The sequence below is a fragment of the Nothobranchius furzeri genome, chromosome 18, assembly GCF_043380555.1.
Source record: "Nothobranchius furzeri strain GRZ-AD chromosome 18, NfurGRZ-RIMD1, whole genome shotgun sequence".
In the NCBI taxonomy this organism is placed as follows: domain Eukaryota; kingdom Metazoa; phylum Chordata; class Actinopteri; order Cyprinodontiformes; family Nothobranchiidae; genus Nothobranchius; species Nothobranchius furzeri.
The window spans coordinates 25893762-26037940 of record NC_091758.1 but is presented as its reverse complement, the minus strand read 5'-3'; the positions used below and the strand labels follow the sequence as shown (position 1 = coordinate 26037940).

The 144179-nt window shown below is 41.1% G+C and overlaps 4 protein-coding genes across 5 annotated transcripts in view; all 4 read left to right on the top strand.

The window, feature by feature from the left end:
- Positions 1-38821, top strand: part of dph6 (diphthamine biosynthesis 6) — an 87390-nt gene extending 48569 nt beyond the window's left edge. Inside the window, exons 11-15 of the mRNA XM_015969806.3 lie at positions 2053-2182; positions 2302-2476; positions 24753-25001; positions 31555-31942; positions 38573-38821. Coding sequence (XP_015825292.3) covers positions 2053-2182; positions 2302-2476; positions 24753-25001; positions 31555-31942; positions 38573-38691 — 1061 coding nt within the window. The 3' untranslated portion in view covers positions 38692-38821. The remainder of the gene's footprint in view (positions 1-2052; positions 2183-2301; positions 2477-24752; positions 25002-31554; positions 31943-38572) is intronic.
- Positions 38822-47972: 9151 nt separating this feature from the next.
- aqr (aquarius intron-binding spliceosomal factor) lies at positions 47973-113462 on the top strand. 2 transcript variants are annotated; one of them, XM_015969805.3, is made up of 36 exons: positions 47973-48089; positions 48439-48546; positions 48817-48873; positions 50410-50450; positions 50541-50576; positions 50684-50804; positions 50929-51069; positions 51468-51536; positions 51702-51802; positions 51923-51999; positions 53666-53730; positions 63745-63861; positions 63967-64080; positions 64410-64513; positions 67297-67399; positions 68787-68907; positions 69150-69291; positions 69387-69565; positions 69918-70085; positions 71833-72002; positions 73267-73508; positions 74270-74419; positions 74741-74810; positions 75650-75760; positions 76203-76312; positions 78336-78471; positions 83569-83778; positions 86210-86347; positions 86438-86509; positions 86665-86852; positions 86931-87102; positions 95568-95738; positions 107564-107649; positions 110835-111009; positions 112458-112562; positions 113031-113462. In XM_015969805.3, exons 2-36 carry the CDS (start codon positions 48460-48462, stop codon positions 113298-113300), a joined length of 4419 nt encoding a protein of 1472 aa, XP_015825291.3. In that variant the 5' UTR covers positions 47973-48089; positions 48439-48459; the 3' UTR covers positions 113301-113462. The 2 variants fall into 2 exon arrangements, with proteins under 2 accessions (XP_015825291.3, XP_015825290.3); XM_015969804.3 differs by having other exon boundaries at positions 113028-113462.
- A 12303-nt stretch (positions 113463-125765) lies between these two features.
- Positions 125766-128682, top strand: LOC107392170 (actin alpha cardiac muscle 1). Its single transcript, XM_015969802.3, has 7 exons — positions 125766-125891; positions 126097-126235; positions 126425-126749; positions 126832-126993; positions 127451-127642; positions 128190-128371; positions 128453-128682. The coding sequence occupies exons 2-7, from the start codon at positions 126107-126109 to the stop codon at positions 128594-128596; spliced, it is 1134 nt and encodes a 377-aa protein (XP_015825288.1). The 5' UTR covers positions 125766-125891; positions 126097-126106; the 3' UTR covers positions 128597-128682.
- A 1249-nt stretch (positions 128683-129931) lies between these two features.
- Positions 129932-131924, top strand: gjd2b (gap junction protein delta 2b). Its single transcript, XM_015969803.3, has 2 exons — positions 129932-130146; positions 130867-131924. The coding sequence occupies exons 1-2, from the start codon at positions 130076-130078 to the stop codon at positions 131708-131710; spliced, it is 915 nt and encodes a 304-aa protein (XP_015825289.1). The 5' UTR covers positions 129932-130075; the 3' UTR covers positions 131711-131924.
- Positions 131925-144179: the final 12255 nt, after the last annotated feature.

Sequence of the window (144179 nt, the reverse complement as noted above, 5' to 3'; positions counted from 1 at the left end):
ACCATTTAGACAGACCAAACAACCTGACAGTCATGTTTTTGGTATGTGGGAGGAAGCCGGAATACCCGGAGTGAACCCATGCATGCACGGGGGAACATGCAAACTCCTTGCAGAACGTGAACCCAAGACTTTGTTGCTGCAACGCAACAGCGCTAACCACTGCGCCCATGCCATAAGTAATAAAGGGACACATTTTCACAATAAAGTGTACATATAGACAAATATCTTACATTTTAAAGGGAATTTGGGGCCTATTTGAAGTAAGTTTATGTGTAAAAGTAAAAAAAAATTCTAAGTTTGTTGTAAAATGTTCACTTGGCAGCCTCTTTTTGGAGAAATAACGTTACGTCCGTCAGGACTGATGAACTAACGTTGTTTACAAGCATAAATGTCACCAGCTGCATCCAGTTGAGCAAATATTTCTTAATATTTCCTCTAAACTAGTTGTACAATGACAGCCATCTAATGGAATATGAGATGAGTTCACGTGAACTGTAAGGAAATTTGGAGTTGCTAACCACTCTGGAAATCGATCCATTTAGATAAGTCATTATTAGCCCTTCAATACCGTCCAAATGGACCAACAAAAATCTGATTGCTTCTGTCATAAAACAGCTTCAATCTCCTCTAAGCTTTGCAGTGGTTTCAGTTATTTTTACAAACATATCTGCTAGATTATTTCTCAGCTCGACTTCACCCTGGATCACACCAGAATGTCCACATTTAGCTGCTTCTGGTGAAATTTACTCTCACAAATAACCACAGATTTCCATGGAAACAACAGTGTAAGGCCAGATAAGGTAGTAAGTGGTGTAAAGGTTTAAAAAACCTATGTTGCTAAATTGCTATGCATAAAGTTTGGGGACTGAAGCTGTAGGACAAGAACAAAACAGTTTGGTCATGGCTCAGATCAGCAGTTAGCTCATCAGTCCCAACGAAAATAAACTGGTTTTATCAGAACATAGGCCATTCAGGAAGTTATGTATTATGGGTAAGGTAGTAATATATTTTCTTTAACTCTGAAACACACTTTCTGTGTTCTGTTAAGAACGTCTCAGGTTAGGGAAAAATCTACTTTTGGTTTCTGTAATAAATAAATAAAGTCATAAAGAAGAACACACCCAAGTTTCTTTTCCAAATCCATTAAACAATATTTTGATATATGGACATAATCTATAATTATTTACAATGATTTTGTTTCAAATGTAGTTAAGCAGCTTCTTGCTTTTTATATTATCACATTAATGGTCAAATCTTCGATCAATCAGTTTGTTCCATGCTTTTCTTTTAGTCGCTGTGGTAACTGCACACTCGGAGCTTGAGAACTCATTCCTTACTCAGAAGTGCTCGTCAACTCTGGAGCCAAACTGTGTGTCAGAAACTCTTTCTGTCAAAAGAATATGATAGCAGGCTGGCCACCATACAAGGACAAGCATTTTAAATTAACTCCAAACCACACACACACACACACACACACACACACACATACTCAGCTATGTCGGACATGTTATCATTTCTGGCCTGCAGAACTTGAGAAGTGCACAATTTCACAATGCATCTCTCTTTTTTCTCTCTCTTTCTTTTTTTTGATGGAGATAGAAAAGCAAAAGATGAAAAGCATATTTAATGTTTATGCCGGTGTCTGGCTGAACAGCCTTCACAGTGCAGAGACAATATTAAACAAGTTAATATTTAATGAACAACCTCTTTGTATGAGGGCGAAGTAGTGTGAGGCGCTCTTGTTGGCAAAGGAAAAACAAACTCGAAGCTCTTTCAGATGATTGTAGGGAGAGAAGGCTTTCACTTTGAGCCCTGGTGCTTGTGTTTGCATCTAAAACCTGCAATATGCACACACACACTGCTCTTTATAGAGCACCAGTTTAAAGGACATGGATTTCAGCATCATCCTTTTTGACCTTTTATATGTAATGGCATGGCATTCAGATGACTGACTGCTGTATCATTCATTACGCTCAAATGTACTGTACTGTGTTTGCTTAGCTGAGGCTCTTTAACTTTCATTTGAACTTAAAATGTGCTACCTGTCTCCAGGTGAGTTGGACCGCAGATCATGGAAGCTGGAAAACATCATCTTGGTTCACCTTTATGTGAAGAACATGGAAGACTTTGCTCTTCTTAATGCGGTCTACAAGAAGCACTTTTATACAAATCCCCCAGCCAGGTAAAGGTTCTAACACATGTAGTTTGACTTTTTCACCTTTTTCCCCCTGCTTTTGTTTATTGTCATTCTTTATTTGAGCTGGCGCCAGTGCAGCCTTCATTGAGAGTTTCCTCTTGTAGGGTTTGTGTCCAGGCCGATCTGTCGACTGGTCAGCTGCTGCAGATGGACTGTCTGCTTCATGACTGGACTGAACCCCCGGAGGAAGGCTGCTTCCACCAGAAAGAAGCCCTGCATGTCCAGAGCCTGTCCCACTGGGCCCCTGCTAACATAGGGCCGTACAGCCAGGCCCTCAGGGTAAGGCTTGCAATCCTCCAACAGGGGAATGGGGATGCTAGCAGAGCTGACAGGTTTGATTTGATGACAACAAAGGAACAACAACAAAGGAAGTTGTAAACTCAAATGTTTACAATATTTTATGTAATTATTACAGTTTTAAGGTTGCATTTTTATTTTAAAAAAATCTATTTTAAGTCTGAAAATCACATATGTGAGACCTTTGAATATATACATTAAATTAACTTTAAGCGTTTAATTCAAACTAATTATTAATCTCTGATCATTTTAATCTTTTCCTATTTAAAGACCAGTCCTGACAGGGTCAGCTGGACAAACAAAAACAGACAAAAAAAACTATTATTATGAATTTCACAATTATTAGGTCACGTTTTGCTGTCTGAGAATGCTTTTATTTTTCTGTCATTTGGAACAATACTCACATCTGTTCCTTGTTAAATCTAAGTGTTTCCATTCTGTAGTTGTGTTTTAAGATGTTAGCACAGGAAAGAGGACACACTTCTAAAATTTACACTTCCATTTCTTACAGTTATATCCACCAAACACTATGTGACACGGTGTCCATTGATATTTCTCCATATGGTTCTATTTCCAAGCAACACTCTTAAAAGAATGCCTTTTTAAGAGTGATAATTCGGGCTAAACAATCTTAGGATAAGACCGAATTGCAACGTTTCCCAGTAGAAATTGCGATTAACGATTTTCTTCAAATCAAGACTCGGCGCTTTATTCACAAGTAATATTTACGAGCAGGACAGGACAAGAAATTACGGTACACACCATCAAAAGTTTAAAGGTGTCAAACACTGAAAAACAATATTTGAAGGATTATTGCTAATCATATTTGGTCACTCAGAGTTTTTCATGCAGGCTGAACAGGAAACTGGTCTCCTACACCTATCTCCTGCATTAGCTTCTGATAGAAAATAAGACGGTGAAGCGCTAGGATTTGAAAAGCCTTACAGATTACGTTACACTGTCACCTAACATTCATGGACTCACCCGTCTCGACTCGCCACGAGGAAGGCTGTTGTTGGTTTAGCTTAATGCAAACAACAGAGAACATGTCTTGTAGAAGAAGCTAAGCATTAGCTACTCCACAACACATGGAACTCCTTCAGGCTTGTGTTATATGTGGAAATCAAACATCAATGTTGCAAAGCAGAGTCACATTGCTGTTATTCATTCGGAGGCAATCTGTCCAAATATCAGGAAATAAGAGTCTAAAAACTCGCCGTCTGAAGCTCAGCTCTGATGTGGCAATTTTTTAGTACCTGAAACAGGCATATCTGTAGTACGACTTACATGGCATTCATTTCTATTAGAGAAATTTAGTGACATGGAAAATTAGTGACCCAGTCAGCCACAGCCATAATTAATATCGGTTGTAGTGGCGATTCAAAAAGAAGAAAAACAACTTGAAAATTACTTCCCACTCTCTCCCCCTCTCGCCGCTACCACCGTAACACTTTTAAATCCTCAGATGTCTAAAATAGTTGATACAACCCAACTTAGGTCAGTCGGGAGCACTACAAAAAAAAAAAACGCAACTTTGATGATCACGTGATTGCATTGTTCGAAATCGCAATTTTGACCAGAAAACGATAGATCGTTCAGTCCCAGTGTTCATTCCGTGTTTGGACATCGTATAACCAAATATTTGAAGCTTTCCTCAGTTTTGTTAGGTGCTAGTCAGCTGTTTGTTTTCTTTATCACCAAACAGCTCAATTCTGCCACCTGCTGACCGCAATTGGTAACTGCAGTTTCCTAAAAATGTGATCTTTGGACACTTTAGCTGTTGCATAATCAGAAAATATTTGCTATTAAACTCATTACGTTTTCAAAACTGAGCCAAAGTATGTGATTGTGATGTAAGGGTATAAAAACTGCATATAGCTCATAAGCAATCAAGGGCTCCGATGTCCCTTTGAGGGTTTTACTTTCACATGCAACACCACAGCAATCCTGTTGTTGTTTGAATGAATGAAAAAAAGTCCTTCTCATTAGTAATCTGTTAAATCCTGATTTCAATATTACACCCAAACACATCACGATTCCATTATTGATCTTTTATAAATGTGTCCCAGATACTGATGAATGTGTGTGGATGCAGATGATCGGATGACAGATTATTATGATGAGTGCCTTTGCCTTTCCTTATAAATACAAATCCTTTTACTCGCTGGCCGTGCATACCTACTTTTGCACTTGTTTGTAAAGCAGCATCTTTCATATTGTTTCAAACCTCACAAGAATGTGGAATTCAAAGGCTAAGCAGAGGAAGTGTGGGCCGTGGTTGCACGGTTGGCTTGGTGTTGTGTTTACCCAGTGTGTATTATGTAGGATTACACTTGTCAAGGTACTGTCAACAAGGATAGTGTCCATCTCCTCCACACTGTCCTTGATCCTTCAGCCAAATCCATCTGTGAGTGAGAACATGTGTGGATTAGCTGCTGTTCAGAGCTGGGCGGCATATCTTAGCAGTGTGTCACTGAAGTTTGGTTCAGATTCCTGAGATGTAACTTATGGACTCGGGGTTTGTTTTCAACATGCCAACAGTGTTTGATTTCCTCAATGAAGCCTCGTTGAGACATGAAATTAAGGTCAGCTGTGTGTGAGTGCTGTTGCCTCTTGATGAAAAAAATCTAATCACTCATACTGCTAAATAATTATCATTCATATTCGTAGCAATTTGGGAATCCAAGAAAACGATTTTGCTTTCTCAGAGCTGTGCGTGCCACTTCACCCGACCCGTGTGTGGTCTTTGCCTCCACGCAACGATGACTTAATTTGATCTAAAATTTATTAACAACTCTTCAGCACAGCTACAATTTTTACATATTGATACAATTACCCCCTTGCTGCGAGCAAGCATGCAGACCTCACCCCCATCTCTCATCACTACCCTGTTGTCTCCAGCCTAATGACAGTTTCCATTGGTGACTGTTGCTGCGTAGCACCATAGTGCCATGAACTCTGGCAATCACAGTTAAATTAGAAAAAAGACACTGCTTTCTTAGATGAATCACTTTAGAAGTGCCTCCAGTTAATGTTGAAAATAATTACTAAACGAAGGATGGCGTTAGATGAGTTAAAGCATCAATATGGGATTTTAAACACATCTAGGGAGTGTGTTCAGCTCTGTGCATCAGCAAGACTTTTGCAATGGTTAATTTTAAGGGATATTTTTGCCATTTTAAAGTGGAAATCCATCTAACTCAATTTCCTGAATGGCCTCAGTTAGAAGAAATTGTGGTTCTGGTCTTGATACTGATAAGCTAACTGGTCCAAACACAGACAATGGAGAGACACATATGTTTATGTGTTAAAATTTTTATTGGCTTAACAAATAAGAAACACAGATTATTTAAAAAAAAGTGTAAACACAAATTTGGAAAGATATTGCAGATGAAATTTGCCTTTTATTAAATTTGATTTTTGCTTTTAACTCATTTTTCGTGGTAAATAGGATCACAAAGCCTCACTACCATTCATTGTTGTTGTTGCTGATGATAAACTAACATTTATTTTCAAAGCCAAGGAACTAGAAAACAATCAACATGTCAAATAAAGGCAATTTAATACTTTCACATGTGGACAATATTGTTGGTACCCTTCGGTCAGTGAAAGAAGTAAGAAATAATAATAAATACAAGTTAATTTAACCAGTGAAAGTCAAACACTGTTTTTCATCTATGCTTTAAATGTAAATTCATGGAACTGTAGCCAACCTCCCTGACAAGATCCCAGACAACTTCTGAAGAGATCCTAGGTGAACTTAAATCTCAAGGAACATCTGTGTCAGATTGCAAAATCCTTCATTGTTTGGGCCAAAGTGGACTACATAGGAGATGACCACGGAGGACACCGCTGTTGAAAACAAATCATTAAGAAAAACCAGACTGGAATATGCCCAACTACACATTGACAAGCTGCAAAGCTTCTGGGAGAATGTCCTACAGACAGGTGAGTGATGGATTGAACTTTTTACCAAGGCATATCAGCTCTATGTTCCCAAATGGAAAAATGAAGCATAAAAAGGAAAGAACACTTTCCATACTATGAAACATGGAGGAGGCTCTGTTATGTTCTGGGACTGCTTTGCAGCATTTGGCACAGGGTGTCCTGAATCTGTGCACCATACAATGAAATCTCAAGACTATCAAGGCATTCTAGAGAGAAATGTGGTGGCCAGTGTCAGAAAGCTTGGTCTCAGTCACAGGTCATAGATCTTGCAATGGAACAATGACCCAAAACACACAGCTAAAACACCCAAGAGTGGCTAAGAGGAAAACAATAGGTTATTCTAAAGTGGACTTCTATGAACCCTGATCTCAGTCCGTTTGAGCACCTTTGAAATGAGTTGAAACATGTTATCTGGAAAAGATGCCCTTCAAACCTGAGACAACTAGAGCAGTTTGCTCATGAGGAGTGGACCAAAATACCTGCTGAGTGGTGCAGAAGTCTCATTGACAGTTACAGGAATCATTTGATTGCAGTGAGTGCCTCAAAAGATTGTGCAACAAAATATTAAGTCAGGGGTACCATAAATATTGTCCAGGCCTTTGCTATTACTTTATTTTTTTGGTAATTCTGTTGAAGCATGGTTGATAGAATTGAATTTTTTTTATCATTACTTTTGCCAGCTTCAAGTTATGTCTGTGCCTGTTGTGTATTCATATATATATATATATATATATATATATATATATATATATATATATATATATATATATATATATATATATATATAAACCTCTCCCTGGGCTACCACCTTACTGTGGTGGAGGGGTTTGAATGTCTCAGTGATCCTAGGAGCTAAGTTGTCTGAGGCTTTCTTCCTCTGGTAGGGTCGCCCATGGCAAACAGGTCCTAGGTGAGGGATCAGACAAAGAGCAGCCCGAAGACCTCTTATGATGAATTATATAAATTGAAACCATGTTCCCTCGCCCGGACATCGGTCACCGGGGCCCCCCTCTGGAGCCAGGCCTGAAGGTGGGGCACGTTGGCGAGTGCCTGGTGGCCGGGCTTTCACCCATGGAGCCCCGGCCGGGCACAGCCCGAAGAGGAAACATGGATCCCCCTTCCCATGGGCTCACCACTCGTGGGAGGGGCCAAAGGGGTCGGGTGCAGTGTGTGACAGGTGGTAGTTGAAGGCGGGGACCTTGGCGGTCTGATCCTCGGCTACAGAAGCTGGCTCTTGGGACATGGAATGTCACCTCTTTGGTGGGGAAGGAGCATGAGTTGGTGTGTGAGGTTAAGAGGTTCCGACTAGATATAGTCGGACTCACCTCAAGGCATGGCTCTGGCTCTGGAACCAGTTTCCTTGAGAGGGGTTGGACTTTCTACCACTCTGGAGTTGCTCCCACTGAGAGGCGCCGAACACGGGTGGGCATACTAGTTGCCCCCCCTCTTGGTGCCTGTACGTTGGGGTTTACCCCAGTGAATGAGAAGGTAGCCTCCCTCCACCTACGTGTGGGGGGATGGGTTCTGACTGTGGTCTGTGCTTATGCACCAAACTACAGTTGAGACTACCCACCCTTTTTGGAGACCTTGGAGGGGGTGCTGGAAAGCGCTCCTTCTGGTGACTCCCTCGTTCTGCTGGGGGACTTTAACGCTCACGTGGGCAATGACAGTGAGACCTGGAGAGGTGTGGTTGGAAGAACGGCCCCCCCGATCTGAATTCCAGTGGTGTTTTGTTATTGGACTTCTGTGCCAGTCATGGATTGTCCATAATGAACACCATGTTCACACATAAAGGTGTCCATATGTGCTCTTGGCACCAGGATACCTTAGGCCGCAGCTCGATGATCGACTTTGTTGTTGTTTCATCTGACCTGCGGTCGCATGTCTTGGACACTCGGGTGAAGAGAGGGGCGGAGCTGTCAACTGACCACTACCTGGTGGTGAGTTGGCTCAGATGGTGGGGAGGATGCCGGTCAGACCAGTCAGGCCCAAACGTATCGCGAGGGTCTGCTGGGAACGTCTGGCAGAGTCTTCCAAACTTTTCCGGGGGAGGCGGGGGACATTGAGTCTGAATGGACCCTGTTCCGTGCCTCCATTGTTGAGGCAGCCGACCGGAGCTGTGGTCACAGGATCGTTGGTGCCTGTCGTGGTGGCAACCCCCAAACCCGCTGGTGGACACCGGCGGTTAGGGATGCTGTCAAGTTGAAGAAAGAATCCTATCAGGTCTTTTTGGCCTGTGAGACTCCAGAGGCAGCTGACGGGTACCGGCAGTCCAAGCAGAACATGGCTCAGGTGATCACCAAGGCAAAAACCTGGGCATGAGAGGAGTTCGGTGAGACCATGGAGCAAGACTTCCATACGGCTTCGAGGAGATTCTGGTCCACCATCCGGCGCCTCAGGGGGGGGGGAAAGCAGTGCGCTTCCAACACTATCTATAGTGGGGATGGTGTGCTGCTGACCTCTACTCAGGACGTTGTGGATTGGTGAGCAGAATACTTCAAAGACCTCCTCAATCCCACCAACATGTCTTCCAGTGAGGAAGCAGAGTCTGAGGACTTTCAGTAGGCCTCTCAAATCTCTGGTGCTGAGGTCACTGAGGTGGTTAAAAAGCTCCTCTGTGGCAAGGCTCCAGGGGTGGATGAGATCCGCCCAGAGTTCCTTTAAGGCTCTGGATGTTGTGGGGCTGTGTTGGCTGATGCGGCTCTGCAATATCGCATAAACATTGGGGGCATTCCCACTGGACTGGCAGACGGGGGTGGTGGCCCTCTTTTTTAAAAAGGGGGACCGCAGTGTGTGTTCCAACTACAGGGGTATCACACTCCTGAGCCTTCCTGGTAAGGTCTATTCAGGGGTTCTGGAGAGGAGGGTCCATCGGATTGTTGAACCTCATATTCAGGAGGAGCAATTTGGTTTTCGTCCTGGCCGTGGAACACTGGACCAGCTCTATACCCTTAGGGGGATCCTGGAGGGTGCGTGGGAATTTGCCCACCCAGTCTACATGTGTTTTGTGGATTTGGAGAAGGCGTTTGTCCGCGTTCCTCGGGGGGCCCTGTGGGGGGTACTCCGGGAGTATGTGGTACCAGGTCCTCTGATACGGGCATCTAGGTCCCTGTGTGACCGGTTTCAGAGCTTGGTCCGCATTGCCGGCAGTAAGTCGGGCTCATTCCCAGTGAGAGTTGAACTCCGCCAAGGCTTCCCTTTGTCACCGATTCTGTTCATAACCTTTATGGACAGGATTTCTAGGTGCAGCCAAGGTGTGGAGGGCATCTGTTTTGGTGGCCTGAGGATCAGGTCTCTATTTTTTGCAGATGATGTGGTCCTGTTGGCTTCATCAGAACGTGATCTTCAGCTTTTGCTGGAGCGGTTCGCATTCAAATGTGAAGCTGCCGGGATGAGAATCAGCTCCTCTAAATCTGAGACCATGGTCTTTATTCGGGAAAAGGGTAGAATGCCTTCTCCGAGTCAGGGATGAGGTCCTGCCCCAAGTGGAGGAGTTTAAGTATCTTGGGGTCTTGTTCACGAGTGAGGGAAAACTTGAGTGTGAGATCGATATGCAGATTGGTGCTGCATCTGCAGTGATGCGGGCATTGTACCGGTCTGTCATGGTGAAGAGAGAGCTGAGTCAGAAGGCGAAACTCTCGATTTACCAGTCGATCTACGTTCCTACCCTCACCTATGGTCATGAGCTTTGGGTAGTGACCGAAAGAATGAGTTCGCGTATACAAGCGGCCGAAATGAATTTTCTCCGAAGAGTGGCTGGGCTCTCCCTTAGAGATAGGGTGAGAAGCTCGGTCATTCGGGAAGGGCTCGGAGTAGACCCGCTGCTCCTCCACATCGAGAGAAGCCAGTTGAGGTAGCTCGGGCATCTGGTCAGGATGCCTCCTGGACGCCTCCTTCGTGAGGTTTTCCAGGCACGTCCAACCGGTAGGAGACCTAAAGGTAGACCCAGGACACGTTGGAGGGACTATGTCTCTCACCTGGCCAGGGAACGCCTTGGGATTCCCTCGGAGGAGCTGGCCCAAGTGGCTGGGGAGACGAAAGTCTGGGCCTGTCGCCTTAGGCTACTGCCCCTGCGACCCGACTCAGGATAAGCGGATGAAAATGGATATATATATATATATATATATATATATATATATATACATATATATACATATATATACATATATTATATATATGGAATTATTGAAATAAATCAACTTTGTCATAATATTCTGATTTGATGACCGGCACCTTTATATCACAGTTCAGGGTCGGACCTTAACTCATTCACTGCCATTGACGACTAAAGTTTTTAATCGCGTTTTTTAACGCGTTCATTCCGAACGTTTTTCTGGACAGAAAGTTCCTGACTGCCAGTATTTTTGAGCATTTTGCTCTTTTTTAAGAGTCACATAATATTATGACATGTAAACAACCAAAATTACCAAAAGACAGAGTCGACTCACTACTTACATCAGGAAGAATCCGTGTGTTTCTAGCCTTTTCCATTCTTTCACAATCCATTGTGGAAATGTGTGCTGCAGAAGCTTTTCCGGTTTGCTCAAAAACGCTGGCAGTCTGGAGCTTACTGATCAGAAAACAGCTGGCAGTTAATCGTTTTTATGGAATAAAAAAAATCATTCATTAACTCTGGATTGCGGTTTTAAATTTGGTTGTTTGTAGACTAGACATTAGCCCTCCCTGCCTTAGATGTAAACTTTATTTCTCAGACAGTTAGTAAGCTTTAAAACATTTACACACACACACACACACACACACACACACACACACACACACACACACACACACACACACACACACTTCAACATGGCAGGGAGCTCAATTTTATAAAAGAAATCAGTTATTCTGAAAGTTTTATTTTTTGTTACTTCTTGTCTTTGTTTACCTTATTGTTTGTCAGTCTGGTAGAATCTATGAATAATACCCATTAGGCTATACTTCATTTAAGAATGTCCGTAAGCACTATGCTTAATGTCCAGCCGTATTGAAGCCAGTTTATTTGTCTGTGTCCAGTGATTTGAAAGACAGCACATGGCTAGTGACAGAAAACTGCCTCACAGAGTGTAGCCACTGTAGGTCGCTACTTGTAGGGATGCCGTTGGTGGAAGCATGGAGAAACCTCTTATTGGACTGGCATGTGATGGATGCTGGACCTTCAGACTCCATCCATCCATTCATCTGTCTGCTTGGCTTGTCACGTCTCTCAGCATCAGCTCTCGGAAATGGCAAGCCGACTGAATGTCGACTTGTTCTGGCAAGATGACAGATTCAGATCCGACTTGATTTAGAGGAATTAGTTAACCTTTTTAATGTCAAAGCTGGGGGGCCTCTTGATGTATTGTATGTTGAAATATAATCCCACATTGCTTTAGTTTCAAGCCTCAAGCTACACAGAAAGAAATTCTTTAATTTCTGTTTAGTTTTTGCACTGTCATGTTACAGTTTTTTTTACTTGATTGACATGTTTAGAGGCTGCATCAAAAATATGGCAGCATACTCCATTATTTATTAGCATTGAATTATTGAGTTTTTGCTTCACTAATTGTTTTGTTCTTATTTGTCAAGAATCTATTATAAATATAGCTATGATAAATTTTAGGCATTAGTTAAATAATCAAGTTAGCAGTGCAACTCTTTTCATCAGTCAATTTATAAAAATGCAAATGATGTTTTTAGACATCCATGTATGTTGCAAAACATCTAAACAAATTACAGCATTCCAACAAAAGCCATATAATGGCATGCTTTTAAAAGCAAGCTGCCTTGCTGTCTTTTTTCATTAAGTGGAAGATGCTTTTAAACCATTAAATCACATTAATATAATTGAGTATTTCTTTATTTTTAGCCACCGGTATTCCATATTTTTCTACAAAAGTGTGTTTGAACCAATGACAAAAGATTGCACCAATAAGTTGGCAGATGAACTAAATTAGTTGATCATCTACTAAAGCTGGAGTTGGCAACAGGGGTCTAAGACTGAATGATTTTGTTTTCCCCCATGTCTATTTAAATTAATGCTGCCTATTTGGTCACATTCCCTTTGGAAGCACATTTTCTGAGGCAAACACAATAGCCAAGGCAGGTCTGAATAGAAGGACGATCAGCTGAATGGTTGTTAAACATCTCCTCTTTCCTGTTAAGGCAAGTGGCTCACCCCTGGGATATTTGCTGGGAAATTATACTCACTGATCACATTCTGTGGGGTGTGTTTAGGGAGCACCAGCCTCGGGTTGCTTGTGAGAACACCAACCCCTTTGCCTCGATTGCCTAATTGTGAGTGACACTCAATATTGTGGGAGATTGTCTTGCACGCACCAGCGATAGGATTTGCATTGGATTTTGAAAATTGTCAAAGTGGACTGGTGAGGCATCAGGAGGGAAGTAGATCTGACGCTGCCTATTAGCTTCAAATGGAGGGGGTGTACCAAGGCTGGTGGTAGAATTTGAATAATCTTCTTAGAGGAGTCTAAATATCTAAAAACAATGGGTTGAACTTTGTCTGGCCCTTTTGAGTGGAAGTTAGAAGGTCAGGCTGAGTTAGTGTCGCGTTTGGCCACCCATGGTGATGAGGAAGCATGTGAATAAACAACCTGTGCTTAGTTCTGTTTAGCTATAAAACTGTGCTTTATTGAGTTTTAACAAATATTAATATATTTGAAAAAAGCTGATACTGATTTCTCACTAAAAAACACAAAGTTTAATCATGAAATTAGTGATGAACCACAGAAATGAGGGTAATTTCTATAGTTTGGGTTGTTTTCATTATGTTTGTTTGCTGCAAAATAGCCAGCTTGCAAAAAAAAAAGAAAAAGAAAAAACCTGCTTCTTTTACCGTCATCTCATCAACACCCCACCCCCCATCCAGCTCCAAACTTCCTGAGCTCACATCTAGAGACTACATCTACCTCAATTATCACAGAAGAGTAATTAGTTAAAAAACAGTGTGCGCATGCATCCGCGTTCAGGGAGGTATTCATGCAGCACCAACAGATTAATTAGGACGTTTAACTTCATTTCCAATACAACAAAATGAATCCCATAAAATAGGAGGCGTCTCGGAGGAGGTGCCTGTCAGCATCTGATGCCTCTCCCCTGTTTGCCATAATCTATTAAAACCCTGCTTTTATCTCACCTCTCCCTTGTCATGCGTTATGGATTTTTTTCATAAACATGGCCCATACTTCATAAATGTCTCAATTTTCTAGTCTATTAACATTACTTCAAAAGCGCTTGATAAAAGAGGAGGGCATGCGTGAAATAATGCTCCAATAATACGAAATGCTGGAGGCTATAGAACAGTAGGGGCGGCTCTCCAGCATGCACGCTCAGACAATGCAAGGGATGTTATCAAGTTTAATAAAGGAACAAATGATCACTTCCAGCAGAGGAGGAAGGGGGTGGGCGGGGCGGGGAAGAAAAGGGGGTGGGACCTGGAGGAGAACAGTTGTCGAGTAATTAAGCAGATGAAAAATGGGTTCTTGAAGGCTTCGCGGTTTGAGGAGATATGAGATTGAAGGCTACTCAGAGAATTCTTTAGCACTTGTAGTTACTTGCAGCAGAGGATGTTAACAGATTTGTTTTTCCTTTTTGTTTCACTGAGAGCAGAAGCAGAATAGGCTCGTTATTTCTTTGCCTGAGCGCCTGAGATGTGCGCTGCAAGTTGAACCTTTTGTCTGGGGAGAGTCGGAGAGGTTTTGACTGACAGTCGGGCCTCACCTCAAAGCCTTTCCACAGAGAGCATTGATTCAGTTCCTATCTCTGCATCACCTCTGTGGGCTTGTTCCCAAACACTGGGGTCAACTTGCATCGCTCGGATTGGACAAATAGAAAACGTGCTGATCAAACTCAGTAAGACCCGACCACAGAGGCATGTCTGCTGTTAGCCCCGGGGCCAACTCTAGCAGGGACACATGTGGACACACACGTACACACCTGCGTGCTGTTTGTGGTTAGATTGTGTGACAGGGTGAGCTGTTTCCGATTGTTAAAACGAGTCACTGTATTACGCTGTATTACACATAAGACATTCAAATTCAAAATACACGTTATCTCCAAGTATATGTCAAGTAATACACATTTAGTTTCAACATAACAACGTAAAAACAATGTATGTTACACTATACATTTAAAGGAAAACTACCCCCTAGTGTCTGTTTGTTTAACCGAAGCAAAACTTATCTCCTCCTGTGTTGTTCTTTTTAACACCTTAATCTAACATCGGAAATGTCTCCCAGCCTTCATTAGTGTCTGCAGGAGTGCTTGATCACTAAATTAAACAAATCCGCTGTGTTCACGATCTAAAACATGCAGGAAATGTGCTGGAAGCAGAATGCAGCGCCAGGTATATCAGCCCTATTTTTTCTACATCTCAACAGACCAATCCGGCACTCTGAAGTTGCAAGTGGAATATTCTGGCCACAGGGGGCAATAAGGGCTTGGCTGGTCTTTCATTAACTGTGTAAAAGGTTATTTTAGCACAAACTGGCTTAAGACAATGGTTAAAAATATGAAAAAGTTGCAAAGTCTTAAGCAACTAGGTTTAGTGGGACAGGTTGACATAGCTTGATTAAGTACACCCAAAATTTAATTTCTTACAGTGAATGAATACTTTCCTTTTTTTTCTGACATAGCTGTAAAACATATTTATGCAGCTCTGATTCTGATGCATCTCCACATCCTTAGAAGTATATTTGTTTCAACACTTGGTCTTCGCAGTGTCTTGGGACAATGCTGAGCTGCTGAATGGGGGATGGGAACTCATGTCTCTAAATGTGGACACATATATGTGAGAGGTCAGATCACAGCACCTTTTTAATCTGATGAGGGGGCAGTTTTATGGGAAGTGGTAGACAGCAGCAAGGGTAATTATGTGGCTTCCAGCACTATCCTCCCAGGCTCCTGTCTTCCCTCCCCTTGCTGTCCCGCTGTGACGGCGTGGAGGCTGACCCGCCTTGGCGGTCATCATTTTCATAAGGCATCGCGTCTATCGCTGCATTATTCCGCACTGCTGTCGCTGCTGCGGCTCCACGTGGGCACGGGCTGGTATCAGCTTGTACCAGGCGAGGACAGGGGAAGGACTGGATCTGTCAGACTGCATCGCCTCTCAGGCGGTCGCATTTGCCTGTGCTGCGCCTCTGCCTTGGCCCCTGCCACACTCCCACTCATTAATGGGCCCGGCCCTTGACAACTGATCCTAATTGCCTTTGAACAGCTCTCCATGTATTATTGGTGCCTGACTGCCTCGGTTCATGTCAACAAGGCTTTGGAAGTTGGGACAGAGTAGCTATCGTCCCGATTTTTCCTTCACGCACAGTGTACCGAAAAACACGCAGAGCCACACAACACAGAATTTGAACATGTGTGTCTGTAGATGCAGGCAGGCATTTACTCCTGCAGGAAGCCTTGCAGGACCAGGTGTCCCTCAAGAAACAGCTGGTCTCTGGTAAAAAGTCAAACGAATATCATTTGTGAAAAGGGCATTGTGTTGCTTAATGTGTCAATTTGGGTAGTGTGCCCAAACATTTTACATTTAGATGAATGCAATCAGTTCAAGTGTTGGAATATAATTATATTTGATAAATGACAGACACTGCTTTTTAATTTGAGAGAACCACATGCAGTGTTTGTGTGTGTGTGTATTTATTTGAGCATCCTTGTTTGCTTCTCACTTTGTCAGTGCTGATAAGCAGTGTGTCTGTGTGTGTTTGCATGTGTGTGTTTGGGGGTGGGGGGTGTTCAGAGCCATCAAGAAGGCATCTGAAAAGCATCATGTAAGGATCCCACCGCCGCAGACATCTGCCAAGACATTCGTGCTATTACAATTGCAATCACAAACACTCAGTCAAAACACATCAATTATTTGTAGTCCCATGTGTGAATTATTAGCCCATATCCAACTATTTACTTCCCATTTCACCCCGTATTAGAATCCAGTAAAAGGAGAGGTGGGGTGGCCCACTTGGCTTTTTTTATTTGCAGAATAAAATAACTGAATACCAGATGCATAGATAAAAAGCATAGTGGCGTGTCCTGTCCACTCCCATCACTGTCTGAGAGAGGAGAGATGTATGACCATCCCATTACTATGGTAACTAGCCACTATATTCAGGGCTGCCCCGGTGTGTTTCTTCCCCCTGCAGTGACGAGAGGGCATAGCTGACAGGGCCTACACACGCCCACACACTCAGTTGACACACAAAAGCATACAAATAGGATGGATCCGGCTAAGATTTATTTATGAAATGTATGTTTGTTAAGGAACTATATAGTGACCAACACATGGAACAATAAGAAATCCACCTTGTACAATTGACTCATCGTTTTTAGTCCAAAACACTGTGTATAACTTCATTTTTAGACTTAAACATTACATATGTTTTAGATGAAAACTCTTCACATTCACCTGCTGTCTCTGCTCAACACATTGTTGCAGTTAAGGCAATAAAAAAAGATAAAAATGAGAAATGTTACCAATGATTTTTGCATCTGTACTGCTGCAATTCCACAGAAATTAAAAAAAGTTTTCAGTATGTGGCTAAAAATGATTATCATCTCCTACTGTAAAAAAATGCCACCTTGTCTTTATTCATGAATGTATTTTTTAGCTGTGATCCAGATGACTCGGGAGAGGGTTCTTGTTGAAGTCTCATTGATTTTCAGCCTCTTGCTCCACTATAAATTTCAAACGGAACAATTCTTTAGAGTACTGGGCTTTAACCCGGGTCATTCAGGTTCCAAATACTGTTGTTATTAAAACATGCTTTGCTGCAGAGGAAACTGCAGGGTTTCAATGATCCACAGCCTCTTAATTCTGTTCTTTTTTGATATGTCATCACGTTCGCTTTAAATATAAATTTATTATCGATACTATAGATTCATAATATAAGGGGATTTCTAGTCCCATCGGTGTAATAAAACTGCGATGTTAGGGGTAAGAGTTCGTTCATGGGATATGGGCTACATATTATTTACCACATGTCAAAATTTATTGAATTAGATGTGGTGCACTGACGCAAATGTTAATATTTGCTATATTTTTCATCTGAGGCTCAGAATATTTTCAGAACACTATATTCCAACAGTGGAAATAATATTCTCTGCTGCTTGTTTTCAGAAAAAAACTACACTTAATAAGATATTTATGACAGTTTTTTTCCTAAGAAACTAATTTGTCCTTTTGGTTATCTTTTACGGTTGTCTTTTTTTGCACCCATGGTGTACTTAATTCCTTTTCACACACACACACACACACACACACACACACACACACACACACACACACACACACACACACACATATAAATTTAGCTATTTAACCCCTAAAATTATCATTTTTAAAACTATTTTTACCATTTTTTCCTTTCCCTCAATTGAATAAATGTATATGTTAATATTGTGACTTATTTTTCCATTTAATTTTCCTGAAATAAAGACTATAAATAAAATCCAAGGAAACTCTCAATGCCTTCTTGCCGTCTGGTTAGAGCAGGGTGGAAAAGTATTGCCGATGTTCTGCTTGCTCCTCTTTAATGCAACCATACTGCCATCTGTTGAGAGGAAGAAGAACTACATTTATTTTCTTCTCTGCAATTCTTCTGCCATATTTTAATGTCATTTTGTCATTATTTGTTATTTATCATTTATTTGTGAATATGGTATGTTTTCTCTATTACAATCACAGAGCACGAATAAGACTTATTGAGAGTATGTGTCTGTCCTTTTTGAAGAAGGTAGAGAGAATTTATTTTGACAGCTGCCTAAAATGGGAGATAAACATTCATATTGTCTCATACTGTGTATATTTCCCAGACTGTAATACCTTTTTGCATGTATCACCTGCTTACTGAAGCTTATTTAGCTTCACCAGCATTGGCGGTTGCTGTACTTCTGTATCCAGGTTAAGTTGGTGCTTTTCTTACCAGCTAGACCTAAAGATGCAATCTTCCCCAAAACAGGGCAACATAGAAGAGACGAGATGATCACAGCTGAGAAGGGAGACAGGACGGGGGATGAGGGTTGCAGTTTCAGCATCATTCAGTCAGACAACATGCCCCTCAGCTGAAACAGCGAGACCCTCCCCGATTCTCTCGAATTAGGGAGATTAGCGGGAAAGCGCATAATGCAGGATGATGGAATTTGTCATAATTTGCATTGTCCTGGAAAGATTCGGCTTGATAGAGCGATGCGTGGAGGGTCTTGTCATGTCCCACGGGCAGGTCATAGAGGAAGCTTGGCAGAAATGATTTTTGCGATATGTGCATCAGTCGTAAAAGCCTCACAACCAATTTGTCAACAAAAATGTGAGGTCTGGACAGTTGAAGGCAGCGGGGCTTTTTGCCCTAACCCGATGAAAAACCGTGCCCCTCCATCACTCTTCATTCACAGCCTAACTCTGGTGTGGCACAGTTCTCCAATGCAGAAGACCATTTTATTACATCTGCCGTATGATTTATTTAAACATATTTTTTTACATTAATATAGCAGTGGTCAGGGTATCAACTGACACACAAGAAAATATCAGACTGTGCTGTAACTCCTTATTAAAGGAAAACATGAATACATTTGTTTTTTTGTTGTTGTTTTTTTGTTTTGTTTTTTGTGTGCCTTTTCAGATTCATCTCCCTGAGTGGTCAGCATTCGACGCCCTCTGACCTTGGGTGTAGTTCTGAGTGGCAGCCCCTGACCAGCATAAAGCTGACCAGAGCTGACGCTGTGGTGTTACAGCTCCACACAGTTCAATGTCTACAGAGTGGACATGTCGAGGACAGATAGAAGAAACAGAAAAGAAATAAACAAACTAGATTAGAAATGTGGTGGAAAGGATGGTGGAATTATACCCCAGAGTGACCAAATGTTGCCTCATCAACAGATCATTATTAGGGATGTAAGAAAATATTGATATGGCAATATATTGCGATATTTTCCCGCAATATTATATTGATATTTAACTCATTCACTGCCAGCCGTTTCCTGATCACTAACGGCCTTCGCTGCCAACGTTTCTCACCATTTTTACTGTTTTTTTAAGAGTCACAGAACGTTGCGCACTAGGATGATGTTGACGTCAAAACAACCAAAACAAAGAGGAGACTCACCTCTTACATCAGGAAGAATCCGTGTGTTTTGAGCGTTATCCGTTCTTTCGTAATCCGTTGTCGAATTGTGATCGGCAGACGCTTTTCCGGTTGCGCCTCACTTTTTTTTTACAGGAACGGCCCAAAACGATCACCTAACACATGGATGTTCTGCTTCCTGATCACGTGACGTGTGACATATGCGGATGAAGATCGGCTTCAGGGCTGAGATGTTTGTTCTCTCAGCGCGGGGGCTCGTTCCGATGCTCAAACAGTAAAAAAAATGCAAATGACGACTTTAGTCGTCAATGGCAGTGAATGACTTAAAAGTTGTGTATCAAAAATATCGATATGGCAATATATTGTGATATTTTTCCCCGCGATATTACATCAATATTCAAAAGCTGTGTATCTAATTTTTGTAAGAATTTACATGCAAACATTTGTGCATTTTCTTTTGTTTTGGTGCAATTCAAATGTTGACCGCTAGTTGGCAGCAGTGTGCAATAGGTATCGTTTCCACCACTGAAATGTAATTCCCTTTATTATGGTTCAGATACCTCATGTTAAACATGTTGCGTATCAGTTTGGACTGTTAATTGAATATTCCTACAATAAATTCAGTCAAAAAAATCGTTAACTGACTGAATGTATTGCAATTTATCGTGATGCATAGTATTATCTCCCCTGTATCGTGATACATATCATATCGCCAGAATTTCACCAATACACAATCCCTAATCGTTATAGTTGTATAATATGAAACTTCTCTCAGCATATTTTAACGTATGTTAGCACTTTGTTTGTTGAATCCATTTAAAACCTCAGAGAACAACACTGAGAAATCTGTGTCTTCTTGTGCACTTCATATGGCTATTTATGTCGCCGTTTAAGACACACTAATGTTTTGTGACAGATGAGCATACAAGGGTTAGGCTCAAACTGGGGCACTAACAGGAAGTAAAAGTAGGGGTATAGAAAGAGGAGTAGATGAAAAAGCCCAATATCTCTCGCTGTTCTGAGCAAGCCTTAAATGGAGAACAGCAAACCCAAAGGTTCCGTAGGGGAGAGAGAAAGGTTGCGGTTCTCCTGGAAGGTTTGTAGAAATGAGGTGTCACAAGAGGATTTCCTCAGGGTGCGGTACAAGATGAGCCCATTTCTTATCATTTCCCACTCCCAAATGTGATCTGCTTTGAATTCACTAATGCTGAAAGAACCCCACAGACTTCCAGATGAAATCTCAGCACACATCCCTGACAAACTGCCATCCACCACACGAGGATTAAACAGGCCTCACATTTCAAATCCCTGCCAACAAGATGTAATATATGCACTTAAATACATGCAACAAAACTTCAGTTTTTGATTTTGTCATTTTGGACGATTTTACGCTGTTTTATATTCAAAGACTTGTGAACAAAAGAAAATGGCTAACGAGAAAGATTTAGGGGAAAAAATGTTTCAAAAATGTTTGCATGTGAAGAATTAAGCAAAAACTGATTCAATTTAGGTCAAAATGTGTTAAAAGTTGATTAAATATCAAATTCATATTTTTATGCTAATGCTTGTGATAACATGTCTTAATTCACATCTTTTCTTAACTTATTAAAAGTGAATATCTTCATATATATATCATGTGTATTTTTTTCATATTTTACCAATTACTTTGATTACTCACATTGTTGCTTATGGGACCCTTACACATTACGTTTTACACATTTTTTGCACATTTTGTATTATCATTTTTCCAGTTAAATTATGTATGAGTCTCAGTGGAGAGAAATGTGACCATTAGCATATCTGATGGGAACGGTGGAGCCGTTCTCCACCTCTCTCTGTCCTTGGAACGAGGCAGAAAAACCTGACTGTTCGTCAATACCAGGTTATTTTATCCACGCGGGCCTGGTTCATCTACACCATTCTAAAGTTCTGCTAATGACACCCTGAGACGTCCTCAACGTGATGGGGGACCCAGAGGGCTCCAGCACCAATATGAATGTAGTCTAGCTGTGTCTGATCATCTCTGGAAGCCCGTTGACAAAAAAACACCGCAATTAGAAACACCTCAGACGCTCCAATCTGAAATGGGACACTGACTAAGTGTACTTACCGTCTACACCTCAGAGACAGAAAAAAAGATGTCTTTGTGGTTGGGGATCTTTCAACATGTCTCTGGGTGTTTAATGGGAAAAAATATGCTCATTTAACCACAAAGTAAAAGTAGATGAGATCAAAACTAGAGCTCAGTTACAGATTTAGGAAGACCTATAAGTCAATATTGTTTTGTTTTTATTCACTAAGCTAACTGTACGTTTGTTGAACTTAGTCACTGTAAAAGTGGGGTTGTTAAGTTTATCGTCAAGTCAGATTTATATTATTGCCTCTGTGAAAAAGCCTAATCTTATTGTTTGTAGTTCCAGTAAAAAAAAAAAAAGGTTTTAGCCAAAAGAGTTACACAAATAAACCAACAGAAACATGTTGCAGTTTTACACCCACGTCCCTTGGAAAGCAACACATTATCCCTTCTCTCTTTGGGCCATTTAGACCACCAAGGCTACCTTTTGAAAAATACTTACCTTTTTAAAGAAAGTTTAATGTCACATGCAATTATTTGACCCTTATGAATATTAAAGGTTCCCATCTCTGGCCTATTAAAAATGCATGTGGCATTGTGGTTGTTGATCACGTTTGGAACGGCCATGCAAATTGGACTGTCTTTTCTGTCAGGGCCTTAGATGAATAATGTAGCTGTGTTGTATGTTCAGGGACACACCACTGACAGTCAATTAACAAGTTTGATTGGTGTGCGAACGCATTCTTTTGAACTGTTAATTTTATGTAAATAGTATTCCCTCTCTCTTCTTTACTGTCTCTCTTCCCCATTCGCGATCAACACAGAAACCACAAAACCCTAGATCCTCAATTCCACCTCCCACTAAGAGTAACCAGAGTGGGATGCTTAATAATTGATCATCACACACCTGCTTGGTAGACGCTATGGGAAAATGCCGTTAACAGTCAAGGGGCCCTATGCTCGCACCTTTTGATATTCAAATTGACAAATGGTAGTTGGTCTTTATGAATTCTGAATGCAGCCGGCACTTTTCATGTGGAAGCGCTTGTTAAAAGATTGCAGCCCCACGTCCAACCTGATGGACCTCTTCTGTGTTGCAGTGGATATGATGGCATTTGATGGCTCGTAAATGGAATGCCAATTGACAATTTGTTGTTGATGTGTGGGAATCCGGCTTTTATGTTTGGCAGTCACTGTAATGCAGGCTCCTGGGCAGATCGTGCTAGCAGGTAAATGATCCAGTGATTGATCCAAATGGTTGAAAGCAGCGTGGGCCTTATCTCCCTCTTCTCTCTGCCCTCTCGCTCGCTCACGCCTCTCTAACTTGTCTTCCCTCCATCTCTTGTCTCATACACCATCCCAGTAATTTGTAGCAGCAGAGATGGAAGCTAAAGCTTCATCAAAGCTGACAAGTGAACCCAGAGCTGAGGATCATGGCTAACCCATTCAATTATGGAAATAGCAACGACAGTGTCTGCCCTCTAGCTAAACAGTTGTGTGGCTAACATCTTGTTTTTGTTAGCATTCTGTAAAAAACGTGATTTTCACACTCTTAAGAAATGGAAAACAGTCTGTTAGGTATTTTTCACCATTGAGTGAGAGATTCTGTAGCCTCCAAACACCCACATAGACTCTAGTGTCAAAATCACACAAGTAAAACAAGATATGGGTTTCAAATAATCAGAATGAAACGTAAAGTTTTGTTAGTGCCAAGCCTTACCTATATGATTGGTGTTGATTTCAATCAAAATCACTGATTGTGTCTTTGCTAACCAGGAAACAGTTGACTCTCTCCAGAGATTGTGAAGCATGTTTGAGTCTTTAAAGGCCTTGGCATATCATATGCATCTATTTGCATTGACCAGTGCTTAGTGTCCAGGGTTAAAGCCATCCAACCTTTACACCGTCGCTCTACCCGGTCTCTAAAGGCCTGACCTCCTTCATTCCAACTTGTCTGTCTGCATTAAGCAGATAGATTTTTCCCAGGTTTCATTATTCAAAGAGCTTAATTCTAAGTGAGGTATTTAACAGAGAATTGGGCTTATTATCACATGGTTAATTATGCTTATGAATAACATTGGTGCCACTGAGAAATATTGGCATGCATCTAAGAGAATACGTGCTTGTGTTAAATGTGTGAAATACGAGCTGTTAGTGATAAGATGCTGACAAATGGGAAATGGGACTTGTTAATTAATGGACCGCTAATCAAACATGGGCTTATAATTAATGCTAAATTGATTATAGCACATGGGTTTAAAGTGTATTTCTGGCTTTAAACAAACCTGACTTTGTAGTTTCATGACTTTTTGTAATTAAATTGCATAGCAGGTATATTTTAAAATGTAATACTTGCAACATTTTTGACAAATTAATGCAACATGTTCTCTCAGAGCACATGAAGAAGCCTTGAGTATAGTTTAGCCTTGAAAACTAACCTTTTATTGTGTGTGTGAATGTGTTAGAAACTTTAAAAGCTTTTACTTTGAAAACTGTAATACCCTTTTGTAAACGATAACATTGATACATTTGTTATCTTTTTTCATATACAGGTCTCACCAAATAAGCTGGACTTAAAAAAATGAAGGGGCAACTTCGGAGTATGAAACTCTTGAACCTATGGTGCATTCATCAAATAAATCAATGTTTTCTTTTAAATACCATTCACTAGACAGCTCGATCATGTTGAAAACTGACCAATTCCAGTCATCTGCCAAGCCGGACTGGTGGCGTGGTTTGAGGGATAACAAGTGGTCAACCCAATGCTTTGGCCTATATCAGGGGTATTACATTTCGGGCCTGGAGAGCCAGTATCAGCATGTTTTAGTTTTAACTCTGCTTCAACACACCTGATTTCAATCATCAGGTAATTAACTTGCTTCTGCAGAGGCGGATGAGCTGCTGCACAGGTGATGGAGCAGAGAAACCACTAAAACATGCTACCAGTCCACCAGGCCCGTAATCGAATACCCCTGGCCTATATGTTCATTGTTTCTGATTGATACATCATAAGGTCCCTTTTGATCTCCAGCATTCCTGTTTGACACCTCACTTTTGTCTTGTTTTATTTAGTTCTGAGCTTCAAAAAGTCACAACTACGTACTGTTACTTTATCCATTTTGACTAAATTGTTTCTTTATTTTCTCATTTTCCTGTCCAGATAGATGAGGTGGTGTTCTGTGCTGGTCAGATTGCTTTGGTTCCCTGCACCATGAATTTGGTAAAAGCTGACGTCTTTACACAAACCCAAATGTCCTTCAGCCACATGAAGAAGGTTCTGGAAGCTGTGACTGACAGCTTGACTCTGGCTCATGCGGTCCAGGCTCACTGCTACACTACAAGATACCAAAACATCCCAAAGATCAGAGATGTCTGGAACAAGATGCTGAAGACTTCTGTCGAAGAAAAGGTCAGCCACTTTGGAGTCACGTTTTAGTTTATGAAGTGTGGTTAAAGAGGGAATTAATGACTGGCTGCTTTATTATAGATGCAGAAGAAATATTGATCATACTTATAGAAAGAGCTCATGTTTAATGGATTAGAAAACAAATGAATCCATGCATCAATTAATCAGTAAAAGAAGGAAAACGCCACAAGTTTCTCAGCGAGGCTTTTAAGATTTGTGTTTTATAGTTGTTTAAAAAAACGTCGATGTTTCTCACCCCTCGGTCCCCATGAGACCCAAGCCACTGCTTCTGATATTTACCAGTGAGTGTGCTCATGAAAAGTTGATGATGTGGGAAACGCTGGTGTCTTTGATAACGCGGAGCTTGGCACAGAAGCAGATGTCTTCCTCAGAGCCTCCCTAATCCTTTGCCCCCACACACCATTTTGGAGCGGCGTTCAACTCTCAGAGCAGCTTATCCCCCCATACCCCTCCACGCTCCTCTTTCCTGCCACCACCCTCCACCCTTTGCTCCATTCTACCTCACTGGCTTACAACCCTTGCTCCGTACGTCTAATAGGGGCTCCAGTCTCCCTTGGCAGCCCTTCTCCTCCCACAGTAATCTGCCTAACCATGGGAATAGGGCCTCAGGGAGAGCAGCAGAAGCCCACCTCCAACATGTGGCTGGGTCTGGAGCTGCACACTGGTAAAGACTCAGGAGAAAATGTCAACTTTATGTCACTTACCAATTACATGCAAAAATTCCAATCATATTTAAAGTAGTTTTAAAGTGCTCGAGTTCCAAAACATAAGTGCATTACAATCCTTATTTAAGAGTTGGTGTTTCTTCACTGCTTTATAGCATGTGTCACATTTCGTCCCACTGGCAACTCAAAGTGGATTAAAATTATTAAAGGTCTTGCTAGAGTTAAATGCAAATTTAGCACACAGACACTGAGTTAGAAATGCTAACGAAGAGCGGAGCTTTGGGAAATGATAAGACCAGGTTAAGGGCAGAGGGCACTGAAGATGGACAACGCTGTCCATCTGTTGTGCTTCCTTACTGTCTGTCACAACAGTTTGAAATATTCATCAAACTGACCTGTGATCACTACCAGGAGACCACCCAGCTCTAACAGTTCAGGACTGCACCTGCAGAAGGGTTTAAAAGAAAACTGATATAGGAAGTTGTCACTGAGATGACTGCATACTCTAGGTTTGAAATATCTTCACAGATTTGCATTTCTAGCAGGAAATACCCCCCAAAAAATCTGATGTTCAGTATGAACTGTTTCTCCTAAATTTAGTAAAAATAAAAACCCATGTATATAAAAGTTATGAAATACAGAGAAGCACAAACACAATCCAGCTTTTTTTCTTTAAAAAAGGAAAGAAAAGAAGGATTAATTCACAAACAACACATAATTTTGTTTAACATATTTAAAAAGTTGAGCTAATAAGTAACAATTTTTTAATGTATTTATTTCCAGACAAGATCTTTGGAGATGATATTTAAAATCAAAATGCCTGGTGTGTCTGGGAGGCCTTGCAGTTGTTGTGCGTTGATAATTTCTCTAATCAGGTGGATGAAGAAGCTCGCAGGGTTAATTGGGAGCATACCGGAGTCGCTACATGTGTGAAATTGTATTTACGCTGCATTAAACCACAAAGAGCTTGTTTGTCTGTGTGCATGGGAGAGCGCGTGTAGAAGGTTCGATGAATTTAGAAACGGTAATATGATAAGTCAATAAAAGTGAAAGAGACATCACTTTGTGTTGTAACAAGTGCTGAAATATATTGGCTTTCAATCATGTGCTTATTAAATGGTTACTTCTACCTTTTTAAAGTCAGTTCCTGAGAACACATTATAAATAATTACTATCTTACCAGCTGTAGCTTTCTGAACAGCCTCTGTTTGAAGAAATGACTTTTTATATATGCATAAGATAAATGGATCAAAATTTGCTGAAAGTTCCTCGCACTTATTTTCTCACTAGAGGTGACCGATCCTTCGAAGCCAGGCTTTGGAATGATCTACCCCCCTCAATTCAATTCAATTCAAGTTTATTTATATAGCGCCAAATCACGACAAAAGTCGTCTCAAGGCACTTCACATAATAAATATTCCAATTCAGGACAGTTCATTAGGCCAGTCAGAAATAATTTTTCCTATATAAGGAACCCAGCAAATTGCATCAAGTCACTGACTAGTGTCAGTGACTTGATGCACTCCTCATACTAAGCAAGCATGCAGCGACAGTGGAGAGGAAAACTCCCTTTTAACAGGAAGAAACCTCCAGAGAATCCCGGCTCAGTATAAGCAGCCATCCTCCACGACTCACTGGGGATCGAGAAGACAGAGCAGACACACACACACACACACACACACACACACACACACACACACACACACACACACGCACACGCACACACACACACACACACACACACACACACACACACACACACACACGCATGCACGCACGCACGCACACTCACAAAGACTAGTAATGTGTCTATAGTTATATTGTGATGTCTTAGTAAATATTCTATTTGGTGAAAGATAAACTTTATTGTATTTATCCTAGTGGATCTATAATTAAACAGATAAACTAGTAGTAGCACATCCAACGTCAAGGAAAGCAAAAAGTTATTATCAGGAGAGGGAGAATGTTTTAGTGGTTAGCAGCAGTGTGCTAGTCGATGGCCCCCTCCATGAGGCCACCACAGCTCAGCAGAACATCGTTGTAGCTTCTTCTGGGGAGAAAAACACTTAGAGAGAAAATAAAGTTAACAGCTGAAATTGCAGAAAATAATACAGTTAAAGAGCAGATTGTAGAAGAAGGTAGTAGAGTGTGAAAAGTGGTCAGTGTATCCTCCAGCAGTCTAAGCCTATAGCAGCATAACTACAGAGATAACTCTGGATAATCTATCCTATTTAGATGGAGGCATGTTGGAGTCAGGCCTCTTTGCTCTTAATTGATTCTGTTGACAATTTCAAGAGTGAACTTAAGACTCATTTATTTGTTCAGACATTCCACTAGTTATTTGTGTGTAGGTATGATTTCTGTGTGGTCTTTGCCTTTTATGCTATGTTTTATTATTTTTATTACTACTTATTTATTGTTTTATATTTACTATGATGTGATGCACTTTGTGGCTTTTGCCTAGGAAGGGTGCTATACAAATAAAGGTTACTTACTTACTTACTTTTATATATTGGTATTACACAGTTATTTTCTTGTAATTTTATAGGCTTTCACAACATGAAATTATAGCAGCAGTAACACTAACAGGGCTTTGGTGCATCCATGGGTTAAATCCAGTAGAAGTTTCCCTAATATTCCTTCCAAAATCCATCCATTTTCCTACACTTATCCAGAGTCGGGTCATGGGGGCAGTTGCCTAAGCAGAGAGACCCAGACTTCCCTCTCCCCAGCCACTTGGGCCAGCTCCACCGGGGGAATCCCAAGGCGTTCCCTGGCCAGCCGAGAGACATAACTAAGCTTTTCACCCTATCTCTAAGGGAGAGCCCAGAAACCATGCGGAGAAAACTCATTTTTGGTCCGCTTGTATGTGCAATCTCATTCTTTCGGTCATTACCCAAAGCTCATGACCATAGGTGAGGGTTGGAACGTTGATCAACCGGTAGGATGAGTGCTGAACTGGAAGGTGACGCTCTCTCTTCATCACAACATACCGGTACGAAATCTGCATCACTGCAGATAAAGCATCTATCGATTTTGCACTTTTTCCATTACTCATTCAAACATTTAGAAAATAACTTGGCATGAACTGCTGTAAATGTAGAAGTTTTGATGGATTTTAGATGGCAGAAATACACTTTGATTTAGGATCAGGGCACAGATATGTGGTGTCCAAACTTTTCAAGACACAAGCAAAAATTGCCAAGTTGTAAATACTCAGAGGCCACAAAAAAGCAAAAAAAAATGTTTTTCATAAATTTTTGTACTTTTACATTATTATTTTTTTTGTTACACCTGCATCAAGAGCAAGTGCTGTCAAGACAAAATTAAAACATTCGTGAATTGCAGTTGTGGGCCACAATAAATCACTCTGAGGGCTGTAAATAGTTCATGGACTGCACTTTTGACACCTTTGTTGTAAATTATCTTTCTCTGTTTGCTACAGTAAGTCAAATAATTTAATTATTGCAGAAACACCTTTCAAACTGGCCAATAAAAGCTAAAGATTAAGACATCTTACTCTCGAGCACCAATATTTTGTTTATTTTTAAGAAAAATAAAGCATTTTTTTTTTGTCTTTGCTAAATTTTCAAACTTTCCCTTGTCAATATCACAGCAACATTTATTTTCGGGATATTTATTTGTGTTTACTTACTGCTGTGTTTTTACAATGACCACTTCATTATAAACTTTTCTTCTCCCCGCTAGCATTGTCCCGTGCATTTCATTTACACTAACAATACACCAAGCCTCCGAGTGGATTCCCCCTAAAAAAAAAAGCATGAATAAAGCAGTGAAAGGGAGGGGATATTATAGCAGACTGACAGCACTACAGTAAGTGCTGAGACATAAGAACCACACGCTGAAGGCATCCTGCTGGGCAGGAAATGTAGGGGAACTGGGTAAGCTGTGCAGTCCCATCAGCACCCTGCTGTTCGCCTCCTTTACACCACTTCCTTATTACCGTGTTTACCGTTCGGCTTTCATGCCTATCGGCCCTCAAACCCACCACACGCTCCAGGCACATGGGCGCAACTTAGAGGAGGGAGTGGAGGGAGTTTGAGGGGGAGAAGGAAGGAAAACAAACATAAGGAGAGGCAGGTCACACCCCATCAGTGTGGAGAGCTGAGCGCAGCAGATTCAGACTGTATGCGCTTTTACCTGCTACCTACAGAGCAAACGAGCACAGGGGGAGCGGTGCATGCCCTGGAACTGAAGTGGCATGAAGTAATGAGATGGATTGAGTTTAATGGCTGGTGAGGAATGGAACAAAGCCATTCACACACACACACAAACATAGACACTTATTCCGCCACCTGCCAGCCATCCTGAATCACTTGCTCCATCATATATCAAACTCTGCGTTTTATCGGATTAATTTAATTAACGATCTCTGATCAGGGTGGAACGTGTAAGGGTTCCCCTCCTTTTTGTACTCTGCCAGGGAGAGGCACTGTAACAGATCGGTGACCATTATTCCATGTGGGCACACAGAAACACTCACTCAAAAATGGGCTAGCTTCCCAACTAATGTTAAACGGTGGTAGGTACGTTAAAAACGAAGCAAATGGGGACTGATGTAACCTCATCCGACAGCTCTTATAAAAATTCAGCAACTGTGTCGTGGCAATGAAATCCTGCCAGAGGCTGGAGCACTGCACCGAAGTCCTCAGATCCCCTTGCAGAATGATGGTTGGGTATAGAACCAAAGCACCAAAGGCCTGCAGGGTGGCCTTTAAGCCTGGCTGAGCAAGAACTCCCTGTCCTGTCACTTCTCTCCCTACTTTGCTTTCTGTTCCATGTTCAATCACTATTGACAAGTGCTGGAGCAGCTCCCTCCAGGAGAATACCTAGCCTCTGCCAGAAGTGCTAATATAACATTTATCAAAGCTCTGGACACGTATACGTGCTGTCACTTTGTCTGACATGCAGAGAGGTCCGTGCTGACACGGCTTTTGTTGTTGGCCTCTTTGTTATTGTTGATCACCGCAAACAAGGTCCCTTCAGAATCCACACAGCTCAGAAAATTTTACCTGCCCTCTTCACATATTTTTTCACAAGTGTTTGCTTAAGTTTAATGTGAAGGTAAGTGCTGCCACAGTGAATGTGGCAGATTGGGTCATGACGGGTTCGTCCTTTAAAGGGACAAAGAGGCTGCCATCTGCTCCTGTCGATTCTTTCTTTGGTTTTTGTGTTTGTGTGTGTATGTGTGAGTGAATATCAAATATAAAATGTAAGTAACCTGTTATTATTCTGCACTTAAGAAGTAGGGTGTAAGTGGATGAAAATTGATCCAGCAAATTGCAAAGGGGGTTAAGTGTTTTCTGCCCTATCGACTCTGACTGAAATGACAGTTACATAAAACACTCATTTCTCTCCCATTAGCAGATGAAGCCACGCCAAGTACTACTAGATGTCCACATTGTAGCACTGCTCGAATTCGAAAGGGGAACAAATTTTTTGCCCTTATGGATAAAATGTAAACTCTTACAAATTATAAAAAAGAAAAGAAAAGAGTCATCTGGATAGAATCTGTCATGTTGTCAAGTTAATTTATTTGTGCAATTTATTTGAAGTGGTTGGATTCATTCTGAATTGTTTGCACACTGTCATTACTAAGGGTCATTTCACAGATTCACATTAATTGATATTCTGTCAGTCTGTCAAGGAAAAAGCCTGTTTTAGTGCTGCGTATTAGCGTTTTTCTGATGGGCTTTACAATAATGTTGATGGCTCAGTGTTTGTGTTCAGAGACCACAACATGCATCTCAGCAGGAAGGCCTTATATTTGATTGATTGTGGTGTGTAGCAGAATACACAAGATGTAATTTCCCATGTGGTTAATTTGAATACAATCTGTCTCCTTACAGGACTTGTTGTGGGATTCTGAGATCAAACTTGTACCATTATTGATTGTAGTGGTACCCGCCTTACCCAGGAATGCAGCCGTTGAGCTTCACGTAACTGCAGCTAAGGATGAGCCCTCCAAAAGAACTTTCCATCGGATCACTACGGAGGTTTCATGTGGATCTATAGAGTGTCAAGCTGTGATGTCTGCTAATCGCAGTTGTGGTTCCTTGTCGGTTGCTCTGGACGTTCAAGGTGAAAACCTGAAGATCATGGATGTGAGATGTGTTACAGAAGAAGTTGGCACTTCTTTCACGAAAGCGTTGAAGATGGTGGATGCTGCACTGGTGCCCCAGTGTGCAAGAGTGTTCTACAAGAGCAGCTGCTCTCTGGGACACCAAATTGTTCAAGGTAGGTACACAACAACCAGTAAGTTACAACATTAAAATCACATCATTTCTGTGTTCTCCCTTATACCTCAAAGCTCTACGAAAGTGAAACAGGGATGTCGGATTGGACTGTGGTGAATTGGGCTTACTTCCTCACATATCTGAGTTGGGATTAAACAAATGGGAGACCACGTTAAAGCTTTAGGATAGTGACCTGTGAAACACCTCAGGATCCAGAATGACTTCAATAAAGTAATCAAAGAATGGCAAACTTAACTCGAAGAATGAGATGTCCACAGAGATTTGCTGGAGAACAACGTTCAGGACTTTTTTTTTTCTTTTTGTTTTTGGAAGATCTTGCAGGACCACGATTGGTCAATAAAAAGTATTTAATGAAGCAATAATTAATCTCCTTAAAACCATTTTGTCTGAGAACTAGGGCTGTAAAAAAATATTCATACAATGAAATATCGCAATTGTTGTGTTATGATACTGAATCAATATTTAAAAGCAGTATATCGATTATATATTGAGAATTTACATGCAAACATTTACTGCATTTCATTTCAAATTTTGACTGCTAGGTGTCTGCAGTTTTTACCCTCTTCATTCTGACGGAGCAATGGATCATGCAATAATTCAGGACCTGTCTGGAAGTGTCTGGCCTAAATTTTCCAACTAAATTCTGTTTTAAAAAATGCAAATATCGTACAGCTTTAACTATCACAATATATCGCATTAGCCTGTTGCAAAAAACAATGGTGCCACTTTGCCACAAAGTGGAGGTGACATCGGGTAGCCTTTGGTCATTCCTAAGTTGTCAGCCTGTGGCAATAATGTAGCGCGATCAAGTGTTTTTCTCAAAAGAGTACGCAACGGCGGTATAAGGGGGGTGATGAGTGGTGTCCGTGCTGTCGATGCGCTGTCGCAAACATCCTTCTAACTTGAACACAACTTATTTTTATCACAAAGCCAAAATCCTTACATTTTTTAGTAAGGGGCTTCTGTCTTAAGCAAACATTTCACACCTGATCATGACATCACCCTCCGTTAAAGGAAAACTTGAACTTCATGAATGGCACAATAACACTAACCCTAATCCCTATACCCCGCATTCAAAAGACAAACCGTTGTGACAGAACTACCCTGACATGCTGCTGTTACAGCCCAGCCAGTGAGACTGCAACATAAGGAGGAGGTCTGGATACAAGGTGGGGTTTGAGTATTTTTGAATTAAAAAAACACCCAAAAGGACTTACTAAATGGAAAACTTCCGGTAGCTCCCAATGTGATCTTTAAAATCACTCAGATCTCTCTCTAAAGTTGCACAAAACCGGCTTTAATGCTGGACCCACAGTTGCAGCCACTCAGCACAATTACAGACCAATGAAGCGATAGAGGGGCATACGCAGGAACATCCCAAGCTGCCAATCGTCCAGTCGCTCTGGCACAGCGACATTTGTTTGCACAAAACATGGTTGTGGTATTTCTCCCAATGGCAGAGGCCATAACAGCATGTCTTGGAGTGTCAAAGTGTCTCATTGTCTCCTCTGCATTATGATATATTTACTATAAAGTCACCAGATTTTTGCCAATACCACCTCTAATGTCCAACCCTTGTAACAAATGTTCAAATGCCACCCTAAGGATTTTTTTTAATACTTAAGAATTTGGAGTATTATTTTTCCAATTTTAGCCTGAATTAGCAAGTACAAAAATAAAGTAGTTCCATTACATTTCAGTGAAGTTAGATTTTAATACAAAAATAAAGGATGTTGTTGGATTAAGTAGGGTTGTTTTGTTTTTGCCTCTGAACCTCAGCCCTTATTTCCACCATAGGATCTTTTTATTTTTATAAGATGCCTGTGATGCGTTTTGCAGGTGGTGTGTGATTTATACCATTAAGGAAAGCTACCGCTTTAGTGCTTACTCTGCCACGTTTAGCTGTGCAGTACTTCAATCAGTTCTTCATGCTGTTCAAAGCCCAAAGTTTACCAGGAGATCTTTGACCTCTATCAACAAGATCAGTTTAATTCGCATCACCGGTTAGTGGTTGAAAATTTGAAATGAATCAAAAGCAATCTTGGTTTCATATATTGAAAGATGATTCACACATCCTGTAATTCAGCATTGGTGAGATGCGCCACTCAGCTTGCTAATAATAAAAAGAAAGCGACAGCCTGGCTTGCTAGCCCCTTCTCACAGAAAGTTTGAGCTAACGTTGGTGAAATCAACATAAAGTATTGAAGGAAACGGCCTCCCCCGAGGATCTCCACTTCTTCCTGTGTTTAATTATTGTAAGTCATTTGTTGTGTCTGGAGCGTCTACAGTAACCCAGGCAGCTGGCACAGTCTTTTGTCATCATTACACTTTTATACGCCACCGTCTCCGGCTCCCAGGATTCCAGGATCTCGTCAAGGCAAATGCTGCGCAGTATTTGTTTTATCCTGAGAGATGTTCTCTGCCTGAGAAAAGGGCAATGAGCACATCGATCACGCAGACTTAGCTGTCAAATCGTCGTTAAAGCAGTCAATTAACATTTTTGAATCTTTGCCAAACCACTCATCTTTCTGTCATTTTTACTGTGACATAACTTTTCATTTTCAGAACGTAGAATTACGGTTTCCTGTAATGAATAGGGAAAAGGTTGATCTGATTAAAATATGTCTAGATATGCATGACAGAGAAACAGAGCAATTTGTGTTGTTATCTAATTACATCGTTGTCACTGGGCATTTATTGTGCTTGTCAGTTTTTCTTCTGTCATTCACAACAGATGTTACAGCAGATTTTAGCAAAAGCATATAAATACATTTAATTTGATACTTTAAAATGTATTCTGTCTTCTAATGATGAATTACAGCTAAAACGTTGCACAATCTTTCTCTGGAGGCCTTTTTTGTGTTACAGTTTTACTGGAAAGCCGTTAACCCTAGAACCATTTACTGACTCGTCATTGAGTTAGAATCTGTTACCTTACATTGCTCATGCCAAGCTCTGCAAGTTCACCCATTGGCATTTTTATGGGTCACAGCTTATGCTCACTGGGTGAAGAATCCAAAAAGTCACAGGAGAAAACGTTGCACCTCTGGCGTTAGCAGCCACAGCCCTGCGATCGCTGCTGTCAGCGCGGGCGAACAGAGGAGGGAAATGTGACTGCACAGCCTCTCTTTGATCTACTGGCTTTAGGATTCACAGTTGATAGACGTGGCATATGGTTCAAATGAAACCTTTAAACATCTTGTCGTGACTTGTTACTTACGATAGAAGGGGTCTCTCAAAGGATGGCCACACAGTTAAATAAATTCAAATTCAATTCAATTCAAAAATACTTTATTAATCCCAGAGGGAAATTGATTAATTTCCCTCTGGGTTTCCCCCTAGTTTAATTACAGACCTAAATAATTTTTTTTCACTATATTTTAATGGTTTGATATTTAAATTTGGGAGTTTTATCAGCTTTAAACCATCATCACAGTTATAACAAATAAAAGCTTGAAGTATCTGGCTTTGCATGTGATGAGTCCATCTCATAAATTAGTTCCACCTTTTAAGTTGAATTATTGAAATAAATGAACTTTTGCACTATATTGTATTATTTCAAGTTTAACCTGTAAACGTTTGAGATCCTTTTTACTAAATGATTTACTGGGATTAGCAAAATACAACCATTTACAAAACAATTATAATAATTTCACCTTCACCCCCTTGTGGCCTCTCTCTTTTATGCATAAACACACGTCGGTGACGAGAGGGACCGAGGGAGACTCAAAGGTAGAGCGCAATTATTTCCCATCCGGTGGTACAAAGATTAAAACACCCTGACATGAAACAGGCTTAGTGCCCAAGGTGTGATGAAGGGTGTGTTTCTTCTCTTAATAAAACCCATCCCTTGTCTGTGATCTCTGTTGCCCGTTGGGTTTTCAGAGAGCTATCTCCAGAGGACCCTGCTTCCCACCGTGCTCTGATAACACACATTTAGGTGTTTTATACCTTCCAAAAAGGGCTTGTGTTCGGTGGGAGCATTTTACGCTGAAGCGTATATTAGCTAATTAGAGTGTGGGGGCTCTTTGTAAGGATGTTTGGCATTCTGTGTGTGTGTGTGCTTCAATTGAGAGGGAACAAAGCTTATTATCAGCTTAACAGCTCTTGTAACCTATGTTACTTTGTGGAAGTTCACACTAATGTCACCCAGTACATTTAAGTTTATTGATTTGTTTGTTTATTGCAATTCAGATAACTAATAACGTATTTTAAAGGTGCAGTGTTCATTCTTGGGGAAAGCTACATTGTGCAGAAAACTAAAACAATTCGAAGGTCCGGCCACTTTCTTCAGCCCCAACAATCTGGGGAAACCCCCTCACTTACAAACCTTAAAGAGCGCAAACCAAACCCTGTCCTTTCTGTCTTCTCACAGTGACACGAGTGCACATACACACTTATTCTCACACAACCTAGAGAGTTAAGACTGAGCTGTGGTCTCAGACAATAACCCCTGTTGCACACTGGACGCATTAGCGGTGCGGAACAGCAGCTCGTGACAATCACAGCGCTCCAGCACACACCGGGAGAGTCTCAGCAGCGAAGCGGCTTTTCTGCCGTGCTCTTTGCTGCACTTCTGGAACGATACTGAGTAAATAACTCATTAGGTCACACGTAAACTTGATATATTCAGTTCAATTCAAATTAAAAAATACTTTAATCATCCCCGAGGGGCAATATATGAAATCACATTGCCGCAGTACTTTTATTTTGAAAATTACCAGGGATTTTACGCTACAACCGTGTTTGATTTTCTTGTAGCCTTATGGAAACTGTGTTAAAATTGACAAATGCCAGAAGCAGCTCGCGGAAAAAATAGAGCCCGACCCTATCTTTTTGGCGCGGCGTGCCGCTTCTGGGATCATCGTCGTCTTCCTCCGCTTGTCCGGGTCGCGAGGGCAGCATCCCAACTAGGGAGCTCCAGACCGTCCTCTCCTCGGCCTTCTCCACCAGCTCCTCCGGCAGGACCCCAAGGTGTTCCTGGACCAGATTGGAGATGTAACCTCTCCAACGTGTCCTGGGTCGACCCTGGGGCCTCCTGCCGGCAGGACATGCCCGAAACACCTCCCCGGTGAGGCGTCCAGGAGGCATCCTGACCAGATGCCCAAACCACCTCAAATGACTCCTTTCGATCCGGAGGAGCAGCGGTTCTACTCCGAGTCCCTCCCGAATGTACGAGCTCCTCACCCTATCTCTAAGGCTGAGCCCGGCCACCCTACGGAGGAAACTCATTTCGGCCGCTTGTGTCCACGATCTCGTTCTTTCGGTCATTACCCAAAGCTCATGACCATAGGTGAGGATTGGGACGTAGATCGACCGGTAAATCGAGAGCTTTGCCTTCTGGCTCAGCTCCCTCTTCACCACGACAGATCGGCTCAGCGTCCGCATCACTGCAGACGCCGAACCAATCCGCCTGTCGACCTCCCGATCCCTCCTACCCTCACTCGTGAACAAGACCCCCAGATACTTCAACTCCTCCACTTGAGGTAGGATTTCTCTCCCGACCCGGAGTTGGCAAGCTTCTGGGATGCATCTGAAAATAGCTGGTTTGTAACGCTCCATTGACTATAATGGATTCTGTTTGAAGCAGTGCCGTTCCACGCCGCTGATGCTTCCATTGTGCAGTAGGGGTAACTCCTTCACCTAAACGTTTGCCAGCAAGAGCAGAACTGGTTAAACAACTCCTTAAATTAAATTTGCAAAAAGGGGCGCACTCAGTTCGTGGCACTAGGTAGTTAAACTTACCAGCTCAGTGGCCTAGTGGTAGAGCGTCCGCCCTGAGACTGGGAGATCAGGGTTCAATTCCTGGTCGGGTCATACCAAAGACTTAGAAAAAAATGGGACCCAATGCCTCTCTGCTTGACACTCAGCATTACGGGGTTGGATTGCGGGGTTAAACCACCAAATGGTTCCCGAGCGTGGCCGTTTCTGCAGCTCACCGCTCCCTCAGGGGATGGGTCAAATGCAGAGAACAAATTTCACACACACATCAGTGTGTGTGACAACTAATGGGACTTTAACTTAACTTCCTGCTTTGCTGATGTTCTGTACAGTAGGTTGAGAGATGCTCAGAGTGGAAGTTTGATGGATGGGTTACGTATGAGTCAATCATTGAGAAGGGGGACCACCACTAGAACGGATGAGGCTTTTCCAGGATTCTACGTTTAAGAGGTGAATAATTAGGAGAGCATTTACAACAATACTGAGAAAAATGTTACAGAAACAAATCTCAGGCAGCACCTTTAACATGCTTTGTATTAGGCAGGCACAAAAACACGTGTCAGATCACAGTGACCACACCCGAATCCCCTCCAGGATGCTAACAGGAAAAAAACAAGGCAACTGGGACACACTTGTGACCAATTAGTGTACAGAGCACAAGAGGGAAGCGGTCACATCCCGGCTGCCTGCTGCTAAATAGACGGGCTGTCATCAGGAATGCTCAATAAATTCTTACAAGTCCACTGTCCAGGCAACAGATTAACACATGCGTAAGAAGAAGAACTCTACAAGATCCAGGGATTAATTCCGTTAGACACATGTCCAACTTTAGTTCATGGCTTCATGACAGTAATCCCTATTTTCTGCCTTCACTCTCACTGTTTTTCAGGTCTTGAAGACATTTTCAGATGCTCTTTGGCCGGGTCCAGTCCCTCCGTGGCTCTGGTCCCAGTCCTGGACCTGCCCGACTCCCAGGTCCTCCACTTGTCCTGCTGGCTCAGTTTATAGTAACACATCACTTTACTGCTTTGTCCGGGCTTTCTGGGGAAAGAACAAAACTAACAAAAGAACGTAGGTGAATATGGGAATCTCCCCATCGGTGCTGACTGCTTTAGTAAAATTTTATGTGCCCACCCCACGTCAGAACCCAGAACTATGGGATCTGAGTTTAAGACTTCAGCAGCTGTTCATTTACCTCAAACAGGAGTCTGATGATCCTTCTCCATCTAACAGTTACATACCAGAGGACTGGAGAGCACGGCCCACAAAGCGGTGTTTCATTTCAGGAGGTGATAAGCTCTATCCCCTGATATCTCACCGGTTCTGGTGGAATTTCTCTGAGCTTGCTAGCTGACAGCCTCTCATAAAGGCCCTGCCCGGCACCACCTCTGACACCATCTGTTCAGTTGTAAACCCACAGATTTACTGTGTGACCGCGTTTCGAGGCTGTGTGTAATGTGTTTGGATGAGGTGAGTGAGTTTCTCTCTCATGCTCCGTGGGGCAATAGATGTGTTATTATTGTGTAATGGGCAATCAGCACCGAGCACCTGAAAAGATTAAGCCTCTTTATGTTTTCTATTGATTCTTAGGCAGCCTGGTTAATAGAAGGACACAAGCACACAAGTGTTTGTTGTGAGTGTTTGTGTTGCAAGTGTGTGTTTTGGTCAGAAGTGTGTGTGTGTTGTAGGGGATGTCAGTGGACAGAGTGTGGCGATACTAAAAGAAAATAACACCATTAACCATCACTTCTGGAACATTTGTTTTCTCAGAGATCATGAACCATATTGATAATCTAAGTGTGAATGCATCTTCACCCCGGCTTTTCTCTCCGGCGTGCTCGCCGAGTGGAGTGGGTTATTGATCTTCACTCGCGATGATGTTCTGATTGTTGTCATCAAAAATTGAACAATGGAGGCAGCCGATAGAGCCTTAAGACTTGTATTGAGTGTTGAAACACACAAACAAGCAATTATTTATAAGCGTGAGCGTCCGATTCTGTATAAACATACGGCGTGTGTTCATGTTTGGATGATTCAAACACAACCCGCTAGAAATGAATCCTGAACTATTAATTGATGTTGCTTTAATGCCATTAGACAAATGTTGGTGCTTTAGTCGTGTCTTTACTTGTCAGTAAAAATCTGTAAACCTAAATAGGAGTTAGTCTATGTTTAATCTGTTTGTAGCTTGTAAATACCAATGTACTTCCTTCTGAAGGGATAAAGTTTGGGGTATTTTATTTTGACACTTTATTTTTCAATAAACTAACAAAACCAGAACAAAATAATATTTCTCTTTATTGACTCTAGCATCAGTGAAGCTGTTTTTGTTTACGGATCAACAACAGAAGCTGTGAAGGAATTTTCTCGTTCCGAACTTTTCACAACTCTCAGAGGGTCACCACACCACCAGGATTCTCCTCGCCGCTTTCCCATCAAACTCTAAACATGATATTTTGTCTTTCAGCAGGTGTGTTTTCATACACACACTGGCAAAACCACAAGTATACCCTCACAACCTCATCCCAACCAGTGTGATGGCCAATGGCGGACACATTTCTTCGTGTCCTCACCACTGTGCCGCCTCTCTAAATGAATAAAGACAGGGTGACATTTAGCTTTTTTTATGTGTGTGTTTTGTCAAATGTACATTTTTCTACCAAGCTGACCTGCAACCACTCTGCAACGAAATAGGCTGCTGTGGCTAATGTTGTCCTTTGATGTGGAGTGTATCAGCCTGCGGCGCTTGTCATTGTGGCCTTGCACATGGACTTTAACTGTGTTTCTTCCTCCAGGCAAGCCCTGCAAATGTGTGTGTGACTATTTTTCCCCCCACAGCAGTGGAGCAGCCTGGCTCGGGAGTAGCCTCTGCACGAACGCCTCCTCACATCGTGGTCCGCTTGCCTCAGTGACTGCGGTTTTGTTTGTTTTCATGTTGGAATCCTTTTTGTTTCATAATGTATTGTTTTCTTCCTCCCCGATGGGCTGTGAACGCAGGTCTTTATGGTCGCTGCAATGACTTAAACTTTCTGCTGAATGTACGTCTCCATGTGCTGTTTGGTGGTGTCTGCTCCCCTCCTGTGGTCACTTGTGGTACTGCAGTTTTCACAAGCAAGAACTTTCTGTCCCTCTTGTTCTCAGAATACCTAAAGCTGGCTTATTTAATACATCATTGCTTGATAATTATATAATTACTGTATGATAAAGTTGACTAATACATTATTTTTTATTTCAAAGTGCTTAAATATTACTCTCTTTTAAGGCATGTTAAAATGATAGTTTACCATTTCAGCAGTATGCCTTCCATCTTCCAGGGAAGTTATCTGATCCAGACACATGTTCTGCAGGATTGATGCAGAATGCTGATGTGAGGGAACAGACTCTTCCAACTGTTAGTAAATCCCCTGCTAATGCTGTTTGATATGTCTGTAATCAATGGTCAACGTGCCAGATTATTTCTGCCAGCCTGCATTGTTGAAGAAATTTAAATCATTATTAGTTCTTTCATGTGGCATTAATGCACAGCATGAATCAAAGTAATCCATGTTTGTTTTATGAAATATTTCATCTTATTTTTCTTTATTTAACACGTATTTAACAATTTAACATAATTGCAAAACAATATTTAAAATAATGCCTTCACATTTGTTTGACAAGTTAGAATAGTTCTTTTTAAAATTAATTTAAACACTTCTCATGTGTAGAAACTGATTATCCAAAAGAATAAATCCTTTTGTGGGAAATTTATTCTTTTTTTTTTATTTCAGTCATTTTTGGATGAAATGTGATTGTTTTTGAAAAACAATAATAATAAAGGCTGGAACTAAACTCTGGTTCTGTTAAACCATGAGTATTCCTCCTTGTCTCAATGAAGCTGGGAAAAAAATCCTAATGTTTTGTTTTTTGTCCTGTGAATAATAATTTTAAGGAGGAGGAGGAGAATAGACAACTGCACTTATAAAGTTACAATGGCTAGTAGAAACACTTCCTGTTAATTCTTTCAAAATTAAATGCTACAGTGTTTTGGTTTTAGAACGAGGTTTCAATCTAGAAGTAGTTTTCTCCATTCAGCTGAAAACACGATTCAGATTATATTTATGTGACGGAGTTTAAAACAATGGTTGTGTGCAGTGGCATACTGGCCACCAGGAGCTCTGAGATGCAAACGTCTTAGGTATTATTTAGGACATCTGGATGGAAAACAGGATAACTTGATCCTCTGGCTTAATATAAAATAAATGTATTTAAGTATAAAATGTCATCAGCATATGTTTATAGTTTAGTCATTAGTTCAAAGGCCAATAAATGTCCAGCTGAATCTAATTAACACACTCAGACAATGCATGTTTTTGTTTAACTTTAAAGGTCAATATTTTTGTTTAAACTGGAAATTTTGTGTTTTGATTTCACAGTGAATGCATAAACTACTCCAAAAAATAAAAACAAAATACAACAAAAGTCATCAGTACAGAATAGAAATGCAATTCATGTTTGCTGTTTGTTTTTGTCTAAATAAATGTTTAATTTAATTACTTGTGTTCTGTCATTTTATTTGATTGATGGCCACATACTCTGTCTACAAAATGTATTTTTTATTTAGGTCATCTTGATGGAGACAGGGTAATTAAGGAGTTTTTCTGCCCTCTAGCGGACCGAAACTGTTACTACAGCTGGTGTTCATAAAGCTAAACATTTGTCTGTTTTGTAAATTCCTTCAAAATTAAACTCACCATTTAAGATTAATGAATCTAATAAACACAGAGAGACATTGATACTGACATTGAATTAAAAAAAGATTCATAAAATTCATTAACTACATTTTAAGATAACAAATCACTGCTGTTCACATTAAGCAGTCCAACATCAGTAAGAACAGTAATATTAGTAAAGTGTAATTTCTGTAAGAACTGGCCATCTGTATTCTATAAGCTTATTTAAGACACAAGGTGACATAACAGTTCTGCAGTTAAAATGAAAGTAAAATTTAAGTAAATAGAAAAAAACTGTTTTCTTTTTCTACATTTTATTAATTATTTTTTATATGTTTATGTATGTTTATGTTTATATAGATTAGAATAAACTTTATTGATCCCACAGTTGGGAAATTAACTTGTTACAGCAGCACCAACACTTTAGAGGATTATTTGATGAAAAATAATAACAAAGGTACATGTATGTACACATAGGCAGTAATCTAGTATTGTAACCCTTGATCACTAAAAACCACGAATAAAAAATTAAAAAACTTGGGTTGCAGAGCTATGCAGCAAGAGACACAAACATACTATGTAAATCCGGTATTGCACGAGTATTAAACACATACCGAGTATTGCATTGGTGTAATTGTGTAAACAGATAATGCCAGTACAACTTAAACTGAGGAGTTAAACACACGTACTGCAGAGGGCATGAAAGATCAATGGTAACGTTCTGTTTTACATTTGGGACATCGCAGCCTGCCTCTGAAGGAACTGTCCATGGTCTCCACAGTGGAATGCAGTGGGTGGAAGGGTTTTTTTAAGATGGTGGTCATCTTCCCCATCGTCCTCCTTTCACACCTATCCAGTGGGCAGCTCAGAACCGAGCTAGCTTTGTGAAACTAGCTTGTTTGGTCTCTTCCTGTCTCTGTCAGAGCTGCCTGCACCTCAACAGACCACAGCAGAGTGGATAACGGAGCCAACCACAGAGTAATAAATAGATTTTAGCAGCTGGGAATGAACTCTGAAGGACCTCAGCCTCCTCTGGAGGTGGAGGCTGAGGTCCTTCTAATACAGAGCATCTGTGTTGTTGAACAAGTTCAGTTTACTGTTGAGGTGAACACCCAAGTTCTTAAAGGTATCCACCACCTCAGTGTCTGCCCCCTGGATGTTTACTGGTGAGTGAGAAGGAGTGTTTCTCAGGAAGTCAATCATCATTTCCTTTGTCTTACTGGTGTTCAAGCAAAGGTGGTTACGCTCAAACCAGTCAACAAAGTCCATGATGACTGACCTGTACTCCTGGTCATTCCCCTCAGACACACAGCCGACAATGTCCAAGTCATCAAACAGCTTCTGGAGGTGACAGCTGCTGGTGCTGTAGGTGAAGTCCGAGGTGTAGAAGGTGAGGAGAAAGGGTGAGAGCACCGTACCCTGTGGAGCTCCAGTACTGCACACAACCAACTCAGATTTCCAGTTGTGCAGCAACACAAACTCTCCTTCTCCTCCAGCTTCATTGGCTGCCAGTCAACTTCAGGGTTCATTTCAAGATCCTGGTTCTGGTCTATAGGGCCTCACATGGACAAGCACCATCTTACATTGGTGATCTTCTTAGTCCCTACACCCCCAGCAGGTCCCTGAGGTCCAGTGACCAAAGCCTACTGGTTGTGCAGCGCACCAGGCTAAAGACCAAAGGTGACAGATCATTTGCTGCTGTGGCCCCCAGACTCTGGAACTCTCTCCCCCTGAGCCTGAGATCAGTGGACTCATTGGTCTCCTTTAAAAAGCAGCTGAAGACTCACTTGTTCAGGCTGGCTTTTGTATGACCTTCTTCACCACTCTCTCTCTATTCTGCTCTCCCCACCTATTCCACCTTCCTCAGGATCCACTGATTTCCCTCTTTCCTATTCACTCTCTCTCTTTCTTAACATTTTTTCTTTTAAATCCCAATTGCCTATTTTTGCTCATTTTAAATATATTTTTAAACATTTTCTAAATGCTTTTTTATATTTTAACATTTTTTTTGTTTTTGTGAAGCGTCTCGTGATTTTTATCTTGAGAGGAGCTATAGAAATGATATTTTCTTCTTCTTCTCACAAACTGTGTGGCCTGTTGATGAGGTAGTCGATGCAGTCAGATGCTCGTCCACTCCTACACCCCTCATAATGTTTTGCCCATAATTAATTACAGTTGTGGGCTATTACATTGCGAACTGTGATTACATCTATTTTGCCTCTGAAATATAAATCTGCCTTAATATCACTTCTTTGTTTTTGTTAATCTGCCAAATGTGTCATTTTGATAAACCTTGTAGCGTACCAAAGGCCAACGATTTGGCTATTTGTCCACTGTAAGGTCAGAGAGGTCATCTCACAGAAGTATCCAGGTTGTTCCACCTGCCTGGAGTATTGTGTGACACACCTTAACTGTACTGGTCCCCAAACCAGTAAACATACTGCTCTACGACCTTGTTGCCAAGAAGGGTAGCTATGATAAACCCTTCCCCTGGTTCCATTTATCTTAGCTGAAGCCAAAGGTCTCCTGCAGAAGACGAGACCTTTACTCTCTGAATGAAGTTCATCTTCAACTTGAATCATAAATTACTTTACAACTTTATAGGTTGATATAATCAAATGATTGAATGAACAATATGTTTCAATCCAAAGTGTTTTATTAATGTGTTCCTTAATCAATGATGAGTTTAAATGAATACTTTTCCTGTACTGATTCATTTCAGATCTTAAACTACAACAGATCAGTATTTGTTGATCCTAGTATTTTAATCGATCCGTATAGTCATACATCATAAGATTGTTATTACCGTTTAACATTTTTCTCCACATAACTGTTCTAACATTTTCACTACATACTAAGAAATAATCTATACGTATCTGAGTGAAGGCGTGACTCTCTGAGGTCTTTGGTAATGCTCTTTAAACTTGTCAAATTCTGATTTGTCTAAAATTTATCAACAACATTTATTAAATACAAGGATCACTTCCTGATTTAGTTAGTTCTTCGCCAGTTCACTTGGTTAGGCTGACCGGTGAGCAAGCATTTGGAACCATCCTCTCCTTTGACCTCAGGTCTCATATTAAGACTTCCTGTGTGGTACCAGTGCCAAAGACACCGCAAGCTAGAGACCTCAGCAGCAACAGGCCAGTGGCTCTCACATCCCACCTGAAGAAAACACAGGAGAGACAGATCCTGGGACACCTCCAGTCTACGGTGGGACCTTCGTTGGATCTGCTGCAGTTTGCCTACCGGCCAGGCATTGGAGTACATGATATGGTCACCTTTCTCCTACATCGCGTTCTGACTCACCTGGAGAAGTCCGGCACCACTGAGAATCATGTTTTTTTATTTCTCCAGTGCTTTTAATACCATCCAGCCGATGCTTCTGAAAGCCAAAATGGAGAGGGCGGGGGTGGACCTACACCTGGCAGAGGGGATTCTGCATTATCTCACAAACCAGCCCCAGTTTGTGAGAGCCCAGGACTGTGTGCCTGACCTGCTGAACTGCAGTGCGGGCGCCCCTCAGGGGACTGTTTTTACACCCTTTATGTTCACCCTGTGCACTGCTGACTTCAGACACAACACGGACAGATGTGTTCTGCAGAAGTTCTCCGATGACTCTGCAGTTGTTGGCCTGATCACAGAGGACGATGATGTGGAGCACAGAGGACTGACACAGAACTTCGTGGACTGGTGTCAGCAAAACCACCTCCTGATCTCTGTAACGACTCATATATCTGTAACAACTCGTTTATCTGTAACAACTCGTTTATCTGTAACAATGCCACTACTGTCATCACCATTCAATACATGTGCAATATTTACTGCAACAATCATTATTATGTGCAACAACTATCAAACTCAGAATTCAACACTTTTTCAATTCTAAGTAACATATTTACATCCTTTTTGTGTGATATATTTTGTGTACTACTTCTATTTTACTTTACAGTACTTGTGCTGTTGCAATACCACAATTTCCCCACTGAGGGACTAATAAAGGTATTCTTATTCGTAGTATTGTGAAACCATACAGTCAAACTGATTTTACAACCCAGACATCACAACATCTCTCTGACACTTACAAGTTTATGCTAAAACATCTAGCTTACATTCCATCATTTCATCCATATTTTGTCATGTATAATCACTTAGTTTAGGAAAATAGATTTTTTTTCTTTTATATCATTCAAAATAAAAACAAATAAAACATATAAACAATAAGAAAGACATAACAAAAAAATTGATTTGAACGAAAAGGAGCAGAATGAAGAAAAACATTTAATAATTTCTGCCCCCTTTTTCAGTAGAAATAATCAATTTATACATAATTACCATTTGTCAGACACACATACAGATTCATTTTAAACCTTTTCCTGTTCTAAATTCCAGTGTGATCATGATCATTGATTTAATTTACATTTTCATAATTAGTTAGTAAACTCAATTTGGTACATTTTTTGAATAAATTAAATGACAGTTTTTTTATTTCCCTTTTAAGGCTATTCCATAATTTAACACCATTTACAGATATATTCCACTCCTTAATTTTTGTTATAAATCTAGGTTTTGTAAACACATCAGTTTCTTTCAGCATCCCTTGAATGTTTGTTGGCAGAGTACCTAAATTGGCTTTATACATGGTTTGTAAGATTTTCCAGTCTTTTAAATCATGAAATTTCTGTAATTTATATTTTATAAACAATGGGTTCGATGGATCTCTACAGCCACTATAATTGATGATTCTCAGAGCTCTTTTCTGTACAATAAATAAGGGTTGTGTACAGTTTTTGTATGTTGCTCCCCAGATTTCTACACAATAATAAGTCAAGTATGGAACAATCAGTGAATTGTACAATGCCAACAAACCAGAATTAGTCTGTAAAAACTTGACTCTATGTAATATTCCTAAGGATTTGGCAATTTTACCTTTTATGTAACTAATATGAGATTCCCATTACTTCATCAATAAGAACTCCAAGCAATTTAGTTTCTTTTACTCTTTGAATTGCAGTCCCATCTATTTCCAATGACACATCACTGTTCTTTTTTATCATTAAACAGTATAAAATTTGTTTTATTAAGATTCAGTGTCAATCTATTTATATCAAATCAGTTTTTAATTTTAATCAGTTCATCATTAATCATTTAAGCCACCTCCTTAGTTAATTCATTGTTTCAACCATATCCTTGACTCTGTCTGAATTAATCTGAAGTGTGTGTTCCCTGAATAGTCAGAGAACCTAAAGGAATATTAAAGACCAACAAGGTTCATATTCCATAATAATATGGAATATCACATCTTATTGATCATTTCACAAATACGCGGATAATCCTCACTACACACACACAGAGAGAGAGAGAGAGAGAGAGAGAGAGAGAGAGAGAGAGAGAGAGAGAGAGAGAGAGAGAGAGAGAGAGAGAGAGAGAGAGAGATTAAAATTTATATTAAAAAATCTCACTCCATGACTTTTGTAAAAAATTGGCTGAGCTGTGAATTTATTAGGTGTAATTTTACCGCTCTATGTCCAAATTCGAACAAGGAATGTAAGGGAACTAAAGAAACAGTTTTGTACATGAGGGACAGTTTTAGTGACGTACCTATTCCAGGAAGTGGAACGCTAACAGCGCGTCGTGGTTGTATACATGGCTAACTTGCTGTAGTCATACGATTCATGAGAATATAAAATAATAAAGGTTAGTAATGTTATTTTTGTTTTTTGTTCGTGCTGTTATGTTAAAAACTAATAGCAATAATAACGTTTTTATCTAGAACTTTCTTAGCTGTATCTAAGCGTGGCTAACCAGTTAGCTGTTCTGTCCATTGTGAGAGCTAACATTTACTGATGTGTTTTTGTCAAATGTGTCACAGGAAACTAAGAAATAAAGTAAATGTGAAATCTGCTACTTTTTTTGTTCTACAAACCATTGGTTGTTACAACATTGGACTGTGGATTAGATTTTTCCGTATATTGTTGTCCAGAGCTGTTTCCTTTGAAACGACCGCTATCGCAGCCCTTCAGTGATTAACTGTATATTTTTGCAGCTGTGCTAGTTACTGTTGGACATGGAGACCACCACAGAAAAAGGAACTCCCGCTAAAAAGATTGCTGCGCCGTCAGTGTCTCAGATAAACGCAGAATATGTCACGCAGGTACTCGCATATTTGCTCTCCTTATCTAATCCTAATATGTACTGGATAAAGATAACTTAACTGACTCTATAGGAGTTAGACCAAGCAGAAAAAAACATGTTTTCATTACTTTTTAGTATTATTTAAGCACTACTAATACTATATATATATATATATATATATATATATATATATATATATATATATATATATATATTTATATACTACTATACAAACATCAATATATTTTGTCTATGTCTGTATTTGAACTTCTTGGCATCTGTTTTTCAGTTGGCTAATAAATATTGGGCTCCTCATGCAAAGGATAAACTGCCTTTTGACTCTAAGGTAAGACGGACAAAGCAGCATGGTAGATATGCAGTGAGAAACTTGTCGATGCTTGTGTGATTAAGATGCTCTAATGCTTGTGACAGCTGTTACAGCATGTTATTCTGAAGATGCTGTCCACTGCTCTCATTAAAAAAGTCCCTGTTATGCTGTGGTTCTACATTAAGGGAGAATTTGCCAATACATTTTAAACAAATCAAGCTAATTAAGCTCCAGTGTTAGCTCTTACACACACAAAGCTGGCATTGTGGAACCAGAGAGTGACAGCAGCAGGATTGGTATGTACATTTCCAGTGCATTTACATGCAGCCAGTAACCCTTGCTTTGTTGCACCTTTGCTAACGTGACTCAAAGGTGTAAGCAGCAACGTTCCATCTCAGTCATTTCACAAAGTGAAAAAGAGGCATTTCAAGTCTTTATCATTCACATTGATGACAAGACAGTAGGGCGGTGCCATATATCAGCCACAATAGTACTGATTAGGGCTGGACGATAGAGAAAAATGGTATATCGATAAATTAAACATTTTTTTTACTGATATTGATAATTATTGAAAAATATTTTATGTACACCCCTAACCATTTTATTTTTGGTATTTTTTATCCACCTCTTCTCGCTGCGACATCTTGCTGCCTCATGCTCTGTTTTGGTTTGGGGAGGTGGGCCTGGCAACATAGCGTGCCCGAGTCTGTGGTTTTTATTGGTTGGGAGTATGTAGTGAGTCTAGTGTGCTGTTACCTGATAGGTTATAATGAAAAAGGAAACTTTTTATCTCCACCACATGTCTATCAATAGATGTATTGAACTATGGAATTATTGTCCAGCCCTAGTACTGATCTAAACTGACGTGTGATTAAAAAAAATCATACTGTGATATAAATTGTGACATCATAAGGCATGTGTTTCCTTGTGAGTGCACTCATTAACTAGGTGATAGCATGCAAAAGTCTGTAGCTAGAGTCACTTCCCCACCATGCTCAATAGATCTCAGAAAATAAGATGGAAAGTGGTCTTTGTTTAAAATAATAGGTGCTGCTACCAGCAAGTTGCAGTCGCAGACAAAATGTTCTTATAATTTATATTTTGTATAATGTTATTGCAGATTTCCTTGAATTATTTTGAGTCTGCTTCACCTACCTTCAGAAGAAAGCTGACTACTTTCAGCATTTTTAATGTAGCTGATCTAGTAGCATATATTAGCCCTGTTTCTTAAAAGAAAATCACACAGGGCCTGAGTTTTCTTCTTCCTAGGAGGATTTATTTAGGCCAAGCAACATGGCAGGTTGAGTTTAACTCCTCACTGTTAGTGATGCCAAGGGAGATGGTCACAGAGCCTAAACGGTCAGCGTGTGTAAGGGTAGGCTGTGTGTGATTCAGATGGGCGTGCCAGACACCAGTTTTAATTGTAGTGTTCTACATTAGTTCTGTTGCTTTTTAATACAGAGATGAATGTTTTTTTTTATTTATATCTTGTAATGCTTTTCCTGCCTTTTGTTTGCCTTGAGATGATTTCAACATGATATGATGTGTGTTCAGGTTTTGGAAGATGTGTACGAAAAAGAGATTCTTACATCCAAGTAAGTAAATAAATAAATAGCATTGCTGGTGTTTTTTAATATTCTATTTGTGCATTTTTATTTATTTTTTATTATCTTTTCTACTTTCAGATTTTCCATCAGAAAAATTATGCTGCTTGAATTCAGGTGAACATTTTCATATATTCATTCTGCAGATTATTCAGCCCCCTGGAAGGGATCAAATTGTGGCCATACTATTTGCAGGGCAGATAGTTAATTTCCTCCTCTTTCAGTCAATACCTGGAAAATTACCTTTGGGTAAATTACACGCCCGAGGTGTCCAGCAAAGCCTTCATCATGTCCATTTGTTGCATCGTCAATGAAAAGTTCCGAGAGAATGTTCCAGCTTGGGAGGTAAGGAAAACAACAACATCATGCTTAGAGAAAATGAAGCTCTGCGTAAAGGTTCTGTTACCATACTTAACAGCAGAGGTGATTATTTAACACAGTATTAATGCATTTGTGTCATGATTATTAGGTTTTTAAGAAGAAGCCCGAACATTTCCCATTCTTCTTCAAGTGTGTGATGGAAGCTGTGTTGGCAGGCGACGAGACTGACCTTACTTTGAAGGAGCAAACTGTTCTCCTGGTCTTCTTGGACCACTGCTTCAACAGTCTGGTGTGTAGCACCATCACATCCTGGGCTATTCTGCTCAGGAAATACATTCTGGAGTTGGCCTAGGGTTTTATATACATATATATATATATATTAGAATCAAAACAAAATGATATGATATGAATATTCAGACCTAATTTTCACTGTTAAGGCAGTTATTAGTAATGCCCACTAGGTGGCAGTAGTAGACAAGCAAATCAGCCACCCGGCATCCTGAAAAGCTGAGTGACTAAAGAGAAACAATGCAGATGTTTAATTTCTTTTTAAATGGAGTATCCTGCTGCATTTTGATTGTATCCTATAAAAACATGTAAACATTTTGGTCACAGGGCTAAATTTCTGTCATAACTCTGTATATTTTTGTCTCTTTCTCCTTCTGCATGCATGCACCTCCCTCCCAGGAGGTGGATTTGATCAGAGAACAGGTGCAGCAGCTCATCTCTCTGCCAATGTGGATGTGCCTGCTACCAGTAAGATGTTAACTTCCTGCCTTAATGAAGTTTCTCTGGGGGTTATTGGCACCCCGAGTCATTTCACTATCAGGACCTGTCTCCTGTCTCTGACACTAATCAACAGTTAAACCATCTCATTCTCTCTTTTTTTTATTATTATTTAATTTTCTGTCACGCCTGCAGTCCAGACTCCAACACGAGCTGAAGAAAGTCCCAAAGCTGCAGAAGTTCTGGAATTTAATCAAGAAGAAATTTGATAAGATGGATGCTGATGCAGCTGAGCGGTAATATTAGATTCTGTGCTGACCTGTTCAAAACATCAATACAGACTTGAGAAAATAGCGTGTGATGTTCCAGCTGTGTTCCACAGTCTTTCTGATTTGTGTTCTTCGTGTCGTCTTTAGCGCAACCAGAGAAAGGTCCTTCCTCTCATCTCTCATTAAAAAGTTTACCGGAGTCCTCATGTCAATTCCACCAACAGGTAATAGGAAATAATACTTTTATCTATTTTATGATGCTGTTTGATGAAACATAGGAAGTTGGGTTTTTTTTAAGATTATTTTAAGACATTTTTATTGAATCATTCTGGAATTTTATTCTCTGTGTGTCTTTAGGCCCGTTGTTTGGTCCGTTTGTCTTTCTTTTTGTGTTGTTCCACAGCGTGCCCTTTTTGTGACAATAAAAAAAAAACAAATATTAAAGCTAAGTAAGATTTCCTTTCAGTGGCCTAGTGGTAGTGTTTGTCTCGGGACTGGGAGATCGGGGTTCAAATCCCGGTCGGGTCATACCAAAGACTTTAAAAATGGGACCCAAGGCCTCCCTGCTTGGCACTCAGTTTTAAGGGGTTGGATTGGGGCGTTAAACCACCAAATAGTTTCCAAACACAGGCACAGCTGCAGATCATCGCTCCCCACAGGGATGGGTCACATGTGGAGATTCATTTCGACAGCGTGTGCTGATGGCTAATGGGACTTTAACTTTTGTCTTCCTACTGGTTGAAAGCAGAATTACAACTATCGTAAACAACCCTGACGCTGCCTGCTGTAGCTAAAGCTAACACCGAGCTAACTCTAACACGAGCCAAATGATACTAAATAAGCTACCAAGTAAAAAGATCCTCACTGTTGGACAAAACATATTGTTACAAGTCCAGTAGCAACAAAGCCAGGTCACCATCAGTCCGTGATTGCGTAGCCTCCTTCATCTCCCTCAAACGTGGACCGAGCAGATGTTCACTCTGGTTTTAGCTAAGACATTTCTTTCTTAGTTTCACTTCCAGGCTCCACCATGATGCTGACAAAAAAGGCAACATTATTCTTCTTCCTCCTAAACTTTTTTATTGATTTTGGCAAACTGACGAAGCTAACCTTTTGATTAGCTACTGGCACAATAAACAGCTATTGTCATAAAGCAGAAAGAGACCTCCCACTAGCGTTCCTACCCAAACCAATAAACTGCTATGTGTAGTTTCTGGTCAACAGAGGGCTGTCGTGTGAATTTTCTCAAGTTTATGTCTCAATAACCACTGAAACCGGTTTCAAAGCAGTAGCTTAAAACGTAACTCTTTAGCATTTCTTTAAAATGCAGCCTTTCCTTTAGTTAGACCACACATTTAGTTGCTGTGTTTTCTTCTTTCTAAGTGGTCCAGCAGCCACGCGGCTACAGGCACAGACTTCAGTTGTAATGCAGGCCGACACACAGGCCCCCTACCTGAATGCTATAAACAGAATGTGTGTTTAGATAGAATTCAAGCCTGACAGACTGGATTACGGTCTAAAGCACAGCAGGATCCACATCACTCTGATGCTTGCTGCATGCCTCAAACATTAAGTAAACACACACACACACACTCATGTGTAAGTATGCTTGATGAGGAGGGAGGTCCCAGCATGCTGCTGAGCTGGCCATGCAGCATCTCAGACAGAGTCCCATCCAATCAACATGACACTTTAATGTTGTCCACAAGCGTGTTCTTCCCTCATGTCCTCAGGTCAAACCAAACATCCTCTTCTACAAGTCAACATCTAGTTTTTATCATCTGTTTTTTTTTCTGTGCTTCTTTGTATTATTTATTTGTTTGTTATGGAGGATGAATTGTTTGATGTCAGCTGAAGTGGCATCCTGAAACATTCCTTTATGTTCCACAGGGCCTGTGTCCATGGACAAAGTGCATTACTGTGAGAGATTCATTGAGCTCATGATTGATTTGGAGGTAAGACACAGTTTTGTTTTAATTCAGGAGTGAAGGCCGATGCACTCGTTAACACAGTGATAATGTGCACTTAGGCCTGGGACGATAACAAATTTTGCTGGACGATATGTTCAAGTTATTGACGATAAACGATATTATTGCCGATAGGGCTGCACAATATATCGGAAAATTATCGTCATCACGATAACAGGACGTGCGATAGGCCCATCGCAAAGCACGTCAACAACGGTGTGAAATGTTTGGTTCAAACATTTCCATCCGTGTCATACATCACCTTTTTGTAAACCAGCTCTGTTTTTTACGCAGAAGTATTATTTGACCAATCAAATGTAGCCCTTCTGATATGCGGCCAATCAGATGGGTCCGTTCACGTAATACGCCCACCCCCTACATAGACCCTTACCCCAAAATTCCACTATCTCCGCTCCGCCCCAGCTTTCTGCTGCCGCTCGCTTCCCTTGTTCGTCATGCTGGCTCAGATTAACGAACGCACTTTGTGCTGAGGTTTCTGGAATCAGCGCTGCTTTCAAACGTGAACGTGAGTCCGATCGGTGTCGTTAAGCAGCTGATAATAACCGGGCTGACTCCGACACGTGCCGGTGAACCAACCCACCGTTAGCCCCAGGCTCCGGTTAGCTTCCAGCTAAAAGGCTACAGAACTCTCCTCCCAGTCCCACCCTGAGCTGCTAAAGAGGGCCTGGAAAAGTTCCCCCACACATCAAAGTGATTTTTCATCTATGAGCTTTTATAACCTTGTTAACCAGGATAGTTGGTTTGCTGCTGCACATAAACTGTCAGTCAGAAGCTCTGCTAGCCGGTTATCTTAAGTTTTTTGTTAGCTTGTTACCAGAATCATAGTTGCAGTTTCATCATCTGAGCTGTTTTTTAAGATCTAGGTAAATTTGTTCAATTTGGGGTTAAAAACAAACGTCTTCACATATTTTCCATGTAGTTTTTTTTTTGCCAGTTCCTCTTCTGAAAGGTAGACAATTGTTTTTCTCTTTCCCTCAAAAAATCTTAATATTCTCCAAGTTTGGCCCAGCACAGTTCACTTCCCAATTACAGCAACAGCCTTATATCATAACCACATAAGTGGAGAAAATGTTCAGAAGCAATGAGAGAATTTGCTGTTGCATTTATGTGATGTTAACTATTATTTAACATTTAAACTTATTTTCAGATTTTTTTATTTATTCAAAAAAAAAAAAAACTGGTAAGGGATGTTTTTCTGTATTTGGAGCATCACAAAAAGTTTTATGGTGGTGGTGATGTTTTAAAGTCACTGAGAAACTGCATGCATGCAGTTTGTTGTTTTGCTGCTAATACAGTAGCAGGTGCAGCTGCATGTTTTTTCAATAAAAATGTTATGTTGTACTGGAATTCATGCATTAGTTTTTGTTTGCTTTGAACCCAGAGCAGACGTCACACGCCAGACAACATCAACACTGCATACTTTAGTATTTGTTCATTTATCGTGAGTAATATCGATATCGCAATATTAAGCACTGTTATCGAATATCGCAGGTTTTCCTAATATCGTGCAGCCCTAATTGTCGACATTATCGAGACCAAAATAACCACTTATTGTTAGAGAAAAGAGAGGTCATTTGCCTGGTGGCCATGGGTGAGTAAAAAACATGTTTTCCTTATTGTTGTAAACAGCACTCTAACCGCTTCTTTGTTATCTCAGAATTTGGTATTTTGGAACAGAGCATTCTGGGTCGTCAGCACCCCCCCCCCCCACACACACACACACACACCCCACCCCCCACCCCTTGACTCTTACGGCGCTCACTCAGGCCTGAATCAAAAGGGGTGGGAGTTGAGACAAATGTTGGTTCAATTTTGTAACTATGCCCATGTGTGTATACAAATATGCATTGAAATGGTAGCCTAGTGAACTAGACCAAATTCTTGCTTTGCAAAGTTTGGTCTAGGAATGCTCCACTGGAACCTCTGCAGCCCCAACAGCAATCTGGCTGGCCAATCACAGTTCTCTAGAGGGGTTTCAAACACATAAAGAGCCATCATTGGCCCATAATGGTGGGCCAATCATAGTGCTCTATCTGCTTAGTGAACAAATCACAGAGCTTTACCCGCTTTGTGGGCCAATCAGGGCACTCTGTATGCCTGATGGGTGGGATGATGCAACAGAGTGAAACAAGAGTATGTCACATTCATTGTCCAGTAGCGTGCGGAGATCATTTGAAAGACAACGGTAGAACCCGCCCCACAACCGAGAGCCGTCAATGGAGCGTTGCCAGACCAAATAATACATTTATTTAGTCTGGCATGCCAGGCTACTGAAATGGTGGATCACGTATGCAACGTTTAAGTGAGGGTCAATGCATGGGCGTTCTGAAAGATGCGTCACCTGGCTCAACCCCCCCACGTGTGCTGCTGGAGTTTCTCAGTCTAAAAACGAGTTGTTAATGAGCGCGTGCACGCAAGCAAGCAAGCACACACTCACACAAGACTTACCGCTCAGGAGAAAAGTAGACACAGATTCTGCAGCATTCTGGAGGATTTCCTGTTAATTAGATGAAAAGGGGAGGAGAGTGTTTTTTTTTCAAGGAGACAAGCGGCATCGGCAAGTGAGTGGCTGAGCCAGGTGGAGGTGCAGCTGCCTCACTTGGAGACCATTGCAGTGCAGCCACGTAGTAATTTGCTGACAACGTCATGTTTTTCAGCTTAGCCATCAACCATAGCTGGTTCTGAATAAATGTAGAGCAGAATGTTTAACCTGAAGATGGAGATATAATTACGGTTTCGGGCTGAAATATTAAATTTAAAGTAAGTTGCACTAAACTGCCACTAATGATTACACATGTGTACAGCAGCATTAGACACTCATCTATACAGGTTATCAGCAAAAGTAAGTTAATTTAGGTGTAACTTGCTCTTGTATATATCATAATAATGCAAGTACACCCTTTAAAATGCACTTTTAAACCTTTATTTAACATTGGAATGTCCAGAAACAGAACTTCTAAATAAATAAACACAAAATAAATAAATAAAAAAAGTACTTTCACCCTCTGTTAAAAAATATTGCACCAAAAACAATAAAATAGACCCCGCCTCTCCAAAACAATAAAAACCGTGCCCTGTCCAGTGTCAGCAACCAAAACTGCACCTCAATAATGATAATCAATAATTATAATAGAGTTGCACATTTCTGAACCTCTATATATTGAGGCTGGAAAAATTGAGTTCATTTTCATCTATCGTGCGATTAATTGATTTATTATTATCATCCCAGCCCTATGTGCACTAGAAGTGTGAATCTGACCTAGACATCAGGGTTTGCTGTGTGACAGCAGTTTTACTGCCTTCATTCTGACCGAACAACAGGATCGGATCATCGTCTGGGTTTTAGTATTTGCAATATATCGTCTCCCCTGTATTTAGATGCACATCATATTGCCAGATTCTTGCCAACACACTAGAGCCAATTAAAGTTGCTCAAGGAGTCAAGGAATTAGTTGTCATCGCCCTTTAGCAAATTTCCAAATCGGAATTTAAAAAAAGGACAGGAGCCAACTTCTGCTTTGTTTTAAAACACAAGAGTTATGAAAAAGTTTCAGTCTTACAGTTTTTGAAATGTGCTCTAGGATCTATAGTTTAGTGTCCCACAGCTTTGTATCGATTACAGTAGTCCATGTAAGGATAAGAAATATTTACAAATAAAAACATGGGAGTTGGCTTTAAAAATGAAGTAAATCAGAGGGAGGGATCATGAATCACAGAGCTAAATTCACCAGTGAGTTTGGTGTGAATACATGTCATCACTTCAGGTTGTTATTTTTGCTGCCGGGGCATCTCATCTTTTAGTAGCAAGGGAGGTCAATAGATTTCATCTGGCTGTCTGCTGACATGCTGGCCTTGCTGTTCCTGGGAGTGGTTAGTGGTCGGCCAGCTGACTGTCTCCACAGACGACCCCTGTCCTTTAGCACTATCCTTTTACAACGCTTCAGTGCCTGAAATCCACACTTCCTCTCTCTGATGGTGACCTGAAAATAAATGCAGGCAAAAAGACCCCAGTTGCTGTGTTTATTTTATGCTGTGCTGAGATGAAAGATAACCGTTGGAAATCAGAGCAGCTCTTCTCCCGGTGTTTGGGTGTCTGCTGCCTCTGAAGAGCCGTTGTGATTGAATAAAAGATGTCTTTTGCATTTCAGAATTCTTTTTCCATTCCCTTTTTTCCCAATTATGTTCCTTTTTTACATTTCTTTCATTGTGATATGATGTTGTATAGGGTAGTTACATTGTTACTTAACATGTTTTGCATTTTACACTCGGGCTAATCTGTTGTGTTGGCGGGTTTCCTTTCTTACAACAACAAAAAAGTGTGTAATTGCGATAGAAGTATAAGTATTTTAAACCTGTCTTATGTTATTTCAGCCTGTTTTTCCTACATGTCAAAACACTCTTAGGATGAGCATGAAGCAGTAAGTTTGAGTTTGTTGATATATTTTTAGTCTTCATGCAGAGTAATTTTGGTCCAAAACAAATAATATAGAATCATTGCATTTGCACCTATGCCACCTGCTCACGGCGAGTTACGGCAGGATTGAACTGAGGTCAGAAGTAGTGACTGAGATCTGTTTTTTGCCGATTTATCACAACTTCTACTCATTCTGTCGCCGTTTACTTGTTGGAAGGAGTAGCACCACTAGGTGGGGCTCGTAGAGAGCTGTATTTACAAACATTAGAGTTCGGAAGAAAGAAAACAAGCTTTTATTTAGCGCATCTTAAGATAAAAAAAGGCGCTTCACAAGAACACAAATGTTCAAAAACAAATTATGTTTTTTAATATAATAAAATATAAAAAAAGGTTTCAATATATCATAAAAATAAAAAATTGTGATTAAAAATTGTGAGGAAAGAAACAATTTATAAGAAAGGGGATTTGGTGGATCTCGGGAAAAGCAGAATTGGTAGAAAGAGCAGAATAAGGAGAGGGTAGTGGTGAAGCCAGCCTGAACAGAAGAGTTTTAGCTGCTTTTTAACTCATTCGCTGCGAGCCGTTTCCTGATCGGTAAAGCCCTTCGCTGCCAGCGTTTATCACTGTTTTTACTGTTTCTTTAAGAGTCTAACAGAACGTTGAGCGCTAGGATGATGTCGACGCCAAAACAACCAAAACAAAGTGTAGACTCACCTCATACATCAGGAAGAATCCGCGCGTTTCGAGCGTTATCCGTTCGTTCATAATCCGTTGTTGAATTGTGATCGGCAGAAGCTTTTCCGGTTCACGCCTCACTTTTTTTACAGCAGCGGACCAAAACGATCTCCTAACACATGGATGTTCTGCTTCCTGATCGCGTGACGTGTGACGTATGCGGATGAAGATCGGCTTTAGAGCTGAGATGTTTGTTCTCACGGTGCGGGGGCTCGTTCTCATGCCCACACAGTAAAAAAAATGCAAATGACGACTTTAGTCATCATTGGCAGTGGATGAGTTAAAGGAGACCACTGAGTCCACTGATCTCAGGCTCAGGAGGAGAGAGGTCCAGAGTCTGGGGGCCACAGCAGCAAATGATTTGTCACCTTTGGTCTTTAGCCTGGTGCTGCACAACCAGTAGGCTTTGCTCACTGGACCTCAGGGACCTGCTGGGGGTGTAGGGACTAAGAAGTTCACCAATGTAAGATGGTGCTTGTCCATGTAAGGCCCTATAGACCAGAACCAGAATCTTGAAATGAACCCTGAAGTTGACTGGCAGCCGGTGAAGCTGGAGGAGAAGTGATGTGAGTGTACTTTGGCAATTTGCTCAGAAGCTGAGGACAGGCATTCTGAACCACCTGTAGACGGTTCAGGGAGGTTTTGCTCAGACACGTGAAAAGCGAGTTGCAGTAGTGTAAACGTGAGGAGGTGAAGGTGTGAATATTGGTTGGCTTGCTGCATCTTTTATTCAACAAATTTGATTCTGGGCCATCAACCACCAACCCAATCACCGACTTCCATCAACTCCCTTCTTATGCTGCCCCCACTCCTGGTGCAAGACCATTTTTACCTGGATTCTCCTCACTCCACCACTCAGTTTCACCTCCATTTACTCATCAACCCAAATCAGAGCCAGCTACAACCCCCTTCCTGGCCCAGCCTTACATCTACCTCACAGTTGAACAGGTGAGAAGCCAGCTAAAGAGGACAAAAGCAAGGAGGGCAGCAGGTCCAGTTGGAATCTGCTCCAGAGTGCTCAGGGACTGTGCAGACCAGCTCTGTCAGGTGGTCCTGCACATCTTCAACCTGAGCTTGAGTCTGGAGATGATTCCTGAACTGTGGAAGACTTCCTGCGTGGTTCCTGTGCCAAAAGTCACGCACCCCAAAAAGCCCAACCACTTTAGACCTGTGGCCCTGACTTCTCACGTGATGAAGACCCTCAAAAGGCTCATCCTACACAACCTTCACTCACTAGTGAGCTCAGCGCTTGACTTCCTGCAGTTAGCTTATCAGCCTGGAATTGTGTTGGAGGATGCTGTTATCTACCTGATGCATCAGTCCTTCTCTCACCTGGAGCAGGCAGGGAGTACTTTGAAGGTCTTGTTTTTTTTTACTTCTCCAGTGCTTTCAACACCATTCCGCTTGCATTACTGAGAGGGAAGCTGGAGAGTGCAAACAGCTGACCACATGGATCATCGATTATCTAACCAACAGACCACAGTATGTGAGACTCCATGACTGTGTGTCGGACATGGTAATCTGCAGCATGGGGCGCCGCAGGGCACAGTTCTCTCACCCATCCTGTTCAGCTTGTACACCGCCAACTTGTATAAGAAGGGCCAAAGTCAACTGCACCCGCTGAGGAGACCGAGGTCTTTCCGAGTATGCAGGGCTCTGTTAAGGACTTTTTATGATTTGGTGGTAGCATCTGCCCTTTTCTGTGCAGTGGCCTGATGGGGGAGCAGATGTACAGACAGGGCTAGGAGCAGGAAAGACAAATTGGTTGAGGGGTCTAACTCTGTACTTGGATGCCGTGTGGAAGCTTTGGTGGTGATGGGCGACGTCCATCATGAACAACCCACATCACCCTCTGCATGAGTCGTTGGGCGCACTGACCAGCTCCTTCAGTCAGAGACTGATACACCCCCGCTGCAGGAATGAGCGCTTCTGTAGATCATCCATTCTGTCAGCAGTTAGACTTTATAACACATTATGATGTCATGAGTCACCCACCCACTTAAACCCTACGGTAGGGGTTGTATGAACTAGTCGACCTCACTGCTCTGCAGTGACTTTTTATGCTTGTCATCGACTAGTCGCAGTCACGTGATAATGACCGGCAAGATGCAGTCCTCGCAAAAGACAGCAGGTGACGAGCTCCTGCGCGTCGGGGGGGCGATGCGCAGGAGCTGACACCCGCCGTAAAACAGACATTTAACCAAATTGTGACCTTTACCCTATTACAATTTAACCTTCCCCTCAACCCCATCCTAACCTTAACCAGCTTGCGCATGCAAAGCTCTGATTGTTGACGCGCTCCAGACATCTGCGTCCTGAGCACGGCCACAGTAACGTTATCAAATCAGGTGTCGCCACCTCAAAAACTAATTTAACACGCGATTGTTCATGTCGGCTCATTTCCTTGTATGTTTTCTGTCTTTTATTTGTGCCTGATGCGTTTCGCTGCTATGGAGCGGGGCGCGTCACCTTGTCATCCGGTGACGCACCGATCACTGATGCGGCCACCAAGCAGCGAGCACTTCGCTGTTTTTGCGGTCGGTAGATCTTTTAGAACTGCAGTTCAAAGGTAACTCATAAGGTGAATATATATGAACCCAGGTAGCAGTTTCTCTTTAGGATTGAGAGGAGATGCAGGAAGATAATAAACAGACAGGACCGAAAAATAGTCAAATAAAAACAAGTTAGTTTTTGTACCTGGTGGTTGCAACAAACAGACACCACTGAAGGTAATCAGAAGTGAGGAACAGAAAATAAAATAATTATTTTAATGTTTAGAGCAGCAGAAACTTAGCCTGGCAAGCCAGACTAAATAAATGTATTATTTAGTCTGGCCACGTTCCATTGACGGCTCTCGGTTGTGGGGCGGGTTCTACCGTTGTCTTTCAAATGATCTCCGCATTCCACTGGACAAAGAATGTGACATACTCTTGTTTCACTCTGTTGCATCATCCCACCCACCAGGCATATAGAGTGCCCTGATTGGCTCACAAAGCCAATAAAGCTCTGTGATTTGTTCGCTAAGCAGATAGAGCACTATGATTGGCCCACCATTATGGACCAATCACAGCTCTTTATGTGTTTGAAACCCCTCTAGAGAGCTGTGATTGGCTAGCCAGAGTCCTGGAAGGAGCTGCTGAGGTTCCAATGGAGCATGCCTAGACCATTCTTTGCAAAGCAAGAATTTGGTCTAGTTCACTAGGCTAGCAGAAACTCTGAGAGGCTGCAGGCGCATCAGTGAGTTTGCGGCCGCTGCGCAGGGGGAGGGGGGAGATGGCTGAAGCAGAAACTAACGTTGTTCAAAGAAATGTGTTTAACTTTGAAAATGTGGGCGCAATTTTAATTGTCAAAAAAAAAAACTCCAGCGAACCAACCGACACCCCCCCACCCCGCCGCTTCAGGTGTATGACGTCATCAGCGACTTGTCAAAGTCGACTCGATTTTCATTACTTGACAGTCGACTTTAAAAAAAATTAAGTCATGCAGCCCCTACCCTACGGTCACCACTCCGTGCATAATACACCTGATTTATGTACATTTGATGCGTGTGCTTACATGTCCATGCCTGTATTTAAAGATATACATCACTTGGACAGTAACAAGTTGTTGTAGCAGAAAAGCTGATACTTTTTATATATTATCACTTCCACAGTGTTTCACAGCTGTTGTAACGCAAATACTTCCCTGCTGTGGGATCAATAAAGTCTGATCATATCTCTTATAATGATCTCAAGTTCAGAGCAGGACAGAATGGGACACAGTTTAGCAATGGTCCTGAGATGGAAGAAGGAAGAGCGAACAAGAGAACTGGCATGAGAATCCAGCATTGACATGAGACATGAGAGCTGGGTCGAAGGTCACACCAAGATTCCTGACAGAGGTTTTGGTGTGAGAAGTAAGCTGACCAAGAGAGTCTCTGACTTTGGGAACCAGCTTGTCTGGTTAGCTAGCTAGTTTAGAAACCATCGGGTTCCAGACTTTCCCAGAATTCACCCCAGACCACACCATTATGTGATAAACAGCGTTTTACTTTACACTAGAGCTGATTTAAAAGCCTACAAAAGTCCAGATCACTACCAGTTTTTTGACATTGATCGATCACTGAGACCAGGTGCTTCTCCCACATCAGAGGAACATGGATATCTCTTAATGGCGAAGCTCATCATGCTAAATAAATAACATAACTTTTCCACATATAGTCCTACATCGGAACAATATTTATTAATGTCTAACAATTTACTATAATGGACAGAAACATATGTCCACCATAGTGAAATATAAGATTATCAATATCAAAGAAATTATAAAAATACATCACACTTGTAATTTTAGGTACAACCCAATCAGTCTCAGACTTGCTCAAGAAATAAATTTACACTAATCTTACCTGGTAAAAATGTATTTGCTGCTAATCTGTGAATACTTAAAGGGCTTCCAGTTGTTTTGATTGGCAGCTTCTGTCCACCATCTTCTGTTTCTATCAAAAGTTATACAATAAAAAACAAGTTGGGTTTACACTATTGTCTGTTAGTGCAGCCCACCATGCAGGTAACTGTTATCCTTTTACAATGAAATAAGCAATATAAAAGCAATATATGGCTACAAAGTGGCTTGTTTTGGGCTAGCTTTACAGAAGTTTAATACATGTAAATAGTTAATTTGATGTTCGTCTTGACAAAAGAGGCGTTCCCACGAACAGCGTTGCAAAGGGTCAATAATACCCTCTAAAATATTCTATCTTCTGTATTCTCTTCACAAATTTGGAACTTGACATTATGCATCTTCAGTTTGTCTTGCAGCATGTTCACAGGTTTAAAATTTTCTGTGTTCAGGCTCTGCTTCCCACCAGACGCTGGTTTAACACGATGCTGGACGACTCCCATTTGATGGTCTTCTGTCAGCTGTCTGGCCTCATCGACAGAGAGGCGGAGGGACACCTCTTCTGTCAGGTAGATAACATATGAAAGTATGCATGTTCAGTGACAGCATCTGCACATCCCAGAGATGGTTTTTATGTTTATTTATTGTGTTTGTTGTCTTTTTTTTTTAAATAGCTTCTCGACATGCTGAAGTTCTACACTGGCTTTGAGATCAATGACCAAACAGGAAATGCCCTGACGCAGAAGGAGATGACCACCTTGCACTATGACAGAATCACATCACTACAGGTGAAGATTACGCAAATATTAGAAGATTTTGATGAAGATTTCCCAGGAAAATATTTAAACTTAATACTTAGTAGCTCTGGTTTCTTTCACATGATCAAATATTCTCAAATATGGGCGTGCTTCTACAGAACATAGACAACATCAGCATGAATGTACGACACCAACTACAGCACCAAATTCCTCTCTTATGAGATTTTCTAACTTGTTAGGGGGGAAAAAGGCATTTTTAACTAATTCTGGTATTTTATGGAGTCGCTTCTCCCTGCCATCTGGTATTTGTTAAAACGTTTTATGTGTATTCAGTTTCATCACCCTCTTTTCTTCCTCAGAGAGCCGCCTTTGCTCATTTCCCAGAGTTACACGACTTTGCTATGGCCAACGTAGCTGCAGTGGACACTCGAGAGTCCTTAACCAAACAATTTGGCAATCTCAGGTAAATGAAATGTTTCAGTAAATACAAACCATTTTAATATGTTCTGCATGGTAAACTAAATAGCGTCGTCTTTGTTTACCTTCAGCAAATTGGTCCTAGTCACCATAAAACACACGTCTGAGCCGACAAACAGCCGTATATGGATTGTTAACTTGCCACTTTGTCACAATATAGCAGAACTGCCATTACTGCCTGACTTCCTTGCTAAAAGGCAGCTAGTGAACCCTTGAACGGGCAGCTGGTACCAGCCAGAGAGAGGCAGGCACGCCTCATTAATCTAATCGATTTGCAGTGGCTTGAGAATAAACTCTTTGAACAGCTGTGTTTGTCAGATCATATTAGCCTGCCAAAGAGCCAAAAGCCACCCTCACTTTGATGAACAAACGTGTGTGTGTGTGTGTGTGTGCGCATGCCTACGTGCATGCATGCGTGTGAACGCATATATGATCAAAACCTACAAGTCATGAATATAATGCTAATTTGTAAACGCTTCAGGGTCTAGACTTTTCTTTAGTTTGTTATCTTAGCAGACCAATGGCATGAGATCATAGACTATGAGACACAACTTACAAGTCTTTTGCACTGTGTCTTGTTGTGTGTGTGATTTTTTTATTTTTACCTTTTAACATTTTACAGCAGTTTTTGATTGCAAACATTTACAGTTTCTTTGAGTGAGGCAGAATGTTACGAGACACGCTGAGCTGCATCAGGTAATGGCTTGACGGAATCGTTTTTGTATTTTCCAGAAGCTCCGCTCTTTTACTCAGATTTAGGCTTTTGGATGAAGCAGGAACTGCATTGTTCACAGCTTCCCGACTTGTCACCAAAGCAGCTCTGGGGGTAACTCCGAGTATGCCAATTAGATTGAACAAGGCGTTTTTCATCCAAACAACTCATGCTAATGCCAGTTTATTCCAGCTGTGCTACTCATCGGCTAAGCTCCCAGTCAACCGCCTCTCTGAATTTATCCGCTAAGTCCCGCGAATGCACACTTAGATTGTTGCATAGCACACACACACACACACACACACACACACACACACACACACACACACACACACACACACACACACACACACACACACACACACACACACACACACACAGAGGCACTGCTTTCAGTTGTTAAAACATGGTGAGTTTATTTCAGGTGAAAAAGAAGTTGAAAAATCTCAAAAGAGAAGGGAAATACTGAAAAAAGGCATCAGTCAAGTCTTGTAATTGAATTTTTTTAAAACTTGCATACAATGCTTTACCTGTTTACTTTAAAAAAATTTGGTTTAACAATTTAAAGACCAACTTCGCTTTCTTTTCAATACATTTGCAATGGTCTTTAGTTCAAATGAATTCCTTGTGAGTTGATCTCAGAAGGAAAAAAGCTTCCGCGCTTCTTTTTTCAGATAGTAGAAGTTGGCCATCGCAGAGGGGAGTAGAAAACAGCAGGATTTGGAGTCTTACTCAATATTATTCCCCGATATTAGGACATTTTTCTGGTTGGCCAACTGCAACTTAACTTTACCACCGACTCAGTTTGCTTTGCAACATTTATGTTTTACCTCCACAAATAACACAAGGTTGGAGGAGTTTTGTCATGTGGTGGAGTTGCTAACGCTAACGTTTAGCTTCTACTAGCCCAGACATGCTCTGGTCTCTCCTGGATGCTAAATCAAGAATCTTCCCCATCGCGAACAAAGGTAGGTGAGGTCAGACTAACAGAATGACTGATCATATTTCAGAAAAAGAAGTAAAAATTATTTCTCAGTGAACTTGCTTTTCTTGAGTGAACTTGTTTTTCTTAGAAGCAAATTTGCACAAATTAGAAATGATCAGGCTTGTTTGTCTAATTCCTGCATTAGAAAACGTTAATCTAAATTTTTATTCTAGAACAGCAATCCTGTTTTCCATAAAAACTGCATCTGTTTGGTTACTTATGTGTTTCACAGTGTCCAGTTTTCAGAATAAAACACTTTTTTTTTTGTCAATTAAACCTAAAATAATTTTGGTAAAGTTTAGCAGAACAAATCTAAATGGAGCAGAGTAAACTTACAGTAGAAGGGTTTCTGACCTACCTGCCAACATTGCTGCTATTGTTTGCTAAGCAAAGGAATATCCACCTGACTCATGCCAGGTCATCCGCCGGACTACCAAAGTGCATCCTTGGCACAATTGCAGGTGTAGCAGGATGGATGCACATGCACAGCCTGGGCTTTCCAGTGCCACGTGTGGCCGTCCAGGCCTGTCACAACGTGTTCAGTTCCTGTCCTTCGTTGTGCATCAGACCTCGCCTGTGTCACAGCACGCCAGCATGATTAAAACAGGTCTGCATGCAAAGAGACACGCCTCAGCTTTCTGAGATGGAGATGGGCTTTGATTTTCATAATCCTGTCTCTCAGCGCGCCCTCGGCCCTCAACCCACATGCTGACAGAGCGAGAGTGCAGTGTGAAACCAAACAGAGCTATCGCCTCGTGCCGCAGTGCTAATGAGCATGAAAAATTAGATACTGCTCAGAGTTTTCCCTTTTACAGTGTTACCAAAAACACTAGACCTGCAGATTTCGCTGTGCAGATATGATATTTGAACCTGGAGACACCAGATTGTCCCTGTTGCTGCTGCTAATCTGATGATTTCATTCATCACCAAAATGATTATCTCTGTATTCCAGTTAGTTATTATCTGATTATTATTGTCTGGAGAAGTGTCAGCTAAATTTAGAATTTGAAAATGCTTTTATTTTTTGTTTTGCTGACTAACCATTTGTCCATTTCTGCTTTTTTATCTGCAGTCCTAACATGCTCCACCAGGTGGCCTCCTACCTGTGTCTGCTGCCAGAGCTGCTTGAAGGGCAGGACACCACCTATGAGACAAAGTTTCTCCTTGAGATGCTGGTTTGTGCTTTTGTTGTCCTGTTCATGTGATTTTTAAACCCATGACTTTAATTTATTTTGATTATGTATTCTTTTATTGATTGTGATTGTACCGCTTTGTTGTGTACTTTTATTATTGATTGTGTTTTTGTTTTATGTTGTGTTTTACTTTTTATTTGTGCAGCACTTTGGTCGGCTGCCATGCCATTTTTAAAAGTGCTTTATAAATTAAGTTGGTATGGTATTCTTTTGATCTAAAATTATAGAATTTGTTCCCTCGGATTTATAAACAACAGTCTTCAAAGTCGGTTTTATTAATGTAGCATTTTTGAATTTTTGGGTAACATTTAACACTTAAGTCTTTTTAAGTAAATTATTATGATGTCCTTGTGACTTATGTATTTGATAGCACCCTGTCTTGCCCTGCTTTAGAATTATTATTATTATTATTATTATTATTTGTATTTCAGTAATTGCTTCAGAGATTGTAACTAAAGTTTTTTGTTTACCCTTATTATCTAATGGCCAAGTTTGTGGAAAAGCTTCTTTTTATTAAATAGTGTGAGTGCACCTATTGTGCCTGACACCTAAATAAAGTATTCATTCATTCATTCATTCATTCATTCTAGGGCTAGACAGTGCAGAGTCATCAGTCGGCCAATACATCGGGCCAATATTTACAATTTTTTATACATGCGATATTTGTCCTTAATAAAGCATTTTTAAAGTCAGGCGCATCGTCGGGCAGACTGGTGCAGAATTTAATTCAAATGTATTTTTATGTTCACTAATAACATCTGCATATTAAAATCTCTAAATAACCTTTATTTAGGTGTCTGATTTTAACACTGAGCAGTGCACAAAGTTAAGATTTAACAGTTAGTTACATTCAGATTTCAAAAACTGATTCAGCTTCAGGAATTTTGTGCATCCTCAGATGTTATTAGTTACATTTTAGCCTGAAAAAAGGTGGAAAACTACTAGATATTGGCCATTGGCTGACCTTGTCTCCTACATATCTACTTTGTTATCGTCAGTAGAAAAAATAATATCGGTCGACCTCTAATTCATTCATTCTTTCTTTCTTTCTTTCTTTAAACTATACTTAAGACAAAAGCTGATCTTAGGTCAGTTTTATGAGTGAGGTTATTCTAGACGCAGCAGCTGAATGTTTCAGTGTTCCAGTTGTTAATGCAAATTACATATTCAAATAAATAAAGTAAAAAATATTTGGTACAGCTGCGTCTTAAATATCTATTTTTGTAAAATAGAATGAAATTTACTGAGCTGATATTTTTTAAATAAAGATTTAGTTTAGCAGATTAAAAACAAAATACAGAGAAGGCTATGATGGCCTAGATATTTTATTAACCCTGGTCTACATGTTATCTGTGTCACACACACACAGGTGTCGCGTCATGAGCGCAGGATCTCTCAGATTGAGCAGCTGAACCTGATGCCCCTTTATCCAACAGAGAAGATAATCTGGGATGAAAACATCGTCCCAACAGAGTACTACTCTGGTGAAGGTATGTTTAGAAAATGTGAATTGGGATAACAGTATCACTCTAATATCTGGGTTTTGATATAGCATAACAGCTGCATGTTGTGTTATTTGTCTCAAATACCGTAGCAGTACTTATTTTCATGCAACACATTTAAATCTGATATTTCTTTAACCTTTGTGGCAAAATCCATTAAGCTTGATTTCTTTTTACTTTGTTTTGTCTATTTACCTATTTTTCATTCATGTATTTGTTTATCTTGTCAGGCTGCTTAGCTCTTCCAAAGCTGAATCTCCAGTTCCTGACGCTCCATGACTACCTTCTGAGGAACTTCAACCTCTTTCGTTTGGAGTCCACCTATGAGATCAGACAGGACATAGAGGACGTGGTTTGGAGAATGAAACCATGGTGAGATGTCCATTATTGATGTGCCACCGCTGCCTTAAGTCCAGCTGATTTTCAGTCTTGTCACCTGAACTTCTTGTGTGTCTGCGCACGAACAGGCAGTCAGAGTATGGTGGAGTGGTGTTTGGGGGCTGGGCGAGGATGGCTCAGACAATCACCACTTTCTCCATCGTGGAGGTTGCCAAACCCAACATTGGAGAGAGCTGGCCAGCTCGCGTAAGAGCCGACGTCACCGTAAACCTCAATGTTCAAGATCACATCAAGCATGAGTGGGAAGGTAAAAGTTTATCCTGTCGGTTTAAATATGGCTAATTTTATTCCTTTAATCCTGACTTTTTGCATGCTTCTTCTCAATATGTAGAAGAAGTAATTTATATCAATTTAAAACTCAGAATCTGCTGGTTTTTTTACATGAATCTATTAAAAAAAATCCAAACTTAGCCTGCCTGGTATCACACTATATATATTTAGCCCAGAGACACTTTAATAAGATAAATCTGAATGTCAATTTATGAAATCAGTGTTTTTGTATCAATTTAATGGAAGTGCTACTTTCATTTAGACGTTTAAATTCTCTCTTTTCAATTGTTCACTTTCTTCGTTTACTCTACTGCCATTGTCTCTTTTAGGTCTACGGAAACATGATGTTTGCTTCCTGATCACGGTCCGCCCCATTTTGCTGTACGGCACGCGCTTCGACCGGCGCCAGCCGTTTGTAGACCAGACTGGCCTGGTGTACGTGAGAGGCTGCGAGGTGCAGGGCATGCTGGATGACCAGGGCCGCGTCATCGAGGAAGGTGAAGTCAGACGTACCTCTGTCTGTACGATACACACACACACACACACACACACACACACACACACACACACACACACACAGAATATCCATCCTTCGAGCAGACCTTTGTGCAATCGTAACTGCCAGCAAATCAGATCATTGTGTTCCCATTTCGGTTAAAATTAGACCTGACTTGTTCACATTAAGATTATTATTAACCTTTATCAACAAATCCCTAAGCATTATAATTATTATAATTATAATTTATATCATGAAAGGCATTTTATATCCTCGTTTTGATATTTTATAGATGGACCAACAACAGGTTAACAGGCTAATTTAAGTAGGTGTGAATGGTTGTGTGTGATTCTGAATTTGTTATTTTAATCCACTATTTTAACAAGGCTGAATGAAAATGGTTTTATTTGGCCAAATGTTTATTTTGTTTCCATGGAAACAAAGATGCTGCGCAGTGGTTAGAGCTGTTGTCTTGCAGCAAGAAGGTCCTGGGTTCGCTTCCCAGCCTGGGATCTTTCTGCATGGAGTCTGCATGTTCTCCCTGTGCATGCGTGGGTTCTCTCCGGGTACTCCGGCTTCCTCCCACAGTCCAAAAACATGACTGTTAGGTTGATTGGTCTGTCTAAATTGTCCTTAGGTGGGAGAGTGTGTGTGTGTGCGCGTGAGCGTGTGCATGTGCGCGTGTGTGTGTGTGTGTGTGTGTGTGTGTAAGTGTGTGATTGTGTGTCCTGTGATGACTGGCTCTCTGTCCAGGGTGTACCCCGCCTGATTGCCAGTTGACCGCTGGACATAGGCACCAGCCCCCCCCTGCGTGGACAAGCGGGTTCAGAAAATGGATGGATGGATGGAAACAAAAATATTTTATACACTAACACAATCTCTGTTTACTCTTGTGCTCCCGCTGGCAGCCTAAAGGACTTCACCTAAGTTAGCCTATAACTCTAGTTTTTATCTTCCTTCTGAACATTTATTTCTGTGCTAAAGCACCCTTTTCTTATCCCGTCTCATCTGTTTTCATCAAATACGAAGAGGGAATGAATATCTTAGTAGACACTATGCCAGAAGACTAGACCTGCTAGACCGGGCTTGGTTAAACTTTCAGATCTCCACCAGTGGTGCTACTGAAAGGTTTGGTTAATTATGAAGTATTTGCATAAAGTCTAATAAATGTGTACACTCTTTGTCTTTGATTAATAGAAATTTAAGCTAACCATTAAAACCAACATCTAGTCGCTGTATTTGCTCACACACCTCAGCCCGAGTAATTATCACACCATGTAGTTTCCTCTCTTTGTTCACGTTATTCCCTCTTAACCCAACTGCACACATGTTAACAGGCGTCAGAGACTGACTAGATCAGTTTAATTCCTCTCTCTTTGCCCCACACACAATCTATTCAGAAATCTGTGAAAGCTGCACTCTATGCACCTCGTAGGGTCCCTTTGGGAGCGAGCCTAATGCCTGGGGTTGTGCACATAGTCAGTCGAGCATGAATGTGTAAACACCGTTCATGGAAAGAATGGTTACGGCGTCCTTTATTTAATCTCACAAAGGGTTTTATATAAGAAGAACCAGATTTAGTTTTAGTTTTTAGTGTTTTTATTTGTACCTTTATTTAGACTTCTCTTGGTAAAAACGTCATCCCAATTTAGGCTGCCCAAACTTTCACATCCCACTGTAAATACATTTATCAGAACTTTATGACTTTGAATAAAATTTGCTATGTTGTTGGTCAAAATAATTTTCAGGTCCTGAACCAAAACCAAAGCTATATGGAGACACCAGAACCTTCCGTGTTTGGCTGGACCCAAACCAGTACCAGCAGGACATGACCAACAGTATCCAGAATGGCACTGAAGATCCTTATGAGACTTTCAACATCATCATGAGGCGTAAACCCAAGGAGAATAACTTCAAGGTATGGACTACATGTTGGTCCTGCCAGCATCATTTCACGATGAGTGAACAAGGCCCTGTTGTAACAATGTCTGACTGAGTTTTATTTGTTTTCTGTACACACACACAGGTTTTAATCTACCTTCTACTTTAGTTTAACTCAAATGTACCGTTGAGATTAAGGTGTGTATTGGCAACAATCTATAGCCTGGCCTGCCAGACTCTTCCTCTGTTTAATTCTGCACAGAGGAAGCCTCTGGGAACTCTCGTATTCAAATAACCCCACCCCGTGTCAATTCTAACCGAGCCAATCAGCACCGACTATCGTACGTCACACACCACAATGCCGAGTTTGTCAAAAGTGGCGACTGAAGCGGAGTTCGCTGCGGCTCGTTCCTCTGTTCTAAATGACTTGGACACATCTTTAAAACAACAAGTAGACGCGCTAAAAGCCTTTCTTCTAAAGAAAGATGTTTGCGCTGTCACCAGACGCCATTTTTTACAACCAGAAAACTACAGCGTCGCGGACGTCACACACAGCGATGCTCAGTTTCTCATAAACAACGAAGACAGCGGCGGAGTTCGCTGCGGCTTTTTCCTCTGTTCTAAATGACTTGAATGTCTTTAAAACTAAAACAAGTAGACGCGCTTAAAAGCATTTCTTCTAATAAAATAAAAGATGTTTGCGGCGTTGCCAGACGCCATTTTTGACTACAGCTAAAAAAAACTACAGCGTCGTGCGGTACAGTCGGCATTTCCGTCTTTTTTCTGATTGGCTCATTTTGAGCTGCCTTGTCCCGCCCCTCAAGTGCCTCTCTGCCTGTGAGTGACTAGACTCTTTCTCTGTACAGAATTAAACTGAGGACGAGTCTGACAGGCCAGGCTGAACAATCTAGTGACACTACATATTTACAGGGGACATTTGCAACATATTGCGATACTAAAAGCCAGTAGTAGTATAGTGAGTATTTGCAGTATTTAAGACAGAATTTAGTTGAAAGACTCAGGCCAGATGCTTCCGAGACACATCCTGTGTTATCGCCAGATCACATTGTTCTGTCAGAATAAAGGAGATAAAATCTGCAGTCGGAGTTGGAAATGCACCACACAAAATAAATACAGTAAATCTTTACAAGTAAATTCTTAATAAAAAATATCTATTTCCTGCTTTCAAATATCGATTCAGTATCGTATCACAAAGTATTGTGATATTTCGGTGTATCAGTAATTTTTTGCATTCCTACTGAGAGACGTTTGTTGAATGTTTCTCTTCCAATAAATTTTAGGCAGTCCTTGAGACCATCAGGCACCTGATGAACACCGAATGTGTCGTCCCAGACTGGCTTCATGACATCATCCTGGGCTATGGGGACCCAGGCAGCGCCCACTATTCCAAGATGCCCAATCAGATCTCCACTTTGGACTTCAATGACACATTTCTGTCTCTGGACCACTTGCGATCATGCTTTCCGGATTGTTCGATCAAGGTCCCGGAGGAAAACCCTGAGCTCCAAGTTCCTCCTTTCAGGTAACGGACAAAAATAGCCATGTTTCCGCTACAGGAGTTCTGGGAAAATTCTGGGAGGTGACAGGGAACATAAGATGGCTTGGTTCTGTCAGTCAATGTGTCTCCATACAAAATCGGCCTTTTTCAGGACTCTGCATTTTGAGACTGTTTTGACAGTGAGGGATGTCACTGATCAGCACCATAAAGCATCTAAGGACGTTATTACCATAAAAATTGTATTCTGTCAAAGTACCCTGTAATTTAATCCGTCTGGGAGACCAGGAGAGTGGCTGTGTGATGTAAAAAGTGGCGTTTAATGACCAGAGGAAGCTCTGTTATTTTGCAGTGATCTATAGACCACAAAATGGCCAAAATCATAGCGTTGTAGAGGAATTTCCGCCCAAATTTTTCTGCATTAGGAGTTTAGAAACAGCAACTTTAAAGGAGCCTGAATGCTGCTTGTTTTCTTTTCTATCCATTTGCTTCACCACCAACTCTTTTAATTTTACAAATGGTGGTGGTTGTGCTGATTTAATTTCTTACTAAGTTACAACCAATCAACATGAGTTAATCACAAGCCCCGCCCACCAACTCTACCAGGCCTTTCTGACTACCCTTGTTCAGGTACTGGTTCGGTTCCTGACGAGGCCTGGGAAGTGGTCCTGTTGAGTCGGCCCGGTGAAATGAAGCCACACACGCCGTGAATGTCTAGTAAAGTGATCCTTTATGCACAAATCTGCTTTGATGTCAAGAGATTGAGATTTTTAAAACTTTCTATTCAGAATCAAGTTTCCCATCTCTAAAGAAGCAGACAAAGGAAAGAAGAGAAAGGCTGATGAGGAAATGGAAGCTGAAGAGGAAGACAAAACGTTGATTGTTGAACCCTACGTCGCCCCTAACCGTGGACCGTATCCTTATAACCAACCCAAACGGTGAGAAGACTAAAGCCTTTAGCTTTAAACCACACCTTTGTTCATTCTGTGAATACTTTCTTTGATAGTTTCTGACTTGTTATCTGTGCAATATTATAAAGCTATGTTTGTTTTGCTCCCATTCATTGCATATTTTTACTTGATAAAAGGTAAACCCAACAAGATCTAAAACAAATTCGCCTAAGGAACTTTGCTTATGGAGTTTCTGCATTGCAGCTAAAACCTATTTAAATGAACAAAAACTTGATTTTTAACACCACAAAAAGCTCATTGTCTCATGAATGTAACCAGATTTGTTAACCCATCATTAAACTCTTGCAGGAATACAATTCAGTTCACGCCCACTCAGATTGAAGCCATTCGAGCCGGGATGCAACCGGGGCTAACCATGGTGAGGTTTCTGTTGTAGATTAGGACTGAATTAAATTCGATTTATAAAGCATTTTAAAAAGTACATTTGGTCATGCAAAAAGCATCTGCTGCATGCATCCCTGCTGCTTAGATCTTGAGTAGTGTAACAGACGTGGTGAATGGACGCTAGCAGCAGGATATGAGTTATTCATTGTGTTTTTACTGTAGCTGAGTTAAATGTGGCAAAGAAGCTATCAGCAGGGTCATAAAGCAGCTCTGCATGCATGCTTTCATCTGCCCCTCTCCTCGCCCCTTCTAACCTTCCTCCTTGGCATATGTCACATTCATTAGCAGCAGCAACAAGCACACTCTACCTCCTGGTTTACCCGGCTTTCATGTAGGGAAACCAGGGAGCTTATTATGTGCTGATTTATGCAAGAATATAAAATGACGCTGGCTATTTTTTTAGCAGAAATTACTCACCTGAGAGACCCACACTCGGACCAACCTGGTTCATGAATATTTATTTTGTAAATTAAATATAACCATCTCATTTGGTTCTACTTTTTCATTAAGAAAGACTTCAGATTATTAACTTTTAACTCACTTTTACAGTTTTTTCTTTTTCTTTCTGGTGGCTCTTGGTTTTTAAATATATGCCAAGTCAAAAATAAACATCTTTCAGACATCAAATCCAGGAGCGAATAGCTGCGCTCGCTTGTGAAACCACGTTCAAGGTCACTCTGTCACCGTCGCTTCATCATCTATAGGAGTGCTTTTGCAACCTAATATCCAGTTATGCTTAATGTCTTTTCTGTGTTCACCTGATATGGTTTTTCCTTCTTTCTTTGTAACGACTTCCTCCCGTCGTGCCTCCAGGTTGTCGGACCACCAGGCACCGGAAAGACGGACGTGGCTGTTCAGATCATCTCAAACCTCTATCACAACTTCCCCGAGCAGAGAACTCTCATAGTCACACACTCCAATCAGGTCAACACACACACACTCACACACACCGCTGTTCAAAAACGGGACCAACAAAGGGGATTTTGCTAACACAGCTGAAAAAGAAAGAAGTGAAGTTGTCCAGAGAATTTACAGCTTGAGCTTCGAAGTGCCCATTAATCAGGCTGCAGTCACATTTATACCATGAAGGAAAAATCTAAGCTCCTTTGTGCCACAGGCCTCCCTCTTAATGTTAAATCATAAAGTAATCTGTTCTTGTTTTACACCCGTTGATGCTCCCCAGAGGAAACCTTATCCACAAGAAGCATAGCGTTAGAGTTCCCTCCTGCATACTGAAAGTTTTGGAACTAATTACACCTTTAAGTTGTTTCAAATATGATTTGAAAACATAAAGAAGTCATTTTCAGTGCCTTGTAATATATGTCTACATGTTTTTAAACTCTTTTTTTTTTTTTATCCACACCAGGCTCTGAACCAGCTGTTTGAGAAGATCATGGCTCTAGACATAGACGAGCGTCACCTTCTGCGTCTGGGTCACGGAGAGGAGGAGCTGGAGACCGAGAAAGACTTCAGCAGGTGAGGACAGCTGGTGGAGAGGACACAGACAAGGATCGGCTCGCCTGAACAAACAGAAAAGCACGTGAAAACTCAGACAGCCTTCATGTATGACTGACACACACACACACTCTCGCTCTCTCTCTCTCGAAACCAGCTGTCTGCTCTCTTAAACCACACAGTCACAGGGCCACCCAATACTCTCACGTGCTACGTCACGGACCTAGTTAGACTTTATTAGGCGTCGCAAATTTCCCCGATCTTTGCAGCACTGATAAGCATCTGTCCCTGCAGCTTTTATTCACACTCTGTTTAACTCTGTCACTACTGCACCAGACTGCAGGAACCACTCACTCAGTGCAGTTTAGGGATGGCAAATACCCCTGTGGAAATAAAGGTAGGGAATTTGCCTGAAATTCTAGTGTTCACACTTCATTTCATAATTGTAGCACAATAGCCACCAATGCTGTGCATAAAAGTGAAGCAAAAAGATTGAGGTCATCTGCTACATGTGAAGTGAGAACATACTGGTTCTTACCTCATGGTCACACTGGGCTTCAGTGATGGGATAATTAAATGAGTACATGCATAGACCCTTGAATGAATAAATACACTCGTAATTACTGTTGGTAAGTTCAGGTGAAGGGCAGGTAATTGGCTTTGTGTTTCCATAAAATGTTGGTTTCACTTTTAGGGTGAGGCTATTTATTTTTTTTCCGTAGTAGTAGAACTTGTTGCTGGGCAAACTACAGACCACAATCTCGAGAGTCCTGCTGAAGAAGCCCCAGTAGTTCTCTCATCGTCTTTGTTAAGAGAGTGCGTGCGTGCGTGCGTGATGCCTGAAAGGATACAGCGACTCAGTTTTCACTAGAAAAAGGAAAGATGTGCATCAAAACCACTCAAGCACTCTTTACATACTATCTCAGGGTACCCAAAATATTTACATCTCTACATGACTTCAGCTAAATTTACCCCTCTCTATGAATGAACAGAGTTTGTACACCGGTTACGACTATAAATAACTACATATGCCACTGACTATTACCGTACTATGCGGCTGCTATTTAAAGTTTCCTCACACTCTGAGAGCGGGGGTGTCTGTATGTGTCTAGGCTGTTCACTTTGTGTGATTGCTGCCTAATGTTGTATGAAGAGGGCAGCATGAAAATTGGATTTTCACATGAAAGCAGCATGCTTAAATTATGCAGCAACAGACATGAAAGAAAGAGCTATAGTGTGCAGCATTCACTGTTCTCCCTGCTTTGTTGCCTCAAAACAACATGCAGACTCCACACTTCTTCCACCCCACTGACGGCAGCTAGAGGAGAGGAGTTTTAATTAACACTTTATACAAGATAAAAAATGGATCGCAGAGCTGCACTGAGTGCATGACAAAGGGGGAGCTACAGCCTTGCTGCAAAATGGTATTTTGGGGTAAACCTTTTCTGTTTTAATGAGATTTTAAAATTAGATTTTGTTCAGCACGTTATGGCTGAGTTTTTTTTATTTTTTAATTCTACTTTTTAAACAAAGCTTGTCAGAAAATGTAAAGTGATTTTGGTGCAGGGGGATAAACCGTTTTCTATACTTTAACATACTCCTTTGGTTGTTTTGCATAGTAATAAAATGAACATATGTGAAGTATTTCCATCTTTGTTTTTAGCCTGGTCAAGTATCCAGACCAGTGTGATCCCGTTTGAGTCATCTGCTGAGTGAGGGTCTTTGAAGAGGGTCTAAAAATAGTTCTCACCTCTAATATCACCCAGTGACCCTGCCTGCCTCCTGTGTGTGCCTTTGGTGTCTCGTTGCATGTCAGGATTGTTTAGCTGCACAAGAAAAGAGGCAAGAACAGAAACAAATAATCATCCATTCACCTCTGTCGTGTTAGCAGCGTATTTAAGGTGTCTTAAACTGCAATTAAAAAATGTTCACACAGACAAGTTCATGAGCTAGTATATTTAAATCTGTATATTAGAAAAAAGAGCCACAATTGATGTTATTTATTTATTTATTTATTTTTCGTGCACCATGTGCTGCCTTACAGATATGGGAGGGTCAACTATGTCCTAGCTAGAAGACTTGAGCTTCTCAAAGAGGTGGGGCGGCTCCAGGAGAGCTTGGATGTTCCTGGAGATGTTTCCTACACCTGTGAGACTGCAGGACACTTCTACCTCTATCAGGTACAGAAATAACGAGTCATCTCTGGGACCTATGTGGAGTGTGTTTGATGAACATAAAGATTTGGCGCAGTGTTTCAGAAACAAGTGATGTTTGTTGTTTAGCTCAAATCTCAGATTGCAGCCCTTGAATCATAACCAAATAGTGCAGAGCCTAAAGATTCCCTCTCCTATTATTCAGTGATTTTTTGTCTTATAAAGCGATGTGGTTCCATATTAATTTAGTGCTTCAAAGAGAAATAAAATACTGTGTTTTACATTTTTTGCAGCAGAATAAATGTGACATTTTAAGTAGAGGTACTGAAAAAATCGATTCAAGTCTGAATCGGGATTCTTATTTATAAAGATTCAGAATCGATTCCAAGAACTGAAATATTTGGCATGTTACAGGTTTGAGATGCACTTTTTTGATCTTTGTTAGGAGAGTCGGTACTCCGTTTACTTTTGTGGTCCCCTAAATTGAGATGATTTATGTTTGAATCTGCTGATAAGAGGGCACTTGAATGTAATTGTTTCCATACTCAGAGATTTGAGATATTCTCATATTTATTTTCTAAGTTGATAAATGAGTACTCAGGATTACTCATGTAACTTGTTTCTACAAATACTTGAAAAGTATTTCACTGTATTACTTTCAAAGCTACTGTTAGGTAACTACAGATGTGTTATATTTTACAAGGTAAGCATAAATAAATGTTGCCTTTTGGTCAAAAGATTGTTTCTGTTTACAGTTTTAGAATCACTTTATTTTACATTGTAAATTTGCATTTTGGAGCATGACCAGTTTAAAGTCAGATAAAAATGTCCCATAGCTTTAACTAACGTGTACAACAAAGTAGTTCATCCTGGAGCTGACACTCTTTGTTAATCCTGATTGTGAATCGATTTAAATTGAGAATCGAGACTCGATTCTGAATCCTCCTTGAACCGTCACCTTATCGTGGTGGAGGAGTTTGAGTGCCCTAATGATCCTAGGAGCTATGTTGTCTGGGGCACTTAGTGCCCCTGGTAGGGTCTCCCATGACAAATTGGTCTTAGGTGAAGGGTGAGACAAAGAACGGTTCGAAGGATCTTTCATGGCGGTTAAAACGAAGAGTCGGAGTACCCGGCCCGGAGGGTTACCGGGGTCCCACCCTGGAGCCAGGCCTGGGGTTGGGGCCCGTGAGCGAGCGCCTGGTGGCCGGGCTTTCGCCCATGGGGCCCGGCCGGGCCCAGCCCGAACCGGATACATGGGCTCGTCCAACTGTGGACCCACCACCCGCAGGAGGAACATGAAGGGTCCGGTGCAATGCGAATCGGGTGGCAGACCAAGGCGGGAGCCTTGGCGGTCCAATCCCCGGACAAGAAAACTAGTTTTTGGGACATGGAACGTCACCTCGCTGGCGGGGAAGGAGCCGGAGCTTGTGGCAGAGGTTGAGCGGTACCGGCTAGATATAGTCGGACTCACCTCGACACATTGCATTGGCTCTGGAACCCGAGACCTGGAGAGGGGTTGGACACTCTACTTTGCTGGAGTTGCTCCGGGTGAGAGGCGGAGGGCTGGGGTTGGCTTTTTGTTAGCCCCGAGACTCTCTGCCTGTGTGTTGGGGTTTACCCCGGGGGACAAGAGGGTAGCTTCCTTGCGCCTTCGGGTCGGGGAACGGGTCCTGACTGTTGTTTGTGCTTATGGGCCAAATATCAGTTCAGAGTACCCACCCTTTTTGGAGTCCCTGGGACGAGTGCTAGATAGTGCTCCATCAGGGGACTCCATTGTCCTGCTGGGGGACTTCAATGCTCACGTGGGCAATGACAGCTTGACCTGGAGGGGTGTGATTGGGAGGAACGGCCCACCTAATCTGAACTCGAGCGGTGTTTTGTTATTGGACTTCTGTGCAAGCCGCAGTTTGGCCATAACGAACACCATGTTCGAACATAAGGATGCCCACCGGTACACTTGGTACCAGGGCAGCCTAGGTCACAGGTCGATGATAGATTTTGTAGTCGTATCATCTGACCTTCGGCCGTATGTTTTGGACACCCGAGTGAAGAGAGGGGCGGAGCTGTCAACTGATCACCACCTGGTGGTGAGTTGGATCAGATGGCAAGGGAACATGCCGCGTAGACCTGGCAGACCCAAACGCTTAGTGAGGGTCTGCTGGGAACGCCTGGCAGAAGAACCTGTCAAGACGGTCTTCAACTCCCACCTCCGGCAGAGCTTTGACCACGTCCCGAGAGCAGTGGGGGACATTGAGTCCGAGTGGGCCTTGTTCCACTCTGCGATTGTCGAGGCGGCTGTTGCTAGCTGTGGTCGTAAGGTGGCTGGTGCCAGTCGTGGTGGCAACCCCCGTACCCGCTGGTGGACACCAGAGGTTCGGGGAGCCGTCAGGCTGAAGAAGGAGGCCTACAGGGCGTGGCTGGTCTGTGGGTCTCCGGAGGCAGCAGACAGGTACCGGATAGCCAAGCGGGGTGCAGCAGTGGCAGTTGCCGAGGCAAAATCTCGGGCGTGGGAGGAGTTTGGTGAGGCCATGGAGAAAGACTATCGATCGGCTCCAAAGAGGTTCTGGCAAACTGTCCGGCGCCTCAGGAGAGGAAGGCAGCAACTCGCTCACACTGTTTACAGTGGGGATGGGGAGCTGCTGACGTCAACTGAGGCTATAGTCGGACGGTGGAAGGAATACTTTGAGGAGCTCCTCAATCCCACCAATGCGCATTCCGAGGAGGAACCAGAGCTGGGAGGCCTGGGGATGGACTGTCCGATCTCGGGGGCAGAAGTTGCTGAGGTAGTCAAACAACTACACAGCGGCGGAGCCCCGGGGGCGGATGAGGTTCGTCCTGGGTATCTCAAGGCTATGGATGTTGTAGGGCTGTCATGGTTGACACGTCTCTACAACATTGCGTGGTCATCGGGGGAAGTTCCTAGGGAGTGGCAGACTGGGGTGGTGGTCCCCATCTTTAAGAAGGGTTACCTGAGGGTGTGTTCCAACTATAGGGGGATCACACTCCTCAGCCTCCCTGGAAAGGTCTACTCCAAGGTACTGGAGAGGAGGGTCCGATCGATAGTTGAATCTCAGATAGAGGAGGAGCAATGTGGTTTTCGTCCTGGCCGTGGAACTGTGGACCAGCTCTATACCCTTGCAAGGGTGATGGAGGGGGCATGGGAGTTTGCCCAACCAATCCACATGTGCTTTGTGGATTTGGAGAAGGCTTATGACCGTGTCCCCAGGGGCACCCTGTGGGGGACGCTCCAGGAGTATGGGGTGGGTGGCTTTCTGTTAAGGGCCATTCAGTCCCTTTACCAGAGGAGCGTGAGTTTGGTCCGCATAGCCGGTAGTAAGTCGGACCTGTTCCCAGTGAGGGTTGGACTCTGCCAGGGCTGCCCTTTGTCACCGGTTCTGTTCATCACTTTTATGGACAGAATTTCTAGACGCAGCCGTGGTGTGGAGTGTGTCGAGTTTGGTGGCAGGAGAATCTCGTCTCTGCTTTTTGCGGATGATGTGGTCCTCCTAGCTTCATCCAGCTCTGACCTTCAGCTCTTGCTGGGTAGGTTCGCGGCCGAATGTGAAGCGGCTGGGATGAGGATCAGCACCTCCAAATCTGAGACCATGGTTCTCGACCGGAAAAGGGTGGCTTGCCACCTCCGGGTCGGGGGAGAGGTCCTACCTCAAGTGGAGGAGTTTAAGTATCTCGGGGTCTTGTTCACGAGTGAGGGTAGGAGGGATCGGGAGATCGACAGGCGGATTGGTTCGGCGTCTGCAGTGATGCGGACGCAGAGCCGATCTGTCGTGGGGAAGAGGGAGCTGAGCCAGAAAGCCAGGCTCTCGATTTACCGGTCGATCTACGTCCCAATCCTCACCTATGGTCATGAGCTTTGGGTATTGACCGAAAGAACGAGATCGCGGATACAAGCGGCCGAAATGAGTTTCCTCCGTAGGGTGGCCGGGCTCAGCCTTAGAGATAGGGTGAGGAGCTCGGACATTCGGGAGGGACTCGGAGTAGAACCGCTGCTCCTCCGGATCGAAAGGAGCCAGTTGAGGTGGTTTGGGCATCTGGTCAGGATGCCTCCTGGACGCCTCCCCGGGGAGGTGTTTCGGGCATGTCCTGCCGGCAGAAGGCCCCCGGGTCGACCCAGGACACGTTGGAGAGGTTACATCTCCAATCTGGTCCAGGAACGCCTTGGGGTCCTGCCGGAGGAGCTGGTGGACAAGGCCGGGGAGAGGACGGCCTGGAGCTCCCCAATTGGGATGCTGCCCCCGCGACCCGGACCCGGATAAGCGGAGGAAGACGAAGAACGACGAAGATTCTGAATCGAATCGGCACCCCAAGAATCTGAATCGAATCAAATAGTGAATTGCTTTAAGATTCACATCCCTAATTTTAAGACGTTAGCATGGACAAACCTGGACTATTTTGTTGTTTTTTTTTTGTTTTTTTTTTCTCTTTTGTTTGTTGAAATCTCAATAGTAAATTGAAGCAAATCCTTTAGAATCAGATTCAGAATCAGAATTCTGATTCTAATCCTTTAGCGCAGTAATGCTAAATCTTCATACATCTCAGTAATTGTATTAAGATGATTAAAACAAAGGATATTTAAAGAAGCAGGGTGCCCCGTCGCTTTGTTGAATTAGCTACTGAGCTACTTTGGGGCAGCAGTAGCTCAGGAAGTAGAGCAGGTTGCCTCATGATCGGAGGGTCATGGGTTCGATTCCAGCTCCCGCCAGGGGTATCCTGCTGTTGTGTCCTTGGGCAAGACACTTCACCCAACTTGCCTGTGTTAGTGGTGGTCAAAGGGGCCGACGGCGCCAAATGGCAGCCTCGCCTCTGTCAGACCTCCCCAGGGCGGCTGTGGCTACAAGTAGCTTACCATCACTAGCAGTGTGTGAATGTGAGAGAGTGTGAAAGCGTCTTTGGGTGTCTAGAAAAGTGCTATATAAGTTCAGTGCATTATTATTATTACTCTCATTTGTTTAGTTGTGTTTTTTCTGTTGCACTAAATAGTTATTGAATAAAACACAAGATTAGGCAAATGTACACTCTCCAAAAGTTTGTTACTATTTGAAGGATGGCATAAAGATTAATCTCCTTCAAAAAGTCATTAATGAAAGTTTTCATTTCCCCCTACAGGTGATGTCTCGCTGGGAGGAGTACATAAGCAAAGTCAAGCCTAAACAGGGCAAGACGGTGGAGGTGGAGGCTGTCGCTGCACATTTCCCCTTCCACAAGTACTTCTCAAACGCACCCCAGCCTGTGTTCAAGGGCCGAGCCTATGAGGAGGACATGGACATTGCAGAGGGCTGCTATCGCCACATTAAGAAAATATTTACACAACTGGAGGTGAGCAAGTCACCAGGCAGACTAAAACCATTAGTCATTGCTGAGCAACACTCGGTGGGATGCAATCAGGCTACTTGAGTGTAAGGTAGTGGAAACTGGGACAAACCTAATTCATTTAGCTCAGGTATGGAAGATGTTTTTTTGCCTGCTGCTGTGGATTCTTCTCTCTTAAGTACAAGTCAGCTGTGTGTCCAGATGTTTGCACTTTCTCTCAAGTTTCCTGGCCACCACACTTTTACAAAAATAGTGGATTCTTTGTGTCTGTTAAGACAATGTAGAATTTTCTAATTGTTATGTGAAATTTTTTTACATCCGCTAATATTTAATTAAAAGGGACATAATATGCAAAACTCACCTTTTGCATGCTTTGGTGCTGCCATGTGGGTCTGCTGCCACTGTCAGGGTTAGGTTTGAGCAATTCTATGCCTAAACATAAGCAGTTTCACAAAGTTCCCATTTGTGACATCGCTAACGGGGAAATTAGCAAAGAACCACCTCTCACCTAGAGTAGAGCAGCTCCTGTTGGTGGAGCAGTGGCTCTGCTCAGAGCCCCTCCTCCCGGATATCGGAGCTTCTCAGCTTATAGCAGGCTGGTGGGGTGATGGATGGCCGTGGCCAGCTCTGGCTTGTTTTCTTAAAGTGACAGAGCCCTGAATCGACTCATTATGTTAGGTTCTTAAAATGTAAAGAATAAAACGGCTGAAAAGGCTTTATGTGAGAGGGATTTAGTAAAATAACTTTATAAATATGTTTTTTTGTCGACCATAGACCTATTGTAACTTGTAAAAAAGGTAATATATGTCCCTTTTACAGTAAAATAAAAAACAGTAGTGTTTCATCACCTGTTTAGAAAAAAATTAGCATCACATTAAAATATCAAGGCTCAGGCTCCTCTGCTTTTTCCTCTCCTTTCTCCACATTCATTTTCACACCAATTCACACTTACAGGCACGCACCTGAATATGTGTGATTCCTCCTCAGTCCATCAGCTATGCCTGTAAGGATAATAAAAACATTTTTGATTCATGTGAACACTGAGAAGGTCCCCAAAAAGCAATAAAGAAAGTTATTGGCTAGAGGTAATATCTCGACATGTGTGGCGACCTTGATTTATCTGGCTGGCCTCTGTATCGCTGCATCACAGCACCTCCTCCCTCCTCCCTCAGCCTCACCCATGCTGCAGTGGTCTGCTCACCCATTTAAGGGATGTTGCTGTACGTGGTGCAAGGTAGCAAAAGCAACTTCCTGCTGCGCTTGCTGATCTGTCTACCTTTCAAATGGAAAAGCAGTTTTGAATAAGCTGTCATAGGAATAGTCTAAGAATATATTGCCAGCCAGTCAGATGGAGGCACCGAGTACATTTAAGACCTGCGTGTATAAATGTAGCCTCTTCTGCAGATCCAGTAAAAAATCTTTTGTTTCATCTTCAGTTTGTTGTTTTTCTTTTTATTTTATTTATTTTTTTGCTTCTCGTGTCAGTGTTGGTGAGTTTTTTCCTTTTCAGTACATTCTGAGGCCACGGGGGTTTAAAATGGATCTAATCAATATTGCATGTTTTGATTGATTTAATATTAATGCTAAAATAGTAACACATTAAATATTTAAACCCGAGTGCTGTCCGAGTCTAGTTCACCCTTCCTCTCTTAATCTCTGTCTGTGCAGCTAGTGTGGCAGCTAATTATCCCCCACAGAAATCTTAGTCAAACCATGTGATTAATATGCTGAAGGATGAAGTTTGGGGAAGCATTGTAAAGCTACAAACTCACTTGTGACTCAGTAAAGCACAGTTTAGTTAATGTTTAGTTTTAAAATCAGATGTCTGCTGACTTTACGCTTGTTTTCATACCATATCGGAAACAAATAATGATTAAAGCATTAAATGCATTTGTCGTGCATCATGCAGCAGGCAGATTGCATGTTATTTTCACTTACCCACTCTTAAATATTTAGTTTGACTGATTGTGGTAGTCCCGTCATGTCAGAGGGCACAGAGGCTTATATATCAGTTCCTGACTGAATGCGTGTTTGTTTATTTTTGGGTATTCTGCTTGTTTGGAATAAAAATCATGATTTTAGGCGAGCAATTGGCAGAGTGAGCTGTTGGTCCTTTGTGTATCCAAACATTGCTGAAGGTCTTTGTTTTTCCTCTGAGGCGATTTAGGGGTAACTATTAGTGTCAGTTTGAAATATCAGAGTACTTAGATTAATGATGAGCCACTTAAAGGCTCCGTGATGTAATTGCTGTCTCTCTGATTATTGAAGTCTGGTATTTGTGTTACGTTATCCGTCATTGGGTCGTAGCGATCGTTCATCACTTTGACACATTGCCATTAAAATTTCCCCATGAGCAACAGTGACCAAAACAAATTAAAAAATGACTATGATTGCTCAGATCCTCACCCTTTCTTCCTCCTTCTCCCCCCACCCCAAGGAGTTTAGAGCCTTTGAGCTGCTGAGGAGCGGACTGGACCGATCCAAGTATCTGCTGGTGAAGGAGGCCAAAATCATCGCCATGACCTGCACCCACGCTGCTCTCAAACGTCATGACCTGGTGGAGCTAGGATTTAAGGTGGACTTGTCTTAGCCACAAACCCATGACAATGGTACATCTATTCATTCCAGCTCAAATCTGTAAACCAGATTGCTTGTTTTTTATTAGTATGACAACATCCTGATGGAAGAAGCGGCACAGATTCTTGAGATTGAGACTTTCATCCCTCTCCTGCTTCAGGTAAAGCTTTTAGATCACAAGTTTGAACTTTTTGGCAAACACCGGTTTTGTTGTTAACATTTCAAACTGCTTGTTTAATTAGCATTGACTGTATATTGTGTGTACCTGTTTAGCAAAATGTTTTTCGTTGTTTGCATTTTTTTCATCATTTTTAGAATCCGGAGGATGGCTTCAGCCGGCTAAAGCGTTGGATCATGATTGGAGACCATCACCAGCTGCCTCCTGTCATCAAGAACATGGCCTTCCAGAAATACTCCAACATGGAGCAGTCTCTGTTCACTCGATTTGTGCGTCTAGGCGTGCCCACCATAGACTTGGACGCACAGGGCCGCGCACGTGCAAGGTGGGTCTCCCTGGAAGGACATGACAGGTTTAACTTAACCTCTTTTACCTTGGCTTAATGGTCTCCCCTTACCTACAGCCTTTGTAACCTTTACAACTGGCGCTACAAACACCTCGGTAACCTGCCTCATGTCCAGCAACTTCCTGAGTTCCAGGTCCCCAACCCGGGTCTGACGTTCGACTTTCAGCTAGTTAATGTGGAGGACTTCAACGGGGTGGGAGAGTCTGAACCCAACCCTTACTTTTACCAGGTGAGTTATACAACACCTCACTACACAAGTACACGAATGTAAGTCAGTATTTAAGCAAATAAGGTTTTGGGTAAACATTTGAATTTAAACTTATTGTAGCCATTTATCAACAGTTTGGACTTAAATTGCAACTTTGAACCTAAATACTATCAAAATAAAGTGCTAAAATAAACAAATTATACTTTAGTTATGAGTATCAGTGCAGATACATAAGTACTTTAGGTAAATCTGAATTCGATTAAACAGAGCTGAAGACTGATTTGGAATTTTCAAGTCTGTTTTTAATGAGCTAGCTTCTGAAATTCTCCCACAGGCATCACATCTTTGAGAAGTATTGTTCATTTATAACTAGGGATGGGTACCGAATTCAGTACTGTTTAAGGTACCGACTGAATTCCACAGTACCAACCAAGCACCGATTCACTTCATTTTAAACGGTGCCTCGTTTCGGTACCCGTCCTTCACAACGAGAACTTGCCTAGACAGCTGCGCATGCGCAAGAGCGTAATGTCGTCGCTCGCTGCGAGCCAGTTGTAAACAGAGCAGCATGGTAGAAAGAACGCACGCTAAAGCTTGGGTCCACTTCACTAAATGTGATGGCTAACTGGGTGATGATGAAACCAGCGACAACGATCTAAGTGAGACATCCTCATCTTAATCTGCTCCGGTAGGTAAATAAAATGTTTAAGATAACGTTAGCTTGATTTGTTAGCTTCCGTTTCACTAATGGTGCGTTCGCTTTTTCCTCAGAACTCCGAAATTCCGACTAGAAGAAAATGAACGCGCTCTAAAGTTTGGCTTCACTTTACTAAATGTGACGGGTGAAGATGAAACCAGCGACAACGATCTAAGTGTGAGGCATCATCGTTTTAATCTGCTCCAGCAGTTAAATAAACGGTTTATGATAACGTTAGCTTGATATGTTAGCTTCCTATACCACCATTGTTATCAGCTAATGGTGCGTTCGCTTTCTCCTCGGAAATTCTAACTTCCCAGTAGGAAAAATCAATTGAAAAAGGACGGTAAAAGGAATGAAGATACACAGTAAATTTAGTTCACAGTAAAGATGTTTGCTTCAGTTTAATTATCAGCTTATTAAACTACAAGGACGATGTTAAAATGCAAACAGTTGTATGTTATTTATCGTGATATTTATCAAATATGGTTATATATTGAGAAAAATATATATTTAATTATAAAAGAGAATTAAAAATATTAAACACTCAAAAGTATCGAAAATTGGTACCGTTAAGTACCGGTATCGATTCGTAGGTACCGGGAATTAGTACCGGATCGATTCAAATGTCAAAGGTACTCATCCCTATTTATAACAAGGGCTTGGTTGAACAGAAGGCCTAGAGGCAAACCTGCATGAATTTTGTTTCTGCGACTTGTTTTCAGCAGAAATACCTTTAATAATTCCAGCTTCACTTTGGCTGCTTTGACTTTCTCTAATATTTCTAAAGTGTAAAAGATCTCATCTGATCCATTCTGCTGATGACCTTGCTTTTTTCTGTTGCCAAGCAACCAGCATCACTTCTTTTTTTATCTGCCTCTTTTCATTTTTGAAACTGTATTTTTATGTGCACTTTCCTCTTGCAGATCATTTTATTCTAGAGCTGGAACAAAGATCAGGAGTTTCTTTTTGCATTTTTGAGAAGAAATAGTAGCACTTTTAAGAATAATTTCCTAATATGGCAGCAGTCACGGCAAGTTAAAAGATCATCCTGTTTGCACGCAAGCGATTGACATTCATGAATCATTCTAATATCTCTGCTAGTTAATGATTTTAGTGAACACCAGATTTCCTTGTCGGACTGATTTGAAGCGTGTAAGGCTGAGTGCTTCCGGTGTTTCCTTCGGGGTTTCTGATGTGGCTTTTCAAGAAACATGACTTTTAGTAGGTCAACGCAGGGCGAGTAGCTGCGGTGGCACCAAACAGCTCTGGAGTTTTACGCAACTGTAAAACATAACCCTTTTTTAAGGATTCCTACATAAATAAACTGTTAAACTATCTGATAATCATTGATATCTTTCTCAATTGTTCCTGGAGGAAACCCCTTTATACATCGTAGAAATGAAATCAATATTTTCATTCAGTGATTTTAACGACAATAGAAACGCTCTGTAAGCCTACGGCATATACACAGAGATCTATTATTCAAGTTTCAAACATTGTCTGCATTGATGTGCATACAATGTAATATTATCTGCAGCACAGAAACAAATAACTTTAGATCAACTGAAACGCGTCATATTTCATACTGCACTGCACTTCCTGAAAAGAGAAACATTGACGTCCTCCTAAAATTCACCGACATGAAGTAGCGTTTACTCTTAATTGTGAACCCTTCAAAACTGGTTGTTGTGTAGCGTGTCATACATTTTTCAGTGTCCGTGTTTTAGCCACCAGTCCATATGCTGCATTATCACAGCTCAGTGTGCAGCTAACACGGGCTGCTCAGCGGAGACTGCTGGGGTTTGCCCTTCACACCAGGAGCCAGATTGTGTTTCATCGTGACATTGCTGAAACCTGGAGGCAGAGTGTGAGCCGGGGGGCTGGTGTTTAATTTTGCACCACACCAGCATAAAATACCAGTTACTGACTATTATATTTTAGAATATGAAATCTATGAATTGTTATTTTGAATTGTACACATGAAAATGCCTGATGCTTTAATAAATGTAAAGTTACATGAGCTATATTTTGTTTTCATGGCTAAAAATCTAATCCCATTGCATCTTAAAATCTTACGGCTGCATTCAGCATCACACCCCCTCGTCCCCGATGCTGCTTCTTATTCTTACGTCCAAACCATGTGCCTTTCATAAGGCAGCAGGTCACATGAACCTCAACTCCATTTGTCTGTTGCCATTTTCAACTTCCTCGAGGGAATTACACACACACACACACACACACACACACACACACACACACACACGCGCGCACACACACACACACACACACACACACACACACGAGGGAAGCAGTTGCGTCCAGTCGTCTCACAGCTGAGCAAATGCTATCACAACCACATCCATGTTGGACACTGCAACATTGAGCACATTGTTTACAAAATCCAGGTTTCTATTGAATTTAAGGCTCTGTCAGAATGTTGCCTTATTTGCTAGCAATTTCCATAATAATCCTTAAGCCTAGGTCATACTTCTCGGTCTACGATGTTGCGGAGACACACAACGTCATTTTAAAATATCCATTGACAGTGTCTAGGACTGCAACCCTGTGATTGGTCAGGATGCAAATGTTTTATTTGTGTCAGGAAATAACAGGAAACGTGAGTTTAGAGGTGGTGACTGGATGAAGAAGTGGAGGACAAATTTGTCCATGTTGAAAAGTCTCTTAGATGCATAAACACAATGTAAACACAGAAATATGCTACACCCTCTGCCCTCCTGGCAGTGAACTGCTTCACAATACCGACACACTAACGAGTAAGTATTAAAGGAAAACGTCTCCTGTCAGTATGTGTGTGTGAGAGCTGAAATTTGCTGATGGAGAAGTATAAACTAGGCTTTATCTGGTGCTTTGTTGTTGTCAAACAGCCTATTAACTACAATTTATCTAAATTCTCATTAAAATTACCTCTGTTGATGATTAGTCGTAATCAGTGTTGGGAAAGTTACTTTTAAAAAGTAATTAGTTATAGTTACTAATTACTTTGTCAAAAAAGTAACTGAGTTACGAGATTATAAAAGTAACTAATTACCAAGAAAAATAACTACTTAGTTACTTTTTTCATTAAAGAATGCAAGAAAAATTGGTTAATTGAACATACTTAATTTACTATAAATTACTACTATAGTGAAATATAAATGACTAATGACTAATGACTGGAACATAATAAAATGTATGTCCAAATGTTTTTTTATAAACCTGAATAATTTAAATAAATAAGCACTTAACAGGAGGAACTACTAACAGGAACCTTACACTTATCTTGACTATTAAAAGTTCACTGTGTGATATTTAACAAGACCCCAATCAGCTAAAATTTAAAATTGCAAATAGAAACACCTGTAAAGGTTCCTGAGCCTTTAAATGGTCTCTCAGTCTAGTTAAATTACAGAAATGAATGTAATTTTGCACAGCATTTTAATTTTTCCAGCTTCACATAATTGTGTGTTTTTAGTGGCATTTCTGTTGCTGATAATCTAGTAACGGTTAAAGAAATAAATAAAATCCTTTAAAATGACACTAAGAGAGGCACAAGCCTGATGGAGGACTTACATTTACTAACTTGGGTCAGACCTAACCACAGAAGAGCTGAAGCTGGGTGGTAAACACACACAGGTAGTTCTAATAACACCTGAGCTCCATGACGTCTGAGACTGATGCATCAGAGTTACAGCGGGACTAAAGACATGATCAGAAACAGGTTACAGCTGGATGATCTAGGAAGGTAGAAGATCAGGACGTCTGAGCGGTGAACAGGTGAGCGGACCTTCGGGATGTCCCGCTGTCACGCTAAGAAGGGCACGGCTGCAGATCCACACCTGCAGCCGTAGACTATTCATCACGTCTTCCTCGTTCTTCACGGCCGTGATGCGCCTGGATAAAAACATCTGCCTCTTTAGCTCCTGATCAGCTGATGACAGCTTCAACACACCGCGCAGCTTAACGCACGCATTTTCTTATCAGTAACAGAAATGACGTTTTGATAAAAGAAGAAAGTAATTAATTAGTTTGCTTGTTATTGAAAAAAATTATTTTTTTAGTAACGCAGTATTTTTAAACGGCGTTATTTCCCATCACTGCTCTGTTGGGTCTACAACATGCAGCGACTGAGACAGTGAGAGCACTGAGGGTCTCCGCCCACCCGGCCAATCATCATCGTGTTTGTAAGTGCGTTACCGACACCTCTCTCTCCCTGGCTGCAGCTGAAGTGTGGTGGTCAGAAAGCCTCACACTGCTGCTCAACGTTCGACAAGCACATAGTAACGCTCAACCTTCCGTCCCCAGTTATGGTAACGGAGTTGCAACAGTGGGAAAAGTAATTAATTAGATTATTCCGTTACCTAAAAAAAGAATGCCGTTAGTAACGCCATTATTTTAAACGGCGTTATTCCCATCACTGGTCGTAATATCTTTACTTCACAATCTATATTTTACAATTCACTTCAGCTGCTGTCACAAAGAACCCAAAGGTGGACTTGATTTATACCTCCTTTTACTTGTCCTGTGTCTGTATGACATTGTGTAACTCTTCTCTTCCACCTCGTGTCATCCTGTCATCCTCTCAGTTATGTTGTCTCAGGCTACAGTTCCAGAATCCCGTGAGTTAAATTTGACCTAGTTGTTGGGATAAGATGTTCCCCATTAGATCTAATTTAGTTAAGCACTCACTCAAAGTGAGCAAAGTAAGAAATGGCAACCAGATGTCTGCTCGTATTATTCCACATGTATGTGTGAGACGTGCGTGTGTGTGCATGTGTGAGACATGCGTGTGTGCGTGTGTGTGCATGTGTGAGACGTGTGTGTGTGTGCATGTGTGAGACATGCGTGTGTACGTGTGTGTGCATGTGTGAGACGTGTGTGTGCGTGTGTGTGCATGTGTGAGATGTGTGTGTGTGTGTGTGTGCGCGCAAAACAGGAGTGACCTAATTCATTTTCAATGAATTCAGAATTACAAATGAAAGAAACTAACCCACTCTGTCAGTTTGTCACTAACAAGGTGGCATGGCTTGTATGTGATACTTAAATAATGCTACTCATTACTCTCATTTATTGTGTTGAATAAACAGTTTTTTCAGCACCATAGAGTAATTTATTATTACATATCTCTTCCAGTCGGTGGCAGGTAACGGCGGGGAAGAGGAACAAAGGCTGTCATTGTTTTTGATGTGTTGATTTCAGTGCAGCTGGAACGGGAACCGTTAATGAAGCTGCATAAATTACTAGCAAAGATGTGAGGCTGCAGTCCATGTTTAATTGAAACTGAATGCATAATGCATGCTGTTTTATGTCACTTGGAATGGCAATATTCTTGCTGGGATGCACATGACTGAAAAATATTTAGAAAATTTGTAAATTAGATTTAACGGTTACATTCACCAACACTGGGAATAAGAATTCTACTTCTAGGCCCTAAAGATTTTGTTTCAGTTAATTAACAGTATGTTTACTTGTTAGTATACATTTTATAAGAACCAAGATTTTTGTATTTTTACAGTGCCTTTTTATAGCACATCATACTAGTGATGCAATGATATGAAATTTTTGGGCTGATACAGATATCTGATATTAATATCACTGTTATGGCCGATAACCAATATTTGCCGACACCGATATACTGATATTAATGCTTCTAAAATCAGCTGATTTTATATAAAATGAGCATTATTAAAGCTGAATTTACATTATTATGCACACACATTTACACCTCTGAGATGATTATATTCACTGTCACATGACTAAGCAAATACACATCACACTCCTCACCCTCTGAAACAGGGTGAGGAGTTATTTAATTTAATTTAATTTTTAATCTCTAAATGAGTATTCATTGTTTCTTGGATGACAACAACACAGTAACCCCGGCTTTCCACGGGAGCCGTCAGCAGCACGTTACTGCAGCAGCACGTCATAGCTGCTGATAGGAACCGCTGTGGTCAACAGAACCTTTTCCACTGGAGCCGTCAGCAGCGCGAGTCGGCCGCGTCTCAGGAGCAGCATGTCGCGGCCCTTACGCGCCGGTTCTATTTTCTACGCGCGACTCCTCTGAAACGGGTCAATTTCGACATTTTTGGGGAAGGAAAGACAGGAAATCGGACGCGGAAATGGAGAGAAGCTCTCGAGATTTTCAGAATAAAGAACGTACTGCCTTCCGGTTGCTTTACTTTTAAAAAACGTTACTAACTGTGCGGCCCCGTGAGAAGTTATCACATAGCTAGCGGTCTCCTTTGTTTTTCAGGTCCGTATTGGCGATCATAAAACGGACAGAACATAAAACACAAACCATGTTGTGATTTTCTCCTGCTTGTTGTTGTGTTTACTGACGAAGTCACTCGTGTGACTTCGTGCTCGGTCGGTGACAGCTGCTCTCCTGCTGCTTTGCGTCTCGTGGGAAGGGTCAAGCAGCAGCTTACGCGAGCAAGACGTGCTGCTGCAGTAACGTGCTGCTGATGGCTCCCGTGGAAACCCGGGGTTAGAGATATCCTGTTAGCTAGCAGGCTAATGCGGAGCTAACATGTCACCTCAGGAGTGCATAAATGTCTGCACTTTGGACAGATTTTAAACAAGACAGCAAAGGCAGCACACCAGCCACTTGTAATGTGTGCACATTTTTAATGGTAGAAAAGGCAGCACTGCATGATATGCTGCCTTAAAAACAAACTTCTTTCTCTTTCAGCTTTTCCCTTCAGGATTCGCTACAGTCAGTCATCTGTGTCTATTATGTGCTATTCCACTTCCAATACTCCCAGTTTACTACGGCTATTAGGACAAAAACATGGAGCCAGATGACACTGAAAGATAGTTAATAAATGTTGGGAAAGATTCCTGTACATAAACAATGGTACAGTAAGGGGAGCCAAGCACTTAGCCAAGCTAGTTACTTTTCTCCAAAGAGCTCGCCCTTCACACAGCCTTTTATTGACCACACTGCTTACAAGGCAACTTATCAGTTGCACCCACACAAGTCAGTTACACCTACACACGTGTCGGTTGTCTCTACCCAAATGTGGTACACCAGTCTTTTGGTCTATAGTCCTACCATAGGCTTTGCATAGCCTTCAGTGTCCCTTGTTCCGTCACAAAGGATCATGTCATGTATTTAGTGTGATCCGGCTCGAAGGACCAAGACATCTTGGAAAAGATTCTTGTTCATAAAGATTGGTAGAGTAAGAAAAACACTAGACACAGGAGCTTTGTTTGGCCTGCAAGGGGAGATGGTGCAGCGTCACGCCTGAAACTCCAGCGCCACGGCTACGTTCCGCGCCCACGACCCCCCCCCCCACACACACACACACACACACACACACACTGCAACTTACAAGGCGAGTTACATTACAACCACACGTTTTACAGTACATCACAAGATTATAGGTATCACAGATTCTAGGCAGATATTCAAGTTTTCAAGTTTATTTATATAGCGCCAAATCACGGCAAGAGTCATCTCAAGGCACTTCACATAGTTAACATTGTCACACATTCACAAGAACAATAAGGAGATTCATCTAGATCTATAAAATTGAGAATAAACAAAGGACAATTTTTATGTGTTTTTTATTTATTTATTTTTTTATTGTTTTAATGTATTACGTAAGTATCACATTGGGACTCGGTATTGGCAGATACTCAAAATCAAATTACTCGGATTGGTGGCAAAAATTTGATCAAAACATCCCTGATTTTTATGCTTATTTTTGTATATTTCAATAAATTTCATGCTATGTATAATATTGACAATCTAATGTTTTTCTTACATTTCTTTTCTGTGAAGAATCTGGCAGAGGCAGAGTACTGCGTAGCTCTCTTCATGTACATGCGTCTGTTGGGATATCCATCTGAGCGAATCAGCATCCTTACCACCTACAATGGACAAAAACACCTGATCAGAGATGTCATCAACCAGCGCTGTGCTGGAAATCCGTATTTTGGACAACCTAACAAGGTAAGGACCAGTAGGAATAGACCTGGACTGTTTAATTTATTTTTGTAGCTTTTTGGCTGTTTTCCCACCACCTGACCTTTCACAAACATTCCATGTTGTGTATTAAAGAGCAACTTGCAGGTTAAATTTTTTTTCTAATTCATATAATAGGCTGTCCAAAAATACTATTTGAAATGCTTATTGTGGATGTTTGGTTTTAAAACAGCAGTTTTCTAGTAAAAAGTGGCCTTTCTCAGCAAAGCTTCTAAAAAGGCTCTTTTTTTCTAAATCTGAACCTCTGATGAAACCAAAGGGAGTTGGAAGCTAGGCTGCCTCAGCTCAGTGTGGAGAGTGGGTAGTTTTAGGATAGAGAGGTCATGTTATCCAGTCAGTGTGTGTGTTTACTAGTGTTGGATTGTGTTCATGTTGATAAACTATAGTTTGTGAAGGCTGTACCAACTCCAGCCTGTCTGGACGTCGAGTCCACAGGTTTCCAGATAAGAGAAACAACGCCTCTATATCCGTGCCTGAGGGCGTTTATGCAGCTGAAAGATGGACTTCTGTAGCCCACATCGGTTGGTACCGGGATGTGGTCCGTGCTAGGCTCCGGAGACCCGTGGTGGGGTTTAAAAAATGAAATGTGGATTTCTGGAGCTCAGATCACCATCAGAACCAGGTCAGAACCGACCACCAGAAGAGATGCGCGGCTCAGCGGGCCAGTTGGTTTCCGGGTCAGAACCAGATCAGAGCCGCCGCCCAGACAACCAGGAGAGGATCATGTGCAGCTTTTAAAAATACCAACTGGACTGGCTTGCTGGTGTTTGAGTCGGATCCAGCTCACAGAAGCCCGCATGAGCTCCAGAACCGGAAGCTCTCCCTCTCTCTAAAGCACTAAACTAGGTTAGGTGAACGGATATTAACGAGTATGAGACAGCTGACAGACGCTCATTAGTATTAATATTATATTAACTGACCAATACTATTTTAATTGTCTAGTACATGATAGTAATCTGTACAATATCTGAATGTTAGTACACGAGTTTAAGCTAGCATTGTGAAACCCCCCCCCCCCCCCCCCCACACACACACACACACACTGCTTCTCTTCTCTTATTATGTATGCATAAAAAAACTTTTAAAACAAGTCTCTATTATATTTCTCTAAACGTTGGTTCATGGGAGTCTCTAACCTGCATTTTGCAATTTGCTCTTTAACTTTTTAACACGCAATACTCCTAATGTGAAATCACACTTTTTACATCTTGTTTAGAAGTCTACAGTAACAGTCTTTTTCCCTCTTAAATGTGTGTGTGTATAAGTAGGATTCAGACTGTTTAAGTGGAAGCACAAACAACATGCAAGATATGCTCCGAAACAGCTTTTTACACCCCCACATGTCAGCTGAAATCCGACCTCTAATCCTCCTTTGCACTGAGAAAGAAATTCACAGCTCTTAATTCTCAAAAGGCCATTGGTGTGATTTTTTTTTTCTCTTCTTACCACAAATACACATTCCTCTCAGAGTTTGTGCAGTTTTAGTACATTTTTATCAATGCTTTTAGTTTTTTCTACTGTATTATAGTTTATTTGTGCTGCATACTGCAGATTCCTGCTGGTAGGAGAGGCAACACTAGACAGTAATTTGAATAAAATAATATAGTTTTGTTTAAAGCAACTTAATTGTCCAGGTTCACCCCTATTGACAGCACACTTTCATTTGAAAATCACAATAATTCACTTTCAAAAGCCAAGTCAAGAATTGGGTTTCTGTACCACAACAGGTCATCCTTTACTCATTCTGCAAAGGAAACCTTGGTCAAAATGACAATCCTTCCAGTCTTAGATTACGGTGACATAATTTATAGAACCGCTTTCAAAAATCTTGTATCTTGTATGTTTTATCTTATTTGTTCTTCTTTGGTGTAAAGCTAACTATATTTCTGTTGCTGCTGCCTCTTGGCCAGATTGTCATCGTAAATGAGAAGGAGTCATTTGGTTAAATAAAAGTTAAATAAAATAAAAGAAATACATTATAAGTTTTGTACATTTGAATTATTTAGAAAAATCCTAGTTTTCTGCTTTAAAAGATGTTTTGGGGATTTATTTACCTGTGAGTCATTGTTCCTCGAACCATTTATCGTCTCATTTATTTTTCTACCACAGTGTTCTGTAAGAAGCTGGGTGTCAAATGTTTCTTGTCCCTTATCTGCTTCTTTTGTTCAAATGTTTTCAACTAGGCCTTATGATTTCTTTCTTTTATTCCTTTACCATATCCAATTTTTCTTTCCAGTCTTTGCTTTCTTATCCTAGTTTATATTTAAAAATGAGAAGTTCAAGGAAAAGTAGCTGGTTTGCTTTGAAAATGGCAATCAGCAAAAATCTATTGCGTAGAGACGAGATTCAGACTGTGGGTATTTTTCTACATATCTGTGTAAAGATTAGGTGTGTTTAATGCCAAGAGCCTGGCAATGCAATATACTTCAAAATACAGGGGAGACAGGGATACCAGAAATTGCTAAACTAAAAGCCAGATGGTATTTGCCTGTTTTTTTATGTTAATCCAAACAAAACAAAAAAACCATCACATTTCTAATTGCTATAGGGATATTTACTGTATTTTATACCAGGCTGTCTTAAATTGAACACAATATTGACATTTTCTAAAGTAACATTAAACAGTTTCCAGCTTCTCCGTCTCGCTGGTTGATAATGGAATACAACTGTCGTACACAACCCTGCAGCGGCGCGCTGTAGATGGCACTTACACAAGCCAACACCAACATGAGCCAAGTCTTACTAAATAAGTCACGAAGTAAAAAGATTCACACTGTTGGACAAAACGTTTACAAATCTACTTGCAACAAAGCCAGGTCACTATCAGTCCATTGTTTTATAGCCTCCATTAGCTTCTTCAAACTAGTGTATGCTGTGCCAATATTCACTTTGATTTTAACTCTTTGCTTCAGCTCGAAATACATTACTCTGTCTTCTACTTCCAGGCTCCACTGAGATGCCAACAGAAAAGCAAACTTCTTTTTTTTTCCTTCTATTTGTGTTTTTTTATTGAAGGTTGACAAACTGAAAAAGCTAACTGCTAGCCTTTCATTAGCTACCAGCATTGAAAACAGCTAACAGCCCTGAAGCAGGTAAAGAGCACCCCACAGGGCTCCACATAACCGTTAAAGGAGACCTAGAATCTAAACCGACATTTTCCTCGTTGTTGAAGAAAGACAACTTGGGTGGTCAAAAGTAGCATGCCAAAAAGTCAAAGCCACATGAGACCTACTTTTTATCTAAATTAGAAAGTTGAAAAATGAGATAGAATAACTCATTTTCTGAGCAAGCTTTGCTAATAATGTCACAAGGTAACCTCTCCTGCTACAGCTACACGTTCTGACTCACATCACTGTCTGCAATATTTTAACGCTGGTTGCAGCAAAGCTACCTCAGAGTTACGGCACACCGGGCCTCTGTTAGCACCAGCTAGCTGTTAGCTTCAGCTAGCAACAGCCTTGTTGAAAAGGAGAAAAACAAGCATTCACCACTCAGATTCCAGGATATACTGGTAAAATCCAGACTATAAGTGAGTTTTAGGATAGATCCACAGCTTGTGTTCCAGTCTGGTCCGGCACTCCTCTTCATTGCTATGGGCCATTCCCATCTGTACCGGGTCGGCCCAGGCCGGGTAGCTTAGGTTGTTTACATATCTGGGTGGCCTGGTATTTTTCCGGGCCAACCAAGGCTCATTCTCAGCCCTCTTCTCGAGGGGGTCTGCTTCAGGCCGACCAGGGCCAACACACCCACTGCTGACAGCAAATTCACACCTTCCATTAGAGCAAGCCTCTGATTGGTGGGTAGAATCAGCCCACATGGGCTTAAGGCAAGGATGTGTGGAATCAACCGGGCCAGGCTGGGGCCGACTGGGGCTACCCGGCCCGGGCCGACCTGGTACAGATGGGAATGGCCCACTAGTCTGCAACCCTTCTACAACCCTTATACAAGCAGCCTGTCTTTGCCATACACATTCTCGACTCACTGCTTCAGTGGGGACGTTTTTTTTCTTTTCAGAACTTTATTGAACAAACAGTATACAAAATCACAAAAGGAATACAAAATTGAAAACAGAGCATATGCAGGGGTGCACAAATATGAAATTATTTATATGTAGTGCAAATATTATTTGTTTTTAAAGCCTTTTTTGTTAAAATATCCATAAATCAATGTTATATAAAGCTTTAGTGGGAACTTACTGTGAAACTCTGAATGTAGTTTAGTTTCTGCTTTTACTTGTCTCTTTTCAAACCCCCCAACACACACTCACAGACGCACACACACACTGTCACAGATATACACACACGCGCACACACACTGGTGAAGTGGGTGGTGAAAACAGGTCTTTTTCTTTTTCAGGGCTCCTTGGACAGTTTAAGCTCCAACCAAATTTTATATGCTAGAGGCTCAAAGATCAGTTTTAGATTGCTGTTTAACTGCATTCTAGGTCACCTTTAAGTGCTGTTTTCAGAGTTTTCAGAAAACATTCTGTAAACTCCTCTGCAGACTTTAAATATGACACCCCAAAATGCCGAACAAGAACAAACAAGCAAAAATAAAGAAATCAAATCAAATCAAATTAAAAGTTTCATCAGATTGTGAAGTAAATGCAGTTTGACTCATTCAGCAGAGTTCAAATAAATCCATCTCAAGGATTTAGTTATTTTACTAGCGGAAATCCCCCCAAATTTTTGAAATTTATGTAAAGATTTGTTCTATTTTAATAAAAATGTTCTTTATATAAATAGTAAAAAAAAAAAGGTGTTTGTTTCTTAGTTTTAGTCAAACATTTGTGACCCTATCTTTCATTCTCCGCCTCATGGGTAACTTCTGAACACTTTAAAATTAGTCACGTGTGTTTCTATTCATAATAATCCAAAAACAAACTATCAAAAAGTGAATCCCACTGCTTAATTTCCTATTTTAACTTAGAGCTTTAATTGATGGTGTTTCCTGCTATCAGCAGTGTCAAAGTGTTTACTGATTACCACTTGCTGTGTCTATAGTTGGTGCATTGCAACCATATCTACTTGTTGTTTTTTTTTATTAAAAAGTGTGACAGAGGGCCAGGAATTCTGCTTAGACATCTAAAATGTCCTGCTATGTTAAGACAAAGCTTCTTTCACTGCGCTCTCATCCTTAGTCAGTGTGCGTGCCCAGTGATGAAGTGACAGGAGTGACAGGCTGCTGGATTTGCTGAAATGAAAGATGGCCAGAGAGGGAGTGTGATGAAGTAGAAAGAGGGACTCTTGTGGGAAAATGCTGAGCAGCTGAAAGGTCACGTGCTGAGCGCTGGGTCCGGTGTGTCTGACAATGTGTCACAATGGCTAAAACCAAGCAAATGTCAGCAGCCAGCTTATTTTTCTCTGATGACTTTAATTAGACACAAAAGGGGAGGAGAGGAAGCCCAGTTAGCACCAGTCGATGGCCCAGAATAACATGCTAACTGAAGCTTTTGGCTAAATGTCAAAACTTGTGTTCAGTTTGTAATTTACCCATTATATATATATATACATATATATATATATATGTATGTATATATATATACATGTGTATATATATATATATATATATATATATATATATATATATATATATATACATACATATATATACATATATATATATATATATATGTATATATATATATATATTTATATATATATATATGTATGTATATATATATATGTATATAAATATATATATGTATGTATATATATACATATGTATGTGTGTGTATATATATATATATATATATGTATGTGTGTGTATGTATATGTATATATATACATACATATATATATATATATATGTATGTATATATATACATATGTATGTGTGTGTGTATATATATATATATATATATATATATATATATACAATGATGTTCTGCTGAGCTGTGGTGGCCTCATGGAGGGGGCCATCGACTAGCACACTGCTGCTAACCACTAATACATTCTCTCTCTCTTGATAATAACTTTTTGTTTTCATTGACTTTTGATGTGCTGATACTAGTTTATCCGTTTAATTATAGATCCACTAGGATAAATACAATAAAGTTTATCTTTCACCAAATACAATATTTACTAAGACATCACAATATAACTATAGACACATTACGTGTGTGTGTGTGTGTGTGTGTGTGTGTGTGTGTGTGTGTGTGTGTGTGTGTGTGTGTGTGTGTGTGTGTGTGTGTGTGTGTGTGTGTGTGTGTGTGTGTGTGCGCGCGCGTGCGTGCGCTCTGTCTTCTCGATCCCCAGTGAGTCGTGGAGGATGGCTGCTTATACTGAGCCAGGATTCTCTGGAGGTTTCTTCCTGTTAAAAGGGAGTTTTCCTCTCCACTGTCGCTGCATGCTTGCTTAGTATGAGGATTGCTGTATAGTCACTGACACTAGTCAGTGACTTGATGCAATTTGCTGGGTTCCTTATATAGGAAACATTATTTCTGATTGGCTTAATTAACTGTGAATTGGAATGTTTATTATGTGAAGTGCCTTGAGACGACTCTTGTCGTGATTTGGCGCTATATAAATAAACTTGAATGTATAGAATGTAATGTTTCAATGGATGGAGTTCATTTGGACTTCCTCTTAAGTCTCAATACAGTTATATTCAGGTCACAGTACTCAAATCAAGAAGCAACTATCTTATTTTTTTTGTTGTCAAACTCAACTAACTGGGAGTGGAAGCGTATTCAACATCATGAAATCTGTGTGACCAGAATCAGTGAGTTAGAAGGATATGACAATGTTGGGAATCATGGTGTCTAACTTCATTGAATTTTACTTTTGCAAAAAAATCTGTCGTGAGTAACATGCAGACATGAGCCCATAATAAGACGTATTACTGCTAGCTTTGTCATTCCCTTTGCGTGGCTTGTGATTAATTGAAAAGAAATTTAGCTAATTGATTTCTGCACTTTCCAGGGAATAATTTTCATGAACGCAACATAGATCAGGATAGATAGAGAAGCAGACAGAACAACTAACATAGTTGTGTTCCTGACAATAAGGAGAAGGACAAGACGGTAGTGATTCCCTGTAAAATAATCGTCTGTGTGTTCTTATGTCCACAGACATGTGTGTGTGTGTGAGTGCGTGCATGTGCGTGTGTGTGTGTTTTTGTCACATTGACACGACCTCTGTAATTCCCTCTCCAGATGATTTCTCATAAATAACTAAACACTATGCAAAAGCTGCACCTTAGGGAGACTGTCGATATGGGCTTCCATGTCTGTGGGCCAAGAATAACTACCTGTCAAAGCCTCTTGTATTTCATGTGCGTGAACACGTTAATGCAGATATACGGTTTGGCTTGAAAATACAGCTCACAGCTCCTCGTGTTATTGTAAAACCAACATATTTTTGCCTGCGGTGTTGCACCTGTTCCACATAGCATCAGGGAGACATAAATAAATACCTCATTAACCCCTATTGCTCATTCCTTCACACACTCTACTTATATTTGTTTCTTTTGATTTATTTTTTGTTCAATAGAGGTTCCAGGTTTACGTAGAGTTGCATTAGTAACCACAGCCACCGGATGATTTATTCAGCAAGTTGTGTGGTCCTGAGACTGTGCAGCTTTTCACTGGTAGCGGTTGTCCTATTGATCTCTTCTAGTGTGAGGATCCATAAAGGACACACTAACCTGTTTCTGCTTGGCTAAGAGTCTTATGCATCTTGCCCTGATGTATCAACCCAGGAGAAAATGTGCCCTCTTTTATACACAGTGTCTGTTCTCACCTGTTGTGGGTTAAGGTTTGTTTTTGTTATGATTAAATGAGAATTTCGTGAAAGATATTCATTTTGATGAGCATTTTTATGTAAGTTATTGAGGTTGAGTAACAAAGCCTCATATATGATACTTCAAGGAAATCTGCAATTTTGGTAATTATCAGTGATGCACTGATATGAAAAATTGACAAATATTAATATCTGGCATTAATATATCTGTTATGGCCAATAACTGACACTTACCAATATTATACTTACATACACAGGGCTTGAAATTCACTTTAGAAAATAGGGGGACGTCCCCCCTCACCTGTCTGTGGGGGATTTATACATTTTGTGTGTGTATGTGTGTGTGGGGGGGTGGGGGGTGGGGGGGGGGTATTGAACATGACTGCAGGTCTTATGTTGTGCCAATCATACTTCACATTAGGGCTGAGCGATACGGCCTAAAGTTAATATCACGATATATTGAGGATTTCACCTCAATAGCGATAAATGGATGATAACTACAGGTATGCACAGAAACAAAAGTTGTCCTCTAGATGGGGCTGTCACATCTATTACGTTGAGTCACATTTTTATGTGACTCAAGGGGCTACAGCTTCTTAAAGGGACACGAACGTTGCCAACCTACACACTTCTTTTCATTTTGTTTTATTATCAGATTTATTGACATGTTTATGTTTATTTATTTAGCAGACGCTTTTATCCAAAGCGACTTACAATCTATAACCTATAGGGCATGTTGTGATCTGTGGGGGAAACCGGAGTACCCGGAGGAAACCCACGCATGCATGGGGAGAACACGCAACTCCACGCAGAAAGGCCGCAGCTGAGTTTCGAACCTGCGACCTTCGTGCTGCGAGGCAGCAGTGCTAACCACTGCGCCATCATGCAGCCCACTGACATGTGAACAATTATCACAAGAGTCAGAAATTTCGATAACGATAAATTTTCGATGTATTGCCCAGCCCTACCTCCCGTTTATATGCAGCTTTCACTTGTCTCCTGCGTTGTAATTGTTGCTCTCTGTTGTGCCTTTCTTTTTATGATCTCTGCGAGATCTCTTTCCTCAATACGACTGAAGTTAAAGGAAAAAATATTTGTAGGGAAGTACAATTTTTTAGGAACTACTTGTGAGATTAACGACTGACCTTTACGTTGCTATTCTTACCTCAGATTGATGAATTTATTAACTTTTTTAAATCTTTTCTAGTGGTGATCATAGCTACAGTGGGGCAAAAAAGTATTTAGTCAGCCACCGATTGTGCAAGTTCTCCCATGTAAAATGATGACAGAGGTCAGTAATTTTCATCATAGGTACACTTCAACTGTGAGAGACAGAATGTGAAAAAAAATCCATGAATTCACATGGCAGGATTTTTAAAGAATTGATTTGTAAATCAGGGTGGAAAATAAGTATTTGGTCAATAACAAAAATTCAACTCAATACTTTGTAACATAACCTTTGTTGGCAATAACAGAGGTCAAACGATTACTATAGGTCTTTACCAGGTTTGCACACACAGTAGCTGGTATTTTGGCCCATTCCTCCATGCAGATCTTCTCGAGAGCCGTGATGTTTTGGGGCTGTCGCCGAGCAACACGGACTTTCAACTCCCTCCACATATTTTCTATGGGGTTGAGGTCTGGAGACTGGCTAGGCCACTCCAGGACTTTCAAATGCTTCTTACGGAAACACTCCTTTGTTGCCCGGGTGGTGTGTTTGGTATCATTGTCGTGTTGGAAGACCCAGCCACGTTTCATCTTCAAAGCTCTCACTGATGGAAGGAGGTTTTGGCTCAGAATCTCACGATACATGGCCCCATTCATTCTGTCCTTAACACGGATCAGTCGTCCTGCCCCCTTAGCAGAAAAACAGCCCCAAAGCATGATGTTCCCACCCCCGTGCTTCACAGTAGGTATGGTGTTCTTGGGATGCAACTCAGTATTCTTCTTCCTCCAAACACGTCAAGTTGAGTTTATACCAAAAAGTTCTACTTTGGTTTCATCTGACCACATGACATTCTCCCAATCCTCTGCTGTATCATCCATGTGCTCTCTGGCAAACTTCAGACGGGCCTGGACATGCACTGGCTTCAGCAGCAGAACACGTCTGACACTGCAGGATTTGATTCCCTGCCGTTGTAGTGTGTTACTGATGGTGACCTTTGTTACTGTGGTCCCAGCTCTCTGCAGGTCATTCACCAGGTCCCCCCGTGTGGTTCTGGGATTCTTGCTCACCGTTCTCATGATCATTTTGACCCCACGGGATGAGATCTTGCGTGGAGCCCCAGATCAAGGGAGATTATCAGTGGTCTTGTATGTCTTCCATTTTCTGATAATTGCTCCCACAGTTGATTTTTTCACATAAGCTGCTTGCCTATTGTAGATTCACTCTTCCCAGCCTGGTGCAGGTCTACAATTCTTTTCCTGGTGTCCTTCGAAAGCTCTTTGGTCTTGGCCATAGTGGAGTTTGGAGTCTGACTGTTTGAGGCTGTGGACAGGTGTCTTTTATACAGATAATGAGTTCAAACAGGTGCCATTAATACAGGTAACCAGTGGAGGACAGAAAAGCTTCTTAAAGAAGACGTTACAGGTCTGTGAGAGCCAGAGATTTTCCTTGTTTGAAGTGACCAAATACTTATTTTCCACCCTGATTTACAAATAAATTCTTTAAAAATCCTGCCATGTGAGTTCATGGATTTTTTTTCACAATCTGTCTCTCACAGTTGAAGTGTACCTATGATGTAAATTACTGACCTCTGTCATCATTTTTAGTGGGAGAACTTGCACAATCGGTGGCTGACTAAATACTTTTTTGCCCCACTGTATATCTGTATCTCTTTTCTTTTGGCTCCATGCTCCAGTGTTTCCTTTTGTTGCCTCCTACACAGCATCTTTCTCCATAGGAAGAACTTTGTTGAAATATAAAAATCATTTAAAAAAATAATAAATAAACACTCACTTGAGCTGCCTTTGCTAAACTGGAATTAGAGATATTCTAAACCATTTACATTGCAGGAATTTGTTGTCCAACTCCCAGGATTGCATCTTTAATCTTTTTGTGCTTCTTTATTTCTTGTCTCCATCCTCTCCTTTCTCTGTCTTCTGTTTTTTAATCTCTTCTTTTGTCTGATTTTTTTTTTAATCTAAATTTTCACAAAGAGTTTCTGCTGACTTGGCATCAAAAATGATCTCAACTATATACATTGATTGTTAGCTCTTTCAGAGACATCAGAGTAACATACTTTTGGAGGGTTATTCTCCCTTATGCCCTGTTTACTACTGACGTTACTGACGCTACCACTTCGAAAGTCCAATGTTTAATAAGTTGTCGCTGGGCCAATTCCTCTGGATGACCACAGGCATGTAAATCACCCTCACATTCACAGTTTTTTGTCATGAATCTATTCACAACAGAAGATAAGTCTAAGACGGCCAAAAACATGCAGGCTTAAATAACATAAATGTGTAATAATAGCTACTTATATTGTAAATTGATATTATGTAGTGGTATTATCCAACATCTGTCTAGCCCTAATTATAAAGAACTTTTCAGCACAGCTGTAACTGTGCTCTTGACAACCTTAATAGAGTTCCTAAAAGTGCAATCTGAGATCTAGAAATGACTACCAGAAAGCTACCCCTCCTCACCCTACAACAAGCTCTGATTGAGTCAAACAGCATGGCCCTCCAGTGTCCTGGAGCTGATTCTCAGGGGTCCCGCTAAGAGGCTAGTGGAGGCAAATGCCCTCTAAGCCGCATTAGCGCTCCCAGCTGCTCGTGTGGCCTTCAGTGATAACCACGGCATGAAGCAAACACACGCACCGTTTCTTATCGTTTGCCTGTCTAAGGAAAAATAAAGAAAGAAATTGTGAAGTCGACCCATGTTTCTGAACATTTATGCTAAATCTCTCCACCTGGCTAAAACACCAGGCACTGCAGACACTTGTTTACTTTGCAAAGTATTAAAGCAGCAGAAGCTTGGTTACCATATCTTTGATGTGTGGGTTTGTGCATTTCTTTATCAAATAATGAATGTGTGTGTGTGTGCAGATCACAACAGTGGACAGATTCCAGGGTCAGCAGAACGACTACATCATCCTGTCGCTAGTTCGTACCAAAGCTGTGGGACACCTAAGGTGATTATTTCCATGCATGCCAAGCAGAAAAATGTACCCAATACAAAACCACTCCTGGCAGCTATTGCACTATAAAGTTCTAGTCTAATATAAACATCCTAAAGGGAAGAGAGACAACAGAAACGGCAATACTTAATCCTCCGGAGACGACGTCTCTGGCGAGACTTCTTTGTTATTACCTGATAAAGCTGAACAGTAGAGGTTCCTTTATCCCACCTCCTCACACTTCTTTCTTCACTCCTCTCAACTGATTTGTGGTCAAACAGCCGTTCACACTCCTGCCACCGATTCTCAATTAGCTCTTTACACTTTATTTGCCTGTTTTTATCATCGGAGAGTTGAAGCTGGACTCATCCGGGGTGCTTTAATGTGACACTGGCTGCTAACCGGGATGGGCTTTAGCTGCTCTGTGATTTGGACTGCTCACAGCTTCATCACAGCAATGGACAGCTCACAAATTGAAACTCTAGTGCAGATAATAAGCAATTGTAGCTTCAAGTAGGCTGCCAAACCCTCAGGATGTTACTGAAAGAAGATAGCCACCAAAAGTGGTAGTTTCTCTTGCTGGCCTGTCCGTGATTATCCCGCCTCCCCCACCTTATTGTTTTGCTGTTTGGTTCATAGCCATGCATCAGTATGGTTTTTTTTTCTGTTCTCTAAAGTTAAAACTTCTGACCACATTGAACATCAAAACCCCCAAACCCCAGTTTTTAATTTCAGCCTTTCCATAAATATTCAAATCTTCAGCCAGAAATTAGAGCATGTGCATTTTTTTTCTTCCACATGAGAATATCTGAATGAAACTTTGATATAAGTTGTGTTCTGTTTGGTAAGCCTGAGGGTTTTACATTGTTCATAAACACTCTTTCAACCCAATTTCATCGTTTTCATCCTTTAGCTACCAGTATTTGTGTGTGTCTGTTGGCTCTTTCTGAAACATAAGGGAATTTCATCAGATTCAACCCAAAAATTGTTGCAACTAAATGAAAATTAGATAAAGAATCGTTTTAAAAATGGAATTTAAAGTTTTCTAAGGAAAAAGAGAAGCTTAAACTCATTCAGATTTCTTACTCAACTCCATCAGTGACAACTTTCATGGTTGTCATTGGTTCTTCTTACATAACTGTTGCATCACGCCGCAGCTCAGGCAGCTACAGTTAGCTCACCTTTACTCATGCTAGATGAAGCTAACACACTAGAGGACTCCCATCCTGATGTGTGCCTTCTAGGAGTTTACACAGAAGTCACGGTCTGGTTCTGAAGTCATAGAAGGATCCTTTTGTCAAACTAGTTTTTCAAACATTGACTGTTGTGACCAACCGAATGCCTTCTGGTCTGTAATATTGGTTCAAACCTTCTCCTGGACTTACTCTGTCAGTTGTGCATTCGTGTGTCCGTGAATGATCGTGGATTTTCCCTTTTTCCATACAACTCGTATGTGACATCAAAACACGTCTGCAACATTTACTGTTAAAGCATTATCACCCTGGTTTTATTGGTGAAATCATAAAAGTATCTAACTGAAATGTTTGTACATGTTTTAGTTTCTTTCTAAAACAAATAGTCTTTATTGCACACATTGCAACACAAATGCTGTTACTTTGGTTTTCTTAGTGCATTTTTCTTTGACGGGCCTCTAAAACAAATGATTGCATCATCTAACTTAATCCCCAACTAACACTGACTCAAGTAACGTCCCTAGAGGCATTGCATAAGGCTCTAGCACAACTCCATTTTTCTGCTTTCTGGCATTTTGTGTGTAGGTTACCTCAAACCTCTGAACAGGGATTCTCATATACGTAGCTTTTTCTATTTCTGATTTCATTTGCTCATAACACGGATAAATCTGAATGGTCTGCTGATGGCTCATGGGAAATTGTGCTGTCTACTGTTTCTTTTCCTGACTGGAGTCCCCGTGGTCTGCTGCTGACTTAACCTCTCAAACCCTTCTCCTGCCTACCCTGGTCCTGCATCTCTCCTTGTGGCAATGTGTTGCCACGGCAACCACAGGGGACACAGCTGACCATATGATAAAGCTAACCCCTGTTTTGACAGCTGAAGCATTCCTGCTGATGCACGCTGACACGTTCCAATACGAGATCACACACTTTGGCAGAGAAGCACAGAGCTAGACCTGCACTCACACACACACACACACACACACACACACACACTAATGGTATCTGTCTGCTTTGCCCCATCACATGGGCATCCCTTGGTGGTGCCATGACCACCAACGATTCCTGCTTCCTGATTGGTCAATGTCCTCCACAGCTCCGTTCTCATTGGTTTGACTCTTGTTTTGTTTTTCAGTAGAAACGGGTTTCCTTCTAATTCCACTTTTTGTCTTGAAAGTACACATTTGCTCATTAATCTTCACAAAAAGCTGCAGCTCATGTTAGCTTACCCTACTCCGACTCCTTAGAGGCCATTTTTGATTGCATATTCATGAAACATGTGTGTTGCTAGGATTAGTCCTCCTAATCTCTTGAGTTGTTCACATAGACTGTATTTCTCACGCCTTTGGCTGCATTTCACAAATTAGAGTTGATTTGTATATGTTTGAAAATTCTATGATTTGGTGTCGTTATTTGATATTTGCAGCTACTGCTAGTTGAAAGAACAAAGATTGGTTTGTGAATTTTAGATTTTATACAGTTGGCGTCTATCTACAGCGAACATAGCTTATCACTGAGCTTAAATTTTGGCTCGTGCTCACATTTATAGCTTTTTAAAAGACATCTTTTGGTTTTATGCTGCGTTCTTCTTTAGCAGAGTAAACAACCGCAACAGGATTCTTCCTGTTCTTATAGAAATTACTCTCCTGTCCCTCCTAATCTCTTAATTACCTTAGAGAGCAAATAAAAGTAACCTAAATCTGCCCCTTCCTCTTTGTCCCACTTCCCCCTTTTTTAATCGTTGCTTATCTTTGTCTTCTTCCATATTTGTCCCACTCAACTAGTCCTGCTTATCCTCCTCTAAACCTCCCTCCTACACCGAACTCATCTTTGCTTGTTCGTGTTTATCCTTTCACCGTGGCGCCAGCTTTTGTTTTGTTGCCCCTACACAGGTTTTTCTTCCACAGCTTTCCCTCCTTCCCACTCAGGTCTTTGAATCTTTTCCCCCCCTTTGTACCAAAGGAAAGTAGAAAAAAAAACAACTTCAACATTTATCGTTCTCCACAGGGATGTGCGGCGTCTGGTGGTGGCCATGTCAAGGGCCAGGTTGGGTCTCTACATCTTTGCCCGAGTGTCTCTGTTCCAGAACTGTTTTGAGCTGACTCCAGTCTTCAACCAGCTCACTGCCAGACCGCTGCAGCTCCACATTCGACCACACGAGTACTACAACCAGGAGCAGCATGTGCGTCAACACACACACACACACACACACACACACACACACACACACACACACACACACACACACACACACACACACACACACACACACACACACACACACACACACTAGCATAGTACCCAAATTTTGTTCGTAATTTCAATTCAAGGTCCTCTCGTATTTGAATTGTGTGTCAGTGTGATGAGAAAAAGAAGCAGTCTCAAAGTTATGTCTACCGTTATAACTTGGTATAAATTTAGTTTTGATCAGAAACCGTTTCGCATAAACGAGAAAAGCTCTAACAGCAAAATGGCAACGTATGTTGTGGCGTTCTGATCCAAATGAGCAGGGAAGATGTTCTTTGTGTATGTGAGTTAAAGCAGCTGCAGTGGGTGGAGCCTGATTATTATTAACATTGACGTTGGTTCCTGATCACACGTTTGTGTCGTAGGACCAGAAGCGCCCTATTTAGGGACACCTGTGCAATGTCGTTTATGCCCTAAAGGTCACACGCAACAGAAACGCATCAACTTTTCCTCGGATCCCTCTTCTTTACTTCCTCACCTACATTGGACTTTCTTTATTATTCTTCCCAGTGTTGAAGACAAATACACACACAGACCTTGACTTGTTTGGTATTTTCAGGTAACACAAACCTGGCTATGGTAGAGACAAAACCTTTTTCCCAAGTCCATCCAGACCAGCGTGGCACGACTTGTGTCTGGTCACTGTATTGTGTCTATAATACCCCGCAGCCTCTGACACATCCTCTGACTCTCAAGTGGTCATCCCCATGAGGGACAGCTCTATTGGGCACACACATGTGTCCCCCTGCTTATCACATCCACCTAGAGTCAGTATACGTCACCTGCGAACACACAGATGCAGAAGAAAAGTAAGATTTTGTCTGACGACACAACAGGAACTCTCGTGGGCTTGTTATCTCGACGGTTTTGTCTGAATAGAAACAGTTTGGGTTAATTTGTAAAACTAAATGCATCACGTTTGGAAATGAATCAGAAGGTTTGACTGATAGTTTTTACTGCTGTTAAGTTGTATAGTAGTAAAGCTTTCAGTCTCATTGACTTTGACACGAAGCCCACAGGGCGTCTGCGAGCACCTCGCCTGGATTTACCATCAGCAGCTTAGCTGAATGTTCCTCTCTTCAGTTTAGGCTGCAGGACTCTGTCTGCATACTGATGCCATCAAATTACTGACTCTGCAGCCTAAACTGCATTTGATCAGTGTGCAAGTAGCAAAAGCTGGAGGGAAATATTAGCTTACGAATAACAAGGCAGCAGGAAAGGAAGTTTTAATCTCCTCCCAACATTTAGCCCTAAATCAGTGCTGCCCCAGATGGTGCCTGAATTAATCAACTCTAATGTGAATGATATTATTTTCCTTTTTGTCTTATTCTGGATTCTCTAATTGTTCCTTTATTTTATTTATTTTTTTACTTTTCTCTTCAGAGAGATGAGCAGCCTGACCGGATTGTGAATAACATGCCGGAGATGGCTAACCTTGTGTACAACATGTACATGCACATGATCCAGACCTCCCAGAAGTACAAACAGGTAAAACAGCAGATAAAACAGCATATTTAAGGCTTTCTTCATTTAAAAATTGATAAATCAATGAACAAATGTACCTTTAATTGTGGATAATTATCTAATAAAAGCTAAATTGGTTTGAGATGAGTAAATTTACTAATTACATATCTATCTGTTTTGTGTCTAGATACATTTTTTTTAAATAACTGAAGGAATAAAAAAAAAAATGTTCCTAAGGAGCAAATATTTGATTTTATTATAACACAACAAAACATGATCATATTTATACCTAAAATTCATGGAAAAAAAATACTTTGTTTTTGTTTCCTTCAACTAATGCAGCTAAATATCACCTCAGACTTAGACGCTAAATATTGTGAAGTTTGATCAAAACACCTACTAGAGACTTTGTGAACATTTTCCTTTAATGTTTGAAATTTTTTATGCAGAAACATGTTTTAATCCTTTTTTTGTGTAACTTCTCAACAGCAGCAGCAGCAGCAGAAACTGGCAACGCCTCCCCAACAAACTCCAGAGTCTTCAAATGCTGCAGCTGAGAAAACACCAGAAAGCTCAGAGAAATCCCAGAAAGAAACGCCCATGGAGCAGGGAACCCCCGAAGGAGAGGCGAGCTCCGTGCCGAACCCAGAGGACACAAACGAGAGCAAAGGAGAGCAGGATGAAGTCGACCACACGAAGATGCCGCAGCATCCGGGCAGAGACAGCGACAGCGAGGAGGAGGGCGGCGCAGAAGAGCAGTAGAACGCATTTAATTGGACTGCTGATGAGGGATTCCCCTCTGGATAAAAAAGTAGTTTGATTTAATTATTTCTGCATCTGTTTTCTACTAAATAAAATCGTCATGATGATGATTTTTGTATTTTTTATAACATCCAGTTCTTTATTAAATAACATGGAAAACTTTTTGTATATCCAATCATTTCTCTCTCTCTCACACACACATACACACACACGCACACACACACACCAACAAAAAGGCTTTATTTCAATCTCTGTCATGATTCATTCATTTATCAGCTTCAAATCTGATTGGTTCAACCTATACAAGCTCAACTAAGCTGCATTTATAGGTCAGGTCCTTCACACATGAGCCTGTGTGTATGCTGGGGAATTTCAAGCTGCCCTGTGGAAATGCACTCACTCAACCAGCAACAACAAATCCTCAACCATTCACATATTTGCAGCTCTGCAGAGCGTTGGGTAGTAAGGAATGAGATTTCTGCGTATGGTGAAGACATTAATGCGAGACTTAATATTTGTGTTAACATCAAAAGGTTAAAAAAAATAGGTCTTGGTAATTTAAACCTAATTTAATTAACATGAAGCGGTTAACAGTCCCCCAGCCTGCAGGCAGAGACAGACTGGAGATAAATTCATTATGGTGCACCAGAGGTTAGTTGTTGCATCACACCTCGGGCTGGTTGACGGAGCAGGTCGCCCGCACAGCTGCTGGTGTCTGGGCTGCTGATGGTGAACCGTGCACTGATGCCATGTCAAGTGTAGGTTTATGAAATCCCCTCGTATTGTCTAGGTGCAGGGCATTCTGGGTAAAAGTTCACAGGAGCAGTAGGTTATGCTTCCTGCTAGCTGAGGAAAGGATTAGAACGACGTGTCGGATAAGAGATTATCTGTTGGCTGCTGCATGAATCACAATGACAGATCTTGCATAACTTAGCAAGGAAGTCGTGCATAATTCAGACAGCTCCAATGAAAATGTCTGCAAATGCATCGAGGATTAGTCTAAACTCAAATGATCCCGGACATTAACCTCACCAAATGGCCAAAGAATCTCATGACGCTAGGAACTTGAGTCACATGAATGCCTGCATTGTGCAACCTCCTCCCGCTCCACTGGGACTGTTTATGTCTTCCTGCTGGCCTCGAAACAATTCAGCTGCTGTGGCACCTTGTTGGAGTAAATTAGACCTAACTAACTGGTAGGAAGTGGCCACTGCTCACTTCTCCTCTGGAAGTCTGGGATCAGGATCTGGGAGACTTTAGTGGGAGCCAGAAGCTTTTCTCTGCTGAAGGTGAACATGTCTTTTATAATCACCAGACAGGTATTCCAAAGGTTAATTGCTATTTGCTTTGCTTTGCTAACTTTTTGCAGATATTAACTTATTTTGATCTCAAAATGAATGAAATCTCAGCAACAGCTTGCAGGACATTTTACTGCGTGAGATGGTTTAGTAAAAAAAGAAAGGGTGATTATGTCCTCATTCTGTCTTCTAAACATTATTGGGATTTATTTGCTTTTGTTTGTTTTGGTTATTTGTTCTTAATGTGTGGGCGTTTACCAGGAGCACGGGATCCACCATGAGACACGCTCGTGTGGAACGTGTAATTTATTGCCCAACCCTACGTGACAGTGGTGTCACAACAGGAAATTACATATTACACAGAGTTAAGGCTGCAGTGGCTGCAGGGGAGGATCTGACCATTGTGTCTTAAAGATTTAATAAGCTTAGTGAATCAGTCTGACGGTGCACAGTTCTTTCACACTCGTAAAACCTTCGCTTCTACTCTCTTCTCTCTGAGGCTCGGCCTTGGGGTGGAGTATTTCTGGTGGATCTTATCGCAGAAAATGTTTAAAGCTTAATTGCATCTTGAGAATCTTTTAAACATTAGACAGGAGCGTGGAGGTTTTTCATTTTAGACGTGGCAAGCTAACGCCCTTCTGCTGCTCATCTGCGTCGACAGTCGTGCTTATTACAGAAGTTCTGCGTGATCTTAGCTGATCTGCTTGCCATTAGCGGGTGACTAATGTGCCTTCCACTCGGTGTCATTCAGCGGTCATTTGACCTCAGTGGGCAGACGGAGCTGGTGGTTATTGCTTGAAGATGTCGGGCTTTACAAAGGCGACTGCTTAATCCTGACAGGGACTTCCGATATCATCAACAGTTTACATCTCAATCTGATAATCTTCCATCATGACAGAAGCTTTGCTGCTGCCAGGAGATGCCATCACGAGCAATCTAAAGCGCTCTGGCATTGTTTATCGAATCAAGGGGAAAAAAACAGACTTTGCAAATCACACCAAACTCCATTTTGGGTTAATCATCACAGATTCTAATCTTGTTTTATTTTATTTATTTGTTTTGCAGCATAGGATGGCCAGTTGTGGTTCGTGTTTCTGGTGCATCATATGGCTGCTGGTGCTGCTGTGCATCGGCTGGCCCCTCAGCATCACCTTGGGGGCCCTCTATGGCCTCATTAGCCCCCTCACCACATGCCTCGGCCTAGACCGACTCTCGGATTTGCTCCTGGAGGGGGCCAACGTGGGCCGAACCTGTGCCAACAACATGAGGCACAGCAAGTCCTTGTGCTGAGGCCCCAGAGCAGATATCACAGAGGTCAAAGGTCATTACTGTTGCCTTCTTATGGAGACTGGGCTTCACAATGAGGAGAACTGATCACACGTGCTTCAGTTGAAGATGCACTGCTTTCTTGCAACCAAAATATGTAAAATAATGGATTCCACTCTTGTTAACACTTAATTAACAGGAACTTCAGATTTGTTTTTGGTTTCCTACAAGCTTTGCATTTATGCTCTGTTGTTATGTGTTTGCTGTTCACTTATTGGTGACTGAGTGCATATGATAAGAGAGAAAATGGAAAAGGAACAATAGAAATGTTTAGACTTGTAAATGACTGCACTGAAACGTATAATGCGATTAAAACGGCTTTGAACTTGTCCTCTGTGTTCGCTGACTGACTTCATGTTTGCAGAAAATCCTTGTTGTGGAAAAATGAGGTGTAAACAAACAGAATAGTAAATTTGCATGAATTAAGGGTTTTCCATTTTAATTTTGTTTACCAGCTTTTTGGGTTATTCCCTTATAGATTACACTGAAGAACAGCAAAACAGGATGTGACTGTAGGTCAAGTCAAGTCCAAGGTCAAGAGCAGGTATGCTGATCTGCATCGTCATCATTTCATTTGGTGAATCTACTAAATTAGTGTTTTAAAATTCCTAAAGCATCTATATTTTTGAGGGTTTGCTATTTTATTATTCAACCCAAAATATTTTATTCCTTGAGCCCAAGCATCACGTTTCAAAGCCCCTTTCCCTATAATTGTTATGTCCCGTGTCTCCCCTGTCTCTTCCTTATCCCCTCTCACCTATTGTGCTTCCTGGTCCCTTAATATTCAAAATAATCCCAATTCTTGCACTTCCACCCTTGCGCCCTTCAATTGCGCATTCCTGGCCAGGGGTGCGAGTGTATAAGGCGTCCCGATTCTCAGGCCCAATCTCAATACTCGCACTGCGTCCTGCGGTCTTCAGCAAAGTGCACTTGGAAAAAGTGCACTGTAGGGTTCGAGTCGTAGTGCACAAGTGTGCAAATAATTGCAGAATTGAAACAGGGAGCACTGCGTCATCGATTGCAACGCATGCCGTGATGCTGGTCACTGTGAAACTTTTTTCAAAAACCTTTATTAACAACTTTTAAACAAACGATAAAGCAATTATTTAAAGTACATTTTACTTCATTGCTGCTTTGTCTAAAACAGGGGTGGTCAAATATGCGGCCCACGGGCCGGATCCGGCCCGCAAGCGGGTTAAGTCCGGTCCGCAAGATGGTTGTGTAAACTTTATTTTCATACTTTACAATGTAGAGTGAAAATAAACTTATCTTTGTGAGCAAGTTTCCTCTGTAATGAGTATAAATAAAACAAAGCTGTGCTCAAGGCCCACACAAGAACTTGAGTCACATCCTGAAGTTGGCCGCCACTCAGGATGTGACTTCTGATGTTGATGTGCTGGTGAAAGCTAAAAGATGTAAAGTAAAATGAGTCAAATATACTTTAAGTGCTGCATGAAACTGATATAACCATGTGATCTGTAAGCTCTTTGAAAAATCAAGGAAAGTTTTTTTTTATTTGTTGATTTTTTAATTTTTTTTTTCAAATTTTCAAGTACACTTCAGGTGTTGCACTTGTACTACACTGTCCTCAGGCTCCAGCCTTGTTTTATATTGATTGTATTAAAACAAAGAAAACAATTTGAAGTTTTTTTTTTTTAATTTACCGTTCCAGCCCACTTGGGACTAGATTTCCCTCAATGTGGCCCCTGAGCTAAAATGAGTTTGACACCCCTGGTTTAAAACATTCAGAGTATCAAATAATCACCCTAAAATAAACTAATTTTATTAGAAAATAAATATTTTCAGAAATGGAACTTGAGCCTTTGAGGTCTGCATCGCTGCGGACTTGGGTGAAGTGCAGATTAAGGGTGCAATGGGAGCATGGTCAACTTCTGCACTTGAGAATCGGAACACCTTACGCACTAGCACCCCTGGTCGGGAACGTGCAAATGAAGGGTGCGAGGGTTCAAGTGTGAGTATTGAGATTGGGCCTCAGGTCCGGAAGGTGACCACGCCCCTTTTGCACCCTTGATCTGCACTTGGGCCAAGTCTGCATCGATGCAGACTTTCAACTGAAGGAAGTTCATGTTAAGAGGATGAGTGGCATTTATTCATGCTCTGGATGATTTAGACTAAGATGTATTATGGACAGCAATGAATTTAGATCTAGTCAAATAATGTTTTGTTTGAAAGTAGTGGAGTACAGGGGTGGTGTTTTGTTTCAATTTTAAAAGTAAACAAAAGTTATTCCTATGACTTTGTGTTAATTGTTGCACCAGTATCACTGTGTGTGTGTGTGTGTGTGTGTGTGTGTGTGTGTGTGTGTGTGTGTGTGTGTGTGTGTGTGTGTGTGTGTGTGAGGACAGATCTGTATGTGGTTAATTGAAAGAGGGGGCCTGTACTCGCCCATTGTTCTCCCTGCAGCAGGACAAGATCTGATTTTTTTCCATAACCAGTCTCAGACGTGAATAAAAAAATCACCAGCTTGTCTTGCTCTGTCTCCCAGTACCGTACTGTCAGCCTGGCATGTCGGCCCTCTGCCGGGGCTTCTGGGAGAAAAAACAGACAAAGTAGATTTAAATCCAGGGCTATTTCTTTGGCAACCGCCTTCGTTCCTCTGGATATTTGGAAGCACGTTTGGGCAGATATTAAAGCAATCTAAGTAGGTCTCATAAGGCGCTCCCATAAATATTGCAGAACATGTTTGGGAATTAGCCACCTCACTTTTTAAAGAAATGCTTTTCTGATTCTAAGAACGAGCGAGGTTCTGTCACCGTTCATCACTCAGCGGCGAGAGTTTGAAAACAGGGATGAAAAAGCAACGTGAATGGATGATGAAATATTCATAAGTTTAATTTGAATAAGCTACAACACGGACAGATTTGTAGCTCTGTGAGATTATTTGAGTAAGAATTTGAGGGGGTTTCTAAGGCTGGAATCCTGAGCTATTTTGGGTTTGGTTGACAATGTTTGACGACAGCAAATAAAAGAAAATTTCAGCTTCAAAATGTAAAACTTAACAAGTTTTGGTCAAAATGTATGAATGACTAAGCCTCCAGGAGTAATTTATAAGTACTTCTAATGTCCTGCTGATGTTTTATTCACCTTTTTGGCTGCAGGAATGTTGGTATGTCGGTAAATCTGCTCTAATCTAAACATTTGATCTCAGTGAATGAATGCATGTTTTACTCTCCCTAAATAAATTGGTTGAGCGCAGCGGCTTGTTTCTGCATTTTCCTTTAAGCTTTTATTCTCTTTCATGTCTTACTTCCACTAGCAGCTTTGACAATGTGGCATTCTTTAAGATAATATAGGATAAGGAAGTTCTGCAGGGGAGTGGGGGTTAAGTGATGCCTGGTGTGAGGAAAGGGAGGAAAAGTTTTCTGACGTCTTAGATCATTTAAACGAATCTGTATGAGTCCAGTCGTTGGTTTCAGGTTTGATGCTTTCAGAGTTTTAGAAACAGAGATTCCAATTACTAATTAGCCATGCCGATAATATTCCTGAAAGAAAAATTCAAACAATTTGAACTAAAAATTTCAAATTTTGGCTAAAAGAAATAAAATTAAAATAAAACAAGGCCCTGAACTCAAATGAACATGCAGGTACAGTAATCCTACCCTCACCCACATGATCACAAGGGAATAGGATCCTGGATGCAATCAGCTGGATGCTCGGAGAGCCGCTTCTACTCTGTATCAAAAGGATTTAGCAGAGGTGGTGGAGGCAGATTAGGATGCATCCCAGGCACGTTTCACTAGGAGAGGAGCCTGGAGCAGACTCAAAACTTCCTGGAGGGATGATGTCATCATCTCTGGTCTAGGGATGCCTTGGAAGGAACTGGAGAGCATAACTGGAGAGAGGAATGTCCCGGCTTCCCACCTGGATCTGTCACGTTTGTGATCTAGTTTTGGGCAACTTAGCAAAATTGTGAATTTTATGTTGAAGTCCAGTTTTGCTAATTAAATTTCACAATTAAAGCCCCAAACCTGTCTGGACATGTGTAGTCATGTGGAAAAATGACTTCTTGAAAAATGTCCTTTACTTTCTCAAACATTTGTTGAATTTATTTTTCTTAGAATGCAAATACTTTCAAAGTTTATTTTTCTCTAAAATATCCCTGCAGAGGGTTTTATAGATCTTGGTGTTTTGAGGCATCACATTTCAAAGGAAACTCAGGCAAACAAGGCAAGCTCAGTTTGAAGCGTAATACACAATAAAAACATTTTTTGTTAATTAACTTTTTCCATTAACTGATTTAATTGTACTTTTTAATGGAGATATCAAATGTAACAGCTAGCTAGCTCAACGAGGATTGTTCCAATAATCTGCTTGTTTTATTAACATTTGACCTTAGGGTTAAAAGAAATAAGCTCGTTGCTTTTATTTTAAGTTGAAAGGGTTGAACCAAAGAGCTAACGATTAATTCGATCCTCCAATCCCAAATCAAATTAGATACGCTCTAAAGGCACGACCACAAACACACACCCGTTTAATGTCAGCGCTCCAAATGCTCTCTAAGAAGTTTCAAAATTTTCTCAAAAACTTCTTGGCGACCATCCAGGACTGATCTTTAAGATCATTTTTGTCAGAACTTTTCAGTTTCACCTTAATAGCTTGTATTGAAAAGTTTAAAAGCTGGAACATTAACCCTAAAGCTTCAGCCAGGATCTTCTAACTTCTGTTTCGCTGTTCGACAGCAAGTCACAGCCTCAAAGTGAATAAAGAGACTCAAATCTTTAGAGAAAAATTCTGAAAAAATAAGTGAGCTTTGAAGATCTTTTTACTTCTGCATTTTAGAACTTTGTAAGCTTTAAACTCTGCTCACTAACGTTAAAATAACCTTTTCAATTTTGCACAATGCTGAGAGATGATGGTTCATATTTACAGGTATTTGTGCTACTTTGAGGTTCCTGATGACGATGTTTTTTAAACATTGCATGTTTTTTTTTTAAAGTTCACACTTTCTTTTGATGTGTTTCATCTCTTTTAGGGTTTGGAAAAGATCAGTAACCCTTAAAAAAGATATATATATATATATATATATATATATATATATATATATATATATATATATATATATATATATACACACACACAGCACCAACCGAAAAATTCACTATGTGAGATGCTTTCCTTGTGTCTTACTCGCCCCAACTGCCCAATGAGCCATTACCTTGATGTCTGATCATAAAGGGAAAAAATGACCTTGGGTCATCTTTTCCAAATCTCTTTGTTGCAGCTTTAAAAAGTAAAAAGATGGTAGAAAAATGTGAAGATAGGAAACAGATTCAATCAGATTTTAACAGATTAACCTGGTTTGCAGAAAACTACATTTGTTTGAAAAATAATGACTAAAAATCAAATCATAACAAATCTGAAATAACTGCCTTAACACATTAATTTGAAAATGAAGTCTCTGGTTATAAAATCTAATCTTAAACTTATAATTTAAAAGCAAAACTTCTATTATTACGTGTTTCAAATAAGGTTCAGTAAATAGTAAAACGTATAGACACAATTCAGGTTCTGCTGGATACTCATGAGGACATCAAATCCTCGTCTTATCAATTGTTCTAAAAAGGCTAAAATAAATGTGTCTGATCAACTTAACTAAATAACTATAATAATTGTCAAAATGGATTTTAAATGTAAGTTTTGACAGATTTTCTTCAAAACTGGCTCAATAGTTGCTTTTAATGAGTTTTATGTAACACGTTTGCATAAGTAAAAAAAATATTTAGCATTTTGGAAAAATGCAGCATCCTGTCTAAGTTTTAGTGATGCTCTACCAACAAATTCATGCAGAATTACTGCTGCCACGGTGACAGCATGAGGTACTATACCAGCCAGGAAGAGGAAACCTGCTTTGCGTCTTTTCCTGTCTTCCAGCTGCTGTGACCTTTAAATGAACCCCTAACAAATAACACAGAAACACCTTACAAATAATAAAATCCTTCCAGACTGTTGGGATTGAGTGAGTTTTAATGAATCTTTTAACTCAAATACATTTACTAATTACTGACCAAAGCAGAAAACCAAATAACTCCCCCCGCTGCGTCCTATTAAAGGTTTGAACTCTGCTCAGGACATGAAATTCCCTCAATAACTATCAATATTCTTTCTGTTTTTGACCATTTTATTGCCATTGTCTCATCTCTGCTGATGAGTAATAAAACTGATCTCCAGAGAGGGTGAATATTATCTTCAACACTCACGGATTACATCTAATGTCTTCCACAGGTCGGGGGGGGTCTGTGACCCCTCACACTCACTGATGGACACGCCAAGAGAAGAAACCTTACATACACAAATGCGTGAGTGCCAAAAGAACGTGGTGTTTTCACAGGTATGGACTCGGGTGTTTTTGACACATCACCTTGGGCTGTGGTTGGCACCAAATGCACATCAATAAATTATTACTGTGTGCTTTTCAGCAAATATTGTTACTGATACATATCCTCATGTTGTTTAATACAGTGAAATATTAGTTATGTTGTATTTTTGTGTGTCTCCTTTTTTCTGTTTCTCTCTTTCAGCTGGTCTAGAAGCAGATTTTTGTACATCCTGAATTATTTTTTTGTGAACTTCCTCCCCACGCCTCTTCCATACCACTGGGGGTTACTGATGTTTTACAATTGGGTTAAGTGAGAGCAAAACGCATAAAAATAACTATTCTAATGCTGACTTGAACATACAATGCAAATAACAAGGAATGCCATAAAAATTATAGTTTACCAACATTTGTAGATGACTCAACAAATAAACTTCCTCCTCGTTATTGCTCCACTTCCCGTTTCCAGAAATTGAAAATAAACTCACACCCTTTAATTAAAACACTGGGTCAAGCTGTTTAAATATATCTGAAATCACTTGATGCATTGCTCTTGTTTATGGTGCAATTTGCAAATTTAAAGAAAAACAATTCTAAAGCAGCAAAAGGTCATTTTAAAACCATTTTGTCTTGAGTTTGAGGACAACTCCAGGTAGAAATGAATAATTCATGTTTCCCTCTTGATCTCTACAGCGTTTGTCTTCCATACGTGGTCAAAAACAGTTAGGAATGTCAGAATTCTGGGACAAAAGGATGCTTAAAGCAGACCTCTGCCCACAATTCATTACATAAGACCCAAACAAAGACTCACATAGTGAAGGGTTATGGCTCGGGGTCGGGTGACAGCAGCATATGATTCATGGCTCGCTGTGCCCTTTTGTCTCGTCCTCCTTGTGGTTGGACTGTCCACGGCGTTGTTATGCAGTCTAGAGCTTACTCCCTGTCTGCTTCAAGTAAACTGGCAATGCCATTTCCTGTGTATTTTTCCTTTCTTCCATGCAGCAATAAAGAAGGAATAATATGGCACGTGTCACAACAAGAGCTGTTCTTATTTTCTCCATGTTTGGATGCATGAAACAACAAGTATCATCACTACTTTTGTTTATTTTTGTGAAGTTTTCATGTAAAAACGAATACACCGCCCTGTCTCTGACCTCGTGTTGCAGTTATTAAACAACCTTTTGGTGTTTGAGGAGACAGATACATGATCTGCAGGGAGATTTAATACTCTGCAATCAATGAGAAATTCTGAAATATGTCCTTTTGTTTGAATTTTCAGTTCTAAGTAAATGCTAATAATCTAGAAAGGTGAATACACCATAAGAAATAACTATATGTGGATTTCAACCCTGAAAATGTGGGAAAATTACCCTTTTTTACACTAGACAAACATTATCCTGTTAAATTTCATTTTTCTACTTGGAATTTGGTTATTTTTCCAATAGAGTGAGCCAAAATACACAGATATAACAATGTTTTAAAAGTGCATACTTTTATAAAAGTGCTACAAATTTACATGTACTGAAATTAACTTTAGATTTAAAAGTGTGGATAAAACAGAAAAATGGTTGTTTAAGGGAATCGGTGTTCGCACCAAGAAAACTTACATAGAAGTGATAAAGTGGATTAAACTGCATGGTCAAAATGATCATAACTAACCTGCATGCCCACCAGTGGTGCCTCCAGAAAGGTTTGATGGGGGTCCAGATGGGGCCAGGGACAATTTGAGGGTGGCACACCAAACTGGTGCTTGTGTTAACTCTGGGACCGTTCAGCCTTTAGCTGCGCTTTGCATTGTTCTTTTCCTCTTTTTCTCTATGAAACAATATGCAGCCAGCACATTGACCTTACATTTGAGAACCAAAAACATTTAAGAAAATAAAAAACATTTAAGTTATTTCAACATTTATTAGTTTAGCATTTTACAGCGGTTTCATTTACAGTGATCCCTCGCTACTTTGCGGTTTGTTTATCGCGGATTCACGACTTCGGATTTTTTCTTTGGAGCCTTATTCAAGGGAAATTTGCCGATTCGCGGTATTTTTCACCGATTTGCGGTATTTTTCTATGCGAAATATCAAGAAATTCCTGTTTTTTTTTCATCAATTTCATCATAAAATGCACTTTTTGTAATAAAACTATAAAAAAACAAGTAAAAATACAGTAGTAAGTAAAGGGAGGGTTTTAAAAGTCTGAATACTGAATACGTACCTGTTAAATAAATACTGTAAATATGGTGTCCCTACTTCGCGGATTTTCACCTATCGCGGCCAGGTCTGGAACGCATCTACCGCGATAAATGAGGGATCACTGTACCTGTTACTGTCTTAACAAAAATAGCCACAAAAACTGTTGATATTTTTACTTTGTTTAGAAAATGGGGAGCAACAGCAGCAGCATACATATTGTTTTTATTGTGAATTATTTATTTACTCGTTATATATTTATTTATTGTGTTTTACATTTATGTTTTCGTTAAAGGAAATTAACGTATGATCTGTGTGAACATGTCTTCCCTGGGAGGGCTAGTAGGATGGCTAGGAATTTTGCAATGGGGGTCATTGTCACCTTTAGCCATCCCTTGAAGCTGCCACTGATGCCTACATGGGGCTTCTGACTGTGACTGGTGTTTACAGATGCTGAGATCAGGCTGCTTAGTAGGATGTTGAGAACTATTACAGAAAGTGCTTTTGTTTTAATTTAGAATGAAAAACATTTACATGTTTATGGTTGTTGTGGTTGTTATGTCTCTGGTATTGTGTGGCATTAGAAATCTGGTGAAACACTCTCTTTTCTCTCATAAACAAACTGCTCTAATCATAGTCCCTTATGAGGGACTTCATGGGCCAGTGGTAAATGCATTTGTAGCAAAATTAAAGAAACTTCTAGATTTGATCTAAATCAAACCCACCGACTCGGCAAATACAAATCAACTTGCTTGTGCTTTATGCATTGCCTGAGAAATCCTCATGGTCACTCAAACCTGTTAGGAGAGGAAAACTATACCCTGCAGTCATAGGGAGTGGGTTTTGTCTACAGGAAAGCTTTGGATCTTTGTTTAAACAAAAGTGAAATGTGGGGTCAAGTCGAGCAGCTGCTGACAGCAGCTGGAGGAGCAAATGGTCTCTGTGTTTGGCTCCGTCAGCTCAAATGCCAACATGCAGACATGAAAATAGCAGCAAAAGAAGAAAAGAGCCGCTGATTTACAGCGTAACTGTAAATAAACAAACTAGCTGGGGCAGTTTCATGTGTCAGGGATTTTAGTTAAAGTACAAAGATTATTGAACTTATAAGCATGTAAAAGAACAAGATCAGACCTGCTGTAGACACACAGGGAATTATTCATTAATAATAAAATGACTCATCAGTAGGTCAGAGATCAAAGAGAAGCTCATCATTGCCTTCCTGTCCTCTCTGCTGTCCTCCATATATGGGCAGGAGACACAGACGTCCACTGGGGACTCCCCCTTTCTTGTCATGCCATTCATGGAGTGGCTTTTGTCAATGGAGCAATGAGTTACCAAATATAGAGAAGGGGTCTGCAGCTTGGCCCCCACAGACTACCATCAGGAGTATAAAGCAGCTCAAGGTGCCATCTCCAGACCCCCTGGCTAGATCCACACTGGAGCACTAGTGAGTATCTGAATATGAGTACATGTAATTAGGAACTCATCAAGAGGATGGATGGAGGATTTTGTTACAGATGAAACTTTTAAGAATTTTTTCATGCAGCATAGTTTTTAACTTGAGAATCATTCCCAGCCCAACCACAACATTTTATCCAGAGAATTAATTGAATAATCGTGCACGTGCCTGGACAATTTATTTATTCTTTCAGATCTGACATCATGTGCGACGACGAAGAGACCACCGCCCTGGTGTGTGACAATGGTTCGGGTCTGGTGAAGGCTGGGTTCGCTGGTGATGACGCACCACGCGCCGTGTTTCCCTCTATTGTTGGTCGCCCACGTCACCAGGTAACTCAATAATATATACATTTATAAGTATAAAACTAAACTATATAAAGATTCATATTATTTAAAAAGTTTACATCACAATGCATCAACAGTGGGGGCCAGTTTATCCATGCGTAATTGCGCACTGAACCCAAACTCCTCCACGTTATTTTATTGAGTTCTTTGGTCTGATGATTGTTGCTTATGTAGGGAGTCATGGTTGGCATGGGCCAGAAGGACTCTTATGTTGGAGACGAAGCGCAGAGCAAAAGAGGCATCCTGACCCTGAAGTACCCAATCGAACATGGGATAATCACCAACTGGGACGACATGGAGAAGATTTGGCACCACTCCTTTTACAACGAGCTGCGCGTGGCCCCAGAGGAGCACCCCACTCTCCTGACAGAAGCCCCACTCAACCCAAAAGCCAACAGAGAAAAGATGACTCAGATCATGTTTGAGACTTTTAATGTCCCCGCGATGTATGTGGCCATCCAGGCCGTGCTGTCCCTGTACGCGTCTGGACGCACCACAGGTAGGACAGCATCCACTGGTGTGAGCTGTGTTCCTTTTCAGGACATGAGAGGTGTTTATAAATATTAATCATTGGTTTAAAGGAATCGTTCTTGACTCTGGTGATGGTGTGACCCACAACGTGCCCATCTATGAAGGATACGCGCTTCCTCACGCCATCATGCGCCTGGATTTGGCCGGTCGTGACCTCACAGATTACCTGATGAAAATTCTAACAGAACGTGGCTATTCGTTTGTAACAACAGGTGAGCTTGGAGAGCAAAACTTAGCCAAAATATTCACTTTTTGAACACTTTTATGAGGTTTTCTGTTTGTTTTTTCTCTGCCAACAAATATAAAAATAATCACAAGAATTCAGATGAAACTTAACCCTTTGATGCATGAATTATGAAATCTTCAACCATGATTTTTTAAACAATTTTTTTCATTCATCTTTAGGTGCGAATGAAACAAATTTCAACAAATATTTTTGTAACATTTTGTTAATTTACAAATAATTTATTACATGTCCAGCTTAGTGGACAGCGTGCATTCTGAACATGAAATATGTTGGCTTGACTTGCTGAAGCTCAAATGGAGGGGCTCACATGCAACAAAGTCTTCAACAGCTGTGCTTAATAGCAAAAATAAATAAATAACAATTTTGAGTACCTGTCCACTGTAGTGACCATTTTAATGAGAAACATGTCCAATTTCCTTCAGCCGAGAGAGAAATTGTCCGTGACATCAAGGAGAAACTTTGCTACGTGGCGTTGGACTTTGAGAATGAGATGGCCACCGCTGCTTCCTCTTCCTCTCTGGAGAAGAGCTACGAGTTACCCGATGGTCAGGTTATCACCATCGGAAATGAGCGCTTCCGCTGCCCGGAGACTCTCTTCCAGCCCTCATTCATCGGTGCGTAAATCCAGATAACACCAGATAACCACTAACTTTGACACAACTAGAAAAGTAACAATTCGGTGAATGCCCCCCCCCCCCCCCCAATTATGGATTATATTTGAAATTAGTTTGAAATTTAGATAGATGTTTGACACAGATCTGAGTTTAATGCCAGAGTTTTTAAAATATAAATATGTGTGATACGACTAGTTAAAGTAATATATGGCATATGGCATATGACTTATTGCAACTTAAGAAAAATGGTTTTCTGAACACAAATTGGTTTTTCATTAATATTTTTGACTAATTAAATAATTTCCAAGTACATGAGAGCAGGAGGAGACAGTAATCCATCAGTCTTGCCTCCTCATGACAAACAAATGCGCCGGAGTAGCCAGATGCACGGAGTTGATGGTTGGGTCCCTGAGTGCGCAGCTGTTGGCGGAGCTGTCCGTTTCAGCACCTGTTATGACAGCTGACGGCGGGACTTTTTTAGCTGCTGGGGGGGGGGGGGGGGGGGGGGGGGGGCAAAGCTCACTCAGCCGTCCACTTTTTTGCACAGGCATGGAATCTGCTGGCATCCATGAAACTACCTACAACAGCATCATGAAGTGTGACATCGACATTCGCAAAGACTTGTATGCCAACAACGTCCTCTCAGGGGGCACAACCATGTACCCCGGCATTGCTGACCGGATGCAGAAGGAGATCACCGCTTTGGCGCCCAGCACAATGAAGATTAAGGTGACTGGACTGGCTGTGGGGTGTTAAAGATGCGTGTCAATTGGCAGATTAACACTTTGGCAAATGCAACCTGTGTTTCAGATCATCGCCCCTCCTGAGAGGAAATACTCAGTGTGGATCGGCGGCTCCATTCTCGCCTCTTTGTCCACCTTCCAGCAGATGTGGATCAGCAAACAGGAGTATGACGAGGCCGGACCCTCCATAGTCCACAGGAAGTGTTTCTAAACTGCCATCCGACCCAATCATGTTTTCTCAAAAAGTCTTTGTTTACATAAGAAAAAATATTGTTATAAATAAACACTCAACCTTGATTTTGTTGCCCTTTCACTTGTCACGTGACGGACAAGTAGAGGTTATAGCAGATTTGAATTAGAGCAGATTAAACACAGAGAGAAAGAGGATCAGCCACCTCATGAGAAACTAACCCCGCAAAGTTTCACATAGCGGCACCACCGCTGTCACGTGATCACTAGTGAAGAAAGCTAACAACAACAAATTTGTTGTTGTTGTTATTACTATTATTGTTATTATTATTATTATTATTATTATTATTATTATTATTATTTTTACAACTTAGTGGTTAGAGGTCAATGTTTTTTATTGAATAATCTCTGGTTTTGTTAAGAAAACTATATAAAAAACACAATAAGTCTCAGAGTGACATCCAGGGCGGGGTCGTTTATTTTTCTTCTATTTATAAACTTCAGCGGAGAGAGGCAGCTTCATAAAGCGATTAGCAACTGGGATGGTATTTTCACTCTGTCACTGCGTCCAGAGCGTCATCTTCGCCCAAGGCGGAAACAACAGCTCTGCCATCCGGGCCGACAGCTTGTGACACAGGGAGGCAGACCTCTGGGCACGGGAGGCTGCGCGCTCTCTCAGAAACAGGAGATGGGCTCCATTTAGCCTTCAGCCACCTCTGGCTTCCGGATGAGAAGCAATAAAATAAAATAAAACCACACTGGGCAATGCATGTGTCTTTTTAATGTATGCATGCATCACAAAAACGTGCGTAAAATTGACACAAGTCACAGTGTTTCTGTGCACACAGCGCCAACCTGTCCACGGGACAAGTATTGCGTTAACATGCGGTTTAAGGTTCAACCTGAACACACATGTGCGCAACAACTATGTGACACTCTGCACAAAACAGAGCAACCCCCCAATTGCACATATCCAGAATTAAAATACTGGAAATCACCAGCTATGGCACTCCCGGCGGTGCCTCCACCGACCTGTCTGCGCGTATGTGACGCACGGGAGGGGTGGGGGATACTACTTAAAGGCGGATTAACGCCGGCAAGACATTAAATCCAACCTGCCTCCATCTAGACGCGCGGCGCAGCCAATCAACCTGATCTGAAGATCGAAAATAGGAGGGCTTACAGTAATCAGCCCTCAGAGTCTCATGACAAGGAACAGGGTGGCTACGTTGGGGGGAGCGCACGGCACACGCAGCAGGACGCTCACTGGAGCTGCGCTCTCAGCACAGAACCAACCAGATCGCGAGAGAGAGAGACAGGGGAACGGGGACGGTAGAAGCATCCCATAACGGATGCGGGTTTTAGCCAATTTCGGACGCGCTGGAGTCTAAGACCACCAGAGTGAATCCGTCCGGGAAATAAGGCGATTTATTTTCTTTTTTTTTTTGGAGGGACTTGACCTGAGTGCCGTTGAACCTTCGTCTCCTCCGGATGCTCAGAAATGGGGGAATGGACTATACTAGAGAGGCTCCTGGAGGCTGCTGTCCAGCAGCACTCTACTATGATAGGAAGGTAAGATCATAGAAAAACCAAGAAGAAACCCAGCAGCCTCCAGGATCGTCTTTAGCATGGTCCCCCCCGTTTCTGTGTTGTGGCTCCAGGATCGTCTGTAGCGTGATGTCCAGTCCAGTCCAGTGCTTCGTGTCTTGTGTTGTGGATCCTTCTTGTCTTCATTTCCCCCCAAGATATATCCTTTTTGTCCTCCTCCTTAACGAGACAGCTCAGATCCTCAGACAGCTGTTTTTTTTAGGAACCTGGGATGGTGCTGCAAAGTCAAACCAGCTAAAAATCAATTCATGCTTCATGTTCATCCATTTATTCACATTGATGTGTACTGGTGAGTTGGAGTGCGGGTTGTGCACTCGGCGGTGGCGGAAGGAGATCGAGCGAGAATCGGTACCTCATTTCATTAACATGTTCACACAGGTAACACCAAAGCAACGCCGATTGCTGACGTGTCATAATCATTAAATCACACACACACACACACACACACACACACACACACACACACACACACACACACACACACACACACACACACACACACACACACACACACACACACACACACACACACAATTTTCCTCTAAGAGCGTCCACTTTCAGCACTGGACAGCTCCTCCAAATTGGCGCTTCGGCCACCGAGACAGCGCACAGCTTGAACCACACTAAACCTTTTTTTATTTCTTTTTTATTTTACATCTATTTGTTTGTTTGCTTGCTTTTTAGGATCCTACTAACAGTGGTGGTCATCTTCCGGATTCTAATCGTAGCAATAGTTGGAGAGACTGTCTATGATGACGAGCAGACCATGTTTGTTTGCAACACCTTACAACCCGGCTGCAACCAGGCGTGCTACGACAAGGCATTCCCCATTTCACACATTAGATATTGGGTTTTTCAGATCATCATGGTGTGCACCCCCAGCCTTTGTTTCATCACATACTCGGTGCACCAGTCGGCCAAGCAGAAGGAGCGGCGGTACTCCACGGTGTACCTGACGCTGGACAAGGATCAAGATTCTCTGAAGCGAGACGAGAGCAAAAAGATAAAGAACACCATAGTGAACGGAGTTCTGCAGAACACCGAGAACTCCACCAAAGAAGCCGAGCCGGACTGCTTGGAGGTGAAGGAGATCCCTAATTCGGCCATGAGAACTACAAAGTCCAAAATGAGGCGGCAGGAAGGCATCTCCAGGTTTTACATCATCCAGGTGGTGTTCAGAAACGCGCTGGAGATAGGCTTTTTAGTGGGTCAGTACTTCCTGTACGGATTCAACGTGCCGTCCGTGTATGAATGTGACCGCTACCCGTGCATCAAAGACGTCGAGTGCTACGTGTCCAGACCCACGGAGAAGACAGTGTTCCTGGTCTTCATGTTCGCGGTGAGCGGCTTTTGCGTGGTGCTGAACCTGGCGGAACTCAATCATCTGGGCTGGAGGAAAATCAAGACGGCCGTGCGGGGGGTGCAGGCTCGGCGGAAGTCCATCTATGAGATCAGAAACAAGGACTTGCCCAGGATGAGTGTGCCCAACTTCGGACGCACTCAGTCCAGTGACTCTGCTTACGTGTAAAAACGAACTCACCACCCAGAATGGGACGAGATGGACAGCTCCGCACGCCTAATTTGTGTCATGATTTAAAGAGTGGGCAGATTATTATTATTGTTATTATTATTATTATTATTATATTTATTTCCTTTATAAGTTCTTGATCTTTTATAAACTTCATGTCAAACGTGGGGTCCACGTTTGCTACTTATTTATTAGTGCACTGATGCAACTTTTTTCTTAAAACGTTTCTACTCTGTCAGATGCTTCATGGAGACCACGTCGTTCACAGATTTACTCTTTGTGGGCTTGTTCTGCTAAACTTGAAGAGAATAAATGCAAAAATGAAGAAGAGAACAGAATTGCACTAAGAAGTGAACATCTGAGAGCCTGATCCAAATGTGCTGACTTTGCTTTTAAATATGTTTCTTTTCTACCCATTTTTATTTGTTTCTGGAACCAAACTTCATAAATGGCACAATTTAACCTGAAAAAAAAAACCCATCCAGATTTATATACCAGATATAAATCCTTACCATTGTTCAGAGTAAATACAGCTTGACTTGCTTTTTGGGTTATTTTTGTTGCCTGTGTTGCACCACTGACCTTAATGTAACCATTCCACTGCTTAATAGCTTAACTTTGCAAAACAATATCTGGTGAATTTGCTGCAAAATGCTAACGTCTGTGACTTCCTTAATTTATGACACACCAAAGCGCCCACTGCTTTTATTTGTGAGTGTTTTCTTGCTTTGTTTCTGTAATCAAGTGCCATACTTGTATATAAAGAAATACAAATTATAAATATATGTATACAAATGAACATAGATATATATATATAAATATATATATAATAATAATAATCATGAGAGCTGATTCCCTGCTTGAATTATGCTTAATACTGGCATTTTTTTATTTGCTCTAAATGTATTTGTTGTTCTTTAAATGAAACAAAGGAGAAATATACTTGTTTTATTTTGCAAATGACTGGAAAAAGAAATGAAGTGCTAGAATTAAAAATATATATAACATACAAGAGTCTCCCCAATCAAAGGAGATCAAAACTGAAAAAAAGCACAAATTGATATTTTTAATCAAAGAATGGGCAAATAAGACCTGCTCCGGTGCTACGGTTTTTCATAGAATGGTTTTAAATGTAACCCTCAGAGTACAGAAAAAGAAACTAAAAGATCTTTTTTTCTGTGGAAAATAAAAGTGGGATTCATGTACACCAGAAACGTGTGACATGCAGTGCTTTTGTGTGCTCTGCTGTAGCTTCTTCTTACTATATAGATATCCAGTGGAAGTGAGCCCTTGCTGCAGTGAAGATGTTAGCCACACCCACTACTGCAGGACACACCTTGTGCAGAATCTCACCTCTCTGCATTGTGTTGCAATCCTGATGCTGCTTTCATGAAGCAACACAGCTGGGGCTCATTTTTGAGTCTGTGCAGCATGCATCAAATCAGAAATAAGTATTTAGCTTCTTGTTCACTTCAGGAGGAATTAAGTGCGTGATTGTATTCAAATTCTGCAGGAGATAGAGAGAGAGCTGATGATTATGATCACTGAATGGCAGTCCTCACCTTCTTTCTCCTATAAGTGAAGCATTATTTGCTCCTCTTGCACCAAGAGGATGGATGGGTAGATCTGAGAAAAGTCACAAGATGCAAAGAAATTAACAAAAAGACACAGAAAAGAACTGAAGAACTATAAAAAATTAATTAAACAAATTGGGGTTGGCCATTTTAGGTTGTTTTAGGGAGGGCTGTTCTCGATTCACCTGCAAGGATGACTCTGCAGAGCGCAGAGAGATCAAAGAGATGCCGTTCCTGCAGACCTGTCTCCAACTCAGCTGGGATTTGAGATTTAGATGTGATCTAGAAAAAACAGAAATTTCACTTTGATCCTGCAAACTCCACAGCAGCATACACACATCTCTCCATCTACGTCTTGTTTTTGTTGATTTTGTTATTTTTGAGTGTCCTGCAACACAAATGAAGTTTCTTTTAGAAAATATAAGGTTAGAAAAACGGTTTTAAAATACATCCCCAGGGAATTAGACGGTTTGTTTTAGAATAGTCAGTTTTATGTTCTTAAAAGATTCAACCAGATGATTATTTTTCATGAAAATGAACAAGTTGATGCAGATTCACTCAGTCAGCACACACTGTAACAACAACACACAATGTTTTATTTTCTCCTATTGTGTTTATGCTAATGGAACATCTACAATACATTTTAAAAAGATTGTTTTTTTAACAGTGTCTCACGATTTGTGTTGTTCGAAGTGTGTGTGTGTGTGTGTGTGTGTGTGTGTGTGTGTGTGTGTGTGTGTGTGTGTGTGTGTGAGAGAGAGAGCGAGCTTTATTCGCCTCAATATTGTAACATTATAGCCTTCCTGCTGCACACGCTCAGGCATTTCTATTATTTTTTTATTCTTAAAACTGCTCCATCAGCATTTTTCACTCAGAAAAACAAAGATCACGTTGTTTCAAGTAAAAAATATGATTTTTAAACATTTAAATGTATTTGCGTTTGAATGCAACGAGACAAAGAAACACCAGAAACACTGAGCAAAAGCTAAACAACACCTGAGCTGTCTGTGACAAGCAGCGACTAAAAATAACGGTTTCATGTTCAATTTCATCAAAGGTGTAAGGTTGCGTTCCGGTCACCAGGCGGGCTACTTCAGAAGCTTAAAGCACAGAACAGAAAGAAGGCCCAATAGTGTGTTCAGATCTCACGTATGTCAGTGCGGGATCAAAGCAGCATCTACTGCTGCTGGAGAGGTACAATCAAAGGCAGCTGAAAAAGAGACAATTATGTGCAACTGATATTTACAAATGTTTTCTGTTTTGGACAATTAACATAAAACATTTAAAGTGTTTTTGCATAGCAATATTTAACACCAGCCTTGTCTGAGTCTGCAAAACCCCAAAACTACCTTAACAAGTGTCTGTTTTTCATAGTTATGAGCTGCGTCAAAAGAAAACCTGACAGACGGAAGTGATGAAGGTGATGCAGTAACTCCGAATGATGCAATGATAAACATTTCAGACATTTTGAGGAAGTTGAAAAAGCAATGATCTTGTAAAAAGGGGCAAAGCTGAATTTCCTTAAGGTCAAACTGCGAAGTGAGTACAAGTGTCAGACCACGAGCAGTCCTGTTGACACATGAACTGACCTCCAACAAGCCAACCTGTAACTATGCATTTATTTGACTCTTCTATCACATTTAAGATCAAATATTTTTAAAAAGGTCATGTTGGACAATGTGCGGTTTTTACCTTTAATCTCTGGAAATATCTATCGAGTCATTGTTGAAAATTAAAAAACTGGGTCTAAAGTACACATGGCACTGGTCTAGTGTCTTTGGGGGATGCCATGTTTCCTTCTGGCCGGGTCGGGGTCCTGCGTCTGTCGATGACATCACACTAGATGATTGGTTGAACGTACGACTTATGGAAGTTAAATGATCACGTTCAAAAACCTTTTAGGCAGTAAGAAACTTGAATTTAATAACAAAACTGCTACATTCTTTCCAAAACATATGTGAAAGAACAGAACCAAAAAAGAGATGCAATATATTTTGGCCTAGTGACATTGCTGTAGTGACTCGTTTTAGTGTTTTATTGTGTCATTGTTTTAATGTGCTCTTATTATTCATGTTTTCTCTGCTTTTAATTGAGATTTTTATCCTTTGTTTTAGCTCCTTGTAATGGGTGTGTTTTGTTTTAGCCTGTGCAGCACTTTGGGCAGCTCCCATGCTGCATTTTAAATGTGCTATATAAATAAACTATGCTATGCTATGCTATGCTAGTGTGATGACATCATCAGCAAGTGCAGGATCCTGAGCAGATATCGGCAGCAGAAATATAGCATTGGCGTTGCATTCTCTCAGTGGAATTAACTGAAGGATCACCTGAGTCTGAGGAGTCACTCAGAGGATATATGTTTTCTGCTCCACAAGCAACAACATTTACTGTAATGTTTCTTTAAACTAGCGACAGTCAGGGCGATATAGTGTAAAAGCACCCTGAAATGTGAATACTGCCCTCTAGTGCCAGGAAACTACACATTGTCACTTTAAAAAATAAGTTCAAGCAAATTTTGATAATAGGTTTGGTCTTATTTGCCTAAAAAACAAACTGAATTTGTAGTATGGAAGAGATCCAGATAAAAGAAAATGTGAATTTTCCTCCAATCATTGATCTGACATACTAAATGCACCACAAGCATCTCAAAGTTCTCTCTAAGAGCACCGGAAAGTTTTCAAATCTTCACAAAAAAGTACATCTAGAAACCATTTTGCACAACTGAAACATCTCGTTGACCGATAGGTAATTAATATTAAACCAATGGTGATAAAATATGGATGATATTTAATATGCTTTGGGTCTGAGCAACAATCAGTGAGGTGCAGATAAACATCTAGAAAAACTGGGATAGGACAAGAAACGAGAGTAAATCCACCGTGAATGTAATTCATGCAGGGTGCTTTTCTGGAAGGATGGAGAAGAGTTTAGACCAAATCAATACATAACAATCCATTTGAAACCCGGCATGCATGTGATCATTGTCTGGTGCTGCAGCATTAACCTAGCAGATCAGCTTCTGGGTTCATAGGTCTTTTTTTATTTTGGCACAGCTTCTGACTGATTTGTATTCAATTAACTTTAAAGATCCAGCAACCCCCCACAGGCCTTTGTTGTCATATAAATTGTTTCTGGTAGTTTTTCTAGTTTATCTCATGAACAAATGTCATGTTTTTGTCACATGAACAACACACAAAAGAGCATTTAAAGGAAAAAGGATGCTTTAGGGATGCATTTACTTTAGATAGTGACAAATAGGTGAATGCTACTTTTTTTTGCACTGAACTCTTTTCTTTAAAAAAAAAAGAGAGAGACATTTTACGTTGTACTTTGATCTGAGACTGTCCTGCACGCTCTCCTGAAGCAAAATGAGCAAATTTCTCAGCTTTCTCACCTTGCACCACCTCTTTAAGCTGGACAAGAACGTCTTCCTTCATGGCATCGCAGCTATATTTCTGTCCTTTGTGCAGATTACTGCTTGAAACGAGGGAAGCAAACAAAAGGAAACCAGTGAATTTGAGTCTTTTTGATCCTCTCAGCCATAAAAAAATGAAATTACCCCGGTTGTGGGAGGACACATGTGGGGAAGAGCATGGCACAGGCAGATATGGCAAGCACTAAAACAAAACACACTTGATGTTTGAGTCCTTGCGGGGGAGGAAGGCGTGATGCATTTACACAGAGGGGAAAGTTTCTAACTTCCTGTCTTCCAGGGTCCACCATAGTTTCTGTTTCTCCTCTCTCTGCTTCAAAAGTGTTTTAATCACACATAAATGCAATTTTTTTTTCATTTTGCAATTCATGCTCTGTCTTTAAACTTTGCCACTGTAATAAAATCTTCACAGAACAAGGACAAAACGGACAGAGAGCATCTGTACTGAGGGATTTGGGTGTCTGGCTTGGCCGTATTGGCTCACACAGAAGGATTTGGTGGAAAGTAAACACTGGCAGTGACAGAATATACCTGACAGACCTGACAGCAGATTAATTCCTCATCCATTTTTTAATGTGACCCCAGGATTAAGAACATTAGTGGATTATACTGAGATTTGTCAAACGGAGGGTCACAGTGGGACAGACGGCACCTGGGTGAGGACATGATGCACCCAAACCCCCAAAAAGCTGATGAATTATTTCTTTTTATTGCCAGGTAGGGCAGATTAAGGATTGAGTCATTCTGCTTGAATCTGCTGGAAAAAAATAATAAAAAGACATTTCTCCTCATTTTTGCGCAGTAGTTTTCTCATTTTAGGATCCAACAAACCTGCAGCCCGTGGAATAATCCAATGCTTTGTTGTACTGCACCAGCTTCTTCTGCAGTTTGTCATTAATGCTAATTTGTCTGGACCAGGGTGCACTGCAGCAACAAAACAATTTTTGCTTGTGACATTTTTAATTTCCCTGCAGAGGAGACGATTCATTCTGATATTTACTGTTCGTTCAAACTTTCTCCACCCACTTACCTCCTCTGCATTCTCTAATAGCGTGTAGCTGCTACATGCAGCCCATCGACCCTGATAAATGTTTAAGTTCTGCACCATTACACGGCCAATAAAAATCAGCGGCTGGCAGGCCCTAATTGGACAAAGAGCTGTTTGCTGGCCAAGTGGGCTTGATGTAAGAGGTGCAGAGGAACAGAGTGCAAGACAGAGGGAGAAATGTGTTATAGAAATGTTTGCTTGCTGGGATGCATGCATACATGGAGAAGCTTATGAATCACTACAGTGCATTATGGAAGCACGCAGTGGCAAAAGATAAGACCCAGCTGGTAGAATTTGCAGGTGAAGAATTAGAAGAGGCAACTTGTTTAATAAACAGCCAGATGCTGTCATGATGGGTGGTAACTTCTTAACCCACATGAAGAATCACACATGGAGAAGGTAAGAGATAATGATACAATTCTTTTTATTGTAAAACTCAACTCATCTTTATTTATAAATCGCGCCTTACAGGCAAAAAGATGCCACCAAGGCACTACACTGATCAAAGAAAAACATAAAACATTAAGTCCAGAAAATAAAACATTGCATCACACGATACAGATAATACAGTGAGTAAAATCGCAATAAGTTAAATAAAACTAGGTAGAAAGGTTAAAAGACAGGTCATAAAAATATGTTTTTAGCCTTGCCTTAAAAACCGCAACAGAGGTGGAGGCCCTTATGCTCAGAGGAAGCTTATTCCAAAGCTTAGGACCTGCCACAGCAAAGGCCCTATCACCACACGTCTTTAGACGTGTTCTTGGGACCGAGAGGAGCATGAGGTTCTCCGAGCGGAGTGACCGTGAAGGGGTGTATGGTTGAAGTAGTGACATCATGTAAGGAGGGGCCAAACCATTTAACGTTTTAAAAACTAGTAAAAGTATTTTAAAATGAATCCTAACATCAACGGGCAGCCAGTGAAGCGCAGCCAGAACAGGAGTAATGTGGTCAAACTTGCGCCTGCCCTCTAAAAATCTGGCAGCAGCATTCTGGACCATTTGCAACCTGGCTATTGAGCCCTTGCTCACACAGAATAGAACAGAGTTGCAGTAGTCCAATCGCACCGTAATAAAAGCATGGACTACCGTCTCAAGACCATGACGTGTCAAAAACGGTTTGATCTTTGCCAGCCGACGAAGGTGGAAAAAGGAGGAGGAGATCACTCCATTGATGTGGGTATCAAAACTAAGGGCGCTATCCAGTTTAACACCTAGATTAGTCATCGATGTAGTCAGCTGGCCATTAAATGACCCACAGTCAGTTAGGGAAGAGTCAGTGTATGCTTGGAGTAAACAATATAGCCTCTGTTTTCTGATCATTTAGGCTCAGGAAAGGTAACAAAGGGCTAACTAAGGGCGCTGATCCAAACGGGACAGTGAACGAGGCGACTCCGACTCTAAAAGAAGAACAGCGGTGTGAGTGACTAGAATTTGAGAACCAGGAAATGGATAATAATGAGAGGAACGGGCTTACAGAGTAGAGCAGGGCGAGGGCAAGAGGGAGAGGCAAGTCAGGTTGATGCGGGGTGGAGATGGTTGCTGGAGGAGATGTTGGATCCAGGAAGGCAGGTGAGCGGTGGAGAGCAGGAGGCCAGGGAAGCTGAACAACGCTGGAATAAGGCACACCTCAGGCAGGCGGAGAAGATCCAGGGCTGGTACTGCTGAGATAACAGAGCAGGATGAGTACAGGTAAATCGTTATTCAGAGCAATGGCACAGGTCAGGACATGGCTAGATGTACCCAACGGTAGAGTATCAACCAGCGATGAAGTGTGGCAGCGCCGCTCCTTAAATCCTCTGGCCAGGCTGATGGTAATTAGCTGCAGCTGCGGCTCCCCAACACGCTCACCTGCAAACAATGAAGGAGAAGAACAACCAGCAGCAGAGAGAAGGCAGAACCATGACAGATGCACAAAGAAGCTGCTGCGGGAGAAATGCAAATAAAGAGAAAGAAACTTTCAATTCTTATATTATTGGTTAATTTATGGGAAATGTATGCATGCATTAGGATTGTGCAGCTTGTGCAGGACTAAGTGAACGTGATTTTGTGCAGGGATCATTAATTCTGGTCCTGGGGGACCACTGCCTTGCATGTTGTGGCTGTTTCCCTGCTCCAACACATCTGATTTACTGGTTTTCAGCAGGCCTTCGAGTTCTTCAGAAGCCTGTTAGTCCCCCAGGTGTGTTGGAGCACAGAAACACAGAAAACATGCAAGTAGTGGTCCTCAAGGACCATGATGGAATGGTCTTGATGTAAACTCTTGGCCTAAAGTCTCCAAAGGGACATGTCCAACACTTTCCCAGAACATTTTTGTTCTCAGTTACTAAAAGCCACCCAAGCTGCTTTCTTTAGTCCCCACAACAACAGTAACAATGCTACATCTGATGTAAAAGCATTACTACTATAATAATAATAATGATACTAATAACATTGCACAGTATAATGAGCCTGTTAAAAGTGCAGGTCAAGCCCTTCATTAGATCTCCCTGAACTACATTTCCTGAGTCGTTGGACGAAAGGTGCCAACACCGGCTCTAAGACTCGAGTGTCAACTCTAACTTAACACATTTTTGCTGAAACAGCAACTTGAAGGCAAAATCATTTTTCTAGAACTGGATTCGTTCCACCATGAGAACCTTTTTTGTTAATCAAGTAAAATTGCACTAAAATTACGTTTATTGTTACACTCCAACCTAGAGGGACTTGAACCAAGAAGCAGGTTAGATCAATTATGTATGTTTTATTGGGGATGCACTGACACCAGACTTTTTTCATGATTACAAGAACAAGTACTCGAGTACTCACAGGTAACGAGTATTTCTACAAGTACTAACAGACCTTTCTTAAAACTTAATTTGGTACTTGAAACATAAATACACTTTATGGGCATTTTACTAGTAAACAACTATCATCTGATATAGAACCACACTATTGGTGCTACATTTGAACTCTTACTGAATCTAGTAGCCACATCATTTCCTGGTTTTACAAAAACAAACTTTATTGGAACCACAATTTTAACAGTACAATGCCTCTCCTGGCATTTTTAGCTGAAAACAAAAAACATTTTTTATAAAAATAAAATATTGACAGCCGCATTCTCCAGATGTTTCTTCACACTTTGTCACCAGGACAGGTTACAACCAACCTTAGTATTGTTATACTTACTCCGGCTTTCCAAGGAAGTGTCAATGTCGCGTGATGTCCTTAAAGTGTAGTCTGCAGCGGTTAGCCACTGTTATCGTCAATGGGTGTGTTTTTAATTTGTCTCAATTGTGTCGCTCCACTAAATCTATACTTTGATTCTACTTTCAACATTTCCAGAACTCATCAAGCTCAGTGGCTTGCTATCATCGCCATTTAGCACCTGAAATGCTCCCGGTGTGACGGGGTGCCTTGCTAAGCTCACGAGGAAACCGCCTGTTATGCTACACACACTTCTCACAAATCCAGTGAACAGGCTAGGTTGCATCTCTCCTCTCCTGATGCTGTTTACATTCACGTTGCTTGCTTCTTGCTACACGTGAGCTGTCCTGATACTGAAAATGTGACTCATGGTATACGTGATGCCACGCAACGAGACACAAGAAGAATGCCGATACCCTTTTGTCAAGGAAAATGACAAAAATCGGAAAGCACAGTGACGTTATTCTGATTGCTGGGTTGCAAATATTGACACATTACTGAAAAATGTGGTAGTAGCCCATTATCTGCATCATTTAACACTACGGACATTAAACTGATATGCCTTTTTGCCTTCCATTCACATGGAAATACCTCCACACTGCTGACATGGCTCCTCCTCTGCCAACTGGCTGCTCAAAATCATTCTGCCATTAAGTAGTTTGTTCAGCCTGCAACCGTACACTGGCGGCTTTTTTCTTCTTTTTTTAAGGTAGTTTTCTCTCATTTTATGGTGCATTACCATAGCTTACTGGGCTACAGCTTTTTTGCAAACTAATACTGTCTCATAGAGGACAACAAAACTCCCATCACATACACGCACACACGTGGTATCTGACTGATACTCAATGCTAGCATCAGAGTTGGTACATCCCTACTTTTTATGAATTTGACAATAAAATACAGATTATATATATATATATATATATATATATATATATATATATATATATATATATATATACACAATTCATTGACTGCTTGTTGACTTTAAACCACATGTACAAGTATTCTATCAGAATATAGTTATTACCTCAAAAGATCCACCACACATGGATACTCTTCCTCTTTTTGCCTTCGAGCAAACATGTTGTGTTGTTCCCTTGTCAAATGTGAAAGAAAGGGCTGTGGGAAAACGCGTGCAGAAACGTATGCTCCTCTTGTTGCTGAGGCGTTAATTAGTCTGAGAAATCCTGTCTTCAACCCTTCCCTTCAAGCCTTCCAGAGTCACACACCCACATAACACCTTCACACACACACTGTGTGTGACAGAAAAGGTCTTAGCTGTAACACCTAAAACAGGCCTGTAAAATTTGATCTAATCATCAAAAATCATTGCAGGTATTCTATTCTGTGGTTGTATGTATTTATGAGGTGGAGCAGAGCAGCTCAGATTTGATGTGTGCAAATGAATCTCAGCTCAGCTATTCTCAGCCTGATTTTTTTTCCTAATCAAAGCTGATGTTGCCAAGATTTCCTAACATGTTCAACAAGCTGCATTTGGAAGCTGCTAAAGTGAAATTAATTTACAAAGACCGAAATAACAATAGATTAGATAAAATATGCAACAGTTTAAAGACATCGGTTAATTCTTTCAAGCTGGGAATTTAAGGCGTGTAAATAAAGTTGCTAAATGATCTGAGATTAAAGCGCCATTAAGCAGAGTAATCATACCACAATACAAAAAAAGTGTAGTCAGAAATCACACCTCTGCTTAGAAAAGTCATTTTCTAAAAAAACAAAGGTAAAATGCTCGTCACTAGAAATGCTATTAACTTTAAATATGACAATCGTAATTTTTGTGCAACATAATCTGTCTTTCTTCTGGTTCAGAATGAATGCAGTCCAGTTTCCGTACGGCTTCCGAACAGATTTCCACTGAATGCACGTGTGTTCTGAATGTCTCAAGAAATCTGCTCCCACAAGAGCAACAAATAGTTAGAAATTTAAAGATCTACCTGTGAAATTAATGGGAACTATCATACACTGTGAACTGACAATCCCGTCATTAATTTAAAAAAAAAAACATAAGCTGGAAAAAAATAACAATGCATCACAGGTTTTATTTTGAAATCTACCAAATGCACCTCACTGTATCATGTCTTATTTCCTGTATGGCTCATGTCTTTTCTTTAACTTCATGACATCGAGTGGTTTTCACTTTATGTTCCACCTCCATCTGTTGCATCTACTTGTGGGATAAAAACTCAAAGTTCAAAACATCAATCCACAGAAAACGGTTTTTATATGGTAACTACAGGACCTCTGCATCCGGACCTGCACCACGCTGCAGCCAGTGTGATCAAACTGAATGATTTTTGGTCTTTGCGGATGCGTACTTAAACCTAAGGCCTGGAATATACTTGCTTTTTAACCTCATGTTGGTGCACGCAGCAGGCTGTGTCTTTGTTCACACACTTGTTGCTGTATAGCACTGAATTGCATGTAGTGCTGGAGTATTCCACAAGGGGGCACAGTAGAGTCCTCAGACCAGAAAGAGCTGGGTTTGTGGTGTACAGCTGAAACAATCATGGCATCAATAGAAGAGATCAGTAACTGGTTAATTTTAAATTCGAACACGTCACATTAATTTCATGGGACGCTGACAAATCACACTCCAAATCAACGCAAGTTTTGCAAGACAGCCGTTTTAAACATGCGTACACATCGGCTAACAGCAAGTATATTTCGGGGCTAAAGCAGATTCTTTGTTTCAGCCATAAAACAAACAAATCTTTGTCTAAGTCAAGTAAACAGGCAACAAACGGACGGCTGCTTCTATTGAGCCAGTATCCTCTGGAGGTTTCGTCCTGTTAAAAGGGAGTTTTCCTCTCCACTGTCACTACATGCTTGCTTAGTGTGAGGATAAAGGTGTGGAACACTGAAAACACATTTTAAAATCTTATTTCTGATTATAATCAGTCACTATGAGTTTTACATGCAGGTTGAACATGAAACATCAGCAGCGAGCATCTCGACCAAGCAACACCAACACACAACAGAAGCTCCTCCAGGCTTGTGTTATTTGTGGAGAAATAACATCCACGTTGCAAGTCAAACACATTGTTATCCAATCCAGATGTCCAAATATCAGGAAGTAAATCTCCAAAACCTGCCGTCTGATGCTCAACTTTTAGGTCCAAGAAATGGTGCACCGGCATATTTTTTTCCCACCAAGTCTGACTTACAAGGCTTTCATTCCAACTAGAGACCACTGCAAATGTACTGATGA

Excerpts from the sequence above, each read along its gene's own strand:
- aqr (XM_015969804.3), top strand. The coding sequence starts at position 48,460 with ATGGAGACCACCACAGAAAAAGGAACTCCCGCTAAAAAGATTGCTGCG. Across the intron at positions 68,908-69,149 it reads AGAGTACTACTCTGGTGAAG|GCTGCTTAGCTCTTCCAAAG; the intron begins GTATGTTTAGAA and ends TTATCTTGTCAG. Across the intron at positions 86,348-86,437 it reads TGGTGGAGCTAGGATTTAAG|TATGACAACATCCTGATGGA; the intron begins GTGGACTTGTCT and ends GTTTTTTATTAG.
- LOC107392170 (XM_015969802.3), top strand. The coding sequence starts at position 126,107 with ATGTGCGACGACGAAGAGACCACCGCCCTGGTGTGTGACAATGGTTCG. Across the intron at positions 126,994-127,450 it reads CTATTCGTTTGTAACAACAG|CCGAGAGAGAAATTGTCCGT; the intron begins GTGAGCTTGGAG and ends AATTTCCTTCAG. Across the intron at positions 127,643-128,189 it reads CTTCCAGCCCTCATTCATCG|GCATGGAATCTGCTGGCATC; the intron begins GTGCGTAAATCC and ends TTTTTTGCACAG.
- gjd2b (XM_015969803.3), top strand. The coding sequence starts at position 130,076 with ATGGGGGAATGGACTATACTAGAGAGGCTCCTGGAGGCTGCTGTCCAG. Across the intron at positions 130,147-130,866 it reads CACTCTACTATGATAGGAAG|GATCCTACTAACAGTGGTGG; the intron begins GTAAGATCATAG and ends CTTGCTTTTTAG.